At 40.8% G+C, this 144179-nt stretch overlaps 2 protein-coding genes across 2 annotated transcripts; both read right to left on the minus strand.

Annotated features, from left to right (window-relative positions):
* Window positions 1-20224: 20224 nt before the first annotated feature.
* On the minus strand, window positions 20225-75558 carry LOC134357623 (protein limb expression 1 homolog). The gene is made up of 6 exons (XM_063069244.1): window positions 75477-75558; window positions 62655-62818; window positions 38611-38751; window positions 35622-35717; window positions 27581-27658; window positions 20225-25866 (listed from the first exon to the last, which is right to left on the minus strand). Exons 1-6 carry the CDS (start codon window positions 75556-75558, stop codon window positions 25546-25548), a joined length of 882 nt encoding a protein of 293 aa, XP_062925314.1. The 3' UTR covers window positions 20225-25545.
* A 29946-nt stretch (window positions 75559-105504) lies between these two features.
* riok2 (RIO kinase 2 (yeast)) lies at window positions 105505-137544 on the minus strand. Its single transcript, XM_063069142.1, has 10 exons — window positions 137408-137544; window positions 133041-133179; window positions 129792-129908; window positions 128700-128875; window positions 123045-123133; window positions 122009-122200; window positions 116316-116408; window positions 113984-114478; window positions 106662-106752; window positions 105505-106263 (listed from the first exon to the last, which is right to left on the minus strand). The coding sequence occupies exons 1-10, from the start codon at window positions 137471-137473 to the stop codon at window positions 106102-106104; spliced, it is 1620 nt and encodes a 539-aa protein (XP_062925212.1). The 5' UTR covers window positions 137474-137544; the 3' UTR covers window positions 105505-106101.
* Between the last annotated feature and the right edge of the window lie 6635 nt (window positions 137545-144179).

Raw genomic sequence — 144179 nt, forward strand, 5'->3', positions numbered from 1 at the left:
CATACAAAAAGATCTTTAATGAGAACATTAAATGAGAGGAAACTTAAATTCCTGGGCCATGTCATCAGAAAGGGAGAATTAGAATGCCTTACATTACAAGGCCGTATGCCTGGGAAACGCGGAAGAGGAAGGCAAAGAAGAAAATATATGGGCACTGAAAGAACTAACAGATCTAAGTGTGCGAGATATCATTGACGCTGCGAGGGATCATTCGATGTGGAGAGCCATGATCGCCCAAGCGTGTAACACGCAAGGCACATGAAGAAGAGTAGTCGTCCTCTGGTCTTACTCTCCCACCACAGGAAGCATCCTCTCCACATCCACTCCATCTAGGTTTCAATTAGGTCATGCCTTATTCTTCTGAATTCTAGTGAATACAGGCCCAGAGCCATCAAACGCTCTTCATATGACAAGTCATTCAACCCAGGAATTATTTTCATGAACCTCCTTTGAACCCTCTCCAGTTTCAGCACATCCTTTCTAAGATAAGGGGCCCTAAACTGCTCACAATACTCTCAAGTGAGGTCTCATCATTGCTTTATAAAGTCTCAGCATTACATCCTTGCTTTTATATTCTAGTCCTCTTGAATACAGACATTACATTTGCCTTCCTCACCACTGACTCAACCTGCAAAATAACCTTCAGGGAATCCTGCACAAGGACTCCCAAGTCCATTTGCACTTCAGTTGTTTGTATTTTTTCTCCATTTAGAAAATATCATCCCTTTCATTTCTATGACCATACACTTCCCAATACTGTATTCCATCTGCGACTTTACCCATTCTCCTACACGGTCCAAGTCCTTCTGTAGCCTCTGTACTTTGTCAAAACTACCTGCCCCTCCACCTACCTTCATATCATCTGCAAACTTTGCAGCAAAGCCATCCTCCAAGTTATTGACATGTATTGTAAAAAGAATCAGTCCCAATTCAGACCTCTGTGGAACACCACTAGTCACTGGTTTAAAAAAAAGGCTCCCTTTATTCCCCCTCTTTGCCTCCTGCCAATCAGCCACTGCTTTATCCATGCGAGAATCTTCCCTATAATACCATGGATTTGTAGCTTGTGAAGCAGCCTCGTGTGTGGTACCTTGTCAAAGGTCTTCTGCAAATCCAAGTACACAACCTCAACTGATCCTCCATTGTCTATCCTGCTTGTTACTTCTTCATAGAATTTGTCAGGCAAGATTTTCCCTTCAGCGAACCATGCTGAATACAGCCTGATTTTTTTTTTATTTGTCATGTGCCTCCAAGTACCCCGAATCCTCATCCTTAATAATAGACTCCAACATCTTCCCAACCTCTAGGTCAGAATAAACTGTCGTGTAGTTTCCTTTCTTCTGCCTATCTCACTTCTTGAAGAGTGGAGTGACATTTGCAATTTTTCAATCTTCCAGACCCATTCCAGAATCTAGTGATTCTTGAAAGATCATTACTTATGCCTCCACAACCTCTTCAGCCAACTATCTGGTCCAGATTACTTCACAAGACAGCGACTATATTAGGAGTTTGAAGAAATCTGGTATGTCAACAAATATACTCAAAAACTTCTATAGATGTACCCTGGAGAGCATTCTGACAGGTTGTATCACTGTCTGGTATGGGGGAACTACAGCACAGGACCAGAAGAAGCTGGGAGGGTTGTAAATCTAGTCAGCTCCATCTTGGGTTCTAGCCTACAAAGTACCCAAGACATCTTCAAGGAGTGGTGTCTTGGAAAGGCAGCGTCCATTATTAAGGACCTCCAGCATCCAAGGCATGCTCTTTTCTCACTGCTACCATCAGGTAGGAGGTACAGAAGCCTGAAGGAACACATTCAGCGATTAGGAACAGCTTCCCCTCTGCCATCTGATTCCTAAACCCTTGAACACTACATCACCTTTTTAATATATATTATTTGTTTTTTTTTTGCATGATTTTTACTCTATTTTAATTGATTTACTTAGGTATTTTTTTATTATTTTATTTATTTTTCTTCTATATCATGTATTGCATTGAACTGCTGCTGCTAGGTTAACAAATTTCATGACAGATGCCGGTGATCATAAACCTGATTCTGTTTACATTCAGACATTTCAGTTTCGCAAGAAGCTTCTCTCCAGTAATGGTAACTTCACACACCTCATGACCCCAGACAACTGGAACTTCCACCCAACTGCTGGTGTCTTCCACAATAAAGACTGATGGAAAATACTTATTCAGTTCATCCACCATTTCCTTGCCCCCATTACTACCTCACCAGAATCATTTTCCAGCAGTCCAATATCTACTCTTGCCTCTCTTTTACACTAAGTACCTGAAGAAATTTTTGGTATCCTATTTAACATTATTTGCTAACTTTCTTAAGCATTCCATCTTTACCGTCTCAATGACTTTTTTTAGTTGCCTTCTGATTTTTAAAAGCTTCCCAGTCCTCCAAATTCCCACTAATTTTTGCTCTATTCTATACCCTCTCTTTGACTTTTGGCTTTAGCTTCTCTTGTTCACCACAGTTGTGTTGTCTTTCCTATAGAATACTACTTCTTCTTTGGGATGTATATATATCCTCTGCCTTTCATATTGCTTGTGGAAATTCCAGCCATTGCTGCTCTGCTATCATCCCCGCCAGTGTCCTTTTCCAATCAATTCTGACCAACTCCTCTGTCATGCCTCTGTAATTCCCTTTCCTCCACTGTAATACTGATACACCTGACTTTAGCATCTCCTTCTCACAGTTCAGGGTGAATTGAATCATATTATGATCACATGCCCCAAAGGGTCTTTTTTAACCTTAACCTCTCTAATCAATTCTGGTTCATTGCACAACACCCTATCCAGAATAGCTGATCCTCTAATGGGATCAACCACAAGCTGCTCTCAAAATCCATCCTGTAGGCGTTCTAGAAACTCTCCCTCTTGGAATCCAACCTGATTTTCCCGATCTATCTGCATCACGAAATCTCCCATGACTATTGTAACATTGACTGTTTGACATGAATTTTCTGTCTTCCCATTGTAATTTGTAGACCACATCCTTACTGCTGTTTGTGAACACAAAATAATCTGCAGATGCTGGGGTCAAGGCAACACTCACAACACGCTGGAGGAACTCAGCAGGTCGGGCAACATCCGTGGAAACGATGAGTCAACGTTTCAGGCCGGAACCCTTTGTCAGGACTGTAGAGGGAGGGGGCAGAGGCCCTATAAAGAAGGTGGGGGGAGGGTGGGAAGGAGAAGGCTGGTAGGTTCCAGGTGAAAAACCAGTAAGGGGAAAGATAAAGGGGTGGGGAGGGGAAGCAGGGAGGTAATAGGCAGGAAAGGTGAAGAAGGAATAAGGGAAAACACAATAGGTAGCAGAAGGCGGCGGAACCAAGAAGGAGGTGGTAGGCAACTGGAGGAGGGGGCAGAGTGAAACTGGGATAGAGGAAGGGAGGGGGAGGGAATTACCGGAAGTTGGAGAATTCTATGTTCATACCAAGGGGCTGGAGACTACCTAGATGGTATATGAGGTGTTGCTCCTCCAACCTGAGTTTAGCCTCATCATGGCAGTAGAGGAGGCCATGTATGGACATCTCTGAATGGGAATGGGAAGCAGAGTTGAAGTGGGTGGCTACTGGGAGATCCTGTCTGTTTTGGCGGACGGAGTGGAGGTACTGGACAAAGCGGTCCCCCAATCTGCGTCAGGTTTCACCGATGTAGAGGACGCCGCACCGGGAGCACCGGATGCAATAGGTGACCCCAACAGACTCACAAGTGAAGTGTTGCCTCACCTGGAAGGACTGTTTGGGGCCCTGAAGGGTGGCAAGAGAGGAGGTGTAGGGACAGGTGTAGCACTTACGCTTACAGGGATAAGTGCCAGGTGGGAGAACCCGTTACTACTGTTCGGGTGTCTGTATACAACTCCCATCAGGGTTTTTTTACCCTGCAGTTCCTTAGCTCTATCTACAATGATTCAACACTTTCTGACCTTTTGTCACCTCTTCCTAATGATTTGATTTCATTTTTTACCAACAGAGCAATGCTGCTCCCTCTGCTGTCCTGCCTGTCCTTTTGATACAATGTGTACCTTGGATATTAAGCTCCCAGCTATAATCTTCTTTCAGCCATGATTCAGTGGTGCCTACAACATCATACATGCTAATCTGTAACTGTACTACAAGTTTATCTACCTCATTCCACATACAGTGTTCATTCCAATATAACACCCTCAGGCCTGTATTCACCCTTTGGATTTTGTCTGCCTTTTTTGTTGTAGCTCATCCTGTTTGCAGCCTCTCCTCACTACACATTGCCTCGGTAAAACAGCTACCTCATCTTCAGCACTATCACTCCGGTTGCTAGTCTCCTGCCAAATGAGTTTAAATCCTCCCAAACAACTCTCGCCAACCTGCCCATAAGGATATTGGAACCCCTCCGGTTCAGGTGTAACCCTTGCCTTTTGTACAGGGTTGTACCTTCTCCAGGAGAAATCCCAATGATCCATCAATCTGAACCCCTGCCTCCTGCACCAGTTCCTCAGCCACAACTTCACCTGCCAAATTATCCTATTCTTACCATCACCGGTGCATGGCACAGGCAGAAATCCAGAGATTACTACCCCGGGTGTCCTGTTTCTCAGTTTACAACACCACTCCCTAAAATCTCTCTTCAGAACCTTATCACCTTGTCTGCCAATGCCATTGGTGCCAATATGCACTAAGACCTCTGGCTGCTCACTCTCACCCCTGAAAATGCCATGGATAATCTCTGAATAACTTGCGACTCACTCACAGCAACATTCCCTATTCATAAAGGCACAAACTTCAAGAAAATAATCTAATCTTCATTTTTGGGTATTGTATTGGTTATTTAAGAACAAGGCAAGACTCCTGAGAGACTGAATACGGAAGCTGACACTGTATGACGCCCTTCCAAAGTAACTAAGTTTCAAAGTTGAAAAAAGTGCGTTGATCCTTTATTATGAAGCCAGCGAAGATGAACGATCTTGTAGCAATAAAAAAACTTAACTAAAATTAAATTAGTAATATAACAAAATAAGAATAACTCATGTAATTAAATGCAATTAATGAAATAATCAGTCCAATTACCGGTCAACAATAAAATATCACCCCCAGTTCACCCTCTCCCAACCACACAAAACTGATTGACTGAGACAATGTGAGAATACGTAACTATACTCATTTGCTTCTACCATGCCCCAAAGCACATGACAAATACCCATAATAAACTCACAACGCAAAATACAATACAGTAGTCAGAAAACAGATACAAGGCTACTACAGGTATTAAAATGTGTTTCATGTGTCAGATTAATGATATTTTGGCAAGATTTACAAAAAATCACCATTATAATATACTCAATCATTTCTTGATAGAAATGGTCAAAGCAAGATCTGTTAGAATCAGAATAAAATAATATAAAATCCATTAAAATCAGAATTAAACAACATGGAAGCAGGCCCTTTGTCCCAATTGGCTAACGCTGACCAACATGTCCCATCCTACTGAGAAATCTTCAAATTCTATGTTTCTTTACTTCACCCAGTTTCACTTATCACCGGCCACTTTGTACTTCTTCCTCCTTTCACCCCACCTTCTTACCCTGACTTCTCCCCTTCCCTTCCAGTCCAGGCCCAAAATATCGACTGTATACTTCCTGCAGCATATTATGTGCATGGCTTGAATTTCCAGCACCTGCAAATTTCTCCTATTTCATATCTAAACTGTGTTTGGGATTATGTGCGAGCGAGAACAAGGTACAAGGTAATAGATCCAGCTCACTGTTCCGAGTTGCTACTCATGAATCCCACCAGTTGTGCTCTGGCAGTGTTCCCTGTTCCTAGAATGCTCTGATGGAGACTGCAATACGACAGAGCTTCGTCTCCCGTCAAGCCCGTAAATTAATAAAATTATTTTAAAAATAACTGATATTTGTAGGCATTTAAACACTTGGAATTGATTCACGAAAATCTATATATTGAACACGTCAGCCAACACAGTTATTTTTAAACTTTCAAATGCATCTCCACAACTGTGAGAGTGGTGTCCCTACTTAAACACCCTAGTTCGGGCTACGATCAGGTGGCTGTGTGCTCAGGAGATGCTTCCAAAACGACTGTAAAAACCCCCATGTGTCCCCTTTGAATTTCTGTACTTGCCGTTTAGGGCTGAAAAATGTAGCACAGACTTTTCGATAGCTGATGGGCTCTGTATTAAAAGACTCAGATTTTCTTTTTGTTTACCTGAATGACATAGTTGTCGCCAGTGCATCCAAATCGAATCACATACCCTAATCTTCGCACACTATTCGAGCAAGTAAGCCAACGTGGATTGATTATTAGATTATGAGAACACTCAGTCCTCTTTTATTGTCATTTCGAAATGCATACATGCATTAAGAAATGATACAATGATACAATGATACAAATGATATTAAGTCTTCTAAATGCCAGTTTGGGTTGTTAACCATTGGCTTGCTCAGCCATCACATGTCCGCAGAAGGTACGAAACCTCACCTATCAAAAGTAGCCGCTATTATGGATTTCCCACCGCCCCGCACTACTAAGAACTACAGGAGTTTTGGGGGATGGTAAATTTCTATCACCGGTTCATTTCACGAGCGGCTGAACTTATACAACCTCCTATATAGTATGCTTAAAGGCAATATCCCTAATCAAGTGCTTGACTGATCTGCGACTTCGAAGGGCATTTGACGATACCAAATGAACTGTTCCAAAGCGAACTTAATGGCGCTCCCATTCCCCAATGCACCCATTGCCATTACTACTGACGGTTCACACTGTGCTAGCTTCGTGGCAGCCGCTTGCCGTCTTCAGCCGGCAGCTCTGTCCACCCGAAAGGAAGTACAGCGTGTTTGATCGTGAGTTTATCGGTCTCTATCCGGCTGTCCGCCATTTTCGTTTTCTTCTAGAGCAGCGATTCCGCCCTCCAAGAAGACGGTTATGTGTGCCAAGGGGGAGTTAGAGGAGATAGAAGTCATCGGGAGGACATTCAAGATTCTGGGGGGGGGGGTGGGAGGCGGCAGGAAGCAGCACCCTAACAGTCTATAACACTATGATTATGAGTGCGTGATTGGTGTGTTGCCCTTGCTGGAATAGTATAAAGGTAGCTTGCCAAACACCAGCCCTATCCGACTAAAATTCAGATTCCTATTTGAATCATTGTCAATGTAATTTTCACCGTCGTGATCATCTTCACACCTCACCGTTCCATTGTGTGCTGCTACCATCGTTCCATCCGTGTAAACTCGCTGCTGTCATCTACATCCAATAGGCTTTCCCAGTTTGTCTTAATTTTTATTTTAATTAGCCGCGGTAATGACGGATAAATACATACAGCGTTATCTCCATGAGTCTGGAGGTGGTAAACCCTTGCATTCTAATCCTGCTACGAAACAGACTATAGAAAGTGCATCAATACAATGTTACATACCTGGAGTATGGTTTTATTGCATTCCCTTCAGATCAGCGACGCCCCGTGTGTCTTATTTCTAATACTGTACTGTCTAATGAAGCAATGAAACTCATCAAGATTGCAGGAACACTTCCGTAAAAGACTCCCTGAAAAGGCTACTTATGTTATTACTTAGTTTCAGAAGATGAAAGAAGCATTTGAAAAGCCTTGCGCCCTCGAGTCATTTGCCAAGAAAGCTAAAATGACTTTGATAGTGGTCTCATTGCTTCTTATAACGTTTTCAAAATGATAGCAAAGTGTGGAAAATCTCATACAATTGGTGAAAGATTAATAGTGCCTGCTGTATGAGAAGTGCTCACCACTGTTCTCAAAATGGATACAGTACCAGTATTTTAAAATCAATTCCTCCGAGTAATAACTGTAGCTCATCGCGTTGGCGAAGAGTGAAGACATTGAGTATTAACCGTGCAGAGAGCTACAAAAAAACAACACTCCTTGAAGTCTGCTCTGAGGGCTTCCCTGATGGACAAGTGCTGCCGTGATCATCTCCCATGGGTCGTATTGTGGCTCAGAATAGCTCCAAAACCGGACTTGCAGTCGCCCGCAGCTGACTTGGCATACGGGAAGTCTTTATAAGTGCCAGCTGATTTTTATTTCTGATGTCACGACCGTCCGGTTGGCCCCCACAACAGCATTCCGCCCTCCTCGGTATTCCTTTGCACCTATTCCTACCTCCCATGTGTATATATATATATATATATATATATATGTGTGTGTGTGTGTGTGTGTGTGTGTGTGTGTATAGCGCTCAGGTTCTTGTAGGCCTACATTCTGCCTCGATTGTTTTTGTCCGCCATAATCCACACCAACATGCCCTTAGGCCGCCTGTTCCGCGTTTTGGAAGGGAGAGACATTTTATCATAGATAAGTGGAGTAATCTGAATGTGTTTCGGTAGATCGCCTTAAACCAGCCCCCCCAAGACAGGGGGACTCCGCTATCATGCCTCCGCCACCACGACGTGACCATGAGCGTGTCAACGCATCTGTGGACGAGCCAGAAACCTCCGCTCTTATCCCATCCATGGAACATCGGAGCCGAGCCGTACAGCTCATCCGAGCTCCAGACAGGCTCGCGATGCCGGTTGGAGTGAATTCTGGGAGGGTAAAGTAATTGGTAAATATGTACATAATTCACAATTTTTAAAGTGAGTTGGGGTTCACTTTAAGAGGCTGGTCTGACGTGATGACTTGTTATGTGGTTCTGTTACTGCACTTTCTGTGTTCGGTGTTTGAAATATAATAAATGAATTGTTACGGTTTTTCTTAAACAAAAAAAAAGCTTCACGCCGTCTTATTTGCGAAAACCTCCAGGACAGTCCCTTGTGAAGTGGTTTGTGGAATTACCGTTGCTGCATTTTCTTTAATCTTCGCCTGGAGTGCGCATACAGTGCCGTTTCCAGTGTTCCCTCACCACCTGGAGCAGCAGATGAGTCAGTGGGTGGGGATGCTGCGTTTTCCAAGGTGGCGTTTGAGAATCGCCTTGATGTTTCTTTCTATGTCTCCTGCCTAAAAGGCAGTTTTTCCTCTCCGGTAGCAGAGCGATCCCCCCCCCCCCGCAATAAAAAGGCAGTCTCCCTTCTCCGTGCAAAACGATCCCCCGGCAATAAGAATGCAGGTAGCCAGCGCTCCCCTCAGTGAACATCGGAAGCTTTAACAGGCGCTATGGAATCGAACGTGGAATTGCGCCCTGTCCTGCAATCTTCTCGCCACATCCAGATGTCGACTGAAGGAGCATTGTATGCGAGTAGCATCTTGAGCAGAAGTTATATTAGTAGCGTACGGAATATTCATTTATAGTATTGCAAATATTTTCATTAAAACTTTTCTGTGGTGTAGAAATGTTACTCCGGAAATTGTGGCAAGGCAAATGTTAACATAATGTTTGGGAAGGATCAATTGCAAATAGTGTACAGTCAGCCAAGGCAAGAAAGGTCTTTAAAGAGCGGAACCCCCCCCCCCCCCCTTTGTACGCACAAAATAATCTGCAGATGCTGGGGTCAAAGCAACACTCACAACATGCTGGAGGAACTCAGCAGGTCGGGCAGCATCCGTGGAAAAGATCGGTCGACGTTTAGGGCCGGAACCCTTCGTCAGGACAAGAATGTAACGGAGGGGTCGGGGAACACAAACCAACTAAGGGACTTGATTAACGACAACGTATCACCGGTTGTTAGCTTGTACTTTCTGTTGACTTCGAACACCTGTATTGTCGATTGATCTTGCAAATAAGGAATTTGAACTCATTAGGCAGCAGGGTAAGTAGTCGCTATATAGAATTTTTAAATGATTTAAGTTCTTCAAAAAAAAATTAGAACATTTTAATTATATTTTTACAGCAAGTTTGTCAACAAATTTCTCCCCAGGTAGTATATTGGATGGAAGAAGTATACAGTTTTTACAGGAATTCATGGAAACAAGCCTTGGGCCGCTTATGGGATCTGTCAGAGTAGACTGTGTCAGGGGAGTAGGAAACCTAATTGATTTAATTCAGAACTTCTGCCCCACAGCTGTGACAACTTGGTAAGGCACTAGGTCTTATCTTCAAAAGTGTTGTTGAGGGACTGCTGCAAGCCGAACACCTCAACAACCCAGGAACTCCTGCGAGGGTCCTGTTTGTTGACACCATCGTTCCAGAAATCCTCCACTCCAAACTCACCCAGCTCACTGTCTCCTCCGCCATCCGTCAGTGGATCACAAGCTTCCTGGCTGACAGGGTGCAGCAGGTGAGGCTGGGGAGCATCATTTCTAGCACCCGGACAATCAGTATCGGTACCCCCCCAGGGATGTGTGCTCTCCCCACTGCTCTTCTCCCTTTACACTAATGACTGCACCTCACAGGATCCATCTGTTAAACTCCGGAAGTTTGCAGATGACACAACTGTCATTGGCCTTATCCGAGATGGTGATGAGTCTGCATACAGACAGGTGGTGGAACGGCTGGCCCACTGGTGTGGTCAGAACAATCTGGAGCTAAATACGCTCAAGACTGTGGAGATGACAGTGGACTTCAGGAGGAGCCCCCCAATACTCCCCCCACTCACTATACTCAACAGTGTTGTGTCTGCTGTGGAGACCTTCAGGTTTCTGGGTGTCACAATCTCCCAGGACCTGAAGTGGACACCCAACGCGGACACTCTTATCAAAAAGGCTCAGCAGAGGTTGTATTTCCTACGTCAACTCAGGAAGTACAACTTGCCTCAGGAGCTGCTGATTCAATTCTATTCAGGAATATTCCAGTCTGTTCTCTGTTCGTCCATCACTGTCTGGTTTGGATCAGCTACCAAACAAGACAAGAATAGACTCCAAAGAACCATCAGGGCTGCGGAAAGGATTATTGGTGTGAAGCTGCCCTTGATCCAAGACTTATATGCTTTTAGAGTCAGGGAGCAAGCAAGCAGCATCATTGTAGACCCATCACACCCTGGACATCACCTGTTCCAACTCCTTCCTTCTGGTAGGCGTTCTAGATCACGGTATGCCAGGACAAATAGGTACAAGAACAGTTTCTTTCCGTATGCCATCAGTCTTATGAACACTTGAATTTTAGTCTATTATAAACAGGTATACCTCATTGTATATAGTTCACGATTATTTACACTATTGTTTTGTTTGCTTTTTGATTCTGTACAGCAAGAGCTCAGAGAAACAGGCATCAAATTCCCTGCATGTGTCCACATACTTGGTGATAATAAAGGATTCTGATTCTGATTTTAGCTGAGTGGTGTCACAGCAACAACCTTGCACACAACATCAGTAAGACCGAAGAGCTGATCTGTGGACTTCAGGAAGGGTAAGATGAGAGAGCACAAACCAGTCCTCAACAAGGGATCAGAAATGGAGGGAGTGAGCAATTTCAAGTTTCTGAGTGTCAATATATCTGAGGATCTAACCTGGTCCCAACATATCGATGCAGCTATAAAGAAGGCAAGACGGTGGCTATATTTCATTAGGAGTTTGAAGGGATTTGGTTTATCACCTAAAACACTGGCAAACTTCTATAGATTGTTACGTACCCCATAACTGGGATGCCAAACCAGCAGAAATGGATCACTCAGTTGGAGTCTGGAGTACTAGAACTAAGAAAGTTTTATTAAAGAAACAAGCAACACAGTAATCGAAAGGATAATAAATGCAACAGTTCAGCGATGATAAACACACATGTGCACAGAATTAAGATAACAGCATCAATCAAGCTCTATCGTTGTCTAGGGGTAAATGACCAAATTTCAAAGTGACTCAAAGTTCAGTCCAGTTAGTAGTTCAGTTTGCAGTAATCGTTGCCATGACGATGGACAACGTGGGGGAAGAGAGAGGTAGAACAGGAACAACTGATCATTCAGAACGGCTTCACTCACAGACCGGCGAGATTGCTCACAAGCAACTTTTGGGCGGGTCCTTGGTGATGTCACCTGAGGTCACCGACTGTGACCCCTCCTCCAGATGCAGTCGATCCTCTGCAGTGAACCTGGCACCCAGGCAAGGGCGGACACACACCGGGTTCCCGCTGATCGTACCTTTCCACCCTGGCCATTGTCTGATACTTCTCACCCACTCGTGAGAGGCTCACCGCTTCCAGGGTCTCGTTACCTCGGGTGGCGTGTGTCCTGCCTTAGCGAACCGGTCCCTTTTTATCCCCCTGCTGGGGTATCGCCTGTCCATCACTTCAAACAGTTCAAGGTTCAAAGGGGGGAGCTGCTCCAGACAGCTCTCTCTCCCCCGTTCCTTCATTACACATCTCCAGACGCTGTTCCATTGTTCCTTATCTCTCCTTCCCCTGAGGGCAGGTGGCAGACCACTTGCTGATGTCACTGATGCTAGCCCAGGCCAGCAAACATCTTAATTTTATGTGTATTCTCGTCACAAGATATACCATGGAGAGCATTCTGACTGTCTGACTGGCTGCATCACCATCTAGTGTGTGTGTGTGTGGGGGGGGCGGGGAGGGGGTCTACTGCACTCGATCAAAGTAAACTGCAGGGAGTGGTAAAATTAGTCCGCTCCATCATGGGTACTAGGCTCTGTAGTATCTGAAACGTCTTCAAGGAGTGGTGCCTCAGAAAGGTGGCATCCATCACTCAGGACCCTCACCACCCAAGACATGCTCTCTTCTCATTGTTAACATCAAGAAGAAGTATAGGAGCCTGAAGGCACACACTCAATGATTCAAGAACAGCTTCTTCCTCTCTGCCATCCAATTCCTAAATGGAATTGAACCCATGAACAATACCTCACTACTTAATTTCTGTTTTTGCACTACTTAATTTAACTATTTAATATACAGTACATATATATACTTACTGTAATTCAGTCCCATATTTATCACATATTGCAATGTACTGTTGCTGCAAAGATATCAAATTTCACAACATGTGCTGGTGATTTTAAAATTGATGCTGAATACTGGGAAAACAACTTAAAGAAAGCATTGACCGTTTCTCACACGCATGGGTCGTACCTCAGACTACAGTGGTTACTTTACCTTCTGTCCTCTGTCAAACACCTTGTAGAAATGGCCTTCCCCCAAAAAATCAAAGGCAGTTCTTGACTGCTGCAGTTGAGGTCAAAGTGTTTTTTAAAATTCAAAGTAAATTTATTATCGAAGTATGTATATGTCACCGAATACAGGCCAGAGATTCATTTTCTTGCAGGCATTCACAGTAGAACAAAAAATGCAATAGAATCAATGAAAAACTACAGAAAGAGGCTGACAAACAACCAGTGTGCAAAAGAAGACAAACTATGCAAATACAAAAATAAATAAATCAATGATACTGAGAGCATGAGTTGTCAGGTCCTTGAAAGTGAGTCCATCGATTGTGTTCGGTGATCAGTTCCGTGTTTTTGGATGTAAAAGGCTAAAAACATGGCCACGGAACAATTAACCATTGAAAATTTCTGTCCTCTACCTGTTCAGTTTGAAAATAATTTAATCCATAGCTTTTAAACCTTCTTGACTGACATCACCATGGGAAAGAGTTTGTCAGGCAAAATTTGTAATGTGGAGAGCATCATCTTTTGGCCTCCCTAGTCAGGAAGTCAGCAAGCAGAAACCAGTTCATTCAACTCTGTAAGTTTAAAGAGCAGGAAACAATAGTCAGCAATTTGCTTGTAGCAATCTGGTGACATCTGGTAAAAGACTAAGCCAAAAGCATTGTGGAATACTTGGAATATTAGGTTTAGTTTTGATCACCCTGCTACAGGAAAGATGTTATGGAACTGGAAAGTGTGCAGAAAAGATTTAAAAGTATGTTTCCATAACTCAAGGGACTGAGTTATAGGGAGAAGTTGGACAAGTGAGGACTTTTCCATGAAGTATGAGAGACTGAGAGGTGATGTTATAGAGGTGATTAAAATTATGAGGGATAGAAACAGGGTGAAAACACTCAGTATTTTTCCCAAGGTAGGGGAATCAAGACTAGAGGGCATAGGTTTAATGTGAGAGGAGAAATATTTAACAAAAACTTAGGGTAACTTTTTAAACACAGAGTGGTACATAGAGTATATGGAAAGGGTTGCCAGATGAAGAGCTTGAAGCAGGTACAAGAATGATTTTTTAAAAAAACAGTTGGACAGGTTTAGTACATGGATTGGAAAGATTTGGAAGGGTGTGAGTGAAAGATGGACAAATGGGACCAGCTTGGATGGACACCTTGGTCAATATGAATCAGATGGACTGAAGGTGCTATACGACACTATGAAAAGGCCAGAATAAAGAACTTAACAGTCAGCGTGATAAATAATATGTTCCTTATTCACTTGACAGAGGTAAAAAGCATAACACTTTTTGGAGTTGTATCTAATCTCAGGTCCATGTATGTGATACCTGGCCTGGCCATGTTGCTTCAGCAATTGCTGGATAGCTGTGCTTCGAAGTAAAAGTGCAGAAAATTGCTACAGTCAAAAAAAGGTTGACAAGACTCCAGTTAACCAGTGGATCATATAATCAGCCTGTAGCAATTTTTTAACTTCAGATTATATTTATATGAGTTACAACTAATCGATAGTGAGATGTCAATGTCAGTGCTCTGTCGATTTACAACTGCCTTCCTTCTAAATTCATGTGACAATGATTCCACTTTCACTGCCTAATGAGTTCAGGTTCTGAATCTCAACACATAAATGTAAATCTTGAAGTTCGATGCTGTAAATGATGACATAATGCTTCACACTGTGGCTCTTACTTCAAAGGGACTGACACCAGGAGTTGGTCAGATATTGATGTTGTGATACTCAGTTCTTTATTTTTGAACATTGATGACTGCAAAGAGAAAATACCTTCCATTGTTTCATGACCTGGAGAATAATTTGAAGATATCTGTGATGATGAATAGGTGAGATAAAGGGAAGCTTTTTTAGGAAGCAAAAGACTTACTGCTGCAAGTTTGAAGTAAACGGTGAGAATTAACAGCATTTCTGTCGCCTTTGCTCACTGGCATAAATGCACTGTATATTTGTATTATGCTGATCATATGCACTGTTTGAGATGTTCTTCTGAGCCTTTGTCATTAGTCAGTCAGTAGTCAAGTGACATTGGATCCAAGTTCCAAGCCATCAGGCTGATCAACACCTCCACCCAGTAGCCCAACCCCACAACACAGATTTCATCTGGCCTGCTGCTCTCTCTAAGAGTTCCTCTTGCCAAGAGCCATTTTGTCACTTTATCATTTCCTGTTAGAGTCACCTCATCTTCAGATGCTCCTATACCTCACTTTATGTACATACATTCAGTCTATCTATATGAGCTAATCGTATGTATATACGGCCACACTCGACAGTTAGCTGTACATTGTGTTTTATGGGATTGCTTTTATATTAATATTTATTGGATTTTTTATCCTTATTGTGTTTTTTATGCTGCATCATTTCCTCTGTAACAATCATTTCGTTCTGCTTATACTCGTGCACTGAAGAATGACGAGTGATCTTAAATATTGAAAAACCACCGGTGAAAAGGGTTAATCAAAGGTCGGATCTCATGAGTCTTAGCAGTTAAAACTGACACAGAAACTGGTTGTGATGATTGCAAAGCAATCCTCCCAGCCCTTTCATAGACAGCAGGGAGAGTACTGAGCACAATTATTAATAGCTGAAATAACAATGATCTTGCCATTTTAAGCTATTCATTGAGCAGCTTTTTGGTATGCAGGTAGTAACTTTTACAATATGACATTCTATTTTTACAGTTTTCATAATTTCCTCAATTTTGAATATATATTTTTTTGTACAGATGCTGAAATGTATGTATGTTGACAACTGTATAATTGTGGGGCTGCTGTAAAAATTCAGCTTTATTCAACCTGTCTGCTGAAATACCAAGTGGATTTTGTAAAGGCGTGAACTTTAGGTGTGAAGGACCTGATTCGCCTTGTTAAGCATTGGTTTAAGACTTCACTCGCTAAACCTACTGATGCTAATAGGTTAGTGCATATTGTTTCCTTTCTGATTGTAACGTTTGTTAACTCAATTTGTAAATCTAATAATCTGTAGTTTATAAACTATAATAACTATAACTGTAGTTTATTAACTATAATAATTATCATATCAATGGGGATCAGGCTGCTTTCAGTTCACATCGATTTCGAGTGAGAAGGGAAAGGTTTAAACAGGACCTAAGGGGTCGGTAACATTTTGTGCAGAAAGTGGTGAGTATATGGAACAAGCTGGTAGTGGAATTGGTTGACGCAGATACAATGGTCTCATTTAAGAAGCACGGAGAGGTACATCGAGGGGTGGGTGACTTGGAGAGAAATGTGCCATCTGTAGAAAATTGGGATGGGCAAGGTGGACAACGTGGTCAGCATGGACTCACTGGCCCAAGGGCCTGTACACATGCTGTATGGCTCTGTAACAGCAGGGACAAAACTGGATGTCTGGTATCAGACACGTATAGGACATGGCCTGATCATCAGAGCCAACTGAATATAATCCATTGCTGGGGATGTTGGCCTGGAATTTGGGGGTAGTGTGGGGAGAGAACACTGATACTGCTTCACTTCTCCCTCCAGTAGCTATGAAGGATTTTGGAGAGATGGTGGTTTTCATAAACACAGGTGAATTTTGTATGTGTTAATAACATTTTCCAGTGCTTTCAGAAGCCTACTGAGGTTAGTCCATTGATCAGAACCATCCAGGAGGTCAGAGATCACTGGCTATCACATGCACTTGACACAGCAAGATCCCAATCCATTGGCAAGTTGGTCCAAGATGCTCTTCTCCATGGATATTAAGTGCACATCGGTATTCAAGCCTGTCTGCTCGAAGACACCCACATGGTGTTGGGGTAATGACATGTACACTGTTGCTGAGAGGCAATAATGTTTCAAACTACACAGGGCAAATGAGACAAGAGATGATGCTGGAGAACCAGGATTGGATATCAGCTGTATACAAATTAAAAACAGCCCCATAAAGGTGGTTTATGTTTTCATTGGATGCCATGTAGTGTAGATAAGATAAAGTTCAGAGACATGACCTTCTGAAAGTTACTGTGCAGATCTTGAATTCAAATTGTTCATGAACTCCATTGAACAGTTTGAACAATACACACAAAATACTGGAGGACCTCAGCAGGTCAGGCAGCATCCATGGAAATGAACAAACAGTTGATGTTTTGGGGCCAAGACCCTTCTTCAGGACTGAAGGAAGATGCCTGAATGAAAGAATGGGGGGAAGAGGAAGGAGTAAGGATGAAGCTAGATGGGTAAGAAAGGTAAAAGGATGGAGCAGAAGGAATCTGATAGGAGAGGAGAGTGGACCATGGGAGAAAAGGAAATAGGAGGGGCACTATGGGAAGGTGACAATCAGGCGAGAAGTGGGAAGAGGGGAGATGGTGGGGGGAACAAATTTTTTACTGGAAGGAGAAATTGATATTCATGCCATCAGGTGGAGGCTACTCAGATGGAATACAAGCTGTGTCTCCTCCACCCTGAGTCTGGCCTTATCTTGGCATTAGAGAAGGCTATGCACTGACATGTTGGACTAGGAATGGGAATTGGAACTAAAGTGTTTCGCCACTGCGAAGTTCCACTTTTGGCGAATGGAGCAGAGGTGCTGAACAAAGTGGACCCCAAATTATGACCAGTCGCCCCAATGTTGTATTGGGAGCACCCAACACATTAGCTGAGCCCAGCAGATTTGTAGGTGAAATGTTGCCTCACCTGGAAGGTCTGTTTGGGGCCTGAATGGAGCTGAGGGAGGAGGTGAATGGGCAGGTGAAATACTTCAGCTGCTTGCAGGGATGAGTGCCCGGAGGGACAAATGGGCAATGGAGTCACAGAAGGTGCGATCCCTGTGGAAAGTGAAGAAAAAGGAGTGGTAAAGATGGGTTTGGTGGTAGGATCCTTTTGGAGATAGAAGACGTTGTGCAGAATGATGTGTTGGAAATGGAGGCTCATGGGGTGGTAGGTAAGGACAAGAGGAACAATATAATTGTTAAGGCAGCGGGAAGGTGGGGTGAATGAATGTTTGGGAAATGGAGAAGATGTGGGTGAGGGCAATATCTATGGTGGAGGAAAGGAAACCACATTCTTTGAAGAAAGAAAACATCTCTGATCTCCTGGAAGGGAAAGCCTCATCCTGGGAATGGATGCAGTGGAAATGAAGAAACAGCGAAAAGAGAATAGCAATTTTACATGAGACAAGGTGGGAAGAGGTAAAGTGAAGATAGACATCGGAATCAGAAGGTTTGTAAAATATATGAGTCAATAGTTTGTCTCTAGAGATGGAGAAAGGGGAAGGAGATGTTAGAAATGGACCAAGTGAATTTAATGGCAGGGTGAACGTTGGAGGCAAAGTTGAAGGAATTGACAAGCTCAGATTGGAATGAAACAGCATTAATGCAGTCATCAATGTAGCACAGGAAGAGTAGGGGGGCATTACTGGAGAAGGTTTAGAACATGGACTGTTCTACATAGCCAGTAAAAAGCCAGTGCCCATGGCTACCCCTCGACTTTCGAGAAAGTAGGAAGAGCCGAAGGAAATTTTGTTCAGGGTGAGGACCGGTTCTGTCAGGCAGAAAGGTACAGGGAAACTGGTTGGTTCTTTTATTGAGAAAGAAGCGGAGAGCTTTAAGGTCTTCTTGATGGGGGCAATAAACAATTTCAATTCTTTATGATAGCTGTATCCTTCTGAGACCAATGCACAAAATTTATCACAAATGAGAAATAGAAAAGAGACTTTGATAACAATGTGCCTTATAACTACCCTTAAGAACATAGGATAGGAAAACACACAATGTTAAAGTTGTTAAAAGTGACTTGCTAAGCTTATTGTACATGTTTTCCCAGTTAAAACATGGTTAATAAGATTGTGATCATGACAATCTACTACAACTATTAATGGATTATATAGGCTAATGTATTAAATAGAATAATGCCTACTTTGGGTATTAACAAAGATGTTCACTTACACTGAATTTACTGAGCAAGTTTAATATTTTTCTATAGATTTGGAATGCTGTCTTCTTCTTATGCCATGGAGCTGATTACCATCTATGTTTGGTAATTGGCAGGAAAGCCCATATTTTTCTGTTTGTTTCAAGGACTCTGAGCAGTACTCAAATTCCCAATCAATTGCAGTGATATTTTCATCGTCTGGTATGATCATTATGACAAAACCTTTCAATTGTGAAAGAATTTCTTCAGAAACAAAGCAGGTAAGGTAACTAAGAATAAATTAACAAATCTAAGGTATAAACTTGCACAGATATAAATTGGGTTCTGCACTCATTTAGAATAAATGAATGCAAATCAGGGGTTCCTTTAAAATATATATAAGCAAATATGTACAGATACAACTAGATTAAGTAGTATCCCCTTGCTGTAGAGTTACACTATCCCCTTAGATTAGGAAGTCTAACTGGAGAAGGTGAGGCTGAAGTCACTTGTCTAAAATGTACTCGCACACCAGAAAGTTATAAATTTGGTACCTGCTCACTGGTAATCTCTGCCACATCTGCAGGAGAGCATTAACTTTAACTTTGGTCCCCTGAATACACCAGTAAGTATCTGAAACAACCTAGCCACTGCTATTGTGTCTATTTATATGAATATTGAGTGAAAATAGATTTTGTTTGCCTGTAAAATTCTCAGAATCCAATAATCCTCCAAAATGAATGCCACTTGAGCAAACTCCAAAATTCCAAGAATCTGGAGGCTGGTAAGAAGTATTAATTTTCAATTGATCAGAAAGAGGTGGCATGTTTTGGTAAAGAAAATATCATGCCTGCTGGATCTGACTGAATTTGTGAACGGGTGACTTAACAGTACGTAGTTGAGAACGTATTATCTATTGGATAACATACAAAACAGAAAATGACAGAAATACTCAGCAGGGTAGGCCACATCTGTGGGAAGAGAAACTGAGTTAATATTTCTGTTTGAAAGCCTTCATTAGGACTGAGGAGGAGTGGAATTAAAAACCTGTTAAGCTTCCAGGGGTTGTGGATGGTGGGGAGAGAAGGTGCCTCTGATTGGGTAACATGAGATCTATGTCTGTTTTGCTAATATATAAACTTAAAGAAATCTTCAATGATGCCCTGCGTCTGTGATTGTCGACCATTATTAATGGCAATTAAAGTGAAATCAGCTGTTACCCTGATTTGGAAAGTGACAGTGGAAGCAGACAGGATAAGGGGCTAATGGGCAGGTGTTGAAGATGACAGGATATGACTCAAGGTCTCCCAAAATGATCTGCTTTGGACCCTTTTTTTTTATAAGTGCCTACATCATGGGAATGAAAGCCCTGTCTCCGGAAATGCTGATAGTACAGATAGGTGGAATACAGTGTCCGTGAAGCCTTACATTACAAAAAGATGCTAACAGTTTGAGTGAATGGTCAAATTTGTGGCAAATGGGTCTCAAGGTGAAATTTGAGGTTGTCTGCTTTAAGGTAAAGCAGCCTATGTCAGTGTTTTGTCAAAATGTTGAAGAGTTAAATGTGAAGATCCAAAGGGAAGGTGTCTGAGTACATGCACAGCTAATAAATATGAGATTCTGCAGATGTTGGAAATCCAGAACAACACACAAAAGGTTGGAGGAACTTGGCTGGTCAGGCAACATCTATGGAAGTAAACAGTCGATGTTTCAGTCCTGATGAAGCGCCTTGGCCTGATACGTCGACTATTTGTACATACACATCTAAAGTGCCGTCAATGGGTACAGAATGTTATTAAAATAACAAAGAGTATTTTTACCCAGAGGCCAAAAAATTAAAGATTCGCTTTATTAGGGTCTTTGTTAGACCAAATGCCCACAATCCTATAAAATTACAGTAAATCAAAGAACTATAGATGCTGGAGGTCCAAAATAAACATGGAGAATGCTGGAGATGCTCAGGTGGTCAGGCAGCTGTGGAAAGAATTAATGTTTCATAAGAGTGTGCTGCATAACTCCATTAATTGGTGACTGAGCACCAAGGAAGTAACTATGAAAGATGTCAAATAAACTCTCAAACAGTCCAGCCGTTACTCTTTGAGATGGAACCTGTCACCTTAATTTATGTATCATATGCTTAGATGTGACTAGTCTTCACTATCTTTTTCTTGAAAAGTTCAAATCTATAAATAAAAACGTTGTTGTGAAAGGACGATGAGGACATTTCCTGATTTCCAGCATGAAGTATTTTTCTTTTGGAAAAGGAAAATATTGTCCATAAGCCAGACATTGCTTTCAGATAAACTTCAGCTCAGTCAGCTCTACAAAGCCACGCTGGCTGATAATCAAGGACTAGTGTCATTAAGGACGAATGACGTCTGATGGAATAGTCAAACAATAAGCCAATATTACATGATCTTGCAATTATTTTTTATGGACCTGCTCTGCCTCATTGCAGGTGAAGTCAGAAGAAAGCAACTGGGTAGGTTCTGATCATCTGTAGTATTTACTGGAACCCTGATGCAAACGTTTAAACAAAGAAACCTCTGGCTGTGTCCTGCTCCTCCAACCTAAATGACTGAACAACACTTGGAGAAAAGTATTGAGAGAAACAGAAATGCAGAATATGTTCTGTGTGGAGGGTCATGGCCACACATGGCCATTTTTGCTTGAGATAAGGAAAGTCTTTAGACTTGTCCTGCATCGCAATGGAAGAACCAACAGGAAGTCATAATCTGCCTGACTTCATCCACAGCAACCTAACCACTGCGTACATGTCTAACCAAGAGAGTAGGTGTAGAAGTGATCAAAACCAAATGGTGGAGCAGAATTGATGGGAAAAATGGCCCAATTCTGCTCCTATATCTTATAGCCCTATGGTCTTATAACAAAGAACTGCGTTATAGAGTGGGGAAGAAATGGAAGAATTTAGGCTTGTGATTTTGGAACACCATAGCCCCTTGTATTACAAAATCACAGGAGCTGACAGCGGAATGAAAAGAACAGGGGTCAGTCAAGGTTAGGGAGTGTTATTTACTGGGAACTGAGGCATCACAATGGAAAGGATGGTGGCTGAACAAACCAACAGGTGCAGAATTACTTAAACAGGGATTTCCACATTTCTGTTGTGCTCTGTTATTGATTGAACACCCGTTATGCCTCACTATGAAAACCTAGAAGAATAAACCTATCAAAGTAACCCTCACCAAGGTTCTCTGAGATTAATGATACTCAGATGATCCACTATTATTTGAGAAGCATTTGGATAGGTACATGGAGGAGCAGGGTTTAGAGGGATGTGGGCCAAATGCAGGAAATTGGAACTGGCTGGGTAGGCACCATGGTTGGCCTGGACTCTGGGCTGAAGTCCTGTACCCATGCTCTATTACAATACTGTGCAAAAGTGTGTGTGTGTGTGTGTAACTGCATTAGAGAAAACTTGTAAATATATTGATGGCCCAATTGACACATCAAGTGTCTGGCTACCAAAAAGGCAACCTTCATTTATAAACTACCCATATCTTAAGAATGGCAATCGTTCAGTAAATTTGCACAGTATAAACACCTCCTTTCTCCATCACTTGTATCAAGTCGCAGAGACACTGCTCCCCTTTGAAAACAAGTGGGAATCTGATAATCTGATCATTTGAGGCATTAAGGAATAAGTGTTTAAAGCACCGGTTCAGCAGTTTGATACTGGATCACTGGTGAGCTGGGCCACATAGACAGATGTCAGTTGTCAACCGTATTGATGACATGATGGAAAAACAAATACAAAGAAAAAATGAAAACCATCAGTTTCAATTGAAATAACACATCCAGTGAAGCTATGAAGGCATTAATTATATTTGCTGAACATCCAGCTTTTGAAGGGGAGATCATTAGGGTTTGTAATTCCTAGAACATTACGATACAGCTCAGTCAGTGTGGTGTGGGATCTGTCCGATCCGTCCCTTTTAATCACTCAAGGAGCTGCAGAGACCACAGGATGGAGGAGCTGGAAGATAGAGGGCACGGTGTGATGCTGCATAAAGCTCGCATTTGTTCTTCCTTCCTTCAGTCTCACAGCCCCTTCACCAGGAACTGTGCACAGGCGGGTTTTGATCACAGGCTTGCAAAACCAAGAAAGGTAAATGTGCAGAACTTACACGAGTTTCTGAGTTGAGTTCAAAGGTGAACATACAAATCTAAGGGTCTTGTTAACCCTACACTATAGGATATACGCTCAGACAAATGAGGGGATGTAACCTCACAAATACGCTGCAGGATTACCTGACATGATGAAAAACAAGCAAGTAAAATGAAGTGAGGCGTTTTACATCTAATGAAACCCACAACGTATTTTATTGAGCACCAAACCTACACATAAAAACGCACTGAAAAAATCTTCATGTAAAAAAATGTCGTCACATCAGACTAGACTCTTAAAATGAACCCCCAACTCAATGTTGACGGTTGTTAATTATGTGCAATTATCCCGATTACATTACTAGGCCCCCTACACAGCACCAGCCCCCGCCAGAATTCACTAAAACTGGCATGGTGAGCCTGCCTGGAGCTTGGACGAGCTGCCTGGCTCGGGTCCAGTGTTCCATGGGTGGAGGAACCACAGATGTCTCTGGCTCATCCAGAGGTGTGTTGACACATACACAGCCATGCCGTGGCACTAGCGGGCATGGCAGCGGAATAATCCAAATCTTGGAGGGCTGGCTTAAGGCGATCTACCAAAATACGTTCAGGTTTACTCCTCATCTTTTCTCCGTCTTCCAAAACCTGGAACAGGCCATCATAAGGGAGCTGAAAGGGACACTGGGGTGCATCATGGCAGACGAAAGCAAACAAGGCAGAACATAGGTCAACAGGAATTCAAGAGCACTGTAGGTTCTGTACACCATGTTGGGAGGTAGAAATAGCTGAAAAGGAATTGAGTTTACCGAGGAGGGTGGAACGCTGTCGCAAGGCCGACCAGGCGGTCGTGGCATCAGGAATAAAATCACCTGGCACTCGTCCTTCAGAGAAGTCCTCAAGGCAGCCTTTAAGGAGCGGTGAGACTGCTCACGTAGGTCATTGGACTGTGGGTGATACGCTTGTGGTGCCCTAATGTCAGGGTTCTGGGCCATCTGAATTGGATTGGGGACTGCAGTCAGAGGAGATATCAGATGGGGTGCCAAACCGAGTAACCCAGGTGCTGATGACCGCCCAAAATACCCAAGCCACATCTGTGGCCCTCGTCGATGCTTGAGGGATGACCTCTGGCCTCCTGGTAGTACAGTCCGCCATGGTAAGAAGGGGTGTGAAATTGTAGGGGGCGGGGGGATAAAAGGAGGACCAACAAGGTCCACATTGACATGGTCAAACTGTCGCTCAGGGACCTCAAAAGGACCTGAATGTGACAGTTAATTTTTGCCCGTTGGCTGCAGTCCAATAACGCACATCTTTTCTAAGTCCGCGCCAGACAAAATTTAGTGCAATCAGTTCCTGTGAGGCCTTCTGGCCTGGATGCGAGAGGCCATGCATGGAGGCAAAAACAGTCTGTCTCCTGTTTCTAGGGACGATGGGGCGAGGACGACCGGTTGAGACATCACACAGGAGGGAAACCACAACTTCACATCAGCCAACAGCTAGCCCGTGACTGCTGTTCAGTAAGCCTGGACCTGTGGGTCAGTAGCTTGGTCGGCTGCCATGCGGCATAGTCAACCCCCATGTGTACGGCCATGAGAGGCAATCAGCCACAGCATTATTTTTCCCCTGGATATGTTGTATATCGGTTGTGAACTCTGATATGTACTACTGCCCTGAACAAAAACATTGCCTGGTGTCTCAGAGCTGGGTGTGTCTGCACCAGCTACCCCTTCCCATCCCTGCCACTCCTTCTCTGCCACCTGTCTCTCACCCCTCTCGCAGTGACCCACCCTCGCCATTCCCAACATACTTTGCTCCCACCAGATTTACAAACTCGCTCTCCACTCCACATTGACAATACAGCACCTTGCAAAAGCCTCGGACACCCTAATATATATATATGTGCCTAAGACTTTTGCACAGTATTGTATGGTTCAGTTACAACACAATTAATGTAACATTAATCACATATACATTTAGGCATTAACAATTAGACAAATGAGTACACCGTGCTGAATACCAAACCTCAGTGAATTTCTATTTGCAGGTTATTCCTGTGTTTATTATTACACTCTCCTGTGACTTTTCTCTTTGGAGCGTAGAAGGATGAGAGGGGATTTGATAGAGGTCTACAAGATTATGAGAGGCATAGATAGGGTGGATAGCCAGTACCTGTTTCCCAGGGCACGAATAGCAAACACCAGAGAGCATATGTACAAAGTTAAGGGAGGGAAGTTTAGGGGAGAGATTAGGGGTAAGTTTTTTTTTTACATAGAGGGTTGTGGGTGCCTGGAATGACTTGCCAGGGATGGCGTTGGAGGCTAAAACATTAGGAGTATTTAAGAGCCTCTTGGACAGGCACATGGATGAAAGAAAAATAGAGGGTTACGGGGTAGTGTGGGTTTAGTACGTTTTTTTAAGGAATATATAGGTCGGCACAACATCAAGGTACTGCGCTGTAGTTGTCTAGTGACTAGTGTCATATTTCTGCCATGATTCATCCGAGTGGCATCTGCTGATTTTTGTCTTGATGATAGTGAGTTTCAATGTAGAAAATCACATAATCTCTGAATCCTGGCTATAAATTCCTGTACTGCATGAATTGCATTTGGTTGCACAAACCTGACAAATTAAGGTCACATAAAGTCTGTTCACACGTTGGATCACTGTTGAATTTTGACCCGATCTGACTGAGTGAGAGCATCAGAATTTCTTTCCTTTCTTTGTGGAACCGCAGCTCGTGGCCTTTTTCTCTGGCTCTCTCCAGCTCTTTGAGGACGGACTGGAGCTCCTGAGAAATAATTCCTGGTATCTTCTTTTCCCTCAAAATCCAGTCTAGTGCCATTTGACTTCTCAAACAATCATCCAAAGGTTGCTTGGAGTAATAGGAAATTACATCCTGCAGAAAAGAATGGAATGCCCATTAAAAAGGATAGCTTATTCACAATATAACCATGTAATAATTACAGCACGGAAACAGGCCATCTCCGCCCTCCTAATCCGTGCCGAACTCTTACTCTCACCTAGTCCCACCGACCTGCACTCAGCCCATAATACATTACCTACTGTACAAAGCGTACCAGGAATATTTTGATGTTACCTTTTAAATTGATTATAATACATATGAAAATAGTAAAAACTATATTTCACATACATTTATAAAGTAGTGATTCAGAAGCAGGTTTAATATTATGTGAAATTTGTTGTTTTGCAGCAGCAGTGCAAAGATAAGTGTGTTTATCGAAAGGAATGCATAAATCCTGCTTTTGTTGCAATTTGCCAGGATATTCATTCCCAGCAAATGTGCAATGTAGTTGCATCAATACTTTGTAATTTGGTTAAGAAATTGATTCCAATGGAAGCAGAGTACAATGTGCTGGCTTAAATATATGGTGAGCTTTAGAAATGGGCGGACAGATTTCAGAATCAGAACCAGATTTAATATCACTGGCATATGTTATGAAATTTGTTGTTCTGCGGCAGCAGTGTATTGCAATATATAGTTAAAAAAAAGAGCCATAGATTATAATAAGAAATATATTTAAATTAAGTGATTTAATTAGTGAAAAGAGAGCAAAGGAAAAATAGTGAGGTAGTGTATATGGGTTCATTGTCCTTTCAGAAATCTGATGGCGGAGAGGCAAAAGCTGTTCCTGAATTGTTGAGTGTGTGTATTCAAGCTCCTGTACCTCCTCCCTGATGGTAGCAATGAGAAGATGGGATGTGCTGGGTGATGGTGGGCTTTAATGATGGATGCTGCCTTTTTAGAGGCGTTCCCTTTTGAATGCTGGGGAGGCTAGTGCCCATGATGGAGTTGGTTGAGTTTACAACTTTCTGTAGCTTTTTTTGATCCTTTGCAGTGACCCCTCCATACAAGATGGTGAGCCAACCAGTTAGAATGCTCTCCATGGTACATAGCAAGTTTCCTCAAACTCCTAATGAAATATAGTTGCTGTCATGCCTTCTTTGTAAATGCATCAATATATTAGGCACAGGGTAGATCTTCAGAGATGTTGACATCAGGAATTTGAAACTATTTGCTGTTTCCACTGCTGATCCTTAACTGAGGACTAGTGTGTGTTCCCTTCACTTCCCCTTCTTGAAGTCCACAATCAATTTCTTAGTCTTACTGACGTTGAGTGCAAGGTTGTTGGTGTAACACCGCTCAACCTGATGACCTAGTTCGCTCCTCTACACCTCCTCATCACCACCTGAAATTCTGCCTATGATAGTTATATTATCAGCAAATTTGTAGATTGGAATTTGAGCTGTGCCTAGCCACCAGTGGTGGGTGTAGAGGGAGTAGAGCAGTGGGCTAAGTACACATCTCCGAGGTGTGCCAGTGTTGATTGTCAGAGAGGAGATGTTATTTCCGATCGGCATTGACTGTGGTCTCTCGATGAGGAAATCAAGGGTCTAGTTGTAGGGGGAGGTACAGAGCTTATTGATTAGTACTGTGGGTATGATTATGTTAAACGCAGAGTTGTAATCAATAAACAGAGCCAAGTGCAAGTTAATGTTTTAGTTTTGGGATTCAATTTAATTTTTTAAAAACTTCTTTAGCAAAAATCATCCGCTGAACACATCTTTTGCCTTGACAACCACACCATTACCTGTCGGGAACACTTCCTTTCTCTCAGGACTTTCAAGCTCCCATTCCAATGTAGTAGTTGAAAGATGGTCATCAGTTCCTGCAAAACGAGAGGAAGTGAGTGTTCTTTACCTACAAACACAAGCAATGGGACCATGAGTGAGCCAAGCTGACCCTGGAGCCATCTCTAACACTCAGTTGTATAAGGGCTAATATTCTTGCATCACTTCCCCTCCCTATCACCTTGATTACTTCAGTGTCAAAAACCCTATCGACCTCAGCACTGAGACTGAACACATATTCACCTCTGAGGTAGAGAATTCAAAAGATTTGCACCCTGTGAATGAAAGAATAAAGTATTTCATTAGCTTTATCTATAAGTTTTTCTTTAAAGTGTGTCCCTGGCCTCTTAACCTGAAACAAAGTGCCATTATCTCAGATGTATTAGCAGAATAAATTTGATAAATTATAGACTTTCGTAACACAGGTTATTTATTTTGTTTCCACAGGAAATCGTGAGTTTGATCCCCGAGTTATCCCAGTAATATTTGAAGATTCTCGAATAGCAATTGCAAGAGGTTCTAATGCAATATCAAATAATAGGGGACTAAGAGGACAGCCTTGTCGAGTACCACGAAAGAGAGGAAAAAAAGGTGAGTTTAAGGAGTTAGTACGAACCGAGGCTACAGGGGAGTGATATAACAGTTTAATCCAGGATATAAATTTCAAGCTAAAATTAAACATTTCAAGCACCTTAAATAAATAAGGCCATTCTACTCTATCAAAAGCTTTCTCGGCATCTAAAGAAATAACACACTCAGGAACATTTTGTGAGGGAGTATAAACGATATTTAACAATGTACGAATATTATAAAAAGAGTAACGACCTTTAATAAAACCCGTTTGGTCTTCCGAAATAATAGAAGGAAGTACTTTTTCTAGTCTATTTGCTAATAACTTAGAAAAAACTTTAGAATCAACATTTAATAAAGATATTGGTCTATAAGATGCACATTGAGCAGGGTCTTTATCCTTCTTTAGTATTAAAGAAATTGATGCTCTATTAAAAGATTCCGGAAGTTTACCAAGTTTCAAAGAAGCCTCAAAAACCTTATAGAGCCAAGGAATCAATAAAGAAGCAAAACATTTATAAAATTCAACGGTAAACCCATCAGGGCCAGGAGCTTTCCCCAGATTCATAGAAAAAATAACATTCTTAATCTCATCCATTGTAATGGAAGTATCTAATAAAGAAGACATATCCTGTGAAATCTGAGGGAAGTCTAACTTATCTAAAAAATCATTCATATATTTAGAATCTCGAGGAGACTCTGATTGATATAAAGAAGAATAAAAATCACAAAAGGTTTGATTAATCCCCACATGATCCAATATCAATCGATCATTTTGGTTATAAATCTGATTGATTTGAGATTTAACATAATTAGATTTCAATTGATTAGCCAGCAGCTTGCCAATTTTATCACTGTGAACATAAAAATCACTTCTTGTTTTCTTTAATTGGTTTACAATCGAGGACGAGAGTAGTAAACTGTGTTCCATTTGAAGTTCAGTTCTTTGTTTGTATAGCTCCTCAGAAGGAGCCATAACATATTTCTTATCAATTTCTTTAATCTTGTCCACAATTGCCATCTCCTCCTGCTTCTGTTTCTTCCTCAAAGCAACGGAATACGAAATAATCTGACCCCGAATATAGGCTTTAAAAGTGTCCCAAAGAGTGTTAACCGAAATATCTTCTGTATGGTTAATTGTAAAAAAAAGCTCAATCTGTTCATTCATAAAATTAACAAAGTCCGAGTCCTGAAGCAACAGCGAATTAAAACGCCATTGTCTATTGTTTGGTATATTGGCCATAATTTTAATAGAAAGCTTAAGTGGAGCATGATCCGAAATGGTTATAGAATCATAATCACATTTAATCACTGAAGGAATGAGACGAGAATCAATGAAAAAATAATCAATTCTTGAATAGGAATGATGAACATGTGAAAAGAAGGAAAAATCTTTTTCCTGAGGATGCAGAAAACGCCAAATGTCCGTCGACCCAGAATCAGAAAGGAAAAAATTAATCAAATTTGCAGATTTATTAGGTAAAGTCCGTAAAGGAGCCGAACGGTCCAAAGCTGGAGATAAACAGGTATTAAGATCTCCGCCCCAAATCAATGAAAACTCGTTCAAATTCGGAAACTGATCAAACAATGATTTATAAAATTCCGGACAATCCATATTAGGAGCATAAACATTAACCAAAACTACTTTTTTATTAAATAGTAAACCACTAACCAGTAAAAATCTACCATTCGGATCAGAGATAATATCCTGTTGTATAAAAGTAACTGAGAAGTCTATAAAAATAGAGACGCCTCGAATCTTAGCATTGGAGTTCGAATGAAATTGTTGTCCCTTCCAGAATTTGAAAAAACGTAGTCTGTCCCCCCTCCGTACATGGGTCTCTTGTAAAAATAAAATTTGTGCTTTAAGTCTCCGGAACACTTTAAAAACTTTTTTCCTTTTAATAGGATGATTAAGACCATTAGTATTCCAGGAGACAAAATTAATAATAGACTCCATAAATCCTAAAGTCAACCCATAACAAGGAGGATTGACAATAGGCGCGACCCACAAACCCGGAGAGGAAACAGAACATACAAAAGATACCGGGGAAAAGGACGCAACCAATACTTCAATAATGTATATAGCCCAAAGAGAAACAAACTAAAACGTGAAGCCCCTCCCACCACCCCCCACCCCAAGACCCCAAGGCGAAATCTAAAGCAGACCCGCCAGAAAGAAGCAAGCGCTAAAACTACCCCCATGACTTCCGGTATACGCTCCCTAAAAAAAAGGTATAAATATGAAAAGGGTCAGCTAATTGTAAAACAGTAAAAAAATAAGTAAAAAAAAGTTAGCTCAATTAAAATACACACAGAACAGAACAAAAGCCGGAAAGTATATATTAAAAAAAAACCACAATAAACCTCAAACTCATGAATAGACACAGCAACAAAAAAAAATAGGATTATTAACATAAAATGATTATAAAAAGCAAAACAGAATAAAATTTAAAAAAAACTACAAAATTTAAGGCCGCACAGGAAATACGTAAGATGACAAAAGGGAAGTAACCACTCAGAATCCCCTGGGAAAAGAAAGAAATGACGCAGTTAAAAAGAAAGTTTAGCAGCCATATTAAGAAATCGAAAGTAAACTTTTCTGCCCAAATAGGGCACAGAAAAGTTAAAACCAACCAATTCACAGCCTCCGATCAACGGAGAAAATTTAAAAAAAGGCAATTAAGATGTTGAAGATGAAAGTTGATCCAGATAACTCTGGGCATCCGATGGAGAATCAAAAAAACGAAGGGCTCCATCTAACATGCGAATCCTTAGACGTGCAGGGTACAGCAGCGCTGGTCTTAAATCCATCTTATAGAATTCCGACATCACGGATCTGTAACGGACCCGTTGGTCCCAGATTGGTTTACTGAAATCTTCCACGAATCGGAACTTAAGATCCGAAAAATCAATGAAACCTTTAGATCGAGCGAATCGAAACAGTCTCTCCTTGTCTTGAAAGTAATGAAAACGTAAGATAACATGCCTCGGTCTATCTGACCTAGACGAGTATGATGGGATTCTGTGAACACGATCCAGTAGCGGTGGTTGGTCAGGAAATACAGTAGGGAATGCATCTTTTAAAAGTTGGGAGAAATATTTCATAGGGTTGTTAGCTTCCACGGCTTCCCTGACGCCAATCATTCGTAAATTCTGCCGTCGCATTCTAGATTCCAAGTCAGAGTTTTTAAAAGTCAAAAAGTCAAGTTTCTTCTTCATTACATTAATTGTTTCTTCGACTTTCCCCATCTTAAGCTCACTTTGTTGCGCGGATTTTTGAAGATCAGATATAGCCGACTGATGTTCCGCAATACATGTTTGCATCTTATCAATTAAATCGGCAATTTTCTGGAACTTAGTTGAGATTTCCGTATGAATCAGGTCTTTAACAAAGCCCATAATTTCTGTACGAATCATCTCCCTAACAGAGGTTGAAATTTCCCTCTGAATTAACTCCGATATCGCTTTCAAAGTCACCGGTGATTCAGTCGGAGGGAGATCCGTAGCTTTCGGTTTAACCGGAGGTTTACCATCCTTGCCGTCTTTCCCGTTCTTAGACATAGCCGATCTCAGTATCATCCAATTGTCAGAGAATTCAGTTTAATTCAAAGTATTGTAAAAATTGATGCCTTAATAGTTAATTAAAGTATAGCTGACCATAGAGAGAAAAAACTCAGAGGTAATGGAGCGAGTCAAGAACGCGACTTCACTCCATGAGCGCTACCGGAAGTCTTACTTTTTGGATGATTTCGGATGATTTACTTTTATATATTTCTAATCCTGAGAGATCCATTCCTGCTGTTTTAGAGTTATTAGCACAATTTGGTCTTTTCTCAGGTTATAAATTAAATCTTAGTAAGAGTGAACTTTTTCCGATTAATAAACATCTTCCCTTATATTATAAATTTCCATTTAAATTGATTAATAATTACTTTTCATATCTTGGGATTAAAATTACTTGTAAACATAAAGATTTATTTAAGACTAACTTTTTACCATTAATAGACCATATTACTCAACTTTCATCTAAATGGTTTCCCTTATATTTAACTTTGATTGGTCGTATTAATGCAGTTAAGATGTTTTTTTTGCCAAAATTTTTATATGTGTTTCAGGCATTACCAATTTTCGTTCCTAAATCTTTTTTTGATAAAGTTGACTCTAAAATTTCTTCATTTATTTGGCAGAATAAGAATCCGAGACTGGGTAAAATACATTTACAGAAAGCTAAGAGAGATGGAGGTTTAGCATTACCTAACTTTAGATTTTATTATTGGGCTATTAATATTCGACATATGAAATTTTGGTTACTTGACCGGGACATACTATCTATTCCTAAATGGGTAGCATTGGAATTACAATCTGTTCAGGGTTATACACTTGGTTCTATTTTAGGTTCCTCTCTTCCTTTTGATTCGAAACGCCTTAAGCAGGTCTCTAACCCGATAGTTAAATATGCTTTGCGCATTTGGTTTCAATTCAGAAAATTTTTTGATCTTAATCAATTCGGGTTAGCGATTCCTATTTTAGGCAACATATTTTTTCCTCCCTCTTTTACGGATCGCGCTTTTCAAACTTGGAAGACTAAGGGTATTTTACGGTTTTTGGATTTATTTTTAGATGGTTCCCTTATGTCTTTTGAACAATTATCTAATAAATATAACTTATCAAGAATACATTTTTTTAGATATTTACAAGTTAGAAATTTCCTAAGTACTATACTTTCTTCCTTTCCAATGCTTCCTCCTATATATATTTTAGATTCGATAATTAACCTTAATCCATGTCAGAAAGGTGCATCGGCTATGATTTATAATATTATTATGAAACTTAGGAAAGCTCCATTTGATAAGATTAGGGTAGATTGGGAACAGGAATTGGGGCTTACCATTTCTGTGGATGATTGGGGGCAGATTTTACAATTAGTTAATACTTCCTCTATTTGTGCTAAACATTCCCTAATTCAATTTAAAGTGGTTCATAGAGCACATATGTCCAAAGATAAGTTAGCGCGTTTTTACTCGCATATTAATCCTTTCTGTGATAGATGTTCGGGGCAGATAGCCTCTTTAACTCATATGTTTTGGTCTTGCCCTACTTTGGAAACTTTTTGGAGAGATATTTTCAATATTATTTCTAAGGTATTAAATATAGATATCTCTCCTCACCCTATTACTGCTATCTTTGGACTACCTAAAATTTCTAGTAATCTTTCCCCTTCAGCCCGTAGAATGATTGCATTTCTTACTTTAATGGCGAAAAGATGTATTTTACAACATTGGAAAGAGCTTAATGCTCCAACTACCTTTTTTTGGTTTTCTCAGACGATTTTATGTTTGAATCTGGAGAAAATTAGAAGTAACCTTTATGATTCTTCATTTAAATTTGAACAGATTTGGGGACCTTTTATTCGATATTTTCATTTAATGTAATATTTACCCTTCTTGTTTTTTTTTCACTGTTTTAATGGAGGTCGGGATTGAGGACGTGATTTTAAGTTTAACTCTGTTTGGTTTCAAGTTAGCCCATTGCTTTGCTTTGCTTTTAGGTAGTTGCACGGTGGGTTTTTTTTGGGGGGTTTTTTTTTTCTTTTTTTTCCATTGATATATATAAAATCTAGTATACTATTATGTTATCTTGGTTTCTTATGCTTAAATTACATTGTTTGTAGTATTTTCTTTTTGGTATTGTTATCTTTTGGAATTTTATTGTACTTTAACATTGTATTAATGTTTATATGGCTTACCTTTTTTGTATACTTACTCAATAAAAAGATTTAAAAAGAAAGGAAATCGTGAGTTTGTAATAATGAGAAGCAAGTGCTCTCAAATAGAGGAAACACTCAGCAAGCATTTAATTAGGTACACCTGCACACCTGCTCATTAATGCAAATATCTAATCAGCCAATCATGTGATAGCAACTCAATACATGAAAGCATGTAGACATGGTCATGATGTTCAGTTGTTGTTTAGACCAAACATAAGAATGGGAAAGAAACAAGATCTAAGTGACTTTGACTGTGGAATGATTGTTGGTGCCAGATGGAGTGGTTTGAGTATTCCAGAAATTGCTGATTTCCTGGGATTTACTCACACAACAGTCTCTAGAATTTACAGAGAATAGTGTGGGGAATTAAAAAAAAACATCCAGTGAGCGGCAGTTCAGTGGGTGAAAATACCTTGTTAATGAGAGAAGGAGAATGGCCAGACTGGTTCAAGTTGACAGGAAGGTGTCAGTAACTCAAATAATCTTACATTACCACAGTGGTGTGCAGAAGAACATTGCAGAATGCACAACACATCAAACCTTTAGGTGGATGGGGTACAGCAGCAAAAGACCACAAACGTACACTCAGTGGTCACTTTATTAGGAACAGGAGTACTTAATACAGTGGCCATTGAGTGTACTGTGTAAGACAATCATTTTAGTTAGAATGCACTAATTTAATCAACATATTCTTCCAATATTACACAAACTAGTATAAAATAATGAAAAGAGTAATTTCAGTAAATAGTTCTTCACATTGGCTCCAACAATTAAGACACAAGAGATTCTGCAGATGCTGGAAATCTGGAGCAACACAACACAAAGTGCTGGAGGAACTCAGCAGGTCAGGCAGCATCCATGGAAGGAACAACTGTCGAAGAACATACCCTAATGTACCTACCTCTATCACCACCTCAGAAGTGCCTTCCATACACTTACCACTCCGTGTGAAACGCCGACCACTTCAAACCGCTATACTTTCCTCCAATCACCTAAAAGTATGTTCTCTCATATTGCAAAAGTTACTTTCCCCAAGCAGTAAGGCTGATCAACACCTCCACAAACTATCCCGCCCATCCACACTCCCCAGCACCACTATTTCTGTTCGAGTCCCCTTATGTACAGGCACTCCTGTGCCCAGTGTCACTTTATGGACATACAGTCAATCTATGTACAGAAGAAGCTAGCTTATTATGTATTTGCATGTTTTGTGTTTTTTTTAATTATTATGTTCTTTCTCTTAGTGTGTTTTTTTTTTGTGCTGCATCGGATCCAGAGTAACATTTATGTTGTTCTCTTTCATACTTGTATGGTCTTGAATTTTGAATGTCCATTAATGCCTCGTATCATCTTGTACATCTCTATCAAGCCACCTTTCATCATCCTTCACTGCAAAGAGAAAAGCCCCAGCTCACTCAACCTGTCTTCATAAGGCACAAGAGATTTTGCAGGTGCTGGAAATGCAGATCAGTGCACAGAAAATGCGACACATCAGGCAGCATCAATGGCAGGAGTTCCCAAGCTTTCGTATGCCATGGACCAATACCATTAAGCAAGGGGTCTGTGGACCCAAGGTTGGGAACCCCTGATCTATGGACAGGAATAAACAGTCAACGTTTCGGGCTGAGACTCTTCATCAAGATGTATGATGATCAAGTTACCTGAAATTCCAACATAGATTTTCCTTCATTTGCCTGCAGCATGTGGTAGTAGGTCCCAATGCTTGTGTTTGGATCCATGGCATCCTCTGAACTGCCCTTATAAAAATGGAATATAAAAAGTCTTGTAAAATTGCTTTTGATTTCCACTTCATCAATCTATCATACAACCTGGATCTCTAAGATATTTCAATAAATACTTCTGAATGAAAAAAGTAAGAAAATTTAAAAGCAAAGATGTAATGTGGATGCTTCATTCGGCATTGGTCAGGTGACTCTTCAGGTATTGTGAGGAGTTTTGGGCCCCTTTAGGATGTCATTGGAGAGGGTCCAGAGGAGGTTCTCAAATGATCCTCAGAATGAAAGGGTTAATGTATGGGATGCTTTTGATGGCTCTGGGCTTGTATTTGCTGGAGCTTAGAAGAGTTAGGGTTGGGAATCTCATTGAAACCTGTCAATATTGAAAGACTTAGATAGAATGGATGTTGGGAAAATGTTTCCTATAGTGGGTGAGCCTAGAACCAGAGAGCACAGCCTATATCTGCTTATTTATTTAATTGATTATTCATTTATTTGTCTGTCTATCTATTTATTTATTCATATTTGCACAGTTTGTCTTCTTTTGCATGTTGGTTGTTTGTCACTCTTGTTCTTCATTAATTCTATTGTATTTCTATGTTTTACTGTGAATGCCCACAAAAAAATAAATCTCAAGTTAGAATGTGGTGACAAGTATGTACTTCAATAATAAATATACTTTGAACTCTGATAAGCACCATTTGGCTTAGAGAAATAGTGTAAACGTTACCTGAAACATCATGTTGTCAAGGTGTTAGAGACTGCAGTAGGGAGGAGATGATGTGGTCAGTGAAGTTATCCATCACTAGCTCATTGGCAGAATGACCTCAGAGACACATATATCAATAAGCTTGAAAGAACACAGAGAACATTTACAAGGATGTGGCCGGGACATCGGGACCCGAGTTACAGGGGAAGGTTAATACGATTGGACTTTATTCACTGGCGCATAGGGCGTTTAGGGGAAATCCTATAGATGTACAGTATATAAAATTACGAGAGGTGTGGATAGTGTGAGACTAGAACTAGAGGTCATAGATTTGGGTGAAAGGTGAAATTATTAAGGGGAACTGTTTCACTCAGAGGGTGTTGCAAGTGTGGAACGTGCTGCTGGTGGAAATTTTAGATGCGAGTTCAGTTGTAACAGTTGAGAGAAGTTTGATAGATACATGCATGGGAGAAGTATGGAGGGCTGTGGTGAGGTACAGATACAAATGGGACTGGGCAGAGATCAGGCTGATCTGGACGAGATGGGTTGAAGGGCCTGTTTCTGTGCTGTAATTATGATGTAATTAGGTGTTATACACAACTAAGCTGAAATATGATGGGTGGTGTTTTTTGGAGATTAAAACATCAGATATTATTATAAATTATTGTAATTTTTCAACTGAAATAAAATAGATTGCCACAGATTGTCTAGCCTGCCATCATTTATTAAATCCCTGAGCCGGTCTCTTGTACACCTGCAGGAGTTTAATCCCCATCCATTGAAAATATAGGTTGTCAGAGTGGAGATATTGTAAATGTGATGGTATCAATGTGTCTTCTAACCATGCAACTTATTTCCATAACTGCATGCAAATATGCTGCTCTAATTTGTACATATCTAATATTTCTGTGTAGTTACTGATCTTTCTTGGTTATGTAGTAAAGCAGCACGTTCTGTGGAGGAGGAGGAAATCACAGAAGGAAGAGTCCGGATTTCCACATTAAAGCAAAGATAAAGGAAAATCTGAACATTGCTGTTGATTTCAGTTTAGTGATATTCCTCATAACTGCAAGATCTGGGCCATGTTTCTAGCAGTGTTACTGCTTCGTGGCTAAGTGTGCAGCTGGTACAAAGTTCAAGGTTCAAAGTAAATTCATTATCGAAGTACATACAGCATCTCTCAGCACGTGCTTCCCAGATATTCATTTTCTCGCAGGCATTCACAGCAGATAAAAATAAATGCAATAGAATCAATGAAAAACTACACACAAAGTCGATCAAATAACCAATGTGCAAAAGAATACAAACTGTGCAAATACAACAACAATAATAAATAAATAAATAACATTGGGAACGTGAATTGTACAGTCCTTGAAATTGAGTTCATAGTTGAGATGGGTGAAGTTATTCACGCTGGTTCAGGAGCCTGAAGGATAATAACTGTTCCTGAACCTGGTGCTGTCGGGCCTAAGAATCCTGTACCTCCTTCCCAATGGCAGCAGCAAGAAGAGACCATGGCCTGGATAGCATGGATCCTTGACGACAGATGCTGCTGTCCTGTGGTAACGCTCCTTGTGCGTGGGCTCAATGGTAGGGGGGTTCTCCTGTGATGGACTGGGCTGTATCCACTACATGCTGTGGGCTTTCCTGTTCAAGGGTATTGGTGTTTCCATCACAGGCCATGATGCAACCAGTCAGGATACTTTCCATTCTGCATGTGTAGAAGTTTGTCAAAGTTTAGCATGACTTGCTGAATCTGTGCAAACTTCTAAGAAAGTAGAGGTGCTGTCATGCCTTCTTTGTGATGACATTCGTATGTTGGTCCCAATGCATATCCTCTGAATTGATAATACCAAGGAATTTAAAGTTACTGACCCTCTCCAACTCCAATATCCTGATTAGGACTGGCTCGTGGACCTCCAACTTCCCCGGAAGATAAGTGGAGGAGCAGGCAGTGTTGAAAAACAAGGTGTCTGCAGAAGGACTTGGACATATTTGGAGAATAGGAAAAGAAGAGGCAGATGGAATATAATATAGGGAAATGTTTGGTCATGCACACTGGTAAAGGGAGTAAAGGTGTCGACTTTTTTGTTACAGTGATTGATTCCAGACCCTCAGTATAAGGCTGCCTCGTGAGATGTCAGTTTTGTAAGTGAACATTGCTAACCAAAGACAAATCAGACCAATAGAGTTTATGGTACTTACACAGACTGACGCAATTGCTTCCTCCATACTTTCCCTGATAAATTCCACTGTGATCATACGAGACGGCTGTTCGTTGAAGACGGAGTTCATTAGGGCCACTCTGGCTGCATCTCGTCTTGCATCAGCTTTGGTTGAACAGTACTAAACAGAAAAATAGTAACAAAGTTTACAGAACTCAGAGAATACTGGGCAATACATACAGAACTCAGCAGGTCAGCAAGCATCTATAGCGGGGAATAAGAAGTTGATGAACAGTCTCAGCCCACAGATTTTTTTTAAATCCAGGATTTTTTTTAATAAGACCGTAAGACATAGGAGCAGAATTATACCATTTGGCCCATCGGATCTGTTCTGCCATTTGACCATGACTGATCCATTTCCCTATCAACCCCGTTCTCCTGAATTCTCCCCGTAGCCTTCACACCCTGACTTATCAAGAATCTATCTTTGTATTGTCCGCAAGCTTGGCCACAAAGCTATCAATTCTGTTATCTAAGTCATTGACATATAACGTAAAAAGAATCTGTTCCAACACTGACCCCTGCGGAGCACCACTAGTCACCAGAAGCTAGTCAGAAAAGGCTCCCGTTAATCCTGTTCTTCACCTTCTGGCAATCAGCCACTGCTCTATCCATGTTAGTATCTTTCCTGCAATACCATGACCTCCTATCTTCCTAAGCAGCTTTGTGTGAAAGACCTTCTGAAAATCCAAGTACACAACATTCATTGATTCTTTTTTGTCTATCCTTGTTATTTCTTGAAAGATTTCCAGCAGATTTATCAGGCAAGATTTTCCCTTAAGGAAACAATGCTAATTTTGACGTATTTTACCATATGCCTCCAAGTACCCCAAAGCCTCATCTTTAACAATTGACTTCAACATCAGCCTAACTTGGCTAACATCACTAAGGTCAGCCTAACTGGCCTATAATTACTTTTCTTCTCCCTCTCTCCCTTCTCGAAGAGTGGAGTGATATTGGCGATTTTCCAGATTTCCAGAATCATATCAGAATCTAGTGATTCTTGAGAAATGAATCCTAATGCCTCCACAATCTCTTCAGCTATCTTTTTCAGAATCCCGGGTGTAGTCCATCTAGTCCACGTGACTTATCTACCTTAAGACCTTTCAGCTTCCTAGCACCTTCTCCCTAGTAATAGCAACAGCTGCCCCCGACATCTCAAACTTCTCACATACTACTAGTGTCTTCCACAGTGAAGATTGATGCAAAGTACTTAGTTTGTGCACCATTTCCTTGTCCCCCATTACTACCTCTCCAGCATAATTTTCCAGTGGTCTGACAGCTACTCTCATCTTCCTTTTACTCTTTATGTATCTGAAAAAACTTTTGCTATCCTCTTAGATATTATTGGCTAGATATTATTGCTTTAGTATTTCATTTTTTCCCTCCTTGTGGCTTTTTTAGTTGCCTTATGTTGGTTTTTTAAACCTTCCCAGTCCTCTAAACTTCCCATTAATTTTTGCTCTATTATACAAGGGGTGATTGATAAGTTTGTGGCCTAAGGTAGAAGGAGATGTGTTATACACCTCTCGTTACATGCACACACAGTTCAACTCTTTGAGTGATTTTGCAGAAAGTTTGAAGTTAATAACTCATCTCCTTCTACCTTAGGCCACGAACTTAACAATCACCCCTGTTGTGGACCACTTTCTGGAGGTCCAAGACGCCGACTTCTACAAAGAAGGGATCCATATGCTCCACGACTGCTGGACTAAGTGTGCAAATGTAGGAGGGGACTATGTTGAAAAATAAATGTGCTAGGTTTTCTAAAATTGACTCCTTCTACCTTAGGCCACAAACTTATCAATCACCCCTCGTATGCCCTCTTATTTGCTTTAATATTAGCTTTGACTTACCTTTTCAGCCACAGTTGCATCATTCTGCCTTTAGAATACTCGTTCTTCATTGGGATGTACCATATCTATCCCGTGCCTTCCTAATTGCTCCCAGAAATTCCAGCCGTTGCTCTCTGCCATCATCCCTGCTGGTGTCCCCTTCCAATCAACTTCGGCCAATTCCTCACTCATGCCTTTGTAATTCCCTTTCCTCTACTTTAATACCGAAACATTTGACTTTAGCTTCTCCCTCTCAAATTGCAGGGTGAATTCTATCATATTATGATCATGATCTCCTTCGGGCCCCTTTACTTTAAGCTCCCTAATTAAATCTAGTTTAATCTGGTCGTAACATAATGTCCATTCTAGAATAGCTGATCCCCTGGTGGGCTCAACCATAAGCTGATCTAAAAATCCATCTCATAGGCATTCTACAAATTCTCTCTCTCGGGATCCAAAATCAGCACCAACCTGACTTTGCCAATCTATTTGCATATTGAGATCCCTCATGACTATTTGACATGCATTTCCTATGTCCCGCTGTAACTTGTAGCCCACAACCTGGCTACTGTTCAGAGGCCTGTATCTAACTTCCATCAAGGTCTTTTTACCCTTGCAGATTTTTAACTCTACCCACAACAATTCTACATCTTCCGATCCTGTCTCATCTCCTAAGGATTTGATTTAATTTTTTACTGTCAGGGCTACACTACTCCCTCTACCTTTTTGTCTATCCTTTTCATTCATAGGGTTTCCTTGGATGTCAAGCTTGCAACTATAATCTTCTTTCAGCCATGACTCAGTGATGCCTACAGTGTCATACCTGCCAATCTTCACTGTGCTACAAAATCATCTTTCTTACTCAGTATACTACGTGTATATATAACACCTTCAGTCCTGTATTTGTCACACTTTTTGATTTTATCCCATTATACTGCGACATCCACTAACTGCCTATCACCTGCCTGTCCTATCTGAGTCTCAATACACTCTGCCTCTACTTGCATACCACCTTCCCCGTCCTCAGACCTATTACGCAGTTTCCCATTCCCTGCCAAATTAGTTTAAACCCTCCCCAACAGTTCTAGCAAACCTGCTCACAAGGATTAGATTATTAGGTTATGAAGACACGCAGTCCTCTTTTATTGTCATTTAGTAATGCAATAATCATTTAGATATTGGTCCCCCTCAGGTTCAGCTGTAACAGGTCTCTTTTGTCCTGGATATATCTGCCCCAGAAGAGATCCCAAGAATCCAGAAATCTGGAAACCCTCCCTCCTGCACCAGTTCCTCAGCCATGCAGATCATCCTATTTTTACCCTCACCGTGTGTGGCACAGGTAGTAATCCAGAGGTTTCTACCCTGGAGGTCAAATACGCATAGCACTGAGAAAATCACCCAGGTGAGTGGTTATCATTACTGGGAAATGGTTTAATAAGAGATCACAAGTCTTTCCCAAGTGTTGATATTAGATATTGGATTTTTGTGTGGTATATTTCAAGTAAGTTGTGGTTTTGACGGTTTCGTTCATTCACTCCTTGGCGTCTTGCAGTCAGATGCTTTAGGCTCACTCAGTCTCACTCTGCTGTTCTGAGCAGAATGTATGGTTTTCCAGTGCAGTACTGAGGGTGTGCCGCACTGTCTGAGGTTTTTATTAAGACGTTAAACTGATGCTTCATCTACTTCAGGTAGCGGTAAAAGATCCTGATGGAGTTTCTAACAACCAGGGGAACTATCCCAATGTGCAGGCCAATGCTAATCTCTTTAGAAACATCAGTGAAAATCATTATCTAACTTTGTTATTCTAGTTCCCATTTTCTTTACCCTCTCACCCCTTCTCACCTGTCCATCTCCTTCTTCTGTTTCCCCTCCTCCTTCCCTTTCTCCCACAGTCCACTGTCCTCTCCTATCAGAATCCTTCTTCTTCAGCCCTCTACCTCTTCCACTTATCCCCTCTCAACTTCTTACTTCAACCTCTCACGTCCCCCGAACCGCCCACCTTCTCTCTCACCTAGACCCACCTATCACTTGGCAGCTTGTACTCCCTCCCTCTTTTGTCTGCTGGCATTTCCCTCCTTCCATTCTAGTCCTGATGAAGGAGCTCAGCCCAAAACGCCGACTGATTATTTCACTTTCCAAAGTGCCTGACCTACTGAGCTCCTCTAGCAAATTCCAGCAGCTGCAGAATCTCTTGGCTTTGTCGATCTAAGAAGGTTAGTATCACTTATACTGTTTGTGAGCATTTGCTCTGCACAAACTGGCTGCCTCACTTCTTACTGTACACAGTGACTATATTTCTAAAGAAGATTATTGACTTGTATTTACTTATTTATTTATTTATTGAGATACAATGTGGAATATGCCCTTTGAGCCACGCTGCCCAGCAATCCCCAGTTTAATCCAAGCCTAAACATGGGGCAATTTACAATGACCAATTAACCCACCACAGTCATTGGATGGTAGGAGGTAACTGGAGAACCCGGAGGAAGCCTATATGGTCAGGGGGAGAATGTACAAACTCCTTACGGGCATTGGTGGGAATTGAACCCGGGTTGACTGTACTGTAAAGCCCTGTGCAGACCACTACTCTACCATGCTTCAACAAGTGCTGTGGTCATACAGGGCACAATATAATGTAAGATTTCCCATTCTCACCACATATCTATCCGAATCCTTCTGTTGATCTTTGACTGTGTGTATGAATGCAAGGTAAGAATATGTTAAGCTTGGCTGCCATCCTCCCACTATCAAACAATTTGCCAGATTAGCAAGATAACAGCAGATTGATGAAAAAGTTCCAAGTAAATTTATTATTTTATATGTAACTCCCTGGTTGAGATTTTTAGTGCTTTGCTGTAGGTATTTCATTTTAGCTGTTCTGTAAGAGCAGTCTGTTCTACTATTAGCATTTTTGGTTTTGAGCTAAAGATAAGGGGCTATGTTGTTCAACTTAGGGATGTTAGGTCAGCCAATCAGGATGGTGAAATTCGGAGTAGGTTCTAGAGAGCACTGGGCAGAGAGGTTTTTGGTGTGGGTCGAGGTCTTTTTGGCGGGAGCTGGGTGCTTTGTGCAGATGATTGGCTTCAAGGAGGAAGGGGAGCCCGTTTGTTCGGGATGGATTTCGAGTGACATTCGGAAGGTGGTGTGTGCTTTCACACAGACCATGGGTCCAGCGCATGAGTAAAAGACAACTTCAAGATGAGCTCCAACTTATGCACTCATTTGGACTGGGTTAACTGTAATGGGCCCCTTTTATTGTTTTTTTCTTTTTTTCCTACTGACTTTTGATAAAGCTGAAATTGTAAATATACTTTCTTTATAACTGTATGCAGTGTATGATCTGTTATTTCCAGCTGATGGCTAATTACATGGGGGCAATATTTCCACAGTATTTGCACAGTTCAGGGTTCAGGTGGTCAAGACATCGCAACTTCTTGGTTTTTGTGGGACCCTAGTCATACTGGCATTGGACACATGGATTCTGAGAAAGGTGATTTTCTGACCGCTAAGTCCAATGGGTGTCAGCAAGAGGCTAATGAGCTGTGTTTCTAGAGATGCCCAGTTAAAAGGGGTTTCCTATATATCACCATATATAACACTGAGATTCATTTTCTTGTGGCCTTACTCTATAAATCTATGATAGAATAATAACCATAATAGAATCAATGAACATATTGGGTATTCAACCAGTGTGCAAAAAGACAAAAAAAAATGGAAATACAAAATTGAAGAAATAATAATAATAAAAGCATCTGTTAGTCTTGCGAGACCATGGATCTGCACTTGGAAAGTCTTCACTCTCCAGGGTGCAGGCCTGGGCAAGGTTGTATGGAAGACCAGCAGTTGCCCATGCTGCAGGTCTCCCCTCTCCATGACACCAATGTTGTCCAAGGGAAGGGCATTAGGACCCATACAGCTTGGCACCAGTGTAGTCACAGAGCAATGTGTGATTAAGTGCCTTGCTCAAGGAGTTGCTCGGCTGGGACTCGAACTCACAATCTTCAGGTCGCTAGTCCAATGCCTTAACCACGGCCACGTGCCCAGTATTATATATTATAATATTATTATAATATAATAATAATAAATAAACAATAAATATAGAGAATATGAGATGACGAGTCCTTCAAAGTGAGTCTACAGACTGTGGAAAAGTTTCAGTGATGGGGCAGGTGAAGTTGAGTGGCTATCCCCTCTGGTTTAAGAGCCTGATGGTGAGGGGTAGTAATTGTTCCTGAACCTGGTGGTGAGTCCTGAGGCTCCTGTACCTTCTTCCTGATGGGAGCAGTGAGAGGAGAGTATGAACTGGGTGGTGGGAGCCCGTGATAATGGATGATGTTTTCCTTCAACAACGCTCTGTGTAGATGTGCTCAGTCATGGGGAGGGCTTTACCATAAGACCGTAAAAACACAGGAGCAGAATTAGGCCATTTGGCCCATTGAAGTGAGTCTGCTCCACCATTCCATCATGACCGATCCATTTCTCCTTAGCCCCAATTTCCTGCCTGCCCCTTGTATCCCATCATGCCATGACCAGTCAAGAATCAATCAATCTCTGCCTTAAATATACATAAATACTTGGCCTCCACAGCTGCCTGTGGTGAACAATACCACAGATTCACCATTCTCTGACTAAAGAAATTCCTCCTCATTTCTGTTCTAAAGGATGCACTCTATTCTGAGGCAGTGTCCTCAGGTCTGAGACACTTCCACCATAGGAAACATCCTCTCCACATCCACTCTTTCACCATTTGATAGGTTTCAATTAGGTCACTCGTCATTCTTCTGAGGTGTAGTGAATATAGACCCAAAGCCATCAAGCAATCTTCGTATGACATGCCATTTAATCCTGGAATCATTCTCGTGAACCTCCTTTGAACCCTCTTCAGTTTCAGCACATCCTTTCTAAGATAACTGCTCACAGTACTCTGAGCATGGTCTCACCAGTGTTTTATAAAGTCTCAAAATTACATCCAGCTTTTATTTTCTAGTTCTCTTGAAATGAATGGTAACATTGCATTTGCCTTCCTCACTACAGACTCAACCTGCAAATTAACCTTCGGGGAATCCTGCACAGGGACTATTTAGAAGATAGTGAATCCTTTCATTTCTTTTCATTTTTACTCTATTATATGCCATCTCTTTGGCTTTGACTTCTCTTGTTAGCCACGGTTGTGTCATCTTGCCTTTAGAATACTTCTTCATCTTTGGGATGTATATATCCTGTGCCTTCCAAGTTGTTTCCAGAAATTCCAGTCATTGCACCCCTGCTGTCATCCCTGCCGGAGTTCTTTTCCAATCAATTCTAGCCAACTCCTCCCTCATGCCTCTGTAATTTCCCCTTACTTCATTGTGACAATGATACATTTCACTTTTGCTTTTCCTTCTCAAATTCCAATGTGACTTCTATCATATTATGATCTCTTGCCTCTGAGGGTCTTTCACCTTAAGCTCTTTAATCAATTCCGGTTCAGTACACAACACCCAGTCCATAGTAGCTGATCCCCTAGTGGGCTCAACCATGAGCTGCTCTAGAAAGCTATCTGGTAGACATTTGTGTGCATTCAAATACAACACCTTCAGTCCTGTATTCACCCTTTTCAATTTCGTCCGCCTTTTACGTTGCATCTCCTCTGTTGACTGCAATTTTGCCATATCCTCAGCCTCTCCTTACTAGGAGTCTCACTGCACATTACCTCTGTTTGTAAACCAACTAACTCGTTTTTGGCACTCCTGTTCCCATCCCCCTGCCAAATTAGTTTAAATCCACCCAAACAACACTAGCCAACCTGCCTGTAAAGATACTGGACCCTCTCGAGTTACCCATGAGGAACTGGGCTACATCCACTACTTTTGTATGATTTTTCATTCATGTGTATTGGTGCTTCCATATCAGGCTGTGACGCAGCCAGTCAATATACTCTCCATCACCTATCTGTAGAAGTTTGTCAAAGTTTTAGATGTCCTGCCGAATCTTTGCAAACTCCTAAGGAAGTAGAGGTGCTGCCATGCTGTGACTTTTTATACCCACAAACAACAACCTGCTTAAAGTGGCTTAGAGTGCTCCAGACTAACATTATCCCAGAGATTACTTTTGTATGGAAATCTGCCTAAATTAACATTGGGAATTCTGCTGCTGTGTCTGAGTTATAATATTGCAATTCATTTATCAAATAATCTAAATAAAGCAACTGATTGCTCATAAAATAGGGATTAAACTAGTCTAGCGTTAAGAAGTCATTTACTCTGCCAGCCATCGAGCGTATAGGTAATTTGTAAGTGAGAAATCCAAAATATATGTGAAAGTTGTCATACCAGTGTTTGTGTTGGTGAATACAAAATTAGATACAGAAACAGCCAATAGAGAAGGAGGGAAGGGATTGAATCCTGACTGGGGTTATTGTGTAGTGTGGACAAGTGTAAGTGAATGAATTTTAAAAGGAGTTACTGCTATCTTCTTAAAATTTTTGAGGTAGCTTACATCTTGAAAGGAGTCAGAAATTAAAACTTTGATTCCATAGCAATGACATGCTGGAAATTTCCATTACAATACAATGTAAACAGTATTGCAGCACTCTGTTAGTTCAGAACTGACGTAACTGTTTTGAAAAATGACATTAAAATGTTAAGCAACACACATCAAAGTTGCTGGTGAACGCAGCAGGATTAATTGGGATTTTATGCAAGAGTGCTGGTGTTTAAAAGTTCAGAATTTCTATGATGAATTTACATCTACAAGCTACAAGTCTTATTTTTCTCTATATTGAATTTTCTTCATCGTCTTGACATAATGCCCATTTCATACATACAGTAGGTTACGCTTGATTGGTCAGGGCTTGAAGGGATATGGGGAGAAGGCAGGAGATTGGGGCTGAGAGGAAAATTGGATGAAATGGCGGAGCAGACTCGATAGTCCGAATAGCCTAATTCTGCTCCTACATCGTATGGTCTTGTGGTCTTATTTCCATCATTGATCAACACAGCCAATGACATGCTGGGTGGGATCAGCCCGCAAGTGTCTCCATGCTTCTGGTACCAACATAGCATGCTCGTAAATTACTAACCCTAACCCAGCGGTTCCCAAAATGGAACTCACGGACCCCTGGGTTAATGGTAAGGCTCTACGGCATAAAATGTTGGGAACCCCTGCTCTAACCCATCTGTCTTTGGAAGGTGGGGGGAAACCGGAGTACCCAGAGGAAATCCTTTGCATTCAGTCCATCTAGTCCTGTCAGAATCAGCCTTCACTAAGATGCCTCCATGGAAAACCTGTTCTTTCTTAGATAAGGAGATCACATCTGCACATACTACTCCAGATGAGCTCTCATCGAAATCCTGGTTAAATGAAGTAAAACACCTTTGCACCTACACTCATCCTCCCGTTATGAAAGGAAACGTACCACTTGCCTCCTTAATTGCTTGCTGCCTTGCATGTTTGTTTTCAGTAACTAACGTAAAAGTTTCTTTGTACATCAGGACTTCCCAGTATAACACCGTTTAAATATGTCTCACTGTTACTTTCTTGTACCTCACTGGATAACTCCACATTATACTGCATATACTAACTCTCCCACTCTGCGTTAACTCGCGTTAAAGTGCCTTCACGTGCATTTCAGTATTTATAATTCCACTCAATTTCATGTCATTTGCAAACTTTGGAATATTGCATTCTTTTCCTTTATCCAAATCATTGATATATAGGTTAGGATTAGCTGAGGTCCAAGCACTGATCCCCGAGTTACTTATCCCCAGCTATTTCAAAAACTACATTTTTTTCCTTTCCATCAATCAATTTTCAATCTATGCCAACACAATTCCCCAAAAAGTCCATTCATTTTAGAGTCGTAGATCACAGAAACAGGCCCTTTGGCACATTTAGTCCGTGCCGAATTATTATTCTCCCTTGTCCCATCGACCTGAACCAGACCATAGCCGTCCATACCCCTCCCATCCATGGACTCCTATCATCCTCTAGCTTGTACTCCTTCTCCTCCCCCCTCACCTTCTTTTCTAGTCCTGATGAACGGTTTTGACCTGAAATCTCAACTCTTTATTCGTCTCCCTAGATGCTGCCTTCCCTGCTGAGTTCCTCCAGCGTTTTGTGTGTGTTCCTCTGGATTTCCAGCACCTGCAGAATCTCCTGTGCTTATCAATATCAGTAGAGCCTTGCATTATGAAGCCATTATCTCCATCCCTACACTGTCTCTCCCAGTCATCTATCGTCCATTATAATTTTCTTCAACCTGTAAGAAAATCCAAAATATTGATGCATGTAGTCAAGCACATCTTTCTATTTTGGTGACAGCCAACTTCTTCCTACAGTGCTCCCACGAGCTGAGGTTCCTCTCTGACTCCTTTCGGGAATGCCAGATTATGCATCCAGCACAGAAAGATGCACATCGACAGAGCATGTGCAGTTCTCAGTGAGGAAGGCAGTCAAAGCTTGCAGCAGGATCTGTACCAACTGAAAAAATGGCCAAAAAGGGAACAGATAGACAAGATAGACAAGAACTGATTAGAAATAGTCAACATGGCTTTGCACATGGTAGGTCGTGCCTAACCAAACTTTTTTGAAGAAGTTACCAGGAGAATGCTGCCCACATGGACTTTAGCAAGGCTTTGGCAAGTCCTACATGGGAGGATGGTCAGGAAGGTTCAATCACTCGGCATTCAGGGTGAGGTGATAAATTAGGTTGGAAAAGGTAAAGGGTTAGAGAAAAAGAATCTGATAGGAGAGGAGAGTGGACCATGGGAGGAAAGGAAGAAGGATAGTCACCAGGGGTAGGTGATAGGCAGGTGAAGAGAAGAGGTAGGAGGCCAGAGTGGGGAACAGGAAAAAAAGGAAACCAGAAAAAAAATAATTACTAGAAGGAGAAATCAAAGTTCGTGCCGAAGGGTGGAGGCGACCTAGACCTAATAAGACCAGAAGACACGGGAGCAGAATTAGGCCATTTGGCCCATCGAGTCTGCTCCACCATTCAATCATGGCTGATCCCTTTTTCCCTCCTCAGCCCCACTCCTCATAACCTTTGATGCCATATCCAATCAAGAACCTATCAATCTCCACCTTAAATACTCCCAATGATCTGGCCTCCACAGCTGCTCATGGTAACAAATTCCACAAATTCACTTCTATTTCGCTAAAGAAATTTCTTTATATCTCTGTTTTAAATGGATGTCCCTCTATCCTGAGGCTGTGGCTTCTTGTCCTAGACTCCCCCATCATGGGAAACATCCTTTCCACATCTACTCTGTCGAGGCTGGTCAACGTTCAAAAGGTTTCAATGTGATCCACCCTCATCCTCCTAAATTCCAATTAGTACAGACTCAGAGCCATCAGAAGTTCCTCATATGATAACCCTTTCATTCCTGGAATCATTTGTGTGAACATCCTCTGAACCCTCTCCAATGCCAGCACATCTTTTCTTAGATGAGTAGCCCAAAAACATTCACAGTACTCAAGGTGAGGCCTCACCAGTGCCTTATAAAGCCTCAGCATCACATCCCTGCTCTTGTATTCCAGACCTCCTGAAATGAATGCAAACATTGCAATTGCCTTCCTCACCATCAACTCTACCTGCAAGGTATGCTTTAGGGCAGGGGTCACCAACCTTTTTTGCACTGCGGACCGGTTTAATATTGACAATAGTCTTGCGGACCGGCCGACCCGGGGGGAGAGGGGAGGGTTGACAACGGACAAGAGTAGCAGTCAAATACGTCGTGTTTACCCAAATAGACTACAGTGACCATGAATCCTTGCGCGGGCACCAGTGCGCATGCGTGGCCTGCGCATGCATGCACCTGCCGATTCTTTTCCACAAATCGTTTTTGGCGATTCTGTTTGGGGTGGGGTTAATCTCGACCGGAATATAGGTGATAAGTGGCTAATACACTCAATTTCGTTTCTAAAAGGGTTTATCTAACGAATTTAATATTAAACACACAGCGCATATTTTTCTCGCATGAGTATAGTGATAAGTCAATTATCAGGGGAGGACAGGGGAGCTTGAAGTAAGTGTTGAACGAACTTCCAGTAGAAGTGGTATAGGCAGGTTCGATATTATCATTTAAAGAAAAATTGGATAGGTATATGGACAGGAAAGGAATGGACGGTTATGGGCTGATTGCAGGTCGGTGGGACTAGGTGAGAGTAGCGTTCGGCACGGACTAGCAGGGCAGAGATGGCCTGTTTCCATGCTGTAATCGTTATATGGTTATATAAGTTAATAGCATCATAACATTTTAAGTAACGTTTGGATATTAAACACACAGCACATATTTTCCCGTATGAACATATAAAATCATTGCAACACACCAATATCGCTGAATCAGTGGGAGCCCTGGGCTTGTTTTCCTGCAACAAGATGGTCCCATCGAGCGGTGATGGGAGACAGTGATACTCGAAGGGGGTTCCTTATGTCCAGTCTATTCCGCAATTTAGTTTTCGTTGCATTCATTGCAGAGATATGTTGGAAATGGAAGCAACGTTTTCAGTGCTTTCGTGGCTATCTCAGGATATTTAGCCTTGACTTTGATCCAGAATGCCGGCAGAGATGTTATGTCAAACATAATTTTCAGCCCATTGTTATTTGCAAGCTCAAGGAGTTGACCTCTTTCCCGCTCTGACATGGATGACGCGCGGGTAATGACCTCCCGTGCGTTGAAGCTCAACAGTGCGTGACAGGGAATGAGGAACGGTGCAGCTGACTCATATCGCCAAATCATATCATTTCCTCGCGGCCCGGTGGTTGGGGACTGCTGCTTTAGGGTGTTCTGCACAAGAACTTTGAAGTCCCTTTGCATCTCAGGTTTTTGGATTTTGTCCCTGTTTAAAGAATTGCCTGCACATTTATTTCTACTACTAAAGTAAATGACCATGCATTTTCCAACATTGCATTTCATTTGCCACTTTCTTGCCCATTCTCCTAATCTGTATAAGTCCTTCAAGCAGCCTACCTGTTTCCTCAACACTACCTGCCCCTTGACCAATTTTCCTATCATCATCGAACTTGGCAACAAACCCATCCATTCCATCATCTAAATCACTTATATACAGCATAAAAAGAAGTGGTCCCAACACCCATCCCTGTGGAAAACCACTAGTCACTGGCAGCTAACCAGAAAAGAATCCTTTCATTCCCACTCACTGCCTCCTACCAATCAGCCAATGCACTAACCATGCCAGCAACTTTCCTGTAATACCATGGGCTCTTAACTTGGTAAGCAGACTCATATGTGGCACCTGATCAAAGGCCTTCTGAAAGTCCAAATATACAACATCCACTGCATCCCCTTTATCTAATCACAAACAAGAGAAAATCTGCAGATGCTGCCCTTCTCCCACCATTTAAATCTACTCCTCAGCTATTTTCTCCAGTCCTGCTGAAGGGTCTTGGCCTGAAATGTTGACACTATTCTTTTCCATCGATGCTGCTTGGCCTGCTGAGTTCCTGCAGCATTCTGTGTGTGTTCCACTTTATCTATCTGACTTGAAATCTCCTCAAAGAATTCCAACAGGTTCGTCAGTCAGGTTTTCCCTGAAGGAAACCATGCTGACTTTGCACTATCTTGTCCTATGTCAGCAAGTTCTCCATAACCTCATCCTTAACAATTGATTCCAATATCTTCCCACCCACTGAGGTCAGGCTAACTGGTCTATCATTTCCTTTCCACTGCCCTTCTCCTTTCTTAAAGAGTGGTGTGACATTTGAAATTTTTCAGTCCTCTGCCACCATGCCAGCATCCAATGATTTTTGAAAGATGATTACCAATGCCTCCACAATCTCTATTGCTACCTCTTTTAGAACCCTGAGATGCAGTTCATCTGGTCCGTGTGACTCCTGTACCCTTGGGTCTTTCTTGAGCGCTTTCTTGGTTGTAATAGTAATAGCACTCACTTCTCTTTTTTACCATCTATCCTATCCTGAATCCCCTCACTCCGGTTCCCATCCCCTTGACACATTAGTTTAAACCCCCTAGTACAGCTCTCACAAATCTGCCCACAAGAATTTTGGTCCCCCTGGGTTCAGGTGCAACCTGTAATTTTTTTTTACAGGTCGTACCTCCCCCAGAAGAGATCCCAATGCTCCAAGAACCCCCTGCACCAGCTTCTCAGCCATACATTTATCTGCCAAATCATTCTGTTTCTATCATCATTGGCGAGTGGCACAGGTAACAATCCAGAAACTACTACCCTGGAGGTCCTGCTTCTCAGCTTTCTGCCTAGCCCTCTAAATCCTCTCTTCAGGACCTCTTTGCATTTCCTTCCTATGTCATTGGTACCAATATGTACCACAACATCTGGCTGCTCTCCCCTTCCCCATAAAGTGCTTGGACGCAATCCAAGATGCCCCTGACCCTAGCACCCAGGAGGCAACTTACCATCCGGGCGTCCCATTCACATCCATAGAAGCTCCTGTCTGTTCCTGTGACTAGTGAGTCCCCTATCACTGCGGCTCCCCTCTTCTCCCTCTTTCCCTCCTGCACCACGGACCCGTGCTCAGTGCCTGTAACCTGGTTTCTGTGGCATTCCCCTGGGAGATCATCCCACACAACAGTATCCCCCCTCCCTCACCAGCAAAAAAGCATCAGCGCCTCCCACCGAGCACTCAAGCATCCAGCAAAGCATCAATAAAGACACAGACTTGCGGTACCCCAAAGACTACTTGTTCATCCGGTATTTGACATATCAGAGGCTCACTCTCTCCCTAATAAGGGAAAAAGAGGAACAAACTTGGGTTGCTTTCTCTAGAGATGTGAAGGCTGAGGGGAGATCTGGTACCAGTTTACAAGATTATGAAAGGCATAGATAGAGTAGATAGACAGTAAGTTTTTCCCAGGGCTGAAATCTCCAATACCAGAGGGCATGCATCCAACATGAGAGGTCCAACGAGCATCCGCCACCCAATTACTCCCATGTGACCAATTAACCAATTAACCCATACGTCTTTGGAATGTGGGAGGAAACTCCTTCCCCTTCCCCCACCTTCTTGTTCACAATTCTGCCCCTTTCCTTTCCAGTTCTGCTGAAGGGTCTTGGCCCGAAACATTGGCTATTTATCACTCTCCATAAATGCTGCCTGACCTGCTGAGTTCCTCAAGTAGTTTGTCTGCTGTACAAATATAATGAAACTTCATTGTCCTACACATCAAACTCAAGTAAACCCAGATGTAAGACAGGTACGCCTGTAGGTTTGTTCTCTTATTAGTCAATGAATGGCGTACAGGAGTGAGATATGCCAACTAGTGGAATGGTGCCGCAGCAACAACCTGGCACTCAATGTCAGTAAGACGAAAGAGCTGATTGTGGACTTCAGGAAGGGTAAGATGAAGGAGCACATACCAATTCTCATAGAGGGATCAGAAGTAGAGAGAGTGAGCAGCTTCAAGTTCCTGGGTGTCAAGATCTCTGAGGGTCTAACCTGGTTCCATCATATTGATGCAGTTATAAAGAAGGTAAGACAGCGGGTATACTTTATTGAAGAGATTTGGCATGTCAACAAATGCACTCAAAAACTTCTATAGTTGTACTGTGGAGTGCATTCTGACAGGCTGAATCACTGTCTGGTACGGAGGGGCTACTGCACAGGACCAAAAGAAGCTGCAGAAGGTTGTAAATCTAGTCAGCTCCATCTTGGACACTAGTCTACAAATTACCCAGGACATCTTTAGGGAGCGGTGTCTCAGAAAGGCAGTGTCCATTATTAAGGACCTCCAGCACCCAGGGCATCAGGTAGGAGATACAGAAGCCTGAGGGCACACACTTAGCGATTCAGGAACAGCTTCTTCCCCTCTGCCATCCGATTCCTAAATGGACATTGAAGCTTTGGACACTACCTCACTTTTTTAATATACAGTATTTCTGGCTTTGCACAGTTTAAAAAATCTATTCAATATATATAATTGATTTACTTGTTTATTTATTATGTTTTATTTTATTTATTATTACTATTTTTTCTCTTTCTGCTAGATCATGTATTGTATTGAATTGCTGCTGCTAAGATAACAAATTTCACGTCACATGCCAGTGATAATAAACCTAATTCTGATTCTGATTCTGAATCTGAATCTGGTGGAGATTGATTGAGGTGCTTAGTAACCACTGTTTCCTCTAAGGTGAGCAAATGTGTAGCAGCACAGTGACTGCAATGTGCATGTACACATTGCCTTTGTTGCCACACAGATGGAATTGGATACAGCTAGAAAAGTTTATAAAACGTAAATGACTTTCATTGCTGTACTGTATTCCATTGTAAACTTTAATAAATAAAATCAAAAGTATGTGTTTTTTAAATTTTCATTCTAAATATTCATGATATGCATATTCTGAATTAAAGTGCCGCTCAATTTTTCAGGATGTGTTTAAAAAAAATTCTTTTTCAGAGCAATGGTTGACTTGTGCAGCTGTGAAAAAAGATTAGATGGAACGTTGTTGGTAACAAAGAGGTGAACCAGCAGAAAGAAAATTACAGTTCTCACCCAGCATTATTACATGCCGAGGCATGTTAATAGTCGATTTTAGAGATGATTAACCATAATTTAACAATTTAATATAAGGTCTAAAGGTTTTGTTATTAGAATCAAAGAATCATAGTGACATCTAAGGAGGCTACATGTTTGGTTCGTGTGCAGCTGCCTACTCCTCCAAGGCCCGTGAATTATTTTCCCTCAACTGCGGATTCAGTTCCCCTTTGAAAGCCCTAATTGATGTGTTATTTTATTTATTTAGAGATTCAGCACGGTAACAGGCTCTTCTGTCCCAATGATCCCACGCCATCCAATCACACCCATGTGACCAACTAAGCTACTAACCCATGCGTCTTTGGAATGTGGAAGGGAACTGGGGTACCCAAAGGAAACCCACGAGGTCACAAGGAGAACGTAAAAACTCCTTACAGACAGTGATGGGGATTGAACCTGGGTTGCTGGCACCATAATAGCATTTCACTAACCACTACACTACTGAGCCTCCACTAATTCCAGCATAACTCCACCCCACACCCTTTAACAGGCAATGACTTTGAAATTATTACTGCCTTTGGTGCAAGAAGACTTTTCCACACAGGCCCTCCAGTAGCTTGCCTCTTGAACCATCTGGTAACTTGAATAGCTTCCATTTTGTTACCTTACCCACACCATCTCAGTCTTTCATTTCTTGTAGACTTTGATTTCAGGAATCTAAATATTGTCAGCAGTGAGCAGTAACTTTGTAGAGCCAAAGGGAAAACACTTACAGTACTGTGCAAAAGTCTTAGGCACATATACTGCACATTGCTAAGGTGCTTAAGAATTTTGTACAGTATATATGTAATAAATTGCACTACTGTGCCCCCCCAAATAAAGAACAAATTTCATGATGTGTAGGTGATGATAAGCCTGACTCTGATATGGGTCTCTCTTGTGGACTGAGAGTGGGAAGGGGACAGAGATAGGGAAATCATGTTTGGGAAAAGGGGAAGGGAGAGGGGAGGGAGTGGGAAGCACTAGAGAGACATTCTGTACTAATCAATAAACCAATTGTTTGGAATCAAAAGACCTTGCCTGGTGTCTGCACCCATGCGACCCCTCTGCCCCTCACCCTCCTGTCCCTCCTGTCCCACACCCCTCCTGCGGCACTGTCCTTGCCATCCCCAATGCCCCTTTCTCCTGCCAGGTTTACAAACTTGCTCTCCGCTCCATGTTCACAAGTACAGTGCTGTTGAGAAGTCTCAGGCACTCTAGCTATATATAGTGCTTTATACTTTAGCACAGTACTGTATCTCAAAAATAGTTGGAAGCATCACTGTAATTATATGTGTAGAATAATACTATCAGTTCCTTGCATTATTTCAAATCAGTGAGGATTGTGCTGGGCAGCCAGCAATTGTCACCACGCTTCCAGCACCAAAATAGCATGCCCACAACTCACAAACCCTAACCCATATACAGCATCTTTGGGACCTGGGAGGAAATCGGAGCTTCTGGAGGAAGCTCACACGGACATGGGGAGAATGTACAGACTCTACAGATAGCAGCTGTTACTGCAAAGCATTCGGCTGACTGCTATGCTACCATGCTGCCTGCTTAGATCAAAGTTCAAAGTAAATTTATTATCAAAGTGCATATATGTCACCATATACAACCCTGAGATTCTTTTTCTTGTGGGCATACTCAGTAAATATATAGAATAACAACCAGAAGAATCAATGGAAGGCTACCCAGTTTGGGAGTTCAACCAGAGTGCAGAAGCCAACGAAGTGTGGAAATAGAAAAAGAAAGACATTCAAAAAATAATAATAAATAAGCAATAAATATCAAAAATATGAGATGAAGAGTCCTTGGTAGGAATAAATACTTTGGTCTTCGGCAGAGATGTGGGAATTTACTAAAAGGTCGGCTACGCGGCAATATAGTTTTAAATGTAAAATTTGCCAGTACAGATTATCACAGCAAAGTCCATCTGGAAATGTTTTGACATAGAAATAAAATAAATTATTGTGGCTCTTGAAAATAATCATTGAGAGACTGCATTAGATGAATATTCTTTTCATAAGTGAAATGAAGTAATAACTTGACAATTACTGTGATGAGTTATAAGCTGCAAGCAAAATAGAACATTTGTACGGCCTGGAATACAATCGATCCTATTTGTAACTCTATAGAGCACTATCGTCTTTTATGTGGGAACTTTTGTACCCTACAGAGAAAAAAAACAGCTGAAATCCACCGGGATATGAGAGAGGTGAATGGTGAGTCCTTGTAACTGACTAACTATAAATTACCAGTCTGAACTGGAGGCCCAATGTCTCTCGGGTTGGGAGTGCACTTCTAAAAGCAGGAGCAGCTTCTGTAGTGCTAAGCAGGTAGAGTTTAGTTATTTAGAGATGTGGTGCAGAACAGGCCCGAACAGGCCATCAAGCTGCACTGCCCAGCAATCCATCTGCTTAACACAGGGCAACTTACAATGACCAATTAACCTACTAACCGGTAGGTCTTTGGACTGTGGAGGAAACTAGAGCACCCAGAGTAAACCTACACAGCTCACGGGCACCTTACAGTCCGCATCGGAATTGAACTTTGAACTCTGGAATGCCCCACGGGAGGGGTGCAAACCACCATGCTATCTTGGTGCTTCAGGTTCATATACTTGCAGGCAAGTTCACGTCCTCCTTGAACATACAACTTAAAATTAAATTTGATTTTTTTTTAAGAAGCACAATCTATTACACCTTGATAAATACAGTACTGTACAAAGGTCTCGGGCACATAGATATAGCTAGGACACCTAAGACTTTTGCACAGAACCGTAGTAATTTTATGTATTGCACTGTACTGCCGCAGCAAAAAAAAACAAATTTCATGACATATGTGCGTGATGATAAACCTGATTCTGATGTTGTTCCCTATTGTGAACTGAGAGTGGGAGGGGGCAGAGAGAGGGGAATCATGGTTGGGAAGAGGAGAAGGGAGGGGGAGGGAGTGGGAAACCTCAGAGAGACATTCTGTAAAGATCAATAAACCAGTTGTTTGGAATCTAATGTCCTTGCCTGGTGTCTCAGAACTGGATGTGTCTAGTCCAGCACAACCCACAACCCCAGTGCTCCTCCTCTGCCACCTGTCCTACACCCCTCCCATGGTGCTTCAAGCTCACCATTCTCAACATCATATGCTCTTGACAGACTTACAAACTTGTTCTCTGCTCCACATTGACAAATACAGTACTGTGCAAAAGTCTTAGACACCCTAGCTCTATATATATATGCCCAAGTCTTTTGCACAGTATTGTATAACTGCTAACTAGCAAATAAAGAAATTATCTCACTACTTCTATGCTTTCTGTGGAATAGATTGTCTGAAATGGTGATTGAAACGGATTCAACAAGAACTTACAAATTGACATTGAATGGAGAGTTGAAAAGAAAATTACTTTGGAGATATAAGGAAAAGATGTACAGCATTTTCTAAGAGACTACACAGCTATGATTGGTTTATCAGTCTTTTTCATGTTCTGAGATTGAATGATTTAGGGAAATTAATTTGCTAAGGAAATTCAATTAAAATTGATCTCTAATAAATTGGACATGGACTTCAAAGTGACTAGAGAATACCTTTATTCATGAATTAGGGAAGAATGACTCACTAACGATGCAATAGTCAAGCCCTTCAAAGAACAATCATCACTGCCTTTTTTATACGTGCACACAGAAAGTCAATTACATCAGTCAAAGTTTAAAAAAGCCAATCCTGTGCACCTCTGGCAATTCTCACGAAAATGCCAGAGACGGTCTCTTTTCTGCCCACAATCCACAAAGGTGGGTTGTTAGAACATCCTTGAAACCAAGGTAGATTATTGGAAGCCTGCTGAGAACCCAGGCCAAAAGGTGGGTTTTTATTTATGATATAAAGAAGGTTCATTAAATCCTTAGATCCAGTAAGTCATTGAAGTACAAAAATATAACTTGTTGTCTATGTTAGTACCGGACAGGTGAAGGAAAACTAGGCACGCCATTTAATTGTCAGAAACTTGACAACCCATATGGCCCACCTTCACTGTTTCTATCTTGTTTACGGTGCTGCTATGCACTATGGTCATCACTAGACATATTGCTAATTAAAGGAAGGTGCGGGGTGTTGACAGCTCAGATATTGTAATCCTTTATTCAGAATTTTCTTCCACGATGATTCTGGCTAGAATGTGACCAAATGGTCATGTTTACAGTACCACATGACCCCCTTTTTGGAGTCTGGGTTTCTCTAGTGAGGCCCACACCTTACTGTCCTTGAGAACTACAACTACGCTGACTCAGGCCTAGGGGGCCAGTGTCGGGCAAGGCAAGGCAAGGTCCTTGAGAAGGCACTGGCAAAATACATTTTTTATCTGCCGCACTGAAGAAGATCCTTCCGCAGTACAGCTGGGAAGGGAGTTCCAGGATTTAGGTCCTGTGATGATATCACGAAGCGCCTGCAGCTCCTGTCTTCTTGTTGATGGAGATTGTAGGTTTAGGAGGTACTATCAGAGTGGTAATGCATTCAGCAAAGTCAGCCACTATGTGTTGGCACTGGAGGGATTAAATGCTAGTCGGTGTGCTGCCAGTCAAGTTGGCTGCTTTGCTCAAATGATGTTGAGCTTCTTGAAAACCGTCAGGCTCACACTCTCCCGGCTGAATGGAAAATACTCCAGCACATTCCTTGTTGACGATGGAAAAGCGCTGAGACCTCAGTAAGTGAATCACTCACCACTAGATATCCAGCCTCTGAACATGTTAAGGTAATGATTCAGCTGCTATGGTTAAATTTTTAATGAGTAGTAATGCCCTGGGTCTTGAAGGTGGGGAATTTTGCTGGTGGGTAGATAACCATATTTCATTATGGATTGACAACCTGGGATGTGAATGGAGCGAAGTTCTAACCATGTGGAAGAGCAATCTGTAAGATTTACTCACTGAAAGCAGCCAGATGTGCTAGTTATTATTATGTTTATTACATCTCTTCATCCATCTCAATATCTTACAGTCATTGAGCACTTCAGCACAGAAACAGGTCATTTGGCCCATTTAGTCCATGCCTAGTCCCATTCATCGCACTTAAAGCACAGCACTCCATACCCCTCCGATCCAAGTACTTATCTTAACTTCGCTTGCAAAACTGCATCTATTTCTTATTTCCTTTTCACTTAATCTTTAACAGAACTCTGAGTGAGGCAACACATTCTGAAGTTTGCCCTCTCTTTTTTGAACCGCCTCACGTTCACTTCTCAACTCCATCAAAAGTCCAAAGGAAATTTTATAGATGTGACATGTGGGAATTATGGATAATGAGCGATGTAATAACACTTCATAACACATTGAGGAACAAAGATTGCCCCATTAAAAGTGGCTGTCTATTAATTATTTAATATTGCTATATCTGGAAAAGTACAGTACTGTACAGAAGTCATAGGAACGTACATAGAGCTAGGATGCACAAGACCTTTGCACAGTACTGTACTTGTCAACATAGAGGGGAGAGCGAGGTTGTAAATCTGGTGGGAGCAGGGAGGAGTGCTGTGGAAGGGGTGTGGGACAGGTGGCAGAAAGGGAGTGTCGGGCAGCGGGTGCCACCTGTGAAGACATACCCAATCCTGAGACACCAGGCAAGGTCATTTGATTCCAAACATTTGGTTTATTGACTATTACAGAATGCCTCTGATGCTTCCCCCACCCTTTCATCTCCCTTCCACTTTTTCCAACCATGATTCCCCTCTCCCTCCTCCATTCCCACTCTCAGTCCACAATACCCATATCAAAATCAGGTTTACCATCACTCACATGTGTCATGAAACCTGTTTTTTTTGCAGCAATACAGTGCAATACATAAAATTACTACAATACTATGTAAAAGCTTGAAGCACCCTAGCTATAAATATACGTGCTTACGACTTTTGCACAGTACTGTAGATGTATGCACAGAACATTGAATTCCCAAATTCTTCTGGTAAAAAATTCCATGAACAGATGTGAGTGGGAAGATAAATGGTCAATCCATATGTGGAAGACGGTTAAGTAAATCAATGGGTTGTTAAATCTATTTACAGCAAGTGTGCATCCTTGTGAGGGTGAAACCAAAACCTGCCCGGCCTTTCTACTTTAATATGTGTATGCATTCTTTTCAGGGATTCAGTGAAGGGCTTCAGCGTATTTTAGCTTTTGATAGCTCTGATTTTTTGTTTTGCAAAAGAACATCAAGTATTGGGCTGAGAGAATTGGGTTCTGCAGAAGGAACACCAAACATGTCTCTCTGTTGTCTGACCCTGATAAACAGGAGAACTAGAGAGAATGGCACAGTAACATAATGATTAGCATAACTTCTTCACAGCACCAGAGATCACCAGCTGGGGTTTAATCCCTGGCACTCTCTGTAAGGAGTTTCCACATTCTCCCCCTAGCCGTGTGGGTTTCTTTCGGGAGTTCCTGTTTCATCCCATATTCCAAAGGTGTACAAGTTAGGGTTGGTAAGTTGAAGGCTTGCTATGTTGGCGCTGGAAGCATGGTACCAATGTGGGCTCCGTAGTATAATGTTCAGAATCAGAATCCGAATCAGTATTAATATCACCAGTATACGCTGTGGAAGTTGTTAACTCAGTAGCAGCAGTACAATGCAATACATGATAATATAGAAAAAAAAGTAGATGAATTACAGTAAGTATATAAATGTATATTAAATAGATTAAAATAGTGTAAAAATAGAAATAATATAAAAAGTGAGGTTCGATATCCATTTAGGAATCAGATGGCAGAGCAGGAAAAGCTCTTCCTGAATCTCTGGGTGTGTGGCTTTCAGGCTTCCTGAAGGTAACAATAAGAAGAGGGCATGTCCTGGGTGATGGGGGGCTTAATAATGGACACCACCTTTCTGAGTCACCGCTTCTTGGAGATGTCTTGCATACAATGAAGGTTAGTACCCATGATGGTGCTGAGTAATTTTATAATGTTCCGTAGCTTCTTCACTGATTTGAATTGAAGCAAATGATGGATGTCACTGATTCGATGGACGTGTGACAAATAAAGCTTATCTCTCTTTAAATCTCTTTAAAATTTTCATTAAACATACTTCAGTATGTTCGTCAAAAGTCTCTGGTAATTTAATAGTTTGTCATTATCAAAGATGTTAATACAATATTAGAAAGGCAACAGTCTTTTTTTAATTTGTTTGCTTGTATGGTTTGTGATTATAGCATCATATAGATATATCCAATCAGTAGTTATGGCATACTGTATTCAGAGAAATATAAGAGATATTCCAGAGAGTTTCTGGAAGAGAAGTGCCAAAAATAAATTCAACGTTCAATGTGAATGCACTGCCGGTGATGATGGAGGAGGCGGTAGGGAAACTCTAGGCAGTTTCCAGAGTAAGTTACATGACTGGCACAACATTGTGGACTGAAGGGCCTGTAATGTGCTGTAGATGTCCATGTTCTATGTTCTATTATCAAAGTGCATATGTTACCATTTTCTACCCTGAGATTTATTTTATTGTACACATTCACAGCGGAACAAAGAAATACAATAGAATCAATGAAAAGGTACACACAAAGACTGACAATGTGCAAAAAACAAACTGCATAAACAACAAAATAATAAATAATAATGAGAACATGAGTTGTAGAGTCCTTGAAACCATTGTTATCGTAAACAGTCTATCAGAAAATGCACGTATATAGGTTAAATGCCAATTACCTGGAAGTTGCCAAAGCAGCTGCCTCCTGGCAGAGTGACATAACAGACATGTGGTGCAAGACGAGATGGCACGGACTCATATACAACGAGACTTCCATTCTTGAAGACAGCTCCTTGATTTCTTTTCTTCTCCCAAAACTCCTGCAATGTTTCCACCACGTTCACTGTTCGAAGGCAAAGAAAATGGTACTCTGAGTTTAGAAATTAAAATTCAACAAACCTCACTCTTATCCTCATTGGCAGGCCAGTTAACAGTAGCAAATGTAATTCATTCTTCATCTCTGAATAAGAATTATCTACAACAACAGCCGTTATTTCCTTTGTTCGGTACTATTGAAAAGGCAAAAAGAAATGCCAAGGCATTCACAAAAGTATTAGAAAATCAAGCCTGTATATCAAACCACAGAAGAAATGTTGGGGCAGATCACCAAGGCCTTTGTCGAATTAAAGTAAGTCAGAAAGTTTAGAGAGCCATAAACATGAAACGCTGGAGGAGCTCAGCAGTTCATGCAGCATCTATGCAGGGGAATAAACAGTCAACATTTCTGACTGAAACCCTTCATCAGGATTGGAAAGGAAAGGGGAAGAAACTGGAATAAGAAGGTGGTGGGAGGGGAAGGAGTACGAACTGGCAGGTGATTTCTCCTTCCGGTAAAAAAAAATCCCTCCCGCTCCTCTCTTAGTCTATTCCCCACTCTGGCCTCCCACCTCTTCTCAGCTGCCTATCACCTCCCCCTGGATACTGTCCTCCTTCCCTTTCTCCTATGGTCCACTCTCCTCTCCTTTCAGATTCCTTCCTCTCCACCCTTTACCTTTCCTACCCACCTGGCTTCACCTATCTCCTTCTAAATAGTCCTCCTTCCCCTCCCCCACCTTTTTATTCTGGCATCTTCCCCCTTCCTTTCCATTCCTGAAGAAGGGTCTCAGGCTGTTTATTAATTTCCATGGATGCTGCCTGACTTGCTGAGTTCCTCCAGCATTTTGTGTGTGTTGCTCTGGGTTTCCAGCATCTGCAGACTTTCTCGTGTAGGTGATTGCTCTGGCGAATGGGGACACACTTCCAATGGTGGAGACGATCACTGAGGATGAGGAAGAAGACCAGAATTAGAGGAGTGAGGAGGGTTGTGGTTTGGAAGCAAGTTCAGGCATAGGGAAGTAAGACAAAACAACAGTGAGAACTTGACAACGAAGACGTTGTGTGAATAGTGTCAGTCAGTAAGCACGGGTTAACAGTTGAAAGGGAGACGGTAAAGTCAGGACACAGGTAGCAGGGTGCTGGATAACTTTGAAGTTATTAGAGTGAGAGAAGCTGCCCTATGATATGAACATAAAAACCCTACAGATCCTGGAAATTTGAAATAAGAAGAGAAAATATTCGAACGATACTCAGCAGGTCAGGTAGCATCATAAAGTCAAAGTAAATTTATATCAGAGGATGTAGATGTTACCATATACAGTACTCCCTTAAGATTCATAGAGTCAGAGAAATGCAGTGCAAAAATAGGCAGTACAATAAAATAAAGAAATATAATAGAAATTATGAAAAACTATATAGAAACGAACAGTGACAAACAAACAATGTGCAAATTAAGACAAATTGTGTGTAAAAAAGAATGCCATTGAACAGGAGCTGTAGGTTAAAAGTGAGTCTGTAGCTTGTGGAATTCGTTCAGAGTTGTGGCATCTATACTAAAAGAAACAGTTCAGATTTCAGGTCTATTTACATGTCGGAACATAGACTTGAAACATTAACTCTATATCTCTGCAGGTGTGGCATGCCTTGCTGAGTGTTACCAGAATTTTCTATTTTTGTTTCTGGAGTTTGTTTGGATATGTTTGTCTAGAGGAAGTAAGGGCGTGGATTTGGATTTCATTGGCAAACAAGTCAAGACAGCTGCAGGGTCAAAGGCTGCCCAGGAGGGTGGGGGTTAGAGATGGCAAGTGGAATGCCGTATAGGGAAGTGTATGGGTCATGCACTTCAGTAGAACGAATAAGAGCATAAACTATTTTCTGAACAGGAAGCAAATTCAGAAATCAGAGGCCAAAATGCATTTGGGAGTCCTGGTACAGAATTCCGTTAAGGTTAACTTTCAGGTTGAGTTGGTGGCGAGGAAGGCAAATGCAACTCCAGCGTTCATTTAAAGAGGACTATAATATAAAAGCAAGGATGTAATGCTGAGGTTTTATAAGGCACTGGTCAGACTGGATATGGAATACTGCAAGCAGTTTTGGGCCCCATATCTACAAATGGATGCGCTGGCAATGGAGAGGGTCCAGTGGAAGTCCATGAGAATGATACAGAAATGAAAGGGTTAATGTCTGAGAAGCCAGATGGTGGTGAATCTGTGGAATTCATTGTCACTGACACCTGTGGAGGTCAAGTCCTGGGGTCATTGTCACTGACACCTGTGGAGGTCAAGTCCTGGGGTGTATTTAAAGCAGACGTTAGTAGGTTTTTGATTGGTAAAGGTTTCAAAGGTTACGGAAAGAAGACAGGAGAATGGGGTTGAGAGGGAAAACATGGCATAACAGATTTGACAGGCCAAATGAACTAATTATACTCCTATGTCTTATGGTCTTACGGTCTATGTTAGTCAAAAGATAACTGGTCTTATTCCAAAAACACGTGACAGGGTTGTATATAACATCAAGGTTGCAAACAGCCTGTCTCATTTGCAGGTTCCAGCCCATAATCCTTCACTTCAGGGCTTCCTGAAGGAAGTTTGTGTTGTAGGTGTTCACCAAATTGCCAGCAGGTTGTATGGACAGAACATCAAATGCAGTTGACAAGTATTTAACATTGCAAAATATTTCAGATGGTGGAAGTCTGCAATGAACGAAAGGAATGCTAGAAATATTCATCATGGCAGGCCGCATCTGGAGAGCGAAATAGAGATGAGGTTTTAAGTCAATGGACTTTCATGTTGAAAGAACATTCATGGTGTGCCCCTTTGGTTCTTACACTGAGTCATAGTGAATTACTGCTTTAAAGTACAGTACTGTACAAATGTTTTAGGTATATCTATATATATATATTGCACAGTACTGTATTTGTCAATGTGGAGCGGAGAGCAAGTTTGTAAATCTGGTAGGAGCAAAGGGTGTTGGGAATAGTAAGGGAAAGGTGTTGTGGGACAGGTGTGGGATAGGTGACAGAAAAAAAGAGTGCCAAGGGCAGGAGTTGTGCAGGTGCAGACACACCCTGCCCTGAGACAGCAGGCAAGGCCATTTGATTCCAAATAATTGGTTTATTGATCATTACAGAATGTCTCTCTGGTGCTTCCCACTCCCTCCCCTTTCTCTTCTCCTTTTCCCAACCATGATTCCCCTCTCCCTGCCCCCTTCCCACTCTCAATTCACAATAAAGATGAATATCAAAGTCAGGTTTATCACCTACGTCATGAAATTTGCTTTTTTTTGCAGCAGCAGTACAATGCATTACATAAAATTGCTATAGTACTGTCATCATAGCTTGTCACACCAGACAGCCAGCCACTCTAGTGTTGTTTGGTTGATGTTGAGCAGGTCAGTATTAGCTAAATCGGGTGAGAGTGGGCAGTTACGCAGAACGTGTTCAATGTTCTGCACCCTTTCACCACACTCACAGGATTCGCTGGTCTTTAAACCCCACTTCACCATGTTGTCTCCTGTCCTACAAACTCCCGCTCTCGTCCTGTTGAGAGTGAACCACTTCCGTCTGTCAAGCAGTGCCCTGTCTGGTAACATTTCTGTGGGGTCTTGCGCTGTATTGTTTGGTGGGGTTCTGGCTTCTGTTTGTTGCCAGAGGTCAATCCTGTATGTTTGGGGGGATGTTCTGTGCGGTAGTTCCTCCACTGTAGCAAAGCTTTTCCTCGATTTTAGGCGGTTGGAAACTAGCACATGATGATGTAGTGGGTGACATGGATCCGAGTTCTGTTTACCTTTTTCAATTCTTGTTGTAGTGTGTCTTCGGATCTCTGGGGGAGCAATGCCTGTAAGTCTGTAAATGATGTTAGTCTGTGTGGGGTGCAATGTGTCCGTGATTATTCAGCAGGCTTCGTTAAACAACAGGTCTATTTTCTTCACATGGGCTGATCTGCCCCACACAGGTGCACAGTATTCTGCAGGATCCACCTGCTCCAGGAGACTGGGTCCCCGGCAGCGTTTCTTTCTCTTGACCAGGAGAAGGCATTTGACTGGGTAGACCACAGTTTCCTGGTGGGCACTCTGCAGGCTTTTGGGCTCGGACCACAAAGTGTGGTCTGAGTTCGGCTCCTATACTCTGCCGCAGAATGCCTTGTTAAGATCAACGGATCACTGACAGCACCCATTCCCTTCAGAAGAGGAGAACGTCAGGGGTGCCCCATGTCCGGTCAATTGTATGTGTCGAGCCATTCCTGAGCCTTCTTTGGCAAAGGCTGACGGGTCTGGTTCTGCATGAACCGGACATGGAGGTCGTCCTCTCAGCCTATGCCGACGATGTACTCCTCATGGTGACAGATTTCCGTGAGTGCCAAGAAGTTTTCTTGGTGACATCCTCTGCTAGGATCAACTGGGCGAAATGTTCCGGACTCTTACTGGGTCAGTGGCAGGTAGACTCCCTGCCAGAGGAGATGAGAGCTTTTGAGTGGAGCATCAGACGTTTTCTCTATCTGGGAGTCTACCTGAGACCTTCTGGGGAGACCTGGCTGGCGAACTGGCAGGACATGGAGACAAAAGTCATGGCCCGGCTGGGGCGCTGGTCAGGTCCTCTCAGCGTGCTTGCCTATCAAGGCAGGGTAGTGGTCATAAACCAGCTGGTGGCCTCCATGTTGTGATACCGGATGGTCACCTTGGCCCATCCTGCCCCTTTTGTTGCGAGAATGCAGAGGAAATTAGTGGACTTCTTCTGGGGTAACAGGAAACACTGGATCTCCGCAGCGGTCGAGTCTCCCAGTGGGAGAGGGCGGACAGTCGATGGTGTATGTACGTACGCGACTGGCGGCTCTCTGCCTAAGGACTCTGCAGAGATTCCTGTACACCGAGCACCCTCCCAGGTGGCATGTGTTGGCAACGTTCTTCATCCGGAGGGGCTGCTGTCTTCACGAAGATATGCGGCTACCACCGGCAGGCGTCAGCCGTGCTGCTTTGCGGAGTCTGCCCGGCTTCTATCAGGACCTACTGAGAGTCTGGAACATGGTTGCCTCAGGCCGGAATCCCCTCCTCTGGCAGAGGGTGGAGTCCTGGCCCACCCTTGCCTTACCTCAACGGATGTCGGTGCGGCTCAGGTGTGTGGAACGACTCAGGCTGAGCTGCTTGTCGGGCGCAGGCCCCGCAACCTTACCCGAGAGCCGAATCCACACAACTTGAGCCGTCTTTCATCGACACCCACAATCCCATTCAGGGATGCAAGTAGGATGTATCTTAATGGGCTGCTGCTTCACACCCTCCACTTCCCAGCCCTTGTCCATGGTCCCGACACGCCATGGCGGTCGGTATTTCCAACTGGAGGTGAGGGGGGTCCCCAATGGAAGTCCCTTTATGAGGGAGTTCTTCCCATGCACCTTGGGGATCTGGGGAGGAGGCTGCTGCATAGATCGGTGCCTTGTAATAAATTCTTTGGTTTGTATTCAGATCGCCCAGCCGCATGTCACTTCTGCGGGCTGGAGGAAACCGTGTACCACATGTACATAGAGTGTGTGAGGCTACAGCCCTTTTTGCGTATTTGCGTGGGCTGCTTTTCGCCTTCTGGTTGCATTTAACCCCACCCTATTTATATATGGTCATCCAGTAAGGGGGGCATGGAGGGATGAGGATGTCCTTGTCAACTTGCCCCTGGGGCTGGCGAAAAAAGCCATCTGTGGGTCTTGGAAACGGGTGGCGGGAGTATCTGGCTGGGTAGACTGCCTGGCAATGTTTAAGGGGTATGATCGTGCCCAGGTAAATATTGAAAAGGAACATGCGCAGTCCATGGCGACCTTAGAGCCATTCCGGGACCGTTGGACTCTGTGGGGTGTAAATGCCATCATTGAAAGAGATGGACGCATTTTGGTTTAATGTGTAATGTCTATTTGTAGTGAAGTAATTGTGTTAGTCACTGTTTTGTATATACTGTATAGCACCGAATTTAAAAAAAAGTATTCTGCAGGTGCATAGCAGAGTGCTAAGGCAGTTGATCTAAGTGTGTGAGCATTAGCTCCCCATTTCGTGCCTGCTTATTTTTTCAAGAGAGAATTGCGAGAGCCAATTTTCCCTCGGAGTTTTTGGATGTGGGTGGCAAATGAGAGCGTCCTATCCAGCGTCATGCCCAGGTAAAGATGGAGTCAGATGGTGTTCAAGCTCCTTCCCACACCAGAAAATCTTGAGTTTCCGAGCTGCTTCTCGATTCCTCAGGTAGAATGCACACACTTGAGTTTTTGATGGATTTGGGTTCAGAGACCATTTTTTATAATAGAAACATAGAAACATAGAAAATAGGTGCAGGAGTAGGCCATTTGGCCCTTCGAGCCTGCGCCGCCATTTATTATGATCATGGCTGATCATCCAACTCAGAACCCCGCCCCAGCCTTCCCTCCATACTCCCTGACCCCCGTAGCCACAAGGGCCATATCTAACTCCCTCTTAAATATAGCCAATGAACTGGCCTCAACTGTTCCCTGTGGCAGAGAATTCCACAGATTCACCACTCTCTGTGTGAAGAAGTTTTTCCTAATCTTGGTCCTAAAAGGCTTCCCCTTTATCCTCAAACTGTAACCCCTCGTTCTGGACTTCCCCAACATCGGGAACAATTTTCCTGCATCTAGCCTGTCCAATCCCTTTAGGATTTTATATGTTTCAATCAGATCCTCCCTCAATCTTCTAAATTCCAACGAGTACAAGCCCAGTTCATCCAGTCTTTCTTCATATGAAAGTCCTGCCATCCCAGGAATCAATCTGGTGAACCTTCTTTGTACTCCCTCTATGGCAAGGATGTTTTTCCTCAGATTAGGGGACCAAAACTGCACACAATACTCCAGGTGTGGTCTCACCAAGGCCTTGTACAACTGCAGTAGTACCTCCCTGCTCCTGTACTCAAATCCTCTCGCTATAAATGCCAGCATACCATTCGCCTTTTTCACCGCCTGCTGTACCTGCATGCCCACTTTCAATGACTGGTGTATAATGACACCCAGGTCTCGTTGCACCTCCCCTTTTCCTAATCGGCCACCATTCAGATAATAATCTGTTTTCCTATTTTTCCATCAAAGTGGATAACTTCACATTTATCCACATTAAATTGCTTCTGCCATGAATTTGCCCACTCACCCAACCTATCCAAGTCACTCTGCATCCTCTTAGCATCCTCCTCACAGCTAACACTGCCACCCAGCTTCGTGTCATCCGCAAACTTGGAGATGCTGCATTTAATTCCCTCATCCAAGTCACTAATATATATTGTAAACAACTGGGGTCCCAGCACTGAGCCTTGCGGTACCCCACTAGTCACCGCCTGCCATTCTGAAAAGGTCCCGTTTATTCCCACTCTTTGCTTCCTGTCTGCTAACCAATTCTCCATCCACATCAATACCTTACCCCCAATACCGTGTGCTTTAAGTTTGCACACTAATCTCCTGTGTGGGACCTTGTCAAAAGCCTTTTGAAAATCCAAATATACCACATCCACTGGTTCTCCCCATCCACTCTACTAGTTACATCCTCAAAAAATTCTATGAGATTCGTCAGACATGATTTTCCTTTCACAAATCCATGCTGACTTTGTCCGATGATTTCACCGCTTTCCAAATGTGCTGTTATCACATCTTTGATAACTGACTCCAGCAGTTTCTCCACCACCGACGTTAGGCTAACTGGTCTATAATTCCCCGGTTTCTCTCTCCCTCCTTTTTTAAAAAGTGGGGTTACATTAGCCACCCTCCAATCCTCAGGAACTAGTCCAGAATCTAACCAGTTTTGAAAAATTATCACTAATGCATCCACTATTTCTTGGGCTACTTCCCTAAGCACTCTAGGATGTAGACCATCTGGCCCTGGGGATTTATCTGCCTTCAATCCCTTCAATTTACCTAACACCACTTCCCTACTAACATGTATTTTGCTCAGTTCCTCTATCTCACTGGACCCTCTGTCCCCTACTATTTCTGGAAGATTATTTATGTCCTCCTTAGTGAAGACAGAACCAAAGTAATTATTCAATTGGTCTGCCATGTCCTTGCTCCCCATAATCAATTCACCTGTTTCTGTCTGTAGGGGACCTACATTTGTCTTTACCAGTCTTTTCCTTTTTACATATCTATAAAAGCTTTTACAGTCAGTTTTTATGTTCCCTGCCAGTTTTCTCTCATAATCTTTTTTCCCCTTCCTAATTAAGCCCTTTGTCCTCCTCTGCTGAACTCTGAATTTCTCCCAGTCCTCAGGTGAGGTAATTCTGCTTCATTGCTTTGAGGACTGCTGTAAGTTGTATTTCAACTTCTTGGAAGGAGTTAGCTTGTGTTGCTATGCATAGGTCGTCTGCATAGATAAACCTGCCTGTGTTAGGAAAGGCTTGTTGGTCGTTTGTGTAAACATTAAATTGTAGAGGTGCCAGGACTGATCCCTGTGGTAGTCCATTTTTTGTGGACTCTACCTACTCTTAATTCCATTCATTCCTACATAAAATCTGCGATTTTCTAGGAGGCTTCTTATTACTTTGACTGTGGTTTCGTTCTTTAACATTTTAGATAATTTCAGTAGAAGGCCTCTGTGATTCAGTGTCATATGCTGCTGTTAAGTCAATGAATACTGCCCCTGTAGTTTGTCGCATTTCAAAGCCATCCTCAATATACTGGGTTAAGTTCAGGACTTGACCGCAGCAAGAGCGGCCTGGCCTGAACCCGGCTTAGTCTGGTGTTAGAAGATCTTCGACTAAGGGGGATATTCTTTTCAGTATGAGTCTCTCATAGAGTTTATAGAGGGTGCAGAGCAAGGAAATCGGTCTGTAATTTTTAGGAACGTTGGGGTCTTTACTGGGTTTTAGGAGAGCAACAACTTTGGCTCTTCTCCACTTTTTAGGTATTTTTAATGATCTTAGGGAACAGTTAAAAAGGGTCAGAAGCCAATGGAGTTCTTTAGGTCCAATATGTTTAAGGAATTATTAAGAATCCCATCTATGCCAGCAACTTTGTTGGATTTTAGCTGTGATACTTCATCCTTTAATTCTTCTAGGGTGAGAGGCACTATAGTACTATGCAAATATATAAGGAATCGTATCTATATATGCATGTGCCTAAAACTTTTGCACAGTACTGTATATCCACATGATACCATTGCAAAGTGGGGCAAATGTTTTATTTTCTGCATATGACTAATGGCACATTGCCAGTACAACCTGAGCCAAGAGTTCAAATCCACCTGTAATCTTCCATTTTAATATTTTACCGAGTTTCCTGGTCATACCCCAAATACAGTTTTCAATTGAAATGGATGAACTAGAACCTCCTCGTTCCACAGCAACATTTTTAGATGCTTTTGTAAAGATCTGTTGTTGGTGACCTCACACAACTTCGGTTATTGATGAAATCTGTTTTGAACCAGTTTGTCTCCAGTTCCAATCCACTTATCACAGGCATACTCAAAACCAACAGGGGTGGGGGCGGGGAGGGAACTGTGACAGAACTGTAGAGAAAATAGGTTGAAGGAAAAATTAATTAGGGATAGGTTAAAATTAATGAACTGGGAGATATAGTAGATTTGATGAGCTAAAATGAAATTGTTCTATTTCATAACAGAATATGAAATATACCTAAAATAGGCACTATGTGTTTAAACTTATGTTGAAGGCTCTATATAAATGGAAGGTTTCATGGTGGTCTCCTGGGTTTTTGATCTTAAGGATGAGGCTTGTATTCTCGATTTTAAAAAATCAAATTCTTATGAATATCACAATTCGCTTAACAGTTAAAATGATTTTTAACAAATGAATCACAATCAGCATGCAAAATAGTTACATTTAAATGAAAAGAATTCTTCCATCAAAATTCTCTGCTCTATGAATAAGATGTTTCTAAAACTAATTCTGTTGAATTAGACTTAAGGTTGCCTGGCATGAAATATCTTCACCTTTTTCAACAAATCCTGTTTACTTACTATTTCATTACAAAGGAGGAAAGTGATGTATTCATTTGTGTTATATTTATTAACTCCATTGGTTGAGGTGGCAGCTTTCAGGTTTCAGACTTAGTGACTTGATTTCCGGATGGATCATCAAATAATTAAATCACTATAATCCATATTATCTCTTTTCTGTTTCCAATAGATGCTCCCTGAGCTATTCCATGTCTCCAGCATTTTATGCTTTTATTTTTAGATTTTGGTACCTGGACTCTTTCTTCCCAAAGATTTATTTCAGGTACTGTTGCTGAGCAGTAAAGCAAAATACTGAGTGGTCAGAAATTAAAAACAGAAAACTTGGTATACTTAATGTTTGCCTTTAATCATTTTGCCATTTTCTGAGAATAAAACGGCACTCAAAAATTCAAAGGAAAGCCTTAAGAGTTCATGTCACTGTATGAATCAAATGTAGAATCAGTCATTTCTAAGAGGTTTCTAGCAGTGGAAAAGCAATATTTATATATAATGGGCTCTAAGCTTGATGTATGGAAAGTTCTAAGTAGCCATGCAGCATGTGTTTCTCTTTGCTGGCTCTATATTTTAAACACTAAGTGTCTGGTGATTGATAAAAGTGGTGTCTCAGTAGTCTATGGACTTCACTGTCATTGAATATTAGCTACACAAGGAAAATAGGAATGCTGGCTGCCTCTAAAGTACAAATAGCCTTTGTTACAAAATATGTGATTCATTCAAATAGGCTTTGTGTTTTAAATTTAAACCCTTTAAGAGATCAAATCTAAATGTTTTGCAATCAACACCTGTATCTTGCCACACAATCAGCAAACAACTGCTGTAGGTGGAAGTGGGGTTATAATTCTTAACCATCCAGTGTTCCAAAAAGTTTAAGTGTGCTATCAATTAATAATTCTACATAAAATTGGAACTCCAGCATTGAAATTTAACCATACAGCATGATAAAATAGAAAACAAGATATAACTGTGATATTTCTTAGACCTAGAGCTTTCCTTTCCTATTTGAACCTATTAATCTTGACTCTTAAGTTTACAATTGCAAAATGTAATGCCTTACGAAATGAAGCTATGCCACAAAAGTAAGTTGCATTTTAATAACTCACAGATTGAAAGGTTGTATTATTCTTCCAGATAGTTCAGATGATGTCAATTCATTTCTGATAATATTGGTTTTAAATTAGGGAAGTATTTTAACTTTGAACTTTCTAGCCAATTAAACTTTAAACTTTGGTACTGGGTGGAACTGGTGCTTGGAGTTTTTTTTAACAGCGAGCAGAGATTGGGAATGGAGTGGATCAACATGACAGGTCTTTCAACACCAGAAAGGAATTATCTGTTATCTTATCAAGTACCACACAAACAGTATAATCACGTGCTAAACCTCTCCATCACGTTGTTGATGGAAGCATTTGTTAAAATCTTTCGCAAGAGTGATTTCAAAAGCTAAATGAGGTATAAACACTTTTAATCTGTAAAAGTAGGGTTGTCAGTGCCAGAAATTCAAACAGACTCAAAAACCTAGGAAGACAATATGGATTTTAAATGCAATGTGATCCAGCATTTTCCCACAGGTCTACTATATATTTCTCGGTTTTCTTTCCCTTCCTGATTTTGAATCTGCCGTTTTAATTATTTGTCTGCACTGTTTGAATTATTGCCACCTTGTGTCTGTGAATTTCAGTCCTGAAGAAGTTCTATTCTTTGGATTCTTCATTTGTTTTCTCGTCATATTGACTTTCATTGTGACCGTGATTGCTTGAATTACGATGTTTTTGTTGAATATCTTTAACTTATTTATTAGAAATAATGCAAAAGTAGTTCATTGCCTCTGTTTGAGGCTCCATCTATAGTTGCAGTTCATTAATTTTACATATAAATTACATGTATGATAACTGAGTTGTTTCATGTAAAATATTTCATTTTTATGTTTACATTTTATCTAGTAAAAGTGCAACTGCGTTGGTTGGGAGTCATGATCCCACTTGCAATTAATTAAGCGGTAGAAAAATTCTGTTAGTAATTTGCAGCTGAGGTGAAATTCACTGTGTGCACTGTAATGGCCAGTCACAATCAAATACTATAACCTTAAATAATGTTGTATCCCTCCCTTCCAGCCAAAATGTAGTACTTTTTCATTATATTATAGTTATTATTGTGAATTTTATACAGCTGCAAAGTTCCAGAGTTGGTGAGGCTGCCATTATAAAACTAATGAGCTATAATAATTTTCCTTTGCTTAAATGTTTTATATTTCATGTGAAATAAATTGCTTGAAAGTCTAACCACTTCAAAGAACAAGGCAGAACCAACTGCCTTGAAACAAGCGTAATAGCATTCAGATTTCTTGAAACAAAGAGTCTTTGCTTTCAAAGGGGCTGTCCAAAGTTAACCATTTAACTAATACTTCTAACAACCTCAAAGGCACAAAGAAAATCAACTTGAAATATCATTCTTGAATGTGTTTTTCTCAATTTCACAAGAGTTTTAAAAAAAACTAACAAATCAATATGTAACAAGAAGCACCATTATATCTCCTAGAGATATGATGGAATTCAAGGGGTCATAAGTAAATTTGACTTTATAATCTTCTAGCACTTCCACTATTGTTGCAGAAATGTGTATGATTTGGAAATAGATACAAAAATTATAACTCAGCCCAACAGACCTGCTTAAGTAATTTGGCATTTGTTGTTACTATATGAAGATGCATACTTAAAAAAACATAAATCACAAAGTTTACTCACAATCTTTAAAAATAAACGCAGGATTTTTGTCAGGCAGCATAGAGGAGACTATATCTTGCAGGGGTTTCAGTTTATTATCCATCTTGTGCCTGTCTTCTTCAGATAATATAAAAGCACTTCCCGCATGCCTGAATTACTCTGCTCTGTGCTGAGCTTCTGTAGAAGTCCAATGAGGCTGTATGGACTGGTAAGACTTGTATACATCTGCCAATCAGGCACTGAGTAGCTTGAAAAGCCAGCCAGAGGTCCTTATCCTTCTCTTGCTCACTTTTGTAGTATGGGGAGCTAATTAGCTGGAAGGCCATCTGACAAGCTTCGTTTCAACTGTTTCATTCTTCTTGATGTAACACTCACTGACAGCCACCTAATCATTGAAAGAAATTCCTTGTGTGACCTACCAGACAAAGCCTTTAGTTGTTTCAGTTCTTTGAATCACATAAATGTGTCTGCCTAGTGGGAGTTGAGCATCACAAGTTAAAATATATGTTGAGTTTTTTAAGTCCAATCAATTTTCAGTCAGCATTAAAATCAAACTAGACAGAGTAGTTTGATTTTACTTGCCAAACTAAAAAGCGTTTGTTGCAATATCTGAACTTTGTTTGAGAGGGTGTTACTGATCTGGAGAAACCACAGGCTGCATGGTTCACTACCAATTCATTCTGCATTTCAAACCTCCTGCACGATAACGAATGGTGTTTTCAGAGTTTTTTCCATTCGCAATTACAAAATGACACTGATTTAGAAATTTCGCAGCATGCTCGAGCAACTTGTCATAATCACTTCTTACCTTCTCATTGTTGAAGTTACCTTTTTTTTATATAGGAGCCTTTCTAGATTATTCTTGCGCATATAGTAAAAAAATCACTTTTACAGAAATATAAACAATACAGAATGTTTTATTCATAGTAAAATATGTTAAAGATGAACTGTACCTTTTAAAAATTAGAATCAGAATCAGATGTAATATCACTGGCATATGTGAAATTTGTTAATTTTATGGCAGCAGTACAATGAAATAAATGATAAATACAGAGAAATAAAACTGAGTTGCATTGAGTGTATATATATATATCTGTTAAATAGTTAAGTTAAAATAAGTAATACCAAATAACAGAAATAAACAAAGGAATGAGGTAGTGTCCATGGGTTCAATTTTAATTTATAAGCAGGTTTGCTTGTAGATCTTTGTGTGTAGTTTTACATTGATTCTATTGTATTTCTTTGTTCTATTCTGAATGCCTGCAAGAAAATGAATCTTGGCATAGTATTTGGTGGCATATATACAGTATACTTTGATAATACATTTGCTTCGAACGTTGCGATACATTACTGTAATTATTCTGCAGGTAGCTAAAGGCGTGACGTCAGAATCAGGTTTAATTTCAACTGCCGTATGTTGTGAAATTTGTTAACTTAGTGGCAGCAATACAATACATGATAATATAGAAAAAAAGCCACTTACAGTAAGTATATATATTAAAAATAGTACAAAAGCAGAAATAATTTTTTAAACATGAGGTAGTGTATGTGGGTTCGATGTCCACTTGGAAGATGGATGACATAGGGGCAGAAGCTGTTCCTGAAGAGCTGAATGTGTGCTTTCATGCTTCTGTACCTCCTTCCTGATGATAACAATGAGAGGCTAGCACGTCCTCTTCCTCTTCTCATGAGATGAGGAGATGTCCTTTAACAACTTGTGTTAAAGTGTATTAATATTACTAATATTGTTGATTAACAATAAACTATAAAAAGGAAAGATATCCAAAACTAAACTATTCTTCTCCAAGAGCAGTCGTCAAACCTGGTGAGTTTTGATCTAAAGATCTCATAACTGCTAACAGTGGGAATCGGGATGATCTCCTTCTCTTTAACTTCTCTTTAGGGTGGCTAATGTAACTCCACTTTTTAAAAAAGGAGGGAGAGAGAAACCGGGGAATTATAGACCGGTTAGTCTAACGTCGGTGGTGGGGAAACTGCTGGAGTCAGTTATCAAGGATGTGATAACAGCACATTTGGAAAGCGGTGAAATGATCGGACAAAGTCAGCATGGATTTGTGAAAGGAAAATCATGTCTGACAAATCTCATAGAATTTTTTGAGGATGTAACTAGTAGAGTGGATAGGGGAGAACCAGTGGATGTGGTATATTTGGATTTTCAAAAGGCTTTTGACAAGGTCCCACACAGGAGATTAGTGTGCAAACTTAAAGCACACAGTATTGGGGGTAAGGTATTGGTGTGGATGGAGAATTGGTTAGCAGACAGGAAGCAAAGAGTGGGAAGAAACGGGACCTTTTCAGAATGGCAGGCGGTGACTAGTGGGGTACCGCAAGGCTCAGTGCTGGGACCCCAGTTGTTTACAATATATATTAATGACTTGGATGAGGGAATTAAATGCAGCATCTCCAAGTTTGCGGATGACACGAAGCTGGGTGGCAGTGTTAGCTGTGAGGAGGATGCTAAGAGGATGCAGGGTGACTTGGATAGGTTGGGTGAGTGGGCAAATTCATGGCAGATGCAATTTAATGTGGATAAATGTGAAGTTATCCACTTTGGTGGCAAAAATAGGAAAACAGATTATTATCTGAATGGTGGCCGATTAGGAAAAGGGGAGGTGCAACGAGACCTGGGTGTCATTATACACCAGTCATTGAAAGTGGGCATGCAGGTACAGCAGGCGGTGAAAAAGGCGAATGGTATGCTGGCATTTATAGCGAGAGGATTCGAGTACAGGAGCAGGGAGGTACTACTGCAGTTGTACAAGGCCTTGGTGAGACCACACCTGGAATATTGTGTGCAGTTTTGGTCCCCTAATCTGAGGAAAGACATCCTTGCCTTAGAGGGAGTACAAAGAAGGTTCACCAGATTGATTCCTGGGATGGCAGGACTTTCATATGAAGAAAGACTGGATGAACTGGGCTTGTACTCGTTGGAATTTAGAAGATTGAGGGGGGATCTGATTGAAACGTATAAGATCCTAAAGGGATTGGACAGGCTAGATGCAGGAAGATTGTTCCCGATGTTGGGGAAGTCCAGAACGAGGGGCCACAGTTTGAGGATAGAGGGGAAGCCTTTTAGGACCAAGATTAGGAAAAACTTCTTCACACAGAGAGTGGTGAATCTGTGGAATTCTCTGCCACAGGAAACAGTTGAGGCCAGTTCATTGGCTATATTTAAGAGGGAGTTAGATATGGCCCTTGTGGCTACGGGGATCAGGGGGTATGGAGGGAAGGCTGGGGCAGGGTTCTGAGTTGGATGATCAGCCATGATCATAATAAATGGCGGTGCAGGCTCGAAGGGCCGAATGGCCTACTTCTGCACCTATTTTCTATGTTTCTATGTTAACAGACCTAAAATCTTCGGCAGATCAAACTGGACTCACATCCATCAGCAATGTGGAAGCCAATTTAAAAAGAATTGGTGGCGAATATTACTGTAGACCCACTTCCAGTGCCTAACTACATTTGGTCAGAATGCAGTGCCCATCACAGAACATAGAGCACAGAATATAGCACAGTGCATCACAGCAAAGGCCCTTCGGCCCATATTGCTGTGCTGACCTTTTAACCTGCTTTAAGATCAATCTAACCCTCTGTCACACATTTTTCTTTGATACAGGTGCCTATGTAAGCATCTCTTAAATGTCCCTAATGTATCTGCCTCTTATTACTACCTCTGTGTGTGTGTTCCACACACCCACAACTCTCCATATACAAGAAGAATACCTATTTGATACCCAGTTGAACTGGGAGATTCAAACAGAAGTTTGCTACTGTCGTACATTTCTTGAAAGACAATCTCGATTTTGTTGTGCCTCAACACTTCCGTGGTCTCAGCTTCAGGATAACATAAATTCATTGTAAAGGTCTGTCTGCAGATTTCCTCTCCTCATGTGCACCCAGGCAACCCCACTTCCCTCTCCAGTCCAGCTTCTCACCACTCAAGGTAAGGGTACTTTGGACTTTCAGAGGAAATTTAGGGCCAATATTTATGGATCATCAGCCTAGACTAGATTATTGGAGAAAACAGGAATAATGATCAATTATAACAACAGTAACTTTTAGCTATATGATATTTTTGTTATTCAATTACACAGGAGCAAAGAGAAAGATACTATACAGGAGCAAAAATCAAAGATCTGTGTGGGGTATTGCATTATAATTAGCAACAATCTGCTCTCGGGATCATTGAGCAAACAAAAACAGACCAGACCCTGGCTGGCATCCTGCCAACAGTACAACTGTAACTGAAATGTTTCTGCGTTAGAGAGGGAGATATGTTTGTGAAGTTTGAAAGGCAGCTATAAACTGTAAGATGTGAGTGCAAGGCCTGGACTAGTAAGTGAAGATGTGGCTTTTAAGTGAGCAATGAAAATGATCTGCAGTTGACATTTCAGATTAAATTATATATTTTATTGATCTTAACCACTTGTATGAGTTATTAAGCCTCTTGCAGCCATTTCACCATAGTCCTTAGATTTTACACCTGGCAGTACAATTCTCTTTAGCTGTGGTGGATTCCTAGAACTCAATGAATGGCCAATCAAAATCCTTCTTGCTCCATTTGCTCACTGACTAAACAGACTCATCCACCCTGACCCTGCTTTCTCACTCAGTAATTGTCTGCTCACCCTCCTCTCTCACTGATTGAAACATTGAAGTAAACATGACTCTTAAATACTGCTGTTGTATCTGTTTCCAGTACTTCCCAGCAGCACATTCTATGTAGCAACCTCTCTCTGTTGAAAAAAAACTTGCCTCATAAACCTCCTTTAAGCTTCTCCCCCTCACGTCAAAGTTATCTGAATCAGGTTTAATATCACTGGCATATGTCATAAAATCTGTTTAATACAGCAGCAGTACATTGTAATACATGATAAATATACTGTAGAAAAAATAAATTAAGGTAAGGTAGATATATATATAAAATCGTTAAAATAAGTAATGCAGAAAACAGAAATTTAAAGAAAATAGTAAGGTAGTGTTCATGGATTCAATGTCCATTTTGGAATCAAAGATTTTCAAAGATTCAAAAAACTTAATTGACATTCTAACCATACATCAACTCTGCAGGGCAGAATGAGACAGCGTTTCTCAGGGGCAGTGCAATCATAACATAACAAACGCAACACTAAGTAATAAACATAACAATAAATAGTAAAACACAACAGCCACATGTCAGTTAAAATCAAGTTATAAGTGTCCAGTGCAAGTTAAAAGTGTCCAGAGCAGAGTCAGGTGGAGCCGCTATTTAGCAGTCTGACTGCCTGTGGGAGGAAGCTGTTTAGTAGCCTTGTGGTTTTAGTTTTGATGCTCCTGTAACGTTTGCCTGATGGCAGAAGAACAAACAGTTCATGGAGAGGGTGTGAGGGGTCTTTAATGATGTACTGTGTCTTCTGGAGGCATCGACTCTGAAAGAGGTCTTGGACAGAAGGTAGGGAGATCCCAATAACCTTCTCTACTCCCCTAACCACCCTCTACAAGGCTTCTTTGTCGACAGCACTGCAGCTGGAGTACCAGGTTGTGATGCAAAAGGTCAGCACACTCTCAACCATGCCTCTATAGAATGTAGTTAAGATGTTAGTGGGGAGTGATGCTTGTTTAAGCTTCCTCAGAAAATGCAATCTCTGCTGGGCCCATTTCACAATCCCAGTGGTGTTCCTGGACCAGGTGAGATTGTCCGAGATCTGCACCCCAAGGAACTTGATGTTTTCCACTCTCTCCACTGTGGAGCCGCTGATGCTGAGGGGTGTGTCCTCAGGCTGAGACCGTCTGAAATCGACAATCATCTCCTTGGTTCTGGTGACATTAAGCATCAAGTTGTTATCCCTGCACCAGCTCTCTAAGTGTTTGACCTCCTCCCTGTACATCAGATGACAGAGCAGAAGAAGCTGTTCCTGAATCATTGAGTGTGAGCCTTCAGGCTCCTGTTCCTCCTCCCTGATGGTAACAATGAGAAGAGGGCGTCCCCTGGGTGGTGGGAGTCCTTAATGATGGATGCCCCCTTTCAGAGGCATCGCTCCTTGAAGATGTCTTGCATACTGTGGAGGCTAGTGCCCATGATGGAGCTGAGTAATTTTACGGCTTTCTGCAGCTTACTTTGATCCTGTGCAGTAGCCTCCCTTCCCATACCAGCTGATGGTTCATCCAGTCAGAATGCTCTCCACGGTACATGTGGAGAAATTTGAAAGTGCTTTACCAAATGCATATCCTGCAGAACTCGTTGACTTTATCAACTTTGCCTCCAACCTTCACCCTGCCCTCAAGTTTACCTGGTCCATTTCCGACACCTCCCTCCCCTTTCTAGATCTTTCTGTCTCTGTCTCTGGAGACAGCTTATCCACTGATGTCTACTATAAGTCTACTGACTCTCACAGCTATCTGGACTATTCCTCTTCTCACCCTGTCTCTTGCAAAAACGCCATCCCCTTCTCGCAATTCCTCCGTCTCTGCCGCATCTGCTCTCAGGATGAGGCTTTTCATTCTAGGACGAGGGAGATGTCTTCAGTTTTTAAAGAAAGGGGCTTTCCTTCCTCCACTATCAACTCTGCTCTTAAACGCATCTCCCCCATTTCACATACATCTGCTCTCACTCCATCCTCCCACCACCCCACTAGGAATAGGGTTCCCCTGGTCCTCACCTACCACCCCACCAGCCTCCGGGTCCAACATATTATTCTCCGTAACTTCCGCCACCTCCAACGGGATCCCACCACTAAGCACATCTTTCCCTCCCCCCCTCTCTCTGCATTCCGCAGGGATCGCTCCCTACACAACTCCCTTGTCCATTCGTCCCCCCCATCCCTCCCCACTGATCTCCCTCCTGGCACTTATCCGTGTAAGCGGAACAAGTGCTACACATGCCCTTACACTTCCTCCCTTACCACCATTCAGGGCCCCAAACAGTCCTTCCAGGTGAGGCATCACTTCACCTGTGAGTCGACTGAGGTGATATACTGCGTCCGGTGCTCCCGATGTGGCCTTTTATATATTGGTGAGACCCGACGCAGACTGGGAGACCGCTTTGCTGAACATCTACGCTCTGTCCGCCAGAGAAAGCAGGATCTCCCAGTGGCCACACATTTTAATTCCACGTCCCATTCCCATTCTGACATGTCTATCCACGGCCTCCTCTACTGTAAAGATGAAGCCACACTCAGGTTGGAGGAACAACACCTTATATTCCGTCTGGGTAGCCTCCAACCTGATGGCATGAACATTGACTTCTCTAACTTCCGCTAAGGCCCCACCTCCCCCTCGTACCCCATCTGTTACTCATTTTTATGCACACATTCTTTCTCTCACTCTCCTTTTTCTCCCTCTGTCCCTCTGAATATACCTCTTGCCCATCCTCTGGGTCACCCCCCCCCCCGTCTTTCGTCCCGGACCTCCTGTCCCATGATCCTCTCGTATCCCCTTTTGCCTATCACCTGTCCAGCTCTCGGCTCTATCCCTCCCCCTCCTGTCTTCTCCTATCATTTTGGATCTCCCCCTCCCCCTCCAACTTTCAAATCCCTTACTCACTCTTCCTTCAGTTAGTCCTGACAAAGGGTCTCGGCCTGAAATGTCGACTGCACCTCTTCCTATAGATGCTGCTTGGCCTGCTGCGTTCACCAGCAACTTTGATGTATGTTCCTGTAGTGTATGATAGTTCCACCCAAGGTAAAACCTTTGACTCTCTACACTCTCTATGCCTCCAATGATTTAATACATTTCTACTAACTGGCCCATTCCAGGCTGCAGGTGTACGTGTACGTGTTCAGGGGTACACGGAAGCTCGGTGCAGCCACCACAAGGGCTCTTCGGGGCGGGCCACAGTCTAGTGTTCTTTCGCTACTGGAGAGAGAGCGGCTACGTTGGGTGAGCAAGCCCCTCAGTTACTGTAGCAGTGTACCGCCACAGGAGGTCACAGGCAGCCCATCGGTTTTAAGGAAACTTAACAGAACTGTACTCAAAGCGTTGACTATGAACCTAAGAATGGCAAAGCGTTCAACGGTTTATGCTTGTGAATGTTCTTTTATACTTTATACTTTATACATTATTGTCACCAAACAATTGGTACTAGAATGTACAATCATCACAGTATATTTGATTCTGCACTTCACACACCCTGGATTACAAATATTAAATATTAAAAATAGTTAAAATTAGTAAATATTAAAAAATTAAATTATAAATCATAAATAGAAAAATGGGAAGTAAGGTAGTGCAAAAAAACTGATAGGTAGGTCCGGATATTTGGAGGGTATGGCCCAGATCCAGCTCAGGATCCGTTCAGCAGTCTTATCACAGTTGGAAAGAAGCTGTTCCCAAATCTGGCCGTACGAGTCTTCAAGCTCCTAAACCTTCTCCCGGAGGGAAGAGGGACGAAAAGTGTGTTGGCTGGGTGGGTCATGTCCTTGATTATCCTGGCAGCACTGCTCCGACAGCGTGCGGTGTAAACTGAGTCTACGGACGGAAGATTGGTTTGTGTGATGTGCTGTGCCGTGTTCATGATCTTCTGCAGCTTCTTTCGGTCTTGGACAGGACAACTTCCATACCAGGTTGTGATGCACCCTAGAAGAATGCTTTCTATGGTGCATCTATAAAAATTAGTGAGGGTTTTAGGGGACAGGCCAAATTTCTTTAGTTTTCTCAGGAAGTAAAGGCACTGGTGGGCCATCTTGGCAGTGAACTCTGCTTGGTTGGACCAAGTCAGATCATTTGTGATATTGACCCCAAGGAACTTAAAGCTTTTGACCTGTTCCACTTGTGCACCACCGATGTAAATTGGGTCATGCGGTCTGCTACTCCTTCTGAAGTCAACAACTAATTCCTTCGTCTTGCTGACGTTGAGGGATAGGTTATTGTCTTCGCACCATGCCACCAGGTTCTTAATTTCCTCTCTGTACTCAAACTCATCATTACCCGAGATACGGCCTACAATTGTTGTGTCATCAGCAAACTTATATATTGAGTTTGATGGAAACTTTGCTACACAATCAAGGGTGTATAGTGAGTACAGCAGGGGGCAAAGTACACAGCCTTGTGGGGCACCAGTGCTAAGTGTGATTGTAGAGGAGAGCTTATTACAAATAAAGTTTACATTAATTAAAAATGTACTTCTATCAGAGGAAACCTACATGGTCATGGGGAGAACGTACAAACTCCTTACAGACAACAGCAGAATTGAACCCAGTTCATGGGCATTATGCTAACTACTAAGCTGTGTGGAACTCCATACACTACTATGGTGTATCCCCTGCAGAACTCTTAGAGGAAAGGTCAAGGACATGTGAGAATCCCATTCACCTAAAGGTGGATTCTAGACTTGAACAGAAGCAACCGAGTCAAAGAATTACAATACCCACAACACTGGTGAAAGACTATTCCTGTTCGTCAAAGGATATTTTTGTCTGTCAGGGACTAACAAGTTGAGCTCATGCAAGTGTGAGGTGGGAACCAAGCGAGAGGTTTGTGGAACAAAACAAATTGTTCGAAATTCGTGACAGAATTGAAACCATTCACTTAGATCAAAAGATTTGCAAGAGCAGAACTGAGCCTGGACTGTGAACTATTTAAACAGTGAATTACTCAAGTTGGCTCGAGTGCAAACTTCATAAAATTCTAAATTTAAAAATGTCTGCCCTTACATTCAAATCCAGAACCAAACAGTCTAAAGTGGATTCAATACCAAAGACATTTACTAATATATATAGAAAATTTCAAAGAATGTTAGACTAAATTTATAGTCACTCATTAAGTATATATTTTAGGTATGTTGCTTATATTCTACTATAACTTTTATATTTCAGTTCATGTAGTATGCCTGCTCCTCAAAGAGTGGCTTGAAGCAATTTTGCAAGCATTCAGTTAGCGTTAAGAGCTGAAAGGCCAAACATGTAAATAATCAGTGCGTTGTCTTGTGAAGACACCGTTAGATTTGGTCTATAACAGTATAGCTGCCCTCTACATTACTGTATGGAGCAGAATTAAGGACCACCTACAGTAGGACCCTGGAAGCCCTGGAGCAATAACACCAATAATCTTTATAAAGAATTTTGACCAACAGCTGGAAGGACAGACACACTAACACCAGCGAACTGGTGGAGGCCTAAATGAACACCAGGTTAAAGCAACACCAACTCAAATGGATATCTCACGTCATCTGGATGTCTAACTTACATCTTCCCTAACAGATCCTTTATTCCCAGTTGAAGGAATGTCAAGTGAACCACGGGTGGGCAAAGGAAAAGCTTCAAGGATAATACCAGAATCATCCTGAAGAAATTCAACCTTTCATCTAAAAACTGGGAAGACATTGCACTCAGTAGATACACCTGGAGGAAATCTCTTCAAGAGGGAGCTGCGCTACATGAGAACGATCTTCACTGTGCCACAGAGAATAAGAGGCAGCTGTGAATGGAGAGACTGGACAACCAAAAGACCCAACTACTAACCACAGCCACCACTGTACTCTTGTCCATAGTGCACCAGGATATGTGGTCCCAGATTGGCCTCTACAGAACACCTGAGGACCCACCAATAGATAACCCCTTCGGACAGGGGCTCCCAACCTGGCGTCCACAGCTCCCTTGCTTAATGGGTTAATAAAGGTTGGGAATCCTTGCCTTTGGAGAACACCATACTTGGCTTGTGTGATTACACTACAACTACTACACCTTTAAATATACCTTTACGGTATCTCAGTGCATCAGAACATTACACTGGCAATTCCATGGGATGGTGGGACAAGTTACTTACTCTTCTGACATATTATTCATGATTCTAGGAAGATGGAAGCTGAAAGCCTAGTGAGCTAAGTTTCTCTACCAGTATCTGCTTCATTTCAAGTTCAAGTTCAAGTTGGGGTGGCACTGTAGCATAGTGGTTAGCACAACACTCTACAGTACCAGTGACCTGGGTTCATTTTCCACTGCCATCTGTAAGGAGTTTGTATGTTTTCCCTGTGATTGCATAGGTTTCCTCCAGGTGCTCCGGTTTCCTCCCACAATACAAGGAAGCACCATTTGGTAGGTTATTTGGCCATTGTTAATTGTCTCATGATTAGGCTAGGGTTAAATCAGGGGTTGCTGGGCGGCATGAGTTGAAGGGCCAGAAGGGCCTGTATGGTGCTGTTTGTTGTCATTCAACCATACATGTGTATCCAGCTAAACGAAACATCGTTCCTCTGGGGCCAAAGTGCAAAGCAAAGTACATGTAGTTACAATCCACCACATCCAACAAAATAATATTAGCACAAATTCCTGACTGGCATGGCCTGAGGATTGACAGGTTGTCATAAAGCATGAGGTGCACGCTTGTGTAAGGCAGTATAATGTTAGTGACACTATTATAATAAAGCAAGCAATTGTAGAAGCATGTGAAACAGCAGCAATAAAAGATGAGAAGTGACCAGTGCAGGATCAGAGCGTGTCTGTGAGTTGGGGAGGGGGATGAGCAGCAGGGCAGTCGGACTGGGTGTACTCGTGTGCTGGGTGGCAGAAAGATGTTAACAAATCTAACAGTCTGGGGGAAGAAGCTGTTACCCAGCCTTACAATTCTGGTTCTTATGCAGCGGTACCTCCTGCTATCAAGAGGTACTGCTGCATAAGAGATTGTGGGAAGGATGGGAAGGGTCTGTGACAATGCTAGAGGCACTGTGTATGCAGCGATTCTGACAACTGAATAACGAACACAATTTAAAAATAAAGCAAAAATTTAGTGCAGATATCTTTAGTGTTTGCAGAGTAACAATGGTGGCTGGAAAATAAAGCTCATAACTATCAATCCCCTTCTGAGCTTGTGTCATAAAAATATGTAAAATTCAAAGAGTATTGGCCCGAAACGTCGACTGTTTATTCATTTTTGTGATGCTGCCTGACCTGCTGAGCTCTGCCAGAATTTTGTGTGTGTTGCTCTGGATTTCCAGCATCTGCAGAATCACTTGTGAGATTATAGTGAGATTTATTAGCTTCTCTTCAAATTATGATTAAAGCATAATTTCTGATTTATCAAACAAACTTTTCTATGAATGGGAAGAGATTCAATTAAATATTAAACTACAACAAGTGTCTGTGAGTTCTAGAAAGTTTTGACACAAATTTTGGCATCGAGTGCTTCCTTAGAAACACAGTAAAAAGCTACGTTAATTGGTGCTGGGACTTGAGAACCTGAGTTATAGGGCAAGTTTGGGTATGTTAGGACTTTATTCCCTGATGCCTAGGAGAATGAGGGAAGATTTTATAGAGGTATACGAAATTATGAGGGGTATGGATATGGTTAATACAAGCAGGCTTTTTCCACTGAGGTACTGAGGTTGGTTGAGACCAGGACAAGAGATTATGGGCTAAGGGGAAAAGGTGAAATATTTCAGAGGAACCTGAGGGGGAGTTTTCTTCTCTCAGAGGGTGGTGCAAGTGTAGAATGCACTGCCTTTAAAATAGTGGACGCACGTTCAATTTCAACATTTAAAGAAAGTTTGGGTAAGTACTTGATGGGAGGAGTTCTGGAGGATTATGGTTCAGATGCTAAAATGATGGGACTAGGCAGAATAACAGTGAGGCATGGACTAGATGGGCCAAATGGCCTGTTTCTGTGCTGTAGTGCTCTATGACTCACTGGTGCACTGATATTTTTAAAGCATGACATTCTTATATAGATTGGCAATAATAGTTTTGCACAGTTGGATTGGTACATTACAAGGACTTAATAATAAGTACGTCATTTGAATTGCTATGTAGAGGGCCTCCTTAACATAAATTTTCAGATACCAGAGGAAAACTTCTGTGCAAACATGGTGTTTAAAGGACTGTACTTCAAACATAAACCTGGAGCTGCCAATTCAGCCTTTACATAAACCTACTACTGACCTAGGATAGCAGGAGATAATAATTGGAATGCTGCCAATGTTGTATTTAGAGAAGAAGATGACCAATGCTATTGTCTGTATAATAAAAGCTAAAACATTCCTCCCTGAGAATGAATCTGTTTATGCTTGTGCTGAGACACAGGATTGAAAAAATGCAGAATGTGTCACCCTTTAACCTTTAGTTAGGAAGCTCTTTAAGACCATAAGACCATAAGATATAGGAGCAGAATTAGGTCATTTGGCCCATCGTGTCTGCTCCACCATTTCATCATGGCCGATCTATTTTTCCTCTCAGCCCTAAGCACCTGCCTTCTCCCCGTATCCCTTCATGCCCTGAGCAATCAAGAATATATCAACCTCTTCCTTAAGTATACATAAAGGCTTAGAGTTCACAACTCTTTGGCTAAAGAAATTTCTTCTCATTTCTGTTCTAAAATGACACCCCTCTTTTTTGAGGCTATATCCTCTGGTCTGAGGCACTTCCACCATCGGAAACATCTGCTCCACATCCACTTTATCAAGGCCTTTCACCATTCGATAGGTTTCAATCAGGTCACCCCTCATTCTTCTGAATTCCAGTGTATACAGGCCCAGAGCCATCAAACAATATGACAAGCTGTTTAATCCTAGAATCATTTTTGTGAACTTCCTTTGAACCCTCTCCAGTTTAAGCACATCCTTTCTAAGATAAGGGGCCCAAACCTGCTCACAATACTCCAAGTAAGGCCTCACCAGTACTTTATAAAGTCTCAACATTACACCCTTGCTTTTATATTCTAATCATTTTGAGAAGAATGCTAACATCACATTTGCCTTCCTCACCACAGATTCCATACTTAATTTTTTGGGAATCCTGCACAAGGACTCCCAAATCCCTTTGCGCCTCAGATTTTTGTATTTTCTCTCCATTTCGAAAATAGTCAAACTTTATATTTCTTAAGACTGTAAGACCATAAGACATAGGAGCAGAATTAGGCCATTCAGCCCATCAAGTCTGCACAGCCATTCAGTCATGGCTGGTCCTTTTCTTCCCCACCTCAACCCCATTCCACGGTATTCTCCCTGTAACCTTTGATGCTGTGTCCAATCAAGAATCTACCAATCTCTGCCTTAAATACATCCAAAGACCTGGCCTCCACAGCTGCCTGTGGTAACAAATTCCAAAAATTCACCACCCTCTGACAAAAGAAATTTCTCCGTATCTCTGTTTAAGTGGATGGCCCTGTCTCCTGAGGCTGTGCCCTCTTGTCTTAGACTCCCCCACCATCCTTTCCACATCTACTCTGTCTAGGCTTTTCAACATTCGAAAAGGTTCAATGAGATCCCCCCTCATCCTTATAGCTTCCAGTGAGTACAGACCCAGAGCCATCAAATACTCCTTGTTTGATAACCCTTTCGTTCCCGGAATCATCCTTGTGAACCGCCCCTGGACCCTTTCCAATGCCAGCACATTTTTTCTTAGACAAGGAGCCCAAAACTGTTCATAATACTCAAAGTGAGGACTCACCAGTGCCTTATAAAGCCTCAGCATCACATCCCTGCTCTTGTATTCAAGCCCTCTTGAAATAAATGCTCAACCTGCAAATTAACCTTTAGGGTGTTCTGCACAAGGACTCCCAAGTCCCTTTGCGTCTCAGATTTTTGGATTTTCTCCCCATTTAGAAAATAGTCTGCGCATTTTCCAACATTGTATTTCATTTGCCACTTTCTTGCCCATTCTCCTAATCTGTCAAAGTCCTTCTGCATCCTACCTGTTTCCGCAGCACTACCTGCCCCTTCACCAATTTACCAAAGTGCATGACCATACACTTCCAACACTGTATTCCATCTACCACTTCTTTGTCCATTCTTCTCATCTGCTTGTCCTTCTGTAGCCTCCCTATTTCCTCAAACCTAGTTGCGCCTCCACTTTTGCAACAAAGCCATTAATACCATCATCCAAATCATTGACATATAAGATAAAATAATCGGTCCCAACACAGTTCCCTATAGAACACCACTAATCACTGGCAGCCAACCAGGAAATGCTCCCTTTATTCCCACTCTTTGCCTCCTGCCAATCAGCTACTACTTTATCCATGTTTGAATCTTTCCTGTAATACCACGTAATAGCTTGTTAAGCAGTGTCATGTGTAATACCTTGTCAAATGCCTTCTGAAAATCCAAGTACACAACATCAATTGATTCTCTCGTCTGTCCTGCTTGCTATTTCTTCCATGAACTCCAAAAGATTTGTCAGGCAAGATTTTCCTTTGAGAAAACCATGCTGACTACAATTAGCCACTGCTTTATCCATGCTGCAATCTTTCCTGTAATACCATGGGCTTTTATCTTGTTAAGCAGCCTCATGTGTGGCACCTTCTCAAAGGCCTTCTGAAAATCCAAGTACACGTCATCAAATTACTCTCATTTGTCTATCCTGCTTATTGTTTCTTTGAAGTATTCCAACAGATTTATCAGACAAGATTTTCCCTTGAGAAAACCATGCTGACTATGGCCTATTTTCTCATGTGCCTCCAAGTACCCTGAAACTACATCCTTAACAATCAACTCGAAATCTTCCCAACCACTGAGGTCAGACTAAACTGCCGTATCATTTCCTTTCTTCTGCCTCTCACCCTTTTTGAAGAGTGGAGTGACATTTGCAATTTTCCAGTCTTCTGGAACCATTCCAGATTCTTGAAAGATCATTACTAATCCCTCCACAATCTCTTCAGCCACCTCTTTCAGAACACTGGGGTGCACTCCATCTGCTCCAGGTGACTTGTCTACCTTCAGACCTCTCGGTTTAGCAGGAACTTTCTCTCTAGTAATGGTAACTTTACACACTTTATGACCTCTGACACTTGGAACTTCCACCATATTGCTAGTGTCTTCCACAGAGAAGACTGATGCAAAATACTTACTCAGTTTGTCCCCCATCACTACCTTTCCAGCATCATTTCCAAACGGTCCGATATCCATTCTCACCTCTCTTTCACTCTTTATGAATCTGAAGAAACCTTTGGTATTTCTCTTTAATATTACTGGCTAGCTTACTTTTGTATTCCATCTTTACCTTCATAATACTTTTTTTTAGTTGCCTTCTGTTGGTATTTAAAAGCTTCCCAATCCTCCAATTTCCAACTAATTTTTGCACTATTATATGCCCTCTCTTTGGCTTTAACTTCTCTTTTTAGCCATAGTTGTGTCATCTTGTCTTTAGAATACTTCTTCCCCTTTAGGACATATATATCCTGTGCCTTCCGAATTGCTTCCAAAAATTCCAGCCATTGCTGCTCTGCCGTCATCCCTACTAGTGTCCTTTTCCAATCAATTCTAGCTAACTCCTCTCTCTGCCTCTGTAATTTCCTTTACTCCTCTGTAATACTGATACATCTGACTTACTTACTGATTAATTCCCAGCTTCTTACTTCTTCCCCCTTCACCAGGTGTCATCTATCACCTGCTAGTTTCTATTCCTTCCACTGCCCCAAACTTGTTATTCTGGCTTCTGCTCCCCTCATTTTCAGTCCTGATGAAGAGTCTCAGCCCAAAAATGTTGTCTGTTCCTTCACCTTCGTAGCTGCTGAAATATGAAAGCTGTCTCCATTTGTATAATAGCCATCCCTTCATGTAAATTTGTGGGTTTAAAGATCAGTGTCCAGTGGAACTCTATGAGCAATTCTGAGATGATGTATATCATAATTGAAGTACATATTTTTGCTATGAAAAACATAATTTGCTTCATATTCATCTGATAGACTTTTTTGAAAGTTGTGAGCCACTCATGGTAAATGGTGCAACATACACAAAAAACTGGAGGAACTCAACAGGCCAGGCAGCATTGATGGAAACAAGTACTGTCAAAGTTTCGGGCTGAGACCCTTTGGTAGGACTCACACAAAGGGTAAAGGGTGTTAAATAATTTTCATTAAAAAATTTGTATTTTTAAAGCATGGATGGGTGGACATTTTATGTTTGGCTGGAATATCATAAAACAGTAATCAAAATGAGAAAACAAAACATCTGCACTGTTATTATTTCAGTAGTATCTGAGTAATCTTGTGTATATATATATATATTGTTTGTTTAAGCATTCTTGTTTGTTTAAATAATTCATTACAGGTTATATGTAAGAATACATAAATGGCATAGGTCATCACATTACCATGTAATACGTGTGCGCCTCACTTAAAGTAAACACAAAGTTAGGCTCACATTTGAATTGTCTTCCTTTGAATTAGTTTAATGTTTTGAACTTGCAAAGCATAACAAGCATGTGATTCCTCCTTTTTAACAGAAAATGAGAAAGATCTTAGAAATCCTGCAATGGTAACAAAAGAAAAAGGTGATATGTAGTTTATTATTAAACATCAAGAAGGCAAAAATTATAGTATCTGGAATTCTAAAAACACAGCAAAGTAGGCAGTGACCAATTGGAAGTGGTAGTCAGCTTAGTCTTCCTGAGAGCCAGAATTGGCAGAAATGGAGAATGTGCAGAAGCAATCAGAGGGACAGTAATGTCAGGGCTCGTTAAGGAAAGGAATGATAACGACGTTACTGTGACGTATATATATAAAGTAACAATAATGGAAAGGCTGGATTTCCCAGTTGTGATGTACAGACGTTAAAAGTGTTTTATATAAAAGAATGAGAGGAAGGATTTGAAAAGTGGCATTGGAAAAGTGCCATTTGCAGGAAGATTCAATCATTCAGTCCTGAGGCAACTGAGGCTTTGTGGTTATAATTATTTTCAAATAAGAACTGATATGCTTTTTTCTTAAAAGCATTGAGTGTGGGTCTTCAGGTTCATGTACCTCCTGCCTGATGCTAGCAATCTGAAGAGGGCATTTCCCCAATGATGGATGTTCACTATTACCAGAGGATGATAAACTCCACTTGCATGCTTTTTGTCAGAATCAGGCTTACTATCACTGGCATATGTTGTAAAATTTGTTCTTTGCAACAGCAGTATGATACAATATATATTAATAGAAAAAACTGTGAATTACAGTAAAAAATATATATAGTAAATTAAATAATAGTGCAAAAATAGAAATAATCAAGTAGTGAGGCAGTGTTCATGGGTTCAATGTCCATTCAGAAATCAGATGGCAGAGGGGAAGAATCATTGAGTGTGTGCCTTCAAGCTTCTATACCTCCTTCCTGATGGTAGCAATGAGAACAAGGCCCGACCTGGGTGATGGGGGCCGGGGTCCTTAATGATGGACAATTTTTTTTCTTTTTCTTCTTTTTTTCTATTTCCCTCATATAATCAAAAAGAATCACTGTCTCTAACAGAACAGCATTTTCTATCCTCCAGTCAAGGTTCAAAGTAATTTATTATCAAGTATACATATGTCACGCATGTACGATATTGAGATTCATTTCCTAGCAGGCTTTCACAGTAGAGCAATAGAGTCAATAAAAAACTACACACAAAGACTGACAAACAACCAACGTGCAAAAGAAGACAAACTGGAAGTAAAAAGATTAAATAAATAAATAATATTGAGAACGTGACCATGAAGTCCTTGAAAGTGAATCCATAGGTTGTGGAATCAGTTCATTGTTGAGTTGAGTGAAGTTATCCATGATGTTTAGGAGCCTGAATTTTGAAAAGTAATAACTGTGTGGGTGGTGGGTGCATGGAATGCATTGCCGGTGATGGTGGTGGAAGTGGATACGATATGGTCTTTTAAGAGCCTTTTAGGCAGGTATATGGAGCTTAGAAAAATAGAGGGCTATGCGCTAGGGAAACTCTAGGCAGTTTCTAGAGCAGGTTACATGGTCGGCACAACATTGTGGGCCGAAGGGCCTGTAATGTGCTGTAGATTTCTATGTTCTATGTTCCATTGCAGGGTTCCTAACCTTTCTTATGCCAATTCCATTAGGCAGGGTGTGAATCCCTGCTCTAGTGGGACAAGTTGCTGTAGAGATCAATCTTTCTGCTGCTGGTCCATCATAATTTGCTATAGCTTATAGACACCAAAGGAAAGGCAAACACAATGCAGGATAGATAGATGGCTGTCACGAAGAGTGGAGGGCTCCACTCCCAGTATGTACGATGTGTATCTACTTGGTAATTCTTCAATCTACCCTGTACCAGGTTTCAATAATTCCATTCCTTCTGAAATGTCAGATCTCTCCAGAGTCTCACCTCTCTCCTATCATGATCTTCAATAGCCTGGGCCCTAAGATCTGATGTTCTATCAGTATCAATGTGAGTAATTTGCATTCAGACTCCAAAACTTATTTCAACTTAACAGTCTGAATAGTTGAACCCTTAATTTTAGTAGCTGTGGCTTGAGGAAATTCAGCATAACTGACATCCTAAAATGTGTGACATTGGTACAGACACAGGTATGTTCACTCCTGTTCGGGTGAACCCATGTGTCAACTTGACAAATGTTTCAACCTTATCATTTACATAGAGTGTGAATTTCAATTTTAGCTCATGTAAAGCTGTAGAGCAAGCAAAATCTTAAATGTAAATTTCTTTAATGATTCCTGTTTAGTCCTTTTGACAGCTAAATGAAATGTGTTAGAAATTTGAGTAGTTGACCTTAGTAGGTTTCTACTCTGTTAGCCATACAATAATGACTTTGAAAAGAAGCCATGAGTATGGAATTGGAATTACTTTATTGCCGCATTTAGCAAGGTACAGTGAAAAGCTTGTTCAAACAGATTGATTCATTATGCAGTGCATTGAGATAGTACAAGGGAAAACAATACCAATGCAGAATAGTGTAATAGCTACAGAGAAAGGGCAGTGTAGGTAAATAATAAGGAGCAAGATCACTGGGAAAACTCAAGGTTTCCTCTGGGTGCTCCAGTTTCCTCTCACAGTCCAAAGATGTACTGGTTAGTATGTTAATTGGTCATTGTAAATTGTCTTATGATTGGGCTAGTGTTAAATAGGTGGGCTGCTGGGCAGCACGGCTCAGTGGGCTGGAAGGAAAGTAGGACTATGACTACGCGCTGTATCTTTAAATAAATAAAATGAGGTAGGTTGACACCACAACAATTTCCTAATATGTGTAAATATATATGGAGAATAAAGTTTATCCTTCATTGTGAGGTAAAGATAAAATTGTAAGGTACCAGGGAACCATTCAATAATCTTATATCAGCAGGATAGAAGATGTCCTTGAGCCTTGTGATATGTACTTTCAAGCCTTTTTATCTTCTGGCCGATGGGGATGGGGAGAAGAGAGAATGTTTGGGGTGGACAGAGTTTTTGACTATGCTGGCTCCTTCACTGAGGCAGCAAGAAGTATAGACAGAGTCCTCAGAGGGGAGGCTGGTTTACGTGATGTGCTGAGCTGTGTTCACAACTCTCTGCAGTTCTAAAATTAAGCAAAAAAAAAACAGAACAATAACACCCAGAAAATTCAAACTTGCCAAACTGGTGAGAGCACTTTTGACAGATAACATAATTACAGTTCTAATTTTGTTACTTGTCAAGATTTTAGAATGCATTTGAACATCTCTGACATTCAGAAGCATTCGCATGTTTGAAATAAACAATGAACAAGATATTAAATTATTAAATGTTTTAATTTTTTAAAAATTACCTGTAAACATTTCTAAGTGATGTTAAAGAAAACTATGTATTTTGGCTTTCTAGTTATGAGATTTTATTTGAATGGGCATCATCAAGGATCCTGCACCAAGTCCAGTTTTTTGAAAGTTAAAATTCCCATAGAATCCATGAGCAGACTTCCAGATGCTGCAGAATCTCAGCAATTTCATGTTTGCCCAGGGCCAAGTGACACATTCTCCAGCTGGAATCCATCAGCAAGTGCTGTACTTCCGAGTTGGGCTACACATGGCCTGAAGTCCCACGCTTGCTCAGATTTACATGGGTAAAGGCCATGGTTCACTGCCTGCCCATCACATCAAGCATTTTCATTGCATTGTCAAAATAAGTTGTTTTTCTTTGAGGGTACTGACTATTTTATTTATTGTGACACATTTTTACATTGTGAATAATATGATGATTAAAGAAATCTATGAATTATTTTGGTTACTAATTAATTCTGTACTTTTTAAGCTTTAATTTGAAAGTCTGAGCCACATCCAATAACAATGTTCACCCTGAATTGTGCAATTTCAAGATATTGCAGAATCTGAAATAAAGACAGAACTCCTGGATATACTCAACAATTCAGGGGAGGAAAGAAGTGAAGGAATGCATAAAGATGAAAGATAGGGAAAAAAAATCATCCCACATTAATTTGTCCAGTCCTTTGGAAAAATGCCCATAAAAATTGGAAGGTAGAGACATTTCTTTTTACTTTAAGTCATAGTCATCTCTCAGTAGGAGCCACCTATCTTATTCTGTGTTTACCAAATTAACTATCACTTATGGGACTTCAATGCTGCATTCCCTTGTGCAGACTATCTGAGAACAGACATGAATTGGTGTTCCACTCACAACTTTTATCTCCAAAGAAAAATCTTTGTGGTTCCTTGATGCCCTTTTTCATGTAACCTCCTAAATATTTGTACTTTTGAAGCATCAGGCCCTCATGCACTGATGGATGGAGGCACCTGGTACAAAGCAGCAAACCACAAATCATGACACAAGGCCTGATTTTTCATCATCCGAAAGCTGTCAGATATGTAATTGTAACTATTGAAACTACATTTGGGTGTATTCTACCAAGAGATTCTCCCAGGACATCATCCAAATGTCCCCATCAGAAATCTGCTTGTGTTTAATAAAGACCTTCCAAATTCACAGCTCCAGTCTCCGTGTGTTGTATATTGTATTGGGATAAATAACTGTTATTTTTCTTGTAGTTTAACTTACCTATGTTTGCTTATATTATAACCTATATACATGTTCAGTGAATTTTCCAGTAATTGCAATACAGTTGCTTCTGTTTTTTTCGAGAAACTTCTTAGTTTCCAGTAGTGGGTGTCACACCACTTGAATCTGGCTACTTTATAGGTAATAGTTATCATTGGAATTTGCTGTAATCTCCAGTCTGAATATGAGAAGAATACAACTACTTCCACACCCCTCCCCCTGTTTTCTCCTTTCCTTTTTCTTTGTTCACCCTTTGTTCATGTAACACTTAATAAAATTGCAAGTGATTAGTTTCATGCCACATTCGTGACTTTGGATCACAAAAATATCAGGATCCACCAGCTATTAAAGGATGGTGTTGGCCAAGCTTAAGAAGCTGTTGAACGCTGCTCCTGATTGGGCCACTGCTTCTACATTTCTGGATTCATATGGACACGTCAGTTACAGTTGTACACTTAAAATCAGAAAATGTTGCAAGTGCTCAGGCTGCAGCTGGCCGCAACTATGGTAGAGAAACAGAATTAAGCAATTTACATAACGCCCAGATCTCCACCTCTGTAACGTTACAGACCCATGAAGGGTCTGTCTGAATGTACTGCTGTCTGTTTTGCATAGCCCTCCAGTGAAGTTAGAAATGTGAACTAATCTTCATAAACCCTGTTTGCTTAGTTTTTGATGTTTACCCATATCTATATGACCTTTTCAGCAGAGAAATCCCATCCTGTAAAATTGAATGGCATCATTTTATTAATACAGATAGCACGTGCAAAATGTTGGGGAATCTTAGAAAGTCAGGTTACGTCTTTGGAGAGAATAAAACAACTGTTGACATTTTGGTCCAAGGAAAGGAAGGGCTCAGAAGCCCAAATAAGAAGGTGTGAGAGAGGGGGTGTCAGGGGAAGGAGTACAAGCTGGCAGGTGATAGGTGAAACAAGGTGAGGGGGAAGGTGGTGGTGGGGCAGGGGGAGAAGTAAGATGCTGGGAGGTGATGGTTATAAGAGGTAAAAGGCTGAAGAAGGAATTTAACAGGAGAGAACTAAGGAACCAGGTGAGGAGAAGGGATGAGAGGTGAACCAGAATGGGAAATGGAAGAAGAGGGCGACGCCTATCACAGTAAAGCATTTTAAGTGTTTCCATTCCTGAGGCTAATCACAATTTTTATTGAGCTTCTGAAAATCTGAGGTTATTTCCTCACTCATTCACTAGATATTCTGGAACTGAGATACACTGTCAGTCATCAATAATCTGAACGTCTTCACAACATATGCTTTATTGGGCTCAGCATTTATTGTAGATTCCTAAATCATTCTGACTGAACCGGAATTTTCTTGTCTTTACTCCCACAAAATGATATGAAGAATTAATGAAATGCATCTGTTATTTCTAAACTTCTAACATATTTCTACATGTTTTCCTTTAAATAAGCTATCTGTTCTTTATCCTTCAATCTGTTTCATACATATGTAAAACATTAGTAATCAATCATTGTATGGTAAGAAAGCCACTTTCAACAATTATCTGTTTTTCTCATTTTTTCTGATTGCTTCTGCATTTTAAAACAATTGCTATACTGCAATCATAAAAATAAAAAAGTGATTGACTATGGCAAGTAATTCAACAATTTATGATCCTCATAGGAAGAAAATATACTTTCTTCACTTGCTCTGGTCTACACGTCATCGATTCTTAACTACCGACTCAAAATGGTCTCCCAAACTTCTCAACTCAAGGGTCACCTAAAGTAGATAGCGGCTGATTCAAAGAATATTTATTATCAAAGAATGTATAAATTATACAACCTTGAGATTTGTTTGCTTACAGGTAGCCACAAAGCAAGAAACCCAAAAGAACCCAATTTAAAAAAATAGACCAACTCCCGTTGCGCAAGAGAAAGCACAAATCATGCAAACAATTGGAGCGAACAACTTGCTAATTGTCAGCAAGTTCTGTATTCTATGAGAGAAATCCATAAGAGCAGAAGACCATAGGACATATGAGCAGAATTATGCCATTCAGCCCATTGAGTCCACTCCACCATTTCATCATGGCTGATCCCAGATCCATTTCAACCCCATACACCTGCCCTCTCACCATATCCCTTGATGCCCTAACCAATCAGGAATCTATCAATTTCTGCTTTAAATATATCTATGGACTTGGCCTATACCGCAATCTGTGGCAAAACATTCCACAGATTCACCACTCTTTGGCTAAAAAAAATCCTCCTTACTTCTGTTCTAAAAGGTCACCCCTCAGTTTTGAGGCTGTGGCCTCTATTTCTGGATACCACCACCAGAAGAAATGTCCTCTCCACATCCACCCTCTCTAGTCCTTTCAACATTCAGTAGATTTCGATGAAATCCCCACACATTATTCTAAATTCCAGTGAATACAGGCCCAAAGCTGCCAAATGCTCCCCATATGTTAACCCCTTCGTTCCTGCAATCATCCTTGTGAACCGCCTCTGGACTCTAATGACAATACATCCTTCCCGAGATTTGGGACCCAGAACAGTTAACAATGCTCCAAGTGTGGTTTCACTAGCGTCTTATAAAGCTTCAGTATTATCTCCTTGTTTTTGTATTCTATTCCCCTTGAAATACAAGGCAACATTGCATTTGCCTTCTTTACCACAGACTCAACAGGTGAATTAACCTTCTGGGAGTCTTGCACAAAGGCCCCTAAGTCCCTTTGCACTTCTGCTGTTTGAATTTTCGCCCCATTTCAATAATAGTCTGCACTTTTGTTCAGACGTTTCAGAGGAGAGACAAAATAATTTAAAAGTATGGAATTTAAAAGATTTTCAACAATAAAAAAACTTTAAATATAAAGTTTAGTGTAGAAGAACCTGTTTGTAGTCATCAAGGTGAAATAATGGTGCTAAAAATGAGTTAGATTGGAATTCTACTGCTAAGATGAGGCCATTCACAGATTAAAGGAGCAACACCTCATATCCTGCCTGGATAGCCTCCAAACTGATGGCATGAACATCTATCCCTCTCATTTTTGTCCCCTCCCCCTATTCTTTTTCCATTTCCCAATCTGGTTACCTCTCACCCCTTCTCGTCACCTGCCAATCACCTCCCTCTGCTGTAGCTCTCCCTTCCCTTCATTATCCTTCGCTACAGTGACGACTACATTGGTGCTGCTTCCTGCACCCCACCCATGCTGAGCTCGTCAATTTCATTGACTTTACTTCAAACATCCATCCAGCCCTCAAGTTCACTTGGTCCATCTCAGACACTTCTCTCCCCTTTCTCAATCTCTTGGTCTCCATCTCTGGAGACAGACTGTCCACTGACATCTTCTATAAGCCCACTGACTCTCATCACTACCTCAACTATACCTCTTCCCTCCCTGCAACATGCAAAAATACCATTCCCTATTCCCAGTTCCTCTGTCTCCGCTGCATCTGCCCCCAGGATGAGGCTTTCCATTCCAGGACATCTCAAATGTCCTCTTTCTTTAAGGATCGTGGTTTCCCTTCTGCCGTCATCAATGATGCCCTCACCCGCATCTCCTCCATTTCCCGCACTTTGGCCCTCACCTCATCCTCCTGTCACCACAACAGGGACAGAGTTCCCCTTGTCCTCACCTACCACCCCACCAGCCTCCGGATCCAGCACGTTATCCTCCGCAACTTCCGCCACCTTCAACAGGAACCCACCACTAAGTACATCTTTCCCTCTCCACTCTTCTTCGCTTTCTGCAGGGATCGTTCCCTCCGCGACTCCCTGGTCCACACATCCCTCCCCACGGATCTCCCACCCGGCACTTATCCCTGTAAGCATAAGTGCTACACCTCCTCTCTTGCCACCATTCAGGGCCCCAAATAGCCCTTCCAGGTGAGGCAACACTTCACTTGAGAGTCTGTTGGGGTCATCTACTGTATCCAGTGCGGCCTCCTCTACATCGGTGAAATCAACACAGATTGGGGGACCACTTCTGCTCCGTCCGCCACAACAGACAGGATCTCCTGGTTGCCACCCACTTCAACTCTGCTCCCCACTCCCATTCAGATATGTCCATACATGGCCTCCTCTACTGCCTTGATGAGGCCAAACTCAGGTTGGAGGAGCAACACCTCATATACTGTCTGGGTAGTCTCCAGCCCCTTGGTATGAACATTGAATTCTCCAACTTCTAGTAATTCCCTCCCCCTCCCCCAGCTGCCTATCACCTCCCTCATGGTTCCACCTCCTTTTAGTACCCATTGTGCTTTCCCCTATTCCTTCTTCACTTTCCTGCCTTTCCCCTCCCCCACCCCTTTATCTTTCCCCTTACTGGTTTTTCACCTGGAACCTACTAGCCTTCTCCTTCCCACCCTCCCCCCACCTTCTTTATAGGGCCTCTGCCCCTTCCCTCTTCAGTCCTGATGAAGGGTTCTGGCCTGAAAAATTGTCTGATCGTTTCCACAGATGCTGCCCGACCTGCCGAGTTCCTCCAGCGTGTTGTGAGTGTTGCTCTTCCTTCCCTGGTTCACTCTCCTCTCCTATCAGATTCCTTCTTCTTCAGTCCTTTATCTTTTCCACCCACCACCAACTAGCCTCTCACTTCATCCCATTCTCCCGCCTTCCCCCTCATTTAGCTTTACCTATCACCGGCCAGACTGAACTCCTTCCCACACCCCCACCTTCTTGTTCTGGCTTCTTCCCACTTCCATTCTAGTCTCAGCCCAAAACATCTACTGTTCATTCCTCTCCATACATGCTACCTGACCAGCTGTTTCTCCAGCATCTTGTGTTACTCTGGATTTCCAGAATCTCTTGTGTTTTAGATTAGAATAGAAAGTGTTGATATTTTCCTCATACTTCTCAATATTTAATCTATTACATGCATTTCAATGTTGAATTTCTGGTGAGATAGCATATAATGAAGCTTCAAGAGGAGGCCAGCTTCATTGTTAACTTCCTATACCTATGTTTTTCTGCACACAAATTTGCTGTCTAATTTGCTCTTTAATAACGTTGATTTTTGAGATACAGTGGCATGCAAAACTTTGGGCACCCCGGTCAAAATTTCTGTTACTGTGAATATCTAAGCGAGTAAAAAATGAACTGATATCCAAAAGGCATAAAGTTAAAGATGACACATTTCTTTAATATTTTAAGCAAGAAAACTTTTTTATTTCCATCTTTTACAGTTTCAAAAATAACAAAAAAGGAAAAGGGCCCAAAGCAAAAGTTTGGGCACCCTGCATGGCAATACTTAGTAACACCCCCTTTGGCAGGTATCACAGCTTGTAAACGCTTTTTGTAGCCAGCTAAAGGTCTTTCAGTTCTTGTTTGGGGGATTTTCATCCATTCTTCCTTGCAAAAGGCTTCTAGTTCTGTGAGATTCTTGGGCCGTCTTGCATGCACTGCTCTTTTGAGGTCTATCCACAGATTTCTGATGATGTTTAGGTCAGGGGACTGTGAGGGCCATGGAAAAACCTTCAGCTTGCATCTCTTGAGGTAGTCCATGGTGGATTTTGAGGTGTGTTTAGGTTCATTATCCTGTTGCAGAAGCCATCCTCTTTTCATCTTCCGCATTTTTACAGATGGTGTGATGTTTGCTTCCAGAATTTGCTGGTATTTAATTGAATTCATTCTTCCCTCTACCAGTAAATGTTCCCCGTGCCACTGGCTGCAACACAAGCTCAAAGCAGGATCGATCCAACCCCGTGCTTAACAGTTGGAGAGGGGTTCTTTTCATGAAGTTCTGCACCCTCTTTTCTCCAAACATACCTTTGCTCATTGCGACCAAAAAGTTCTATTCAAAAGGTCAAAGGAACATCTAAGCAAGCCTGATGCATTTTGGAAACAAGTCCTGTGGACTGATGAAGTTAAAATAGAACTGACCTTGCTTCAAATCCCACTCTAGTCATATTGAAACTACTTATGGTGTTTAAAACTAGGTTGTCATCCAGCAGGATACTTGGCTCTGAGGTCAGTGGAGTTGTCCCCAGTCCCAATGGGGGACCGATGTTCAGGCCTCTGAATGCTGAGTTGACATCGAGTGAAGTACTGTTTTTACAGGCAATGTTGCCCCTTTCTCCAGAAGCATTTAGCTTCCTTTTCTGCATTGATGCATCTACAATAACTGGGGAGGGTTTATAGGATTACTTCTTGTCCACATCTTTGGAAATGTGTTCTAGTCACTGTTCTTTAATTGCAGCATGTTCACTATAACATCCTCTCCTTAATTGAAAGGCACAGTCATACAGAGTTGAAAAAGCAGTAGATGCTGGAACTCTGAAACAGAAATCGGAGCTGCTGGAAGTACTCAGCAAGTCAACCAGTATCTGTGGAAAGGTCATTCAATAACCTTCCTTTAGAACTAGGAAAAATTAGAAATAAGTTGTTTGTCACTGTAATTCTATGTCCCAATCCCACAACGATTTTTCTGCACTCTGAATTCTACGAAAGCAGATATTCACATTATCCAATTTATGTAAGAACTAACAAATTCCAGTGATAGATCATTAACGTATAACGTTTCTTCCCATAGATGCTGCCGACTTGCAGAGTATGTCAAACATTAACCTTTGTTTTCAAGTGACTGCAATGTTCAATATTTCAGTTCCACAATTTTATTTTCTCTCTGTTCTCATTATTACTTACGTTACTAACTTGCTTGAATTTAGGTTAAGCATCTTGATAGTGTTGGTGGGGATATAGGATATAGCAGTGGTCCCCAACCTCTGGGCCACGGACCAATACATTGCCGTGAAGAATGCAGGGGTGCAGCGGTAGCCAGAAGGCACCCAGCACACCTTTAAGAAAAAAGCCGAAATAAACAAGCTAATTAATTAGGTGCCGCCCGACATGTAAATGTTGGCCCAGATCAGAGGTGACGAAATCAGAGTGCAACTGAAATAACATTTCCAGTCATTAGAACAGGATGATGAAAGCAAACAGTATAAGAAGAAGCAATACAGGATGATACAGGCACACTGATGCCAGGTGGAAGTTGGAAGGGAATGAAGAAAAAAAAATCAGTGCTGAAATGTTTAGCAGGTGGGTTTCTTGGGGAATGGCGAGATGCTGAACCATGGGAACGGTACTAAGGAAAGAATCGGAGTCACTGGGATCCAACTACAGCACCCTACTAAGATTTCTTGTGCTCTGAGCATTGAGCTGTGTTCAGCTACAGAACACCTTGGTCCAATTTTCCACATTATTCCTGGAACATTTCTTATGTATTCTGATGTGCATCGGAGTAGAAAGCAGATCATATACTGAGTAACAACCCACAAGGAGAAATGATCAGTTGAATAACTAGAAGAAGCTGATCAGAATAAGTAAGACATTCAGATCTTCCTACCTGCTAGTCAGTAAAGTTGTTTTTGATCACTGAACTCAGCACTACTTTGCTCCATTACAGCCCATGTTCCTGAATCCAAAAAAATCTACCTTGAATATACACAGTGACTAAGACTCCCCATTCTCTTGGGTAGAGAGTTCCAAAGGTGCATGATCTTGAGTGAAGTGTTTTCCCATTTCAGTCCTGAATGGCTGACATGTTATTATAGGACTGTGAACTGCAGTACTGGAAACCCTGCCATGGGAAACATTATCTCTGCATCCATCTGGTGCAGCTTCAGAAAAGTTTTGTATTCTTCTAAACGTGCATTCTGACCCAGTCTGTTTAATCTCCCCCCAGAGGAAAGTTCACATGCTAGTAATCAATCTTCCTTGCATAATATTCAGGGGGCCAGTATAATTGCAGTAAGACATCTTTATTCTTCATCCAATCCTCTTTCAACAAAAACTGATGACTGTTGAATCTGCACATTAGCTTAGTGATTTGTGTAGGACACCTAGAATGATGTGAATAAACACCTTTCAATAATGCCACCATTTAAAAAAAATGCATTTCTACTTCTTTATCCCCAGACTAATATAGATTCTTCCTCTATTTTCACATTATGTTCCATATGCTGTTCTCATCCAATTCACTTAGTCTGTATATTCCCTTGAAACCTCAATACATCTTATTAACAGAACACATTGACAACTAGCTTTGCGTCACAGCAAACTTGGATTTGGATGAAGGGATCAAATGTAATGACAAAGAGTAAACTACGCCAATTGTTGTAGCACCAAGAAGTCTCTCTGACCTGTTTAGTCCTACTGTTTTGGTCGAAACTAATCCCCAATCTATACCAATATATTATTCCCAATCCCACGTGCTCCAATCGATTAATTAAAACAGAAACATTTTCAGAATTTCTGTTTAAACCAAATATAGATCCATAACACAAAATGTATGAATAACCACATTTTCCTATTAAGGCAGTGGATTTTCAGTGTGGAAACACAAGTTTATGGAAGAGATGGCAAAGGATGGGTCTCTTACCAAAAAAGACAATTACCTACAACAGAATAGAAACTTCATCTAATTATATAATTTTCAAATGATTCCTTTAATTATGGTAATGGGAATATAACTATTTCATTTTCAATACTTGGTATTCCCCAATTTTATTACCAAAACTATAAAGTGCTACAAATATTATACACATATTAACAGTAATCTCTATTAGCCAAATTTAAACAGCAGTGAGCTAACTAAATATATTTATTTCAATTTTGTTGATCCAGTATATCAAAATATTGAGATACAATTTTTATCAAATAGACAATCCATTAAGAATTCACATATAAAACAAATGACTTAAGGAATTCAAAACAAAATTCAAAGTAATTTGTGGTATGATCTTTAAGTATTATTTTTAAAAGAACCTCTCCAGGACTCCCCGGTTTGAAACTTCTATGGGTTTTGTAGTACAGATTTGTATGCAAACTCAAATTCAGTCTGACCTGCTCTTCCAGTAACTTCATGTGATCTTTGTTAAGTTCCAAACTGAATGAATAACTTTATAACACACTGTACTGTAGAACATTAGTGTAGAAATGTAAATACAGAATCAGTGCAAATTAATCTTGATTGTACTTATGTAGCCAAATAGAATTATGACCTTTCTAAAAGCACTTCTAACCCCAAAAATCTTGAGCATCGACACTCCATTTAATGGTCTGCATGGTTTCTCTCCGCTGCTTCGTGTAGATGTTGGCTTCTCCCTTTTGTAAACGTCTTCTTGTTGCAGCCTTTTGCTGCTTGGTGAGCTGTTGTTTAACCTTTCGTTTGATCACATCCTAAAATAGCATACACAATCTCAATAACTGCAAAGCAAACAAGTGGCAATCATATTTAGAAATAATATTAAGCTCTGCACTACTATTTTTGTTCAGTCACAGTTAATCCCACAATACAGTTGATGACCTTTAGCAATTATCTTTCAATACTACATCGCTGGAAGTTCTTTTATGGTAAGCTAATTTTGTCAAGTAGCTCTTGCAATATCTGCCAACAGCGCCAGTAGCTGGCATCCATCTCAGTTTAAAACTGAATACAGAATGGAACCATCAGGGAAGACTATCCGCTAATCTCCAACCAGGTTGCATTTCAAAGTCCAAGAAAGTAAACTCCATTAACTACCACTGAAGTAAAACAAATAAAAGATATAAGAGTGGGAATCTGAATACAAACTTACTGGTGGGATTGTTGAAGTACTTAACAAGCTGCCTGCAGAACTCACACTGGTGGTTCTCTGTCTGCGTCCACAGGAGTCCATCGATTCATCCCTAGTGAAAGGTAACATCGTGAACATAGGAACTAGGAACAAGTTAGCTGCACTGCATGACATAAATCCATAAATGTGGAATCTATCTTTGATAAATTTAAAACCCAATGTACTCAGTACGTGTTCCTGATCACTCATGCTGCCAATGACATACCAAAAGCAATATGGGGTCAAACAAGAACTTCAGTTTACCTAGCTCTAATACTCAACATTTCCTTTTTGAACATCTAATGATGGTAAATACCACTTTTTCTTCCTGAAATTCCCTTTAGGTTTCTTGTTTCACAATCTTTATTGGTAATCTGTTTTATATACATCCTTACATATCACAATTTACTATTTAAAACCTGAAAATTTTAGTAACGAATTCATCATACATATCCTCATATAACAATGCTTCTACTTTTCTCTGCCAATAAATAAAGCTCACCAAGATCTTTTTTTTAAATGAAGATACACTGACATTAATCATTTATGCTCACTTTCTCTTTGATATGGAGAATTTTGGAGAAAATATTCTATTTTACAACTCATTACACATCAAGATACATGTCTTAAATAAGGTAGATGATCGTGTAGCACAGTTAGAGATGGGTAGGTATGGCATGGAGTCATGGCTGAAAGATGACTGTAGTTGAGAGCTTAATACCCAAGGATACACCATCTATCAAGGACAGGTAGTAGGCAGTGGAGGAGTAGCTCTGCTGGTAAAAATGAAATCAAATCTTTAGAAAGAGGCTACATAGGAGAAGATGTAGAATTCTTGTGGGTAGTTAATAAACTACAAGGATAAAACCATCCTATAGGCATCTGAACAGTAGCCAGGATGTGGGTGAATAAATTGTAGCAGAAGATAGGAAAGGCATGTCAAACAGGCAATGATAGTCACAGATGACTTCAATATGCAGATAGAACAGGGAAATCAAGTTGATGCTAGAGAATTTGTGGAATGCCTATGAAATGGCTTTTTAAAGCAGCTTGAGGGTGAGTCCATTAGGGGATCAGCAATTCTGCATTGGGTGTTGTGTAATGAACTGAATATGATTAGGAAGCTTGAGGTAAAGGAACCCTGAGCATACAGTGATCATAATATGACATAATTCACCCTGCAATTTGAGAAGCTAAAGTAATATGTATTGGTATTACAATGGAGTAAAGGGAATTTCAGAGGCATGACAGGAGAGAGGAGTTGGGCAAAGATGATTGGAAGGGGACATGAGCAGGGTGACAGCAAAGCAGCAATGGCTCTGGGAGCAATTTGCAAAGTGCAGAATAGATAATATCCCAAGAACTATCCCAAAGGCAGGATGACACAACTGTGGCTAACAAAGCCAACATAAAAAAAAGACAGGGCAAAAATTAGTGGGACGTTAAGAGTATTGGGAAGCTTTTAAAAACCAAAAGAAGGCAACTAAAAAAATCTCATGAGAGGAAAAAAAATGAAATATGAAGGTAATCTAGCCAATAATATCAAAAATGATACCAAAAGTTTTTTCAAATATATAGTAAAAATGATGCTAGAGAGCTGGCAAACAAACTGAATAAGTATTTTGCATCAGCCTTCACTGTGAAAGACACTCATAAGTTTGAGAGTGTCAAAGGGCAGAAGTGAATGCAGTTGCTGTTACTAAGGAGAAAGTGCTTGGGAAACTGAAAGGCCTGAAGGCTGGAACCTGAAGGACTGCACCCTAGGATTCTAAGAGGTAGCTGAAGAAATTGTGAAGGCATGAGTAATGATCTTTCAATAATCAATAGATTCTGGAATGGTTCTGGAGGACTTGAAAATTGCAAATGTCACTCCACTTGTCAAGAAAGGAGAGAGGCAGAAGAAAGGGAATTATAGGCCAGTTAGTCTGAATTTGGTGTTTGGGAAGATGTTGGAGTCAATTGTTAAGGTCGTGGTTTTGAGGTACTTGGAGGTATATAAAATAGGCTGTAGTCAGCATGGTTTCCTTAAGGGAAAATCTTGCCTGAGAAATCTGTGAAATTCGTTGCAGAAGTAACAAGCAGGATAGACAAAGGAGAATTGGTGGATGTTGAGAATTTGGAATTTCAGAAGACCTTTGGCAAGGTGCCACACACAAGGCTGCTAAACAAGGTAAGAACCCAGGAGCTGACAGGAAAGAAACCAGCATGGGTTGAGCAATGGCTGATTAGCAGAAGATAAACTGTGGGAATAAAGGAATCTTTTTTGGATTAGCTGCTGGTGACTCGTTGTGTTCCACAAGGGTTGGTATTGGGACTGTACCCCTTTACATTGTATGTCAACGATTTTGATGATAAAATTGATGGCTTTGTGGCCAATACTAAGACGGGTGCCGGGACAGGTTGTTTTGAGGAAGAAGAGCGGCTGCAGAAGGACTTAAGACAGGTTAGGAGAATGGGCTAAGAGATGGCAGGTGGAATACAGTGTTGGGATATATATGGTCATGCACTTTGGAAGAAGGAATAAAAGCAAAGACTATTTTCTAAACGGGGAGAAAAATTAAAAATCTGAGGCACAAAGGCATTTGGAAGCCCATGTGAGTCGATGGTGAGGAAGGCAAAAGCAATGTTAGCATTCATTACAAAAGGACTAGAATATAAATGCAAGGATTTAATACTAAGGCATTATAAAGTACTGGTGAGACCTCACAGAGTATTGTGAGCAGTTTTGGGCCCCTTATTTAAGAAAGGATGTGCTGACATTGGAGAGGGTTCAGAGGAGGTTCACAAGAACGTTTCCAGGAATGAAAGGATTATCACATGAGCAGTGATTTAAGGTTCTTGGCCTGTACTTGCTGGAATTTAGAAAACTCAAGAGGGATCTCATTGAAACCTATTGAATGCTGAAAGGTCTAAATAAAATGGATGTGAAGAGGATGTTTCCTTTGGTGGGGGAGTTTGGGACCTGAGGGCACAACCTCAAAATAGAGGGATGTCCATTTAGAATAGAGATGAAGAAGTCTTTCTTTAGCCAAAGGGTAGTGAATCTGTGGAATTTGTTGCCACAGGTGGCTGTGGAGGCCAGGTCGCTGAATGCATTTAAGGTGGAGGTTGATAGGTTCTTGATTAATCAGGGCATGAAAGGTTATGGGGAGAAGGAAGAAGAATGGTGTTGAGAGGGAAATGGATCAGCCATGATGAAATGGTGGAGCAGATGATGGGACGAATGGCCTAATCCTGCTCCCATGCATTATGGTCCAAGATCACGATTCTTGTATCAACGCATCTCTCAACCCTCTCATCGGCAGAATATATAAAAGCCTAAAAGAATAGACCACTGGGCCCAAGGACAGCTTCCACCCTCATTAAAAGATTATTGAATGGTTCCCTAGTACAATATGAACTTTTGACCTCCCAATGACCCAATTATGAACTTGAATCTTATTGTCTACCTGCACTGCACTCTCTGTTCTGAATTCTTATTGTTTTACCTTGTACAAGCTCAGTGCACTGTTGTAATGAAATGATCTGTATGAACTATATGCAGGACAAGTTTTTCACTGTACCTCAGTACGTACAATAATACATTAATTTACCAAAATTTACCAATTGGTTTTAATGGACACAAAATAAACATCCTTCTAGTTGTAATCTAGTTCTAGACAATAGACAATAGGTGCAGGAGTAGGCCATTTGGCCCTTTGAGCCAGCACCGCCATTCACTGTGATCATGGCTGATTATCCACAATCAATACCCTGTTCCTGCCTTCTCCCCATACCCCTTGACTCCACTATCATTAAGAGCTCTATCTCTTTCTTAAAAGCATCCAGAGAATTGGCCTCCACTGCCTTCTGAGGCAGAGCATTCCACAGATCCACAACTCTCTGGGTGAAAAAGTTTTTCCTCAACTCCGTTCTAAATGGCCTACCTCTTATTCTCAAATTGTGGCCTCTGGTTCTGGACTCCCCCAACATCGGGAACATGTTACCTGCCTCTACCGTGTCCAATCCCTTAATAATCTTATATGTTTCAATCAGATCCCCTCTCATCCTTCTAAATTCCAGTGTATACAAGCCCAGTCGCTCCAATCTTTCAACATACGACAGTCCTGCCATCCCAGGAATTAACCTCGTGAACCTTCGCTGCACTCCCTCAATAGCAAGAATGTCCTTCCTCAAATTTGGAGACCAAAACTGTACACAATACTCCAGGAGTGGTCTCACCAGGGCCCTGTACAACTGCAGAAGGACCCCTTTGCTCTTGTACTCAATTCCCCTTGTTATGAAGGCCAACATGCCATTAGCTTTCTTCACTGCCTGCTGTACCTGCATGCTTACTTTCAGTGACTGATGAACAAGGACACCTAGATCTTGTTGTACTTCCCCTTTTCCTAACTTGACACCATTCAAATAGTAATCTGCCTTCCTGTTCTTGCCACCAAAGTGGATAACCTCACATTTATCCACATTAAACTGCATCTGCCCACTCACCCAACCTGTCCAAGTCATCCTGCATTATCTCAACATCCTCCACACATTTCACACTGCCACCCAGCTTTGTGTCATCTGCAAATTTGCTAACATTACTTTGAATCCCTTCATCTAAATCATTAATATATATTGTAAATAGCTGCGGTCCCAGCACCAAGCCTTGCGGTACACCACTAGTCACCACCTGCCATTCCGAAAGGGACGCATTAATCCCTACTCTTTCTTTCCAGTCTGCAAACCAATTTTCTATGTCAGTACTCCGCCCCCAATACCATGTGCTCTAGTTTTGCCCACTAATCTCCTATGTGGGACCTTATCAAAAGCATTCTGGAAGTCCAGGTCCACTACATCCACTGGCTCTCCCTTGTCCATTTTCCTAGTTACATCCTCAAAAAATTCCACAAGATTAGTCAAGCATGATTTCCCCTTCGTAAATCCATGCTGACTTGGACCGATCCTGTTACTGCTATCCAAATGTGCCGCTATTTCATCCTATCTATTCTAATCTATTAATTCCTATTACTGCATACAATGCAAGATGTCTTCCATAAGCACAGAAAATAAATGTATTAAGAGAATGCCTTATCTAACATTTTATGGAAAAATGTATTAACAGGCCATCTTCTTCAAGAACGAAGAAAAAAATACACATTTAAGAAAATTAGAATGGCAGAAATAATTGTAGTTCACACAAACTGCAATCACACCTCTTGTTTGTTTGCCCTCTAACATTCATGGTACATGGTCAATGTTCGGGATTATCTCATGATTTCAGAGATGCAAGTTTGAGTATAATGCACAGGAGCCTAATGCAGTGACTTGTTAAATGTTCTACAGGCCATTTTTACTGGCACAGGCAGAAGAATGACTCAGAATCAACCATGTAGGTTTCATAAAAAAATTATGATATTGTTACAAGTCATCATTATTTGAGCAAGTCTATGCTGCTGTTAGAACAGTACCATCAATGCCATTTCCCAATTTTCTCTGTTGCTTTAAACTATTTACTCAAGTGTTTGTCCAATTTCTTTTTTAAAGCACTACTATGGTTCAACAAATCTTAAAACAAAGAATTCCTCAATACAGTCCAAAATAAAAATGTCTCTTTTCATATTCCTCGGAACAATAGAACACAGGAACAGGCCCTTCAGACCACGATGTTATACTGAATTAATGAAATTAATAATCAAGTGGCCAACTAAACTAATCCCTTCTGTCTACACAATGTCCATATCCTTCCATTTTCCTCACATTCATTTGCTTATCTAAACACCTTTTAAAAGTCTTTAATGTTTCTGCCTCTACCACCACTCCAGGCAGCGCATTCCAGGCACACACCGCTCTCAAAAAAACTTGCCGCTCACATCATCTTTGAAATTACCCTCTCTCACCTTAAATGCATGCCCACAGGTATTAAGACATTTCAGCCATGGGAAAAAAAAATACTGCCTGTCTACTCTATCTATGCCTCTCATAATCTTATAGACCTCCATCAAATCTCCGTTCAGCCTCCCCCACCCCAGAGAAAACAACTGAAGTTTGTCCAACCTCTTTTTATAGCACATGCCCTCGAATCCAGGCAATTTCCTGGTAAACTTCTGCATCCTCTCCAAAGCCTCGACATCCTTCCTATAAAGACCAGAACCATATGCAATACTAAAGATGTGGCTTAACTAAAGTTTTACAAAACTGCAACTTAATTTTCTGACTTTTGAACTCATTGCCTTGGTAAGCATGCCATATGCCTTCTTAACCACTCTTTCAACCTGTGTTGCCACTTTCATGGAGATATGAACTTGGACCCCAAGATACCTCTCTCATCAACACTTGCTCTTAACAGTGTATTGACTCTCTACATTTGACCTACTACAAATCACAAACCTCCAGCTAGAATAAGTCCCTACGACCACTATGTCTTCGCTGGGCAAGCCAGTTCTGAATCCAAATAGCCAATGGATCACATGCATCTTAATCTTCTGGATGAGCCTCCCATGAGGGACACTACTAAATACTAAAAACCATGTAAAAAGCATCCACAGCTCTACCTTCATCAATCATTCTCACCACTACATCAAAAGTCTCAATCAAGTTAGTGAGACACAACTTGTCCTGCACAAAGCCATGCTGTCTCTCCCTAATTAAGCCATGGCTTTCCAAATACTGATAAATCCCATCCCTAAGAAATCTCTACAGTAACTTCCCTACCACTGACACGAGACTCACCAGTCTACAGTTTCCAAGATTATCCCCGTTTCACTTCTTGAATAATGAAACAATATTAGCCGCTTGCCAGTCTTCCTGGATCTTGCCTGTAGCTAGAGGATATAAAAATACTGAAGGCCCCAGTAATCTCTTCTCTTGCCTCTACCAATAACCTGGGTATATCCCATGGGCCAGGTGAGGTATCCACCAATAATTGAATCAGTACTCCAGTTGTGGCGTGCATTTTATATAGATTTATCCTAAATCTAGTTTTGCACTCACAAATATGTCAAAGTGCATCACTTAACACTTCCTCATACCTTTCACAATTCTATCCATTCAGCTAACCCACATCTTCTGACAATCTATCAGTACTATATTTCCAAACATGTATTAAACAGTTTTTTGGAAATTTTAACATGCACATCAATGCCCATATCATTAATATAAATAAGCACGAGTGTCTGCACTGCCAATTAGGGAAAAAATATGCCTTCTGATAAATCAGAGAGAAGATATCAACTGCAATCTATTAATCATCCTACTTTACTTCCTTAGAACTTAAATTGAGAAAATTAATGAATTATGCCAATTGGACACTGCTGAAATAGTACCTGAAAGGTTTAAACTCCTTGTTGTGAGCGGACAGATCAAGTAAGTCAGGACATTCTTCTTCATCAGTTGGAACGGCGTCACTCTGGTCTATCTGACGCACCATTTCAGACATGTGTTCAAGATAATGTTTGTTAACATCTCCAGGAAGTTTAAAAGCACCAGCCACTTCAGTGCACTGTCTTTCAACTTCTTCATCATCTATTTTCAGTGTCACCAAATTAATATTTTCAATATCATTACCACTGGTATCTTCCCTGTAAGTTTGCTCAATCATTTCACAATTAGGAGAATTTTCAGAATTACTGTTGGCATGTAAATCCTTGCTTTCAATTGTTTTGACTGAATTTTTGAATTCTTCATCCAAATCATCTTCTGAAAGGTCATTCTCAGCACCTTCTTCTTCAGGATCTGAAGCATCTAGCAGTGCTGCATCTTTCTGGAACTCTTTGGTGAAACCACTCACTTCTATCTCCACATCAAGTGAAGCTTCCTTCCTAAAGATGATAGAAAAAGATCCTTATGCATCAACAAATATCTGTATAAATTACAAAACTAAACTTGTTCCCTGATTCAAGATGAGGCAAAGCTGAGTTTGATCGGGGGGGGGGGGGGAGAGGTGGGGGTGGCGGGGGGGGGAGCGGGCAAGGCAAGATGACAAAATAAAGCAAAAAAGTTGAATACAAAATAATGATGCAGTCTCAATTCAGGTATTGTGTTCTCTTTCTGGATGTCACATTGTAAGGAAACAAAAGTATATGTGAAGGTATTGGAGAAGGTCTAGGAAAGATTTACGAGAATGGCTCTGAGAACAAGGGACCAGTTACATAGATACATTAAAAAGGTTTGGACTTTAGAGATGGTTAAGGGGAAATTTCAAAGTACATAAATGATGAGGAATGTGTCCAGAGAGGATTACAGGAGACTTTTGTCTTTGGAGATGACACCAGGGATCAATGGTTACAAAGTATTAAAAAAGAGAACTACCAGTGAGATGAAGTATTTTAGCCCACATAGCATGCACTGGAGACTGGAATGAATTGTGTTTTTATAATTCTACTAGTCTAGTAAGGATTGATAACGGGACAGTAGCTCATATTTGGTCAAATATGATACTATTTAACCTCTGATGCCAGCAAGGCATTCATGGCAGAAACGTAGTAACAAGAAATGCTGATATTGGAAGCTGAAGCAACAAACAAAATGCCCGAGGAACTCAACAGTTCAGGCAGCATCTGTGAAGGAAAATGGACAGTCTGCATTCTGGATCATGGCCCTTCATCTGGAATATAGCCACTGCTTTTGGTCATTCCAAAATTTAGTTAAAAATAATAATTCTGCTTATCTAGTGCTGGACAAACACTGGTGCTATCGGAATATTTGTAAAATTGAGTGTTGTCAATGTATGCATAGAACATGATATGGTTTCGAGTGGTGTCATACAGGGCCAAGATGCAGGTGAAACTGATGGTCAAAGATAAATCTGGAAGGACTGTAGTTATACTGCTGTAGGAACAAAATGATGCCAAGTACAGATAATTCTCATTTCAATAGCTGAATAACTGAGAATGGAAGAAAACGTATTAAGTCCACTTAACTGAGCACTAAACTTCTTAACAAGTAGAGAAGGATGAAGAAAAATGGTTTACCTCAATGTACTTTATGACTTAGGTTGTTTTAACATCTCAAAACAAATTAGCCACATCATTCTACCATTAAAATAGAAGTATAATTCACTGTTCCTGCTCAACCGAGCTAAAATACAATTTTAGGAAGTATAACAGTGAAAAATATATAGGAGATCATTGCACGCAATGGGAATTACAAAAGAAATGGAGTAATAGTTTTGAGGGGTATGAAAAAAAGATTACTTATGATGCATAGTACATTTCAAATAGCTATTTATTCTTTGTTAGATTCACACTTGTCTGCTAGTGCCAATGCAACAATATCAGTGGTGGGGTAATACAAAACCTCCTGGAAAAATGTGTAGAAAGTGAGGGAAATATCCTTTAAGATTGCTTAGACCAAATCTAAACTGCAATTTTACTTACATTTACTGATATATTAATACAAGATTCATTAAAAAATGTAACATTGCATCTTGCCAATTGTTCCATAAGGAATTCCCTTAGCTTTAAGATTATACACACCCTAAGTAATTTAAGTAGACCATATATTGTAAAAATGCATTACTGTTGAGCAGAAAAAGCCATCTTTTGAACAATCAATGACCATAGAACCTAAAGCATGGTAATTGTTAATAATTTACAGATAAAAATCGTCACCAGAAATCTACAAAATTAAATACTGAGATATACAAATAATGCTAACCTGATATCCTTAAACGTTGGATAAAGTTCACTTTCGTAGTTGAAGCGCTTAATAAAGAAATCACGGATACACTTAACATCTCTGTTAAAATACCTGGAATGAAGAAAATAAAAAGGTCAGATTAATATATTCATTGAAATGCTTTAAAATTGGGCAATGCTGATCTTTAAGCTACTTCAGCCCCAAGTATCTGCCTTTAGTTTTAAATGCATATTTAGAAAATAAATCAACAATTACAATATCAGCATCTATATAGAAATGTAAAGATTACTTTCAATTAAAAAAACCTTTCAGTCAATCTCCTGAAAAAGTGAATACATGCACACAAGTGACTTGTTAAAATCTTCTCTAGTATGATAAGATGAACAATTTCCCTCACTATCTATCTTGTTATGATTGTGCACACGATTGTTTACCTACTCTGCACTTTCTCTGTAGCTGTTGCACTTTATTCTACATTATGTTATAGTTTTACCTTGTTCTACCTCAATGCACTGTGTAATGATTTGATGTGTACGGACAGTACACAAAATTAACTTTTCACTACATCTCAGTACGTGATGATAAACCAATTCCAAATTGTATAGTGAGGACTACTAATTCATTATTATTCTCTGATTATTGACATTTTATTTTTAATTTCTGGCATCCTTGTCATTTCCCATCCTCCCCGCCCACACAAAACATTTTAAATTGAGAACAGGTCCGTCACTTCAGCTGTAGGTAAATAGAACTAGCTACTTTCCCCAGTCTTTCGAACTTAGCACCTCCTTGAAAAGCTCACCAAGTGACACCAACAACTGATCATAAAGAATATTCTGAGTATGCCTGTTTCAATGGTGTTTGCTTCACCTGCTCTGGAAAGTAAATACAAGAAACACTCAAACTCAGAGAGAAAGAAACTCTGAATTTTGGCACATGGAATAAAAGCAGGAAAAAAGGGTCCAACAAAAACTCGTAATTTAAAGAAATATATTTTAGATGGAGCCCTTTTTCAGATTACCTGACAAAAACAGTCAACCAAAATATTATTGTTTTATCTTCTGGTAGATAGTCTCCTGTGGTGGGTATGTTTGTTACAACTACACGTGTCATAGAGTAAATGGAACAGTAGCCTAGCAGTTGGCACAACACTATTACTGCCTGGGGCATCCCAGAGCTCAATTCCAGCAGTCTGTAAGGAGTTTGTATGTTCTTTCCTGTGAACCAATTTGGTGGGTGGATGTTTTCAATACTTATCAGAGAATGTATACAACAGGGGTCTCCAACCTTTTTCACACTGCGGACCGGTTTCATATTGACAATATTCTTGTGGGCCGGCCGACCGGGGGGGGGGGGGGGGGTGTTAAGGTTGCCAACGAACAAGAGTAGCAGTCAAATACGTTGGGTTTACCCCAAGAGAGACTACAATGGCCATGAAGCCTTGCACGGGAACCAGTGTGCATACGTACTGACTTTTTTACAAATCGTTTTTGGCGATTCTGTTTGGGGGGAGTCTTAATGTGTTAATCACGAACGCAATGTAGGTGATAAGTGGCTAATACACTCAATTTCGTTTCTAAAAGGGTTTATCTAACAAATTTAATATTGAACACAGCGCATATTTTCCTCGCATGACTATAGCGATAAGTCAATTATCAGGGGAGCTTGAAGTAAGTGTTGAACAAACTTCCAGTAGAAGTGGTAGAGGCAGGTTCGGTATTATCATTAAAAAAAAATTGGATAGGTATATAGACAGGAAAGGAATGGAGGGTTATGGGCTGAGTGCAGGTCGGTGGGACTAGGTGAGAGTTGCGTTCGGCACGGACTAGAAGGGCAGAGATCGCCTGTTTCCGTGCTGTAATTGTTATATGGTTATATAAGTCAATATTATAACATTTTAAGTAACATTTGGATGTTAAACACACAGCACATATTTTCCCCATATGAACATATAAAATCATTGCAACAGACCAATATCGCTGAATCAGTGGGAGCCCTGGACTTGTTTCTCTGCAACAAGACGGTCCCATCGAGGGGTGATGGGAGACAGCGATACTCAAAGAAGGTTCCTTATGTCCAGTCTATTCCACAATTTAGTTTTCGTTGCGTTCATCACAGAGATATGTTGGAAATGGAAGCAACGTTTTCAGTGCTTTCGTGGCTACCTCAGGATATTTAGCCTTGACTTTGATCCAGAATGCTAGCAGAGATGTTATGTCAAACATACTTTTCAGCCCGCCGTCATTTGCAAGCTCGAGGAGTTGATCTCCTTCGGCGCTGACATGGATGACGCACGCGTAATGACCTCGCATGCATTCAAGCTCGACAGTGGCCGTGACAAGGGATGAGGAAGGGTGCAGCTGACTCATATTGCCAAATCATATCATTTCCTCGCGGCCCGGTAGCGCATGCTTTGCGGCCCGGTCGTTGGGGACCGCTGCAATATAAAACCTGAAATTCTTACTCTCTACAGATACCCTTGAAATAGAAGAAAACCCCTCCCTCAAAGAATGAAATGACAGAAAAAAGATGCAAGAACCCCAAAGCCCTCACCCCCTGTCACACACAAACAAGCTGCATCAACCCTCCCCTTCCCCCCACTTATTTTAGAATGAAGCATCAGCATTCCCACCACCCACCATGGTGGGTAGGTAGAGTTGCAAGAAAAAGTTTGTGAATCCTTTGAAATTACCTGGTTTTCTGCATTAATTTCTCATCAAACGTGGTCTGATCTTCATCCAAGTCACAATAATAAACAAAGATAACCTTCCTAAACTATTAACACACAAACTATTGTACTTCTCGTCAATATTGAGAACACATTCGGAGGCGAAGTGAACTTAAGATGGCACTAAATGGCGACTCCTTTGCTTGCATCTTTGGAACCAGTTCTACTTCCATCTTTAATATCCCTTTCAGGGTTCTTTTGAAGACCCTGACCTGGAGTTACATGCTGACTTCGGTTCTTTGCGGGAATGGGACCCATTCTCAGGGTTTCAGGACTGGTCGTTGCTCGGCATGCCAAGGGTTCGGCCTGAGAGTCCGGCTCAGATTCGGAAGTCTAAGATCTCAGGGCTCTGGAGACGGGCAGACCGAGGGCTGGTGTCACGGCAGGAGACTCGTGTGTCATCGGGGGAGTCAAAAAATCTACTGCTGTGGGCCTGAAGACTAGGGATCTTTGCGATCTTCAGGCACAGAACTCGAAAAAAGCAATGCAACATTGCAAACCAGCGAGTTATTTGTCATGTCTCCTGCTCACTGGGACAATGGAGACACCTCCTTCTCCCTTATTAGGGCCAGAGAGAACCTGTGTGATGTCGAATGCTGGGTGAAACGGGAAGCCTTTGGGGTAACTGCAAGCCTGTGTCTTTGCTGTTGCTTTGCTCACACTGAGTGCTCGGTGGCAGTGCCAATGCTTGCTTTTTTTTTGCTGGAGATGGGGGGGGGGTGGAAGGGGGATTGTTGCTTGCTGCCGCTTACGCATGGGAGGGAGGGGAGCTGTGGGGGGACTTTGGGGTTCTTATGTTTAACTCATTCATTCTTTGGGGCACTTCTGTTTTTCATGGATGTTTCAGAAGAAAAAGCATTTCAGGATGTATATTGTAAACATTTCTCAGACATTAAATTGGACCTTTGAACCTTTGAACATTCTAGTTTCAAGAAAGTATGTGAACCTCCGGGCTATTAACTTCTACAAAAGCTGTTTGGAGTCAGGTGTTGCAAACAACCAAATGAGATTGGAAGTGTGAGTTGTAGAGGTGCCCGTCCTAAAAAAGATACACAAAGTCAGGTTATTGACAGAGCCTGCTCTTCTCAGGAAAATCTGCAAATAAATGCACCATGCCTCGACCAAACCAACTTTCAGATGATCTTAGAACAATAATTGTAGAGATGCATGAAACTGGAAAAGGCTACAAGAGCATTGCTAAAGACCTGAGTGCTCATCAGTCCACAGTAAGAGAAACTGTCTACAAATGGAGGAAATTTAGTACTAAGGCTGCTCTCCCTAGGAGTGGGCATCCTGCGAAGATCACATCAAGGGCATAACGTACAATGCTGAAGGAGGTGAAATAGAACCCAAAGGCGACAGCAAAAGACCTGCAGAAATCTCTAGAACTTGCTCAAGTCTCTGTTTATGTGTCCACTATAAGAAAAACACTGAAGAATAGTGTTCACAGAAGGACACCAGAGGAAACCACTGCTCTCCGAAAACAAACAAACAAACATTATTGCACATCTGAAGTTTGCAAAAGACCACCTGGATGTTCAATAACGCTTCTGGGACAATGTTCTGTGGACAGATGAGACAAACATTGAACTTTTTGGCAGAAATGCACATTACTATGTTTGGAGGGAAAAGGGCAATGCACACCAACACCAAAACCTCACTCCAACTGTGAAGCATGGTGGAAGAAGCAGCATGGCTTGGGGCTGCTTTGCTGCCTCAGGGCCTGGACAGCTTGCAATCATTGAGGGAACAGTGAATTCAAAATTGTATCAAGACGTTTGACAGGAGGATGTCAGGGTAGCAGTCTGTCACCCAAAGCTTAATAGTTGCAAGATGCAACAAGACAGTGAACACAGAAATAGTTTAAAAAGAAGAAAATTTGTGTTTTGGAATGGCCAAGTCAGAGTCCAGACCTTAACCCAATTGAGATACTATGGCATGACCAGAAGAGGGCTGTTCATGCAAAGAATCTCAGTGTGGTTGTGAATCTTTCCGAGGGTAGGCCTCAAAATCCCCGGCCTTGCCTGCTTTTGGCGACCGAGAAGGAGGTCGAATTGTTCGGACAGAGATGGCGCTTAGTACTCCGTGTCGGAGAGCTGATCAGAGCTCGAAGTTTTCGGATGACTCAGAGCCAGATTGTGGTCGGCATGGCAGGAAGAGTTTTTCTTCCTTCTCCCGTCTGCGTGAGATGTGGGACGCTTGACAAACTTTGAACTTTACTGAGCTCACGGACTTCTTCATCAAGTTATGGTATTGTTACACTGTTTGTAACTATATGTTATAATTATGTGGTTTTGTCAGTTTTTTCAGTCTTGGTTTGTCCTGTGTTTTGTGATATCACACCGGAGGAAATAATGTATCATTTCTTAATGCATGCATTACTAAAAGAGGACTACGTGTCTTCATAATCATAAATATTGATGAACTGAAACAGTTCTGTATGAAGGAATAGTCTAAAATTCCTCCTCACTGTTGTGGAAGTCTGATTAGCAGCTACAGGAAGCGTCTGGTGGAGGTTATTGCTGCTAAAGGTGGTTCTACCAGTTAACCAAATACAAGGGTTCAAATACTTCTCTAACCTGGACTCTAAATGATTAAACATGTTAATTAAAGACATGAGAAGTACAGTTGTTTGTGTGTTATTACTTTAGGCAGATTGTGTTTGTCTATTATTGTGACTTAGATGGAAGATCAGACCACATTTTATTTGCAATTATTCACAAAACCAGTTGATTGCAAAGGACTCTCAAACTTTTGCTTGCAACTGTAAATGAGTAAGTGAAAAATAAATGACTAAGTTCTTACACAGACACCAAACTCATACAAATTAAACTTGTGATACTTTGACAAAGCAATTGCAAATGACTAAAACAAAATGCAAATTAGAACATCATTATTTCCCCCTCAAGTGATTTAACTAGAATAAACAACTCCAACTAACATAAAAAGGAAAAATAAATAACCATTTTGGTTTTGTATTTACCATTCAGCATTTATATGAGACGTAGATACCATCTGTGGAAAATCAATCATTGTGACATGATCGTCATCATCTAACATCAAATTGAATTCATTGAAATCACCATGTATTAAACCATGATTAGCAAGCTTCACAATAAGGTCCATTAACTCATTATATGTTGCTGCTGGATTATTAAGTTGATGAACTTGGCACCTAAGGAAAAATACAACAAATGATGATTTTTAAATACAGAAATTCATATTTAACATTTTTGGTTAATTTTAGAAATTTTCATTTCACAGATTAAAATGCTTTAAGTTTGTGTTACAAACAAATAAGGAACAGCTCTCAACTGGGATTTTTTCCCCCATGTTCTTTCAGTACTTAACACACATCATTATTGTGTATTAGCTTTACTGATCTTGTACGAATCAGTCTACCCTTTATTCACAGTTAACACCATTACAGTTAATAAATATTAGAAAACATAGTCAATGCCTCCAATATCCCCTTCCTTACTTTTATCACACTGGAATACATTTCACCTTAGCCTGATGGATTATCTGATTTCAAAGATGGCATGTTTAGTACTTCCACTCCTTGCACATACTCATGATTGAGCATTTTACAATTCTCATCAATTACAACGAATCTATCATCTTCCTCCTATTTTGAGAATATGCACAGTTTTCACTGAGAATTATACTCAACCTTGGTTTCTATATTGGTTACCTTCAAATGCTAACAGATTTTATTCCCTTCATCTATGTATTTAAACTGTGGTGAAATCATCAGGGCTGTACCTGAAGGTTACTGTTACCCCATCTTTTTGATTTTAGCTACACAAGTTACTTGTCTTAAGTTTTTGAGCAATATTCAAGTACAAAATAGCTTTTCTGAAAACAGCAGTAATGACAATTGTTAACAATGAACAAGAGTTTTATCTTAGAAGACCACAAAGAACACTTAGTAATGTTTAGATACAAAGCATTCGAAATATTTGAAAAAAAGACACTTGTACGAATCAGTGTACTCTGAAAAAAATACTAATACTCACATGGGATAACCATTTATGAGCTCCATGACTACTGCATGTCTATTGAAATCCACTGGCTTGGGAACAGGGAATCCTCGATCATATAAAGCCTTTACATAAATAAAGCAATTGTATAAAACATTTTACATTTTCAAGATCCCACATATACAGTGAAATTCTGGTAACTGATTGTTTGGAAATTTAGAAGGTCCACAAGTGGCTCAACAGGTTTGGCTTCCTGATCTCTCTTTAAATTTACTATGCCCTCCTTTAAGTTCACCAGATCTATGGGAAACGTTATTAAGCTGCCATGTAATATAAGTGTAATTAATAACAGTAGACAGGAAAATCTGTCAGCCTAATAAAGTCCCAAGGATGCCAGATTAGGGTTTTACTGTTTCTAAATACTCATAAAAGGTTGGTAATCAAAACACATGTTCTTTTTAAATAATAACATATACTTAAAAGATGCATTTCAAGATAGTTGATAAGGGTAATATTCAAAGTCTCTAATGATAGGCTAATCTAGCAGATCGGTGTGGGATCCCTGGAAACCTAGTAAGCTAGACTCAAAATTAGTTTGCTCATAGAAGACAGAGGATAGTGGTGAATGTTATGACTGAAGCCTTGTGTCCAACGGTGGTCTGCATCCAGTTCTGTGATATACATTTGGAAGAAAATATATAGGTGGACTATTAGTAGGTTTGCAGAAATCAAAAATTGATGGAGCACTGGATGGTGAAAATGGCTGTCAAAGGATATAAATAATCTTGGCAGACAAATAACAGATGGAGTTTAATTTACACAAGTGTGAGGTGTTCAACTTTGCGAGGGGAAGTATACAGTAAATGGAACCTTAAGATTATTAAATAGTACAGAGGAATCTTGGGAGCAAGTCCATATCTCCCAGAAGGTGACAACAGAAGTAGATAGAGTGGTAAAGGAGACAAACATCTGTTAGGGCACTGAACATAAAAGCTGGCAAGTCATGGAGCAACTATATAAAACCTCGTTAGGCCACATTTGGAGCATTGTACGCTGTTCTGGTTGCCACATAGCAGGAAGAATATGGAGGATAGATTTCCTTTTTTAAGCATATAGGAAATTATGACTAGTGCTTTATGCACTTGACCATGTAACTTACTCAAAGTATTTTTTAAAATATCAGTTTCCTGGAAATTTAATTCCAGACTGTGTCTGATCCAAAACGTTGATTTTTTTCAATGTATCAAAACAATATAAAACATCAAATTTGTATAGTAAAAACACAACTCACAGTACAAGTTGTAATTGTATTACTTTGGGATGAAATAAAATGAAAGTTGATGGTTTCAGTGTCATGTGTATAGATATGGGATCTAGGCATATTCCATTTGGCCTATTTAATCCTCCCCTTCCCCAACCTCACCATGCTATTCAGCCTGTTTTAGGAATTCAGTACCTTCTTGTACTACCCTTGCTCAAGATACCAAGCCAGGATCTTCCCTGGACTCTGCCTGTAGCACTTAAGGTAAAAAGAGCACTGGTCAAAGAATGGTAAATAAACATTCTCACTGCATACCTTTAGCTGTTGGTTTGGGGACCTTCGTGTATCTTAAATAGATAAGTTGGATGCAGTCCCACCCTTTACTCTCAGCTACTTCTCATCAAGTGCAAATAAAAGATTTGAAAAATTCTAAAAAGAACTCTGGTCCAAGCACCAGCTCCCTCAAAGCCCACTTCACAACCACAAAGTTATGCCATTATTTGGTTGCTAGTAATTTGCCATTACTTTGTTGTTAATGGCGTTTCCAATGCCAAAGTCTACCTTCTCAGGTTAACCAAGCATCCCAAATGGGTCAATAAAAGTGGAACAAAGTGCTCACTGGGCAACTTCTAGATGGTGAACATTACAGATATAGCTGATTGGCTGCTGCTTCTTATAAACAAGTATTTCTGATGCTTAAAGTATTCACTCAGAAGTGTGGGACAATCACATGCCCATACTGGGGAACTTCAGGAGAGCCAACTATTTGATCTTTGCAATGTTGGAGGCTCTGGAGCTAGCCAGTTGGATGCTGTGCTCGACAGGTTAAAACATTCCAATACTGACACCTTGTGGTTTTGCAGAACAACAGCAACCAATTCTCATTTTGAACATTCTGAAGTCCACTAGAAAGGTCATGCTCAGATCTAACTGAAACTCAGATCATGTAGAATTCTACATGTTTTTTATTCCCTTCAAAGCAAATACTATTTTTTATGTATTGAGACAAAATGTCCCAACTACCAGCAGAAGTTTTTATTTACATTTACTGGACTACTGTTTCTTGTGCAAAAAAGATAAAATGCCTTTTTAAATATGCAGTGCTGTGAATAATGAAAAATGAGAATGAAATATGGTTACCATTTTACAGTTAGACAGTGACACTTAGGTCAAGTAAAATACAAGAGGTCCAGGTACGGTATCTGGAAAAGCCATTTCATGGGCAAAGTGGCAATTCTGAACTAAACTTGAATCACTGAAGGATGCTAGACAGCTGTGGCAGGGCTTGATTGTTATTACCTCTTACAAAGTGAAACCAAGCGACATGGGTGACAAGGCTTCGCTTCCAGATGAGTTCAATGTTTTCTATGCTTGCTTTGACCAGCAAAACATGGAGGAAGCTTCACGAACTCTCACAGCTCCTGATGATCCTGTGATTTCAGTATGAGGCTGACATGAGAGCATCCTTCAGGAGGGTGAACCCACAGAAAGCATCTGGCCCAGATGGGGTACCTGCCCTAGTGCTAAAGACCCGCACCGTTTCACCGATATCTTTAACCTCTCGTTTTGACAGTCTGAGATACCCAATTGCTTCAATTGTACCGGTGCCCAAGAACATGGTAACCTTCCTCAATGACTATTGCCCTGTAGCACTTATATCCACAGTGAATAAGTGCTTTGAAAGGTTGGTGATGAAACCTATCAACTCCTACCTGAAGAGTAACTGGATCTGCTCCAATTTGCCAATTAAAACAAAAGGTCCACAGCAGATGCCCTTTCATTTGCTCTTCACTCAACCCTGGACCATGTGGACAGCAAGGATGCACACATCAGTATGCTCCTTATTGATTACAGCTTGACATTCAATACTATTACCTCCTCAAGAACTAATCAATGAGCTTCAAGACCTTGGCCTCAAAACCTCCGTGCAATTAGATTCTGGATTTCCTCAGTTGCAGTCCCAGTCAGTTCGGATTGGCAACACCTCCTCCTCTACAATCAACATCAGCACAGGTGCATCACCAGGCTGTGTGCTTAACCCCCTGCTCTACTCGCTTTACACTTATGACTGTGAGGTTAAGTACAACTCCAATGCCATATTTAAGTTTGCTGATGACATCACAGTCATTGGCCAAATCAAAGGTTGTGACGAATCAGCATATAGGAGGGAGACTGAAAATCTGGCTAAGTGGTCCACAACAACCACCTCTCACTCAACATCAGCAAGAGCACAGAGCTGATTACTGACTTCAGGAGAAGGAAACCAGATATCCATGAGCCGATCCACGAGCAGGAGAGGGTGAGCAACTTTAAATACCTTGGTGCTATCATTTCAGAAGATCTGTCCTGGGCTCAGCACGCCAGTGTAATTACCAAAAAAGTACACCAGCACCTCTATTTCTGTAGAAGTTTGTGAAGATTCGGCACGACATTTAAAACTATGACAAACTTCTGTAGATATGTAGTGGAGTTTACTGACTGGCTGCATCAAGGTCTGGTTAATATCCTTGAATGGAAAATCCTATAAAAAGAAGTGGATATGGCGCAGTCCATAACAAGTATCATCCTCCCACCAACGAGGTCATCTGTGCTGTCACAGGAAAGCAGCATCCATTAAAGGACCCTCAGCATCCAGGCCATGCTTTCTTCTTGCTGCTGCCATCTCAGGAGTAAAGTACAGGAGTCTCAGGAATCACACCACCAGGTTCAGAAACAGTTATTACTCCTCAACCAGTGGTGTTAACTTCAATTGCCCCATAACCTATGAACTCCCTTTTAAGGATTTTTTATCTTGCGCTCTTGATATTTATTGATTTATTATTTCCTTTTATTTGCAGAGTATGTTGCATTTTGCACACTGGTTGCTTGTCCTATTGGGTGTCACCTTTCATTGATTCTATTATGTTTCTTGGACTTTTTTGAGTATCTCCAGGGTCGTTTGCATTGATGTATATGTACTTTGATAATAAAGTTCCTTTGAACTATGAACTGTCAAGCAATCTTATGTTTCAGTAGGGTCATCCTTTATTCATCTAAACTCTAAGGAATATGGACCCAAAATGTCTAGCCTCTATTGATAAGACAACTCTCTCACGCCAAGAATCAGCTCAGTGATCCTCCAATTGTACTGCTTCCAACGTTACTATATCACTTTTCCAGTTAGGCTACTGACCAAACACATTGTACAAGTGCAACAACAGCTCCCCACTCCCATTTTTAAACTTCAATCCCTTTTCAATCAAGGTTGCACTGCTGTATGCCCTCTTGTTGGACCTGCCTACTGCTTTTTATGATTCATACCCCTAGCACCTATAGATCTCGGAACTTCAATCATCTACAGCCCTTTACCATTTAAGTAACAATCCATTTATTGATTCCTTTCATGACCTCACAGTTCCCCCCATTAAACTCCATTAGTTGAAAGATAAATATTGACATATAATGGTAATACCGATCTTTCTTCGATTGGTAGCTTGGGATTTGTGCCTGAGCTAAGACTAGATAGTTGGATGTCTCATCTGAAAGAAGGGAATGCTGACAGTGCAGCACTGTCAGTTCTATGGTTATGTAGTAGGTTACGTATGAAGCTTGATTCTGACTTATCAGATAAAATTGCTCTCACTAAACTAAGTCTCACTTTTAGAGAGCAAAGTGTTCCACAAAAAACTTTAAAGACATAGGGATACAAAGAGCAATTAAACAATGGTAGTGTGCAATAAATGATTTTGGGAACTACAAGGAGAAATTACTAAATAAAGCATAATATAAGTGAAAAATGATAACATGGACAAGTGCCACAGAACAATGCAGTAGTTCTACAGTAGACAGTGCACTAGATGAATGGTAATATACAGGGATTGTTGAGAAAGAAACATGAAGAGAATAAAGTAGAATTAGTATAGTTAGAATAAGTGGGTGTTGATGATCAGCACAGATACAGTGGACTGAATGGTTTGTTTCCCGATGTACGACTCTAACCACACATGCAATGTTTTAAAAACACTACAAACAATTTGATGGTAATGTGGAATTCAATTATTAGGCAAGTTGTAACCTCACACTGAAAGTTCAGTTGACTTAAAAAGAAATTTAAATTGCATTACCCCTTTAATCCATATGGGAAGCATTAAAATGAAAACAGATTTTTTGTGTGAATTCCTAATTTCCTTCACTTATGGAAGGTCATTTTGACTTTGGAAAACCATAACAATCTGAAATGTTATTTAAATCCTATCCTGAAGGAAAGATACATACTGAAATCACCAGGATTCTACAAAAAGTATCAAATTATTGCTTGATGTGTAAATGTTTTCAGAACCACAGTGTAAAATAACGTCACATTACTTCCTTAAATGCAATAAGGAGAATTCTTTATATATTAGTAGAAAATATTAACATGTGAAAAGTCAATCTTTAAAAGGATCAACTACCTTCATATATGCATATTCTTTCATTGCTGCAAGGCGGGACAGATAAAGCCAGGACATTTTTTGTCGATGCTTGTGGTAGTCACGTTTATTCTTCAAATTCCGAAATGATGTACGACCCAATCTATGTAGCTTTAAAGCAAGCTGCAGCTCCTCTTCATTTGCAACTATATAAATGTCTGCAATGAATCAACAGAAACTGTTATTGATGCACTTGATTGAAACCATTTTTAACTAGTAAGCACTCAAATAGCACTTTTGCAGTACTCATATGAACTTTAAAAAAAACTGACCATATTAGCATATTCGGATTGACGTTATTACTTACATCCTTCATATATTATTACTTACATCCTTCATATACATGAGTAAAAATTTTCTCTGTCTAAATATGCAATTTAAGATAAATAGTATATACAACAGGATAGTCAATATAGCATAGAAATACAGTTTTGTCAGCATGAGTTAAGTAGTGTGATGGCCTGGTGGAAGAAGCTGTCCTGGAGCCTGTTGGTCCTGACTTTTATACTGCGGTACTGCTTCCTGGATGGTAGCAGCTGGAACAGTTTGTGGTTGGGGTGATTCGTGTCCACAATGATCCTTCGGGCCCTTTTCTTACACATCTGTCTTTGTGTAAAGTGGGAAGTTCACATCTATAGATGCGCTGGGCTGTCTGCACCACTCTCTGCAGAGTCCTGCGATTGAGGGAAGTACAGTTCCCATACCGTGATTCCTTAATTATGTTAAGATAATGACTTATCATGAATCAAATTCAAAACTCCAATAATGATTTTGCTGGCCCATCAGATGTCCAGCCTATTGGATGTTAATCCTACTTATAGCCACACACAACTTTTTTGCCCTTTTTCTACATTTTATATAGTAGTATTTGAAGTTTTCCATCGAACCCAGGAATCAGAAGGGAATAGGAAATATTATAGGAAATCCCAGACCCCCACTTCCAGTCACATACCCCAGTCCTGGTCATGCACCTGTTTACTGTCAGAACTGCCAAACTCTAGATTTTCTGGACGAATAACCGAGCAGATGCCAGACTATTTGGATTTTTGAATTTTGTTGCAGTCGTGTTCTTACCAGATTCTTTGCCAACACCCATTTGATTTCCAACAGAATTCAGGACATTTCTAGAAGAAAGCGTTTTCAGTGCAAGGTAATCATATCCAGTGTTTGTCAACCGATAACCTTGTACAGCTAAAAGAAAGAAGTGTGCCATTAATCAAAAAGGACAAGGAAATCAAAGTCAATTTTATTACCAGGGTACATATATGTCACCACATCCAACCCGGAGATTCATTTTCCTGCAGGCATACTCAGAAAATCTATAGAGTAGTAACTGTAACAGGATCAATGAAAGGTTAAGTAGAGTGCAGAAGAAAACAAACTGCAAATATGAGGGGTGATTGATAAGTCCGTGGCCTAAGGTAGAAGGAGATGAGTTATATAGCTCTTGTTACAACATATGCAGTTCAACCCTTTGAATGAAAATGCAGAAAGTTTGAAGTTTCTCCTCATCATCTTCTACTTTAGGCCACGAACCTAACAATTACCACTGCTGTGGACCACTTCTGGAGGTCCAAGACGCAGACTTCTACAAAGAAGGGATCCGTATGCTCCACGTCCGCTGGACTAAGTGTGTAAACGTAGGAAAAATAAATGTGCTAGGTTTTCTAAAATTGACTCCTTCTACCTTAGGCCATGAACTATCAATCACCCCATGTACAAATATAAATAAATTGCCATGATGACATGAAATAACAACATTAAAAAGTCCTTAAAGTGAGATCATTTGTTGTGGGAACAACTCAATGGGTGGGCAAGTGGGTGAGAGTGGTTATCTCCTTTTGTTCAAGGGCTTGATGGTTGAGGGATAGTAACTGCTTTTGAAGCTGGCGGTGCAAACCTGGGGCTCTTGTACTTTCTTACTGATAGCAGCCGCAAGAAAAGTGCATGGCCTGGGTGGTGAAGATCTGATGATGGACGCTGCTTTCGTATGACTGTGTTTCATGTGGATGTGCTTAATGATTGGGAGGCCTCTACCTGTGATGTACTGGGCCAAATCCACTACCTTTTTGTAGGATTTTCTGTTCAGATATGTGACTATTTTATTTATTTATTGTTCTATCTTTCCAAAAGAATACAAGAGAAATTGCTCACTCTAATTTTCCGTCACACTGAATCTTTACCCATTATGTTCCAATGATACCCAATGCAAAGTCTATAACAGCCACTTTTCTTTTTTCAAGCATTTTATTGCATTCCATCCTAAATAGTAAACTCAATAACTGCCATAACGACACTCATTTCCTAATGAAAGCATGTGCCAGATTTTGAGAATGCTCACAACAAAGCTACGTATAGTATTGAGGTGGAAGCTAGTACCTATGTTAATAATAATAGTAATATGGCTGATCTGGTCATGCACTCAACTCAACCTGCCTGGCTTTTCCTCATCATCCTTAATTCCCCTACTACACAAAAATTGATCTAACTTTATCTGAAATACACTCAGTGGTCACTTTATTAGGTACATCTGCTCGTTAATGCAAACACCTAATCAGCCAATCACGTAGCAGCAACTCAATGAATAAAAACATGCAGACATGGTCAAGAGATTCAGCTGTTGTTCAGATCAAACATCAGAATGGGGAAGAAATGTGATCTAAGTGATTTTGACCATGGAATGATTGTTGGGGTGGTTTGGCTATCTCAGAAGCTGATCTCCTGAGAGAGTTACACACAACAGTCTCTAGAGTTTACATCGAGTGAGTGGCAGTTCTGTGGGTGAAAACACTTTGTTACTGAGCAAGGTCAGAGGAAAATGGCCGGACTGGTTCAAGCTGACACGAAACTCAAATAACCATGCATTACAACAGTGGTGTACAGAAAGCATCTCTGAACACACAGCACATCAAACCTTGAAGTTGATGAGCCACAGCAGCAGAAGACCACACTGGGTTCCATTCCTGTACCTAATAAAGTGGGCACTGAATGTATATAATGAAGTTGTGGGCTGACCCAAGGCATTCCACTCATCACTGACCCTGCCAGCCAGAGAAACACCCACTTATCCCAACTCCTTGCTTTCTATTGGTTAGCCAATCCTCTATCCATACATTACCCCCAAATTAATGCATCCTTCTCTTATGGATAAGTCTTTTAGATGGCACCTTATTGAATGACTTCTGGAAATCCAAGTAAATAGCAACTGGAGTGGATCCACCCTCTAAGATTTCTGCATCATTGTCACACTGAAGACCACTGGGAGTTTTCCTATCTTTACAAGGTTTTCATGTATGCTACCGCTAGGTTGCTATAATCATTCACACCCTCTGGATCGTTTGTGTTTCTGTTTCTTATATCTTTCTGCTTTCAAGAATCAAACGTCATTAATACAGGCTCCTTATTGGCACCACACCATTCTGTAAACTACAAATTATTTTGTGATTAGATAAAGTCCAAATAGCTATTGCATTATTTAAAGGTGCACAGTCCCAAAACAATTGCATACTTAGGATTTTTAGGAAAAATAAGTAAACAAGCTCCAGTACCATTTATTTTGATAAAAATATCTAACATGAATATTTTATAAAATTTTGCTTGGATCTTCCCTTCCTGGCAGAGACTAGTGTAAAAATTTGAATACCATCATTATGATTTGCTTGTTAGATTATAAATGCATAATGGATATGGCAATGTTTTTAAACAGCATGAGACAGCAAAAAAACCTGCAATTTTGCACTAGCTGATAGATCATTCACATGGCAGAGGCGGTGATGGAAGTGGATACAATAGGGCTATTTAAGAGCCTTTTAGGTAGATACATGGAGTTTAGCAAAATAGAGGGTTCTGTGGTAGGGAAATTCTAGGCAGTTTCTACAGTAGGTTACACGGTCGGCACAACATTGTGGGCTGTGGGCCGAAGGGCCTGTAATGTGCTGTAGATTTCTATGTTCTATTAACAGCTGTGACATAAAAGGACACAAAATAATACCAAACTACTTCACTTCGTACACAAATGACAAGAGAAACAAAAGGCAAAGCACTGCAAAGATAGAGAAACATTTTGTTTGTGTACCTCCTATTCAAAATAGATCACCAAAATTATAAAACGTTAGAAACTGAAACAGAGACAAATAATTCAACTAAGGTAAAAACTACTGAACAGCAAAAACAGCAGACGCAAATGAAAAATAAAAGCAATACCATTTGAAAAATGAAAAGCTGATTTTCTCAGAAAATATACATGTAGCATTTATATAAGAATGCAAAGTTAAGCTAATACAAGGTAAATTATTTAATTCCTTATTTCTGTTTCAAACTTACTTTTTGTTCGCTCGTAAGCTAATAGTTTGTGCTTTACCAATTCACGAAGGACCTTGTTGCATCCACCATGTTTAAGATTTGATATTGAAGCAATAAGACTGGGTGGAACAATTTCATGATTTTTCATTCCCATTTCAACCTGTGAATTGAAAGACAATGAAACGTGAAAATGGCAACGATATACTGTGATTAAAACTGAAATAAAATTCAGTAGTTCATGCATTACTGACTAGAAATAACCAAATAAAATGACAATCGATCTCCCCATCATGTCACCTACACAAGCAAAAGGTAAAGCCACACACTAAATGAGAAAACAAACACCAGCAAATCCTCCAACTCTGGAATAAGTTAAACAAATCCTTGATAGCTGCCATGTCTTGTTATTATATTGCAGAAATACTGAAGCATATTCATATTGCTTGTACAGGTGTCCCCCGCTTTTCGAACGTTCACTTTACGAAACCTCGCAGTTACGAAAGACTTACATTAGTTACCTATTTTCGCTAACAGAAGGTGTTTTCACTGTTACGAAAAAAGGCAGTGCATGCCCTGTGCAGCCAAGCTCCTCCCCGGAACTGCATTCTAGCTGGCATTGCTTGAACACGTGTCTGTGAGCAGCTGTGCTTTATGTTGATTTATTTTGAGCATCCGTTAGCAAGATGAGTTCTAAGGTATCGGAAAAGCCTAAAAGAGCTCGTAAGGGTGTTACACTTAGCATAAAACTATACATAATCAAGAGTTTCCGATTGCGTCACCTCTGATCTGGGCCGACATTTACGTGCCGGGCAGCACCTAATTAATTAGCTTGTTTATTTCGGCTTTTTCTTAAAGATGTGCTGGGTGCATCCCGGCTACTGCTGCATTCTCTGCGGATCAGTATCGGTTCGCTGCCCGGAGGTTGGGGACGACTGCACCATCCCAACCTCCGATGACTCAGTCTAACACACCATCATCAGTGTGCTCGGCGCTGACTTCTCGATTCCAGAAAGTGATACTACACTGTACATACATTATTTCTACTTTATACAGGCCGTGTATTTTTATGTATTATTTGGTATGATTTGGCAGCTTCATAGCTTAAAGGTTACTAGAGAGAGTGTTTCTGCCGAGAACGTTTGCACCGTGTTTCTGCTGAGAGCGCTTGCGTGAGATTTTCGCTATGGAGAACAGTGCGGCAATGATTGTAGAAAAGTATTTCTACTTTATATAGGCTGTGTATTTATTATCATTCCTGCTTTTACTATATGTTACTGTTATTTTAGGTTTTATGTGTTATATGGCATGATTTGGTAGGTTATTTTTTGGGTCTGCGAATGCTCACGAATTTTTCCTATATAAATAAATGGTAATTGCTTCTTCACTTTACGACATTCTGGCTTATGAAACTTTTCATAAGAACGCTCTACCTTCGGATGGCGGGGGAAACCTGTAATGCTCTCAAAAACATATCCAGTTCTCTTCCCAAGCCGTACAGAGCATCTCTGCAGGTTTTTCCTAATCCATTCCAAAAGTCACTAAATAAAAAAAATCTTAGCATTTAGCAAAACCATTTCCACATTTTATATATTCAATTCTTCCTTGTCTATCTCAAACAACTGCTCAAACTGAACAAAGTCCATTTGTATCACATTTAATTAATCATCCACAACAAACTTTCTCTAGTTCCACCAACACCACCCCCACCACCAAACCAAGGATGAGTGCTTTTTCATCTCCCACACTAACATCAAATTCTTGAACAAAAACAGAAATTGATAGAGATATTCAGAAAATCAGGCTGCACGTATGGGAAGAGAAATGTTACAGGTCATAGACTCATCAAATTCTTTTAGTGTTTTCCAATAGCCAAAAGTGAAAGAACGTATATAATTTGATTACTTCGACATCTCAATTAACTCCCACTGGGTGTGGAAACCAACAACAAAATATTGTATTCCAAGTATAGGCATAATGTAACCACGTGAAATGCACTGCTCGAACATTGGAATACAAAACGAGGAATGTGCTTTTCCATTGACTCATCACATTGCTTGCAAACCTTCAGAATGCCAATACTTTCTCTTTTCTGCTCTGTTAGTGCAGTAAAATGTTGACAATCCAATGTCTTTTGTTGCAAAAAATTACTGATGCTTCCGCATCCGGTTGATACATTGTCTGGAATGTCAAAAAAGAATCTGGACTGCATGTCAGGTAGGCAGCCAGAAGAGGAATACTGGGACTTGTGGAGATTTGTAGCTGGAACTGGAGTTAAAAGTGCTTGTCTCAGTTTGTTTTGATAACCTTGTTATTTTTATAATTCAATAATCTGAAAGTCTGCTATAGCAGTAAGATCAAAGACATCCCCTAAGAATATAAAAAGCAAGGGATCAGAGAGTGAGTCCCATTAGGCGCTGAAGAGGTCTGGAGACTCTGCTGGTCAAGGTCAACCACGGATGTTGCTTCCTAGCTGTCTAGATACGCAAGCCAGGGCAGTAAAATATGGAGATCAAGTTCCATGCATGTGATGAATTCAAAGGAATGATAGAGACCGAGTTTGCACCAGCAGCATCATGGGAGTTGCCAGTCAGAGTTGAACTCAACATAGGACTGCCTTAGGGTCTTCAGCTCCAGATTTTTCCCTCCGAGTTTACTTCCCCATGCGTGGGTATAGCCACAAGACAGCGGAGGTTTGAGATCAGTTTTCCTTCTTCTAGGTGAGCTGCCAACCACAAGCACCATCTGCCCAAAGTGACTGGTTTTAAGATGTCGGTAACCCACCTTTGCCTCTTTTCCTGTTAGTAGAAACAGTTCTGTTGGGCTGAATAGCTAAGCCACGTATGAAGGCCAGGAGATGGACTTGGTTGTCAGATGTAATCTGTATATAAAACCATCCAATATGGGCAAGGCCCTAAATTAATATTCCTTACTGTATTCACTGAGGAGACATGGAAGATGGTAGGTTTGGAAGGGATACATGCATAATCTGGCAGGTCATCAGTGTTAGTGAAGCGCTAAGGAACAAAAAAAAAGTTGTTAAAAGTCCTGGGCCTTTTGGCATCTATCCTAGGTTGCTTTGAAAAATGATGGAGGAGATAGCTGAGGCCTGACAAGAGAGTTTGGATCTTTGACACCACAGATAAGGTATCAGAAGTTCGAAGGACAGGGTAATGCTGCTCCTTTATTTAAAAAGGCAGCACGGATAAGCAAGGTGCATGTAGGTTGGTAAACATTCTGTCGGTGGTAGGGAAATTATTGGAGAAGATCCTAAGGAATAGGATTTGTGTACATTGGGAAAGACGAGGCCAATCAAAGATAGTCCGCAAATCTTTGTTCAGGGATAATCCTGTCTCACTAAATGGACAGATTTGTGAAGCAATAACTAAGGCTGATGAAGGCAGGATGATATGCATTGTCTTAATGAACTTCAGGAAGCCATCTGAAAATTTCCAGCATGGTAGACTGGAACGGAAGACTAATAATAATGGTATCTAGAATGGGTGAGGAGTTCCAGAGTTTATTTGCAGAAAATGTGATGTTTCCAAGTTAGCGTGTTGTACAGCTTAGTGGAGTACATGCAAATGAAAACATTCTCACTTGTCCTTCTTCGTGGGAGAGGTTGTGGACTGGAAATAGTTCTGCATGGTACACCATTGCCCTAACATTTGAGTAAATTATAAGGGAATGCTTTTGTTTTAGCATAAGGGTCACAAATTGTATGAAAAACAGCTATGATTGTTGGATCAATCTCAGCCCCAGAAATGCCTCCTTTAGCAATAACCTTCCATTGTATTAGTGTGTGGAAGAAAGACATGTGGCGAGACAGAGATCAGTCTAAGTTTTGTTATCTCATTCATCTCAAATATCATCTTTTATTTGGACCGTTAAAAAGCATTCCAAGGTGCAAACTGACAAGTTAAAGGATTTCGAAGTGACCTCTATTCAATAACAATTGCAAGCAAAAAAATAACCGGTGTATAAATTACACTTTCTGCGATGTACCAGTTTCTTTAAGTAACACACTAAAATAATAGAAATTTGCGCTATTCAGAAAACAAACGGCAGTAAACCTCCAAATTTGCAGGACAAACTCTCACAACAAATCATTCACATCCCACCCAAATCTCTCTGAAAAGGGTCGTAGATCCGAAACATCGATTATTTTCCCAGAGCGGCCGCCTGAGTTGAGATTCTAGCATTTGATGATTTTGTTTCAGATCTACACAGCACAAGCGGAGTTTTTATTTTCCATTTTCCAGTTATAATCGCCCCGCTTACGCACACAGCCTGGAGTAAGGGAATGGGAATGACTGACTGCGGCACACCACCAGCTAGGCCTCGACCACTCCAGCAAGCCCAGAGCTGATAGAAACAAGACTGAGACTTACCCCGACAAGCACTCTGAAATCATCCCTGCTGAGGTACCTCAGCATCACCACATTAAGCTTGCCCATGGCGACCGCCGCTCACCACCAAGCACTCGCTGACTTGCCACCTCGCCGAATCCTCACATGCGCCTCCCTCCCCACTGCGCACGCGCCTCGCCTCCAGGTCCTGTTACACTTAGAAAAAAAATAAGTATTGGATTCAGAGTAAAATTCAGAAGTATCCCAAGAAACGTCTAACTTTATTAAACAAGATGATTTTTAAAAGAAAATATTTCTCGGCCTCTTAACGCAGGTTTTTTTTCCCCTGCGTGGCTTATTGCGAGTTGTGTTGTGTGCTGTGAGGAACTGATGACGTTAGTCGGAGGGCGTCGGTTGCTGGGGAAGTCTATCGCCGTTGGTGACCGTGTCCTCCGCTGGGGGAGGCTTGCCACTCTACAATAGTCTGTTTTATCTAATGCTTAAAAATAATAATTGTTGGCCAGAGGAAGGGCGAGAATTAATGTTTCAGGTCTTTAATTTATGGCCAGCAATCTCAGAAAGTTTCCGAGTATCCCAGAACATTCACAAAATGTAGGAGGAACTCCGCAAGTCAGGTAGGATCTATGAGAGGAATAAATAGTTGAGATTTCGGGCCGAGACCCTAGGCCCGAAATGTCGACTATTTATTAATTGCCTGAACTGCTGAGTTCCTCCAGCATTTTGTGTGTGTTGTTCAAGATTCCCAGCATCTGCAGAATCTCTTGCGTTTATAACCCATAAACACTACCTCGGTTTTTTTGCTTTCTTTTTGCATTACCTATGTATGCAATTCGTTGTGTAATTTGTCGTGTTTTTATGTATTGCCCTGTACAGCTGTCGGAAAACAAGGCACTTCACGACATATATCAGTAATAATAAACTTGAAAATTCGTTAGTGAAGGTCTGCTCCAAGGGCAATCTACTGTTAACGAGATACAACCTGATGGAAAACTAAATAGAAACGACAAAGAAACCTATGCCACTGAATCATAACCCCAGTAAAGACATATGTTTTTCAATATTTTCTGTTTCTTTTGAACACATAGGCAAACTGGCTGTGTGCTACCAAATAAACTTGTCAATGCTCCTAACCAGCCTAGAAGACAGAGAACAATAATAATCCCGAAATAATCCTGTTTGATGTGAAATCAGATACAGTTTATTAATCACAAGATCCCCCGAATTAAAATGCTCTTTGGGCACCTTTCCATAATTTCCAATAGTTTGTCATGCTACCTAAACATTCGAGTTCCAATTGCCTTCAAGTCTTTGGGAATGGCGTTAAACTTTGAAAGTAATACTCATGGTAACAAGGGAAAATCTGTGGATGCAAAAAATCCGAGCAACACAAACAAAATGCTGGAGGAACTCGGCAGGCCAGGGTTTTGGCCCAAAACGTTGACTGTGACTGTACGTTTTTCCATAGATGCTGCCAGGCTTGTGCTGAGATTTTCCAGCATTTTATGTGTGATACTCGTGGTAAAGACAGCTTTAAAATTCAGTTAGTAAACCCTCGTACACTGTCTCCGGATCCATTATGTTCATTTTTAGAATGTAACAAGGATTCCAATTTCCTTAATGGTTGCTTGCTCCTTGACAACATGAGTGGAAAATCAATGCCATGGAAAATTTCAGCTCATCTACTGAAATTATGTCGAATAAATGTGAAAATGCCATAGGAAATTAAACCTGAAATTAAAAAGGTTCTGTTTAAAAAAATGTTATAATCATGACAACCTCGCTTATGACATACAGCACTTATTACATTGAATAGTCTTTTTAATTGATATTTGTGCATGGATTTCTATCACTGATAATGTAAGATACCTTGGAACGACATGTTGTAAATCTGGAGAGCTATTATGGTGTCACTAAGTTTTCTGTGTAACAATAATAAACCAATTTTAATTCCAAATGCTTCCTAAAGTTTTACAGGATTCTTTTAAAAAGCGAAGAGTGTTATCATTATTTCAAGTCTGAAATCCTGTCTTCTTTTACCTAATAATGTATAAATATTTTAATCTTTGCAATTTCAAGCATTTGAAGATCAGCTTATTTCTTTTAAAAATAGAATATTATAAATTTATTTATTTGTTGTTTGGATGTAGCTGATAGTAACAGCACCCCATCAAGTGCATCTCTGGTTGCTTTGTGATTGGGAGATGTAATGTTGCAAGATTATATTAATTGGCTCTTTGTTGCCCTTGGAAGTTGATGTACCTTCTCCTTTAATAGCTGAAATCCGTGCACGAATAATGCTTATCTTCTGTTATTTATTGAGATACAGCGTGGTTTAGACCCTTCTGGCCCTTTGAAGCAATGCCACCCAGCAATCCCCCAATTTAATCATGCAACACTTTACAATGACCAATTAACCAACTAGTGGAGTGCGTCAGTAAGACAAAAGAGCTGACTGCGAACTTCAGGAAGGGTAAGACGTAGGAACACATACCAATCCTCGTAGAGGGATCAGAGGTGGATAGAGTGAGCAGTTTCAAGTTCCTGGGTATCAAGATCTCTGAAGACCTAACCTGGTCCCAACATATCGATGCAGTTATAAAGAAGGCAAGACATTGACTATACTTCATTAGGAGTTTGAAAAAATTTGGCATGCCAACAAATACACTCAAAAACTTCTGTAGATGTACCATGGAGAGCATTCTGACAGGCTATCTGGTATGGGGGGGAGGGGTGGTTACTGCACAGGATCGAAAGAAGTTGCAGAGGGTTGTAAATTTAGTCGGCTCCATCTTGGGTACTTGCCTACAAAGAACCCAAGACATCTTCAAGGAGTGGTGTCTCAGAAAGGCAGCATCCATTATTAAGGACGTCCAGCACCCAGGGCATGCTCTTTTCTCACTATTACCATCAGGTGGAGGTACAGAAGCCTGAAGACACACACTCAGCGGTTCAGAAACAGCTTCTTCCCCTCTGCCATCCGATTCCTAAATGGGCATACTGTATATTACTTTTTGCACAATTTTTAATCTATTCAATATACATATACTGTAATTAATTAATTTATTTATTTTCCTTCTTCTATATTATGTATTGCCTTGAACTGCTGATGCCAAGTTAACAAATTTCACAACACATGCTGGTGATAATAAACCTGATTCTGACAACCTACCAACTGGTAGGTCTTTGGACTGGAGTCGACTTCAGGAAGGGTAAGACGAAGGAGCATGTCTGTGCAGTTATAAAGAAGGCAAGACAATGACTATACTTCATTAGGAGTTTGAAGAGATTTGGTAACTGGTAGGTCTGTGGACTGAGAGAAAACTGGAGCATGCGGAGGAAACCCACAGGCTCATGGGGAGAATTTACAAATGCCTTACAGGCAGGGGTGGGAATTGAACCCTGGTCACCTGTACTATATGGCGTTGAGCTAACCACTAACTACCATTGAGGGCCAGCCACATCAATTCCAGTACAGTATATTTATTTTTCTTATTAGATCAAGTCCATCAGACAGTTACATCTAAAATTAGAGGTTTATAAAATTGGTATTTATCTCAACATTTGCAAAAAGTACTAAACAATTAACTATAAACTCCACTTGGTAGGCATTCCCTGTTTTAAGAACCAAGTTGAATGTTTTATTATGACAAAAAAAGTGCAGGGATTTTCTTAATCTTCTTCATCTTATGATGAAAAAAACTTGCTGTAGTTGCTTCAAACTAAATTTTTACCAGAATATGAATTATACGTGGCACATGTATTGTTCAGATTGTGGTAACATGTCACATGCAATAATGTTTTTTTTATTAGTTGTGCTGGTGAGCTCGAGCTTGATTTGTATTTGAGCCTTATCATTTAATTGCTCCTGAAAATATTTTTTATGTGTGATGTTTAGGTATTCAATAATGGTAGGAAACCTTATGATGCCAAAAGAAAAACAGATTGATTTTTTTCTTATCAGATTTCTCTCCTTGCCATCTCCAAGAAAATGAAAACTCAAATGAAATAATAGATTATGAGTCTTTTTCATTCCCTGGTGTACTCGAGCAGCTGGTACTGTATACATTCTGGTATTCTGCAAAGATTTTAGAAGCTAATCTCAATTTTGGTCTATATTCCTGAGCATTTTGCAAGGCCCTGCATGATTGTAATGTGGATGAGCATCTTCAGCTGATTTTTTTTTAAACCTTTCTCCTCTAAATCCCAATTAGATTTAAAAAAGGATGTAACACATAATGATATGCAACACTGGCAACAAATGTATACTGGAAACATAGTAAATTGAATGTGGTGAACAATATTTGGCTTTTTGCCATTTTGTTCATGGCAGAGGAGAGAAGAACCTTAAGGGTGTCATTTTCTTGCTTGGAAATAAAGGTCAATTTGGTGTTTGGACTACTGCCCAAGAACAGGGGGATTTACCACGGAGGACAGTGTTTTTATTTGAAAACTACTTCTGATGCACCCTGTTTTATGTACACTTTATACAGCTGGCAAGAAAACTCTAGCAAAGTACACTGAAGCTAAGTTTGTCTGAAGTGGAAACAGACTTTGTTCTTGGCTAAAGGAGCATTTATGAGGGTGTGGAGGAGCTGTAAAAAGGGAAGTATCTTCTGTGCAAACAGTGTTTTAGTTTACGATCACAGTACCAAATACAATAAATATTATGCATGAATGAAAGATATGGATTACATAACTGTCATGTTGAACAAATTGTTGACAGGGAAGGAATTTGGCTGTACAAGCTCCTGAAAATAACCCCAAGCTGACAGGTGGAAGAAAATTTGGAACTCTAGAACCATAAAATAACAATATTTCAGCTGCTTCCTGAATGTGGTTGATGGATTTGTTTTTTTTTAATTAGCCTTAAACACTAACTTAGATAATACACAGCAGATTTAAAGAAGTAATTAAGATGAGAAGTGTGACTTACTGCTATCCTAAAAAAAATGTCCTTGCATTTCTCTTACTAAGATAGTATAGCAATCTAGATAGCACAGAAATGCAGCTTCTGGGGCCACAAGTTGGAAACATAGTCTTTATGAATAGGATTGCATTGTTATATAAACATTACTAAATTGAAATAATTTTTTCTTGATACAAGGAGCTGCTACTGGAGGAAGACTTTAAAGTTCCAATACCTAATAGGGCATCAAATTGTAAGTTTTAGATAGGATGGTTATCCATATTAGTCAATGGAATTCAGCTATATAAGCCTTGAAACTACTAGTCCAATCATGATGAAGAGTCTCAGTGCAAAATATTGACTATTAACCTCCATAGATGCTGCCCGACCTGCTGAGTTCCTCTATTGCATTTTGTGTTTCTCAAGATTCGAACACCTGCAGTTTCATGTCTTCAATGTGTCAAAGCTAGATACACTGAAGTGAACATTGTTAAAAGAAAAGTAAACTTGAATGTGTAATACATCATTACTTATTCATTACTTTGCACTTTGAACTTTTGATTAGAATGAATACTACGTCAGATAAATAATATAAAGCGATGTCGGGATGTATGATATTCGAATGAAGTGAGGCTAAATACGTAAGTCACAAATAGTCATTAACACTTAACAAAATCAATTTTAAAACATTACAAATCAATTTTGGACTTGGTCAAGCCAATGGGTTAACCAAGTAAGTATTTTAAATAACCAAAAAAAATACCTGGTATTATGGTTTCCAAGTGTCAGATCATCCCAAAGCAGTACAGAGCCAATGAAGTACTTCCATTATAATATAGAAAAATCATTGAGGCTACTGAAACTATATCTGCTCACCCAAATTCAGGGTTGTTGCTCAGCAGACCAAATTTGGGGTGGATATGTAGGGTGAAGTAATAGATTGTGAGTATTGTTCTGTGTTTTTGGTGTTACTGAAGCATAGTTCATTAACTGGGGTCTGAAATAATATTTGTTTTCTGGCCTGCCTAAAATCCCATAATCTATGTGATATTTGATTTTGAAATCCTAATTTTTTTTGGAAGCCTTTTTCTGAAGGATCTAAGTATCCTACTGTATTTCCTCCCAACAGAGTTTAACTTAAACTCACCATACAAGGTCCTTTCTTTAACTGTAAAATGAAAACTACATTGAATATTTTAATATTTCTGCTGATCCTTGAAGGACAATTAACAATTGATGAAGTATGAAATTATGATTGCAGAAGAAACCTCTAATCTAACTTCTCCCATTCATTTATTTGACAACAGCATGTGATTAGGATGTAAAATGAACTGCCTAGGGTGGTAGTAGAGAACCTGAAATAAATGATTTGCAGCACTAAGGAAAGAGCACGTGAGTGTGAGCCTAGCCAGTATAAAATTGACAGACTGACTAAACCTCCTTCCTTACTGTGACTATTCTGTAATTGTTTGTAGATGTGTTCTCTACCTGTGTTCTGAAAGACCTGGATTCAATTCTTAGGCAACATTGCCTAATCTGACATTCCCCGATAAGAGTTTTTCTTCTATCCACTTCACTTGTTCCCTTGTTTACCTAAAAAAAATTAATCAAATCTTCCTACCAAGCTTGAATCACAAAGTATAATGTTTATACAAACTGCCCAATAGAATTAGGGGGATTGTGGTTCAATGAAGAGTGCAGAAGGAAGTAGCAACAGATAAATGTGCCACTATATTTAAATAGCATTTAGGAGATAGATTTATGTGTACCTCCATTCTCTATGAATTCCTCAGTGTTATTATTTTGGAGGGCCTGTCTTGGGCCCAGTATGTAAGTGCAATTATGAAGAAAGCATGGCAGTGCCTCCACTTCCTTAGGAGTTTGCAA

The sequence above is a fragment of the Mobula hypostoma genome, chromosome 16 (genome assembly GCF_963921235.1).
Source record: "Mobula hypostoma chromosome 16, sMobHyp1.1, whole genome shotgun sequence".
NCBI classification, from domain to species: Eukaryota; Metazoa; Chordata; class Chondrichthyes; order Myliobatiformes; family Myliobatidae; genus Mobula; species Mobula hypostoma.

Coding starts and splice junctions, on each gene's coding strand:
- riok2 (XM_063069142.1), bottom strand. CDS start 137,473: ATGGGCAAGCTTAATGTGGTGATGCTGAGGTACCTCAGCAGGGATGAT. Junction 114,479..116,315: donor CCAACGTTTAAGGATATCAG/GTTAGCATTATT, acceptor TATCATCTTTAG/GAAGGAAGCTTCACTTGATG. Junction 106,264..106,661: donor GTACTTCAACAATCCCACCA/GTAAGTTTGTAT, acceptor ATGCTATTTTAG/GATGTGATCAAACGAAAGGT.
- LOC134357623 (XM_063069244.1), bottom strand. CDS start 75,558: ATGGATAATAAACTGAAACCCCTGCAAGATATAGTCTCCTCTATGCTG. Junction 62,819..75,476: donor TGCGTTTATTTTTAAAGATT/GTGAGTAAACTT, acceptor GCCTTCGAACAG/TGAACGTGGTGGAAACATTG. Junction 25,867..27,580: donor AAAGGAAGTGTTCCCGACAG/GTAATGGTGTGG, acceptor TCTTTTCTGCAG/GATGTAATTTCCTATTACTC.